At 40.5% G+C, this 141047-nt stretch overlaps 11 protein-coding genes, 1 non-coding gene and 1 pseudogene across 33 annotated transcripts; 6 read left to right on the top strand and 7 right to left on the bottom strand.

Moving 5' to 3' along the window:
- Window positions 1-12509: 12509 nt before the first annotated feature.
- Window positions 12510-16832, top strand: LOC103718617 (Ribosomal protein S21e). Of its 2 annotated transcripts, none has more exons than XM_008807527.6 (4): window positions 12510-12659; window positions 13687-13785; window positions 13913-14045; window positions 16559-16832. In XM_008807527.6, the coding sequence occupies exons 2-4, from the start codon at window positions 13736-13738 to the stop codon at window positions 16622-16624; spliced, it is 249 nt and encodes an 82-aa protein (XP_008805749.1). In that variant the 5' UTR covers window positions 12510-12659; window positions 13687-13735; the 3' UTR covers window positions 16625-16832. The 2 variants fall into 2 exon arrangements, with proteins under 2 accessions (XP_008805749.1, XP_008805750.1); XM_008807528.6 differs by having other exon boundaries at window positions 12559-12659; window positions 13665-13785.
- Window positions 16833-27880: 11048 nt separating this feature from the next.
- On the bottom strand, window positions 27881-38004 carry LOC103718618 (xylulose kinase 2). Of its 3 annotated transcripts, none has more exons than XR_015975811.1 (12): window positions 37592-37803; window positions 35697-36348; window positions 35528-35616; window positions 33473-33537; window positions 32814-32869; window positions 32553-32673; window positions 32393-32467; window positions 31748-31801; window positions 31533-31627; window positions 31276-31447; window positions 28112-28221; window positions 27881-28020 (listed from the first exon to the last, which is right to left on the bottom strand). XR_015975811.1 is itself a non-coding variant. In XM_017845592.5 (12 exons), the coding sequence occupies exons 2-12, from the start codon at window positions 37645-37647 to the stop codon at window positions 30145-30147; spliced, it is 1668 nt and encodes a 555-aa protein (XP_017701081.2). In that variant the 5' UTR covers window positions 37648-37682; window positions 37865-38004; the 3' UTR covers window positions 30047-30144. The 3 variants fall into 3 exon arrangements, 2 of the variants coding, with proteins under 2 accessions (XP_017701081.2, XP_088573025.1); XM_017845592.5 differs by lacking the exons at window positions 27881-28020; window positions 28112-28221 and adding exons at window positions 30047-30377; window positions 37865-38004 and having other exon boundaries at window positions 37592-37682; XM_088716899.2 differs by lacking the exons at window positions 27881-28020; window positions 28112-28221 and adding an exon at window positions 30047-30377 and having other exon boundaries at window positions 37592-37823.
- A 9673-nt stretch (window positions 38005-47677) lies between these two features.
- LOC103718619 (threonyl and alanyl tRNA synthetase second additional domain-containing protein) lies at window positions 47678-58415 on the top strand. The gene is made up of 8 exons (XM_008807530.6): window positions 47678-48078; window positions 48159-48305; window positions 49192-49304; window positions 51491-51583; window positions 52791-52893; window positions 52997-53071; window positions 54982-55077; window positions 58057-58415. Exons 1-8 carry the CDS (start codon window positions 47989-47991, stop codon window positions 58114-58116), a joined length of 777 nt encoding a protein of 258 aa, XP_008805752.1. The 5' UTR covers window positions 47678-47988; the 3' UTR covers window positions 58117-58415.
- Window positions 58416-61916: 3501 nt separating this feature from the next.
- On the top strand, window positions 61917-69456 carry LOC120103767 (putative protein phosphatase 2C 40). Its single transcript, XM_088716887.2, has 4 exons — window positions 61917-62117; window positions 65514-66454; window positions 66563-66827; window positions 69001-69456. The coding sequence occupies exons 2-4, from the start codon at window positions 65603-65605 to the stop codon at window positions 69126-69128; spliced, it is 1245 nt and encodes a 414-aa protein (XP_088573013.2). The 5' UTR covers window positions 61917-62117; window positions 65514-65602; the 3' UTR covers window positions 69129-69456.
- A 2892-nt stretch (window positions 69457-72348) lies between these two features.
- On the bottom strand, window positions 72349-80048 carry LOC120110267 (uncharacterized). 10 transcript variants are annotated; one of them, XM_089929174.1, is made up of 7 exons: window positions 79231-80048; window positions 79001-79092; window positions 78716-78838; window positions 77830-78088; window positions 73859-75768; window positions 73676-73751; window positions 72349-73546 (listed from the first exon to the last, which is right to left on the bottom strand). In XM_089929174.1, exons 5-7 carry the CDS (start codon window positions 73898-73900, stop codon window positions 72798-72800), a joined length of 867 nt encoding a protein of 288 aa, XP_089785300.1. In that variant the 5' UTR covers window positions 73901-75768; window positions 77830-78088; window positions 78716-78838; window positions 79001-79092; window positions 79231-80048; the 3' UTR covers window positions 72349-72797. The 10 variants fall into 10 exon arrangements, with proteins under 10 accessions (XP_089785300.1, XP_089785301.1, XP_089785298.1 ...); XM_089929175.1 differs by having other exon boundaries at window positions 78716-78828; XM_089929172.1 differs by having other exon boundaries at window positions 79001-80048.
- An 802-nt stretch (window positions 80049-80850) lies between these two features.
- Window positions 80851-86562, bottom strand: ATCOAE (dephospho-CoA kinase family). The gene is made up of 3 exons (XM_039121449.3): window positions 86365-86562; window positions 81930-82075; window positions 80851-81374 (listed from the first exon to the last, which is right to left on the bottom strand). The coding sequence occupies exons 1-3, from the start codon at window positions 86470-86472 to the stop codon at window positions 80936-80938; spliced, it is 693 nt and encodes a 230-aa protein (XP_038977377.3). The 5' UTR covers window positions 86473-86562; the 3' UTR covers window positions 80851-80935.
- Window positions 86563-87653: 1091 nt separating this feature from the next.
- On the bottom strand, window positions 87654-90830 carry LOC149768394 (uncharacterized). The gene is made up of 3 exons (XM_089928427.1): window positions 90562-90830; window positions 89301-90459; window positions 87654-89105 (listed from the first exon to the last, which is right to left on the bottom strand). The coding sequence occupies exons 1-3, from the start codon at window positions 90828-90830 to the stop codon at window positions 87654-87656; spliced, it is 2880 nt and encodes a 959-aa protein (XP_089784553.1).
- Window positions 90831-93456: 2626 nt separating this feature from the next.
- On the top strand, window positions 93457-113765 carry RECQSIM (RECQ helicase SIM). 4 transcript variants are annotated; one of them, XM_008807535.6, is made up of 16 exons: window positions 93457-93840; window positions 95231-96058; window positions 96256-96475; window positions 96571-96681; window positions 96809-96998; window positions 98379-98730; window positions 102236-102429; window positions 103407-103463; window positions 104300-104380; window positions 105808-105871; window positions 107770-107869; window positions 107964-108047; window positions 109549-109636; window positions 111013-111129; window positions 112290-112382; window positions 113045-113765. In XM_008807535.6, the coding sequence occupies exons 2-16, from the start codon at window positions 95368-95370 to the stop codon at window positions 113348-113350; spliced, it is 2748 nt and encodes a 915-aa protein (XP_008805757.4). In that variant the 5' UTR covers window positions 93457-93840; window positions 95231-95367; the 3' UTR covers window positions 113351-113765. The 4 variants fall into 4 exon arrangements, with proteins under 4 accessions (XP_008805757.4, XP_088573012.2, XP_008805756.4 ...); XM_088716886.2 differs by having other exon boundaries at window positions 109525-109636; XM_008807534.5 differs by having other exon boundaries at window positions 95106-96058.
- Window positions 113766-115793: 2028 nt separating this feature from the next.
- TRNAG-CCC (transfer RNA glycine (anticodon CCC)) lies at window positions 115794-115864 on the top strand. The gene has a single exon. It is a non-coding gene; the product is annotated as a tRNA-Gly (tRNA).
- Window positions 115798-120803, top strand: LOC103718634 (pentatricopeptide repeat-containing protein At5g56310 pseudogene; annotated as a pseudogene). Of its 6 annotated transcripts, none has more exons than XR_015975807.2 (3): window positions 115798-118379; window positions 118600-118676; window positions 119316-120803. The product of XR_015975807.2 is annotated as a pentatricopeptide repeat-containing protein At5g56310 pseudogene, transcript variant X4 (transcript). The 6 variants fall into 6 exon arrangements; XR_016399551.1 differs by having other exon boundaries at window positions 119310-120803; XR_015975808.2 differs by having other exon boundaries at window positions 115798-117569; window positions 118024-120803.
- Window positions 120804-121292: 489 nt separating this feature from the next.
- LOC120110115 (uncharacterized) lies at window positions 121293-122093 on the bottom strand (the record flags this gene model as incomplete). Its single annotated transcript, XM_039124053.3, has 1 exon — window positions 121293-122093. A coding segment is annotated over one exon (801 nt), but the record flags the coding sequence as incomplete, so codon positions are not given.
- A 1400-nt stretch (window positions 122094-123493) lies between these two features.
- LOC103718625 (putative glutathione S-transferase GSTF1) lies at window positions 123494-126149 on the bottom strand. Its single transcript, XM_008807538.5, has 3 exons — window positions 125628-126149; window positions 125459-125507; window positions 123494-124153 (listed from the first exon to the last, which is right to left on the bottom strand). The coding sequence occupies exons 1-3, from the start codon at window positions 125808-125810 to the stop codon at window positions 123699-123701; spliced, it is 687 nt and encodes a 228-aa protein (XP_008805760.4). The 5' UTR covers window positions 125811-126149; the 3' UTR covers window positions 123494-123698.
- Window positions 126150-129196: 3047 nt separating this feature from the next.
- LOC103718626 (putative glutathione S-transferase GSTF1) lies at window positions 129197-132081 on the bottom strand. Its single transcript, XM_008807539.5, has 3 exons — window positions 131827-132081; window positions 131638-131686; window positions 129197-129966 (listed from the first exon to the last, which is right to left on the bottom strand). Exons 1-3 carry the CDS (start codon window positions 131971-131973, stop codon window positions 129512-129514), a joined length of 651 nt encoding a protein of 216 aa, XP_008805761.2. The 5' UTR covers window positions 131974-132081; the 3' UTR covers window positions 129197-129511.
- Between the last annotated feature and the right edge of the window lie 8966 nt (window positions 132082-141047).

Here is a 141047-nt window from a genome sequence, read left to right as displayed (position 1 = left end):
AGATGTGGACTATTGTAGTAAATGGGCCATACATCCCATCCATATATGTAGATGGTGTCAAGGTACCCAAACTAGAAACGGATTGGGATGAACATGACATGAGAAAGGCACAACTAAACTCTAAAGCTATGAATGTGTTTTATTGTGCCTTAGATAGAAATGAATTCAATAGGGTCTCTACTTGCAACTCTGCAAAAGAGATTTGGGATAGACTTGAAGTGACCCATGAGGGCACAAATCAAGTTAAAGAATCCAAAATAAATATACTGGTTCATAAGTATGAACTATTTAGAATGGATTCTAATGAAACAATCACTAGCATGTTCACTAGGTGTACAGACATTGTCAATGGCCTAAAAAGCCTTGGCAAGAGCTATACTAACAGTGATCTTGTCAGGAAAATCCTTCGGTGTCTACCTAGGTCGTGGGAAGCTAAAGTGACGGCAATCCAAGAAGCCAAGGACTTGAACAAGTTACCACTAGAGGAGCTTCTTGGATCCCTAATGACGCACGAGCTAACCATGAAGCAACACAACGAGGAAGAGTCCTCCCATAAGAAAAAGGTAATAGCTCTAAAATCTACTTCATCTAACAAGGACTTATCTTGCAGTAGCAGCAGTGACGAAGAAGAGGATGAGGAAGATGATGGTGAGGCTCTTCTTGTGCGCAAGTTCAAGAGATTCATCAACCACAAGAAGTCCTATCATCAAAGGAGAGGCCCCTCAAATTTCTACCGCAAGGACAAAGGTAAGGAAAGGGAAAACGAGGGGATTGGGTGTTACGAGTGCAAGAAGCCGAGTCACATAAGAGCTGAATGCCCGTTACTGAAAAAGGGGAGCAAGTACAAAAAGAAGAAGGCTCTTGTCACGACTCTATCCGACTCCGACTCATTATCCTCTTCATCGGATGAGGAACAAGAGGAAAAGGCCAATCTCTGCTTCATGGCCAATGAAAGTGAGGTAACATCCGAATCACCTTTAGATTTTACTTTTGATGAGCTTTATGATGCTTTTAATGAATTAATGATAGAATATAAGGCAATAAATCTGAAGAATAAAGAACTAAAAATAGCTAATCAATCATACATACTTAAGTACGATAAATTAGTTAAGGATAAGGACTTAATCACCAAAGAAAATATGGAACTTAAGACAAGCAATAAACTTTTAACTCAAAAGACTAATACCTTAACTGAAGAAAATGAAAGGCTAAATAAAGAAACATTAGAACCCAAAAACCATAAACAAATCCTAAACAAGGATCTCACAAAAGAACTTAATGATCTAAAAGCAGAAAATCAAACACTAACTAAAGAACTTAACAAATACAAACCCTTAGTTGAAAAATTTACCTATAGTTCTGAAAAGTTAAACATGATACTTAATAGTCAATGAGCCGTATTTAATAAAGCGGGGTTAGGATATAAACCAAGAAATAAACAAAAACTTCTTAGTAACTTCTTTGTTAAAGCTGGGGAAACTAAAACTAAGAAAATAACCTGCTTTTGTTGTGGAACTATCGGACATAAGGTAAATGTATGTGACTATAGGAAAAGTAAAACAAAAAGGAAAATAAAAAGGGTATGGGTTCCAAAAGGAACCAACTTGACTAACCATGAAGGACCCAAGAAAACTTGGGTACCTAAGATGACATGATTTGCTTGTGTAGGAGTGTCTTGCAGCCAAGGTCAACAAAAACTGCTGGTATTTGGATAGTGGCTGCTCAAGACACATGACGGGTGATAAAGATCAATTCTTCACCCTCGAAGCTAAGAAGGGAGGTGCTGTGACTTTTGGAGACAACAACCAAGGTCACATCATTGGTATTGGTAAAGTTCAAATCACCCCTTCTACTTTTATAGATAATGTTAGATATGTTGATGGTCTTAAGCATAACTTGTTAAGCATTAGTCAATTATGTGATAAAGGATATGATGTTATGTTTAAACCATCACTATGCATTATAACAAATCCTAATGATAATAGTTTAGTTTTTAAAGGGATTAGGCGTGGAAATGTATATGTTGTAGACCTAGAAGATCTTGCAAAACATAACCAATGTTTAGTTGTTAATGAAACTAAAGAAAATGATGCTAGTTGGTTATGGCACCGTAAGTTAGGTCATGCAAGCATGGACACAATAACTAAACTAGTTAAAAGAGACTCCGTGATAGGTTTGCCAAAATTAAAATTTGAAAAGAACAAAATATGTGAAGCATGTCAATTTGGCAAACAATCTAGGAACTCATTTAAATCCATAAAATGTGTCTCTACTTCTAGACCTCTAGAATTATTACACATGGATCTATTCGGTCCAACTAGAACAACAAGCCTAGGTGGAAATAAATATGGTCTAGTCATTGTAGATGATTATTCTAGGTACACATGGGTCATGTTCCTAGCACATAAGGATCAAGCATTTTCTGTCTTTAAGAAATTGCATAAAGAAGTAACCAATGCTAGAGATAACTCAGTAATAGCTATTAGAAGTGACCATGGTACCGAATTCGAAAATCAGTCATTTGAGGAGTTTTGTAGTAAAAAGGGGATAACCCATAATTTTTCAGCACCTAGGACACCACAACAAAATGGAGTTGTGGAAAGAAAAAATAGAACACTAGAAGAAATGGCTAGAACTATGTTATGTGAAAGTAACCTCCCTAAGTACTTTTGGGGAGAAGCCATTAATACTTCTTGCCATATATTAAATAGAGTTTTGTTAAGACCCATTATAAAGAAAACACCGTATGAACTTTGGAAAAACAGAAAACCAAAGGTTAATTACTTTCATGTTTTTGGATGTAGGTGTTTTGTTCATAATAATGGGAAAGATAATCTAGGTAAATTTGACTCTAAATCGGATGAAGGAATATTCTTAGGTTATTCTACAACTAGTAAAGCCTATAGAGTCTTTAATAAAAGAACCTTAGTTATAGAAGAATCTATACATGTTGTTTTTGATGACTCTAGTGACATCTCGTCTAGTAAGAAGATTAATTTTGATGATGATGTTGAAATACTTGAAGAAAAGATAGATGAGATGGGATTTCAAGATAATAATCAAAAGTTGATTGAAGGAGAATCATCAAGCCAAGAGGGTATTGTGGATCATGGGCTAACTAAAGCTTGGAGGTATGCTCACGGGCATCCTAAGGAACTAATTCTAGATGATCCATCACAACCGGTTAGGACTAGAGCATCTCTTAGAAATTTGAACAACCATCTAGCTTTTGTTTCACACTTTGAGCCCAAACATATAGAAGAAGCCGAAAATGATGTAAATTGGATAAATGCAATGCAAGAAGAACTAAACCAATTTACTAGAAACAAAGTGTGGGATCTAGTAGAGAGACCTTCTGAATATCCAATAATAGGTACAAAATGGATATATAAAAATAAACTAGATGAAAATGGAATTGTTATAAGGAATAAGGCTAGACTAGTAGCAAAGGTTTATAATCAAGAAGAAGGCATAGATTTTGATGAAACCTTTGCTCCCGTAGCTAGACTTGAGGCGATTAGACTTCTATTAGCATATGCATGCTCTAAGGACTTCAAGCTATATCAAATGGATGTAAAAAGTGCTTTTCTAAATGGGTTTATTAATGAGGAGGTGTATGTAGAACAACCTCCTGGTTTTGAAAATCATCAATACCCTAATCATGTGTATAAACTGAACAAAGCGCTTTATGGACTAAAACAAGCACCTAGAGCATGGTATGAGAGGCTTAGCAAATTCCTATTAGAACATGAATTCTCTAGGGGAAATGTAGATACAACATTATTTCTGAAAAAGCAAAATAAGGATATGTTATGAGTACAGATTTATGTTGATGATATCATTTTCGGTGGTACTAACAATCGCCTCTGCGAAGAGTTTGCTGATTTGATGCAGAGTGAGTTTGAGATGAGCATGATGGGAGAGCTGAACTACTTCCTCGGGCTTCAAATCAAACAGTCTGAAGGAGGCATCTTCATCAATCAAGCTAAATATATCAAGGAGATGCTCAAGAAGTTTGATATGGAGGGAAACAAATCAATCAGCACCCCCATGAGCTCATCATGCAAATTAGACCAAGATGAATCAGGTAAATCTGTAGATCAAAAACTTTATAGAGGTATGATAGGTTCTTTACTGTATCTTACTGCAAGTAGGCCTGATATTATGTTTAGTGTGTGCATGTGTGCTAGATATCAGGCTAATCCTAAAGAATCACACCTAGCTGCAGTTAAGAGAATCTTTAAATACTTAATTGGAACTAAGAACATAGGGCTGTGGTACTCTAAAGAATCTAGCCTAAACTTAATAGGGTACACAGATTCAGACTTCGCTGGATGTAAGCTTGATAGAAAAAGTACCAGCGGGTCGTGTCAATTTCTAGGAGAAAACCTTATCTCATGGTTGAGCAAGAAACAAAACTCGGTTGCATTATCCACTGCAGAAGCTGAATATGTTGCAGCCGGGAGTTGTTGTGCTCAAATCTTATGGATTAAACAACAGTTAGAAGATTATGGCATTAAACAAGATAAAATTTCCATTAATTATGATAATACAAGTGCCATAAATCTAACTAAAAATCCAATTCAACATTCAAGAACTAAACACATTGAGATAAGACATCACTTCATAAGAGATCATGTATTGAATGGTGATGTGACACTCTAATTTGTTTGTACTGATAATCAATTAGCAGATATTTTTACAAAACCCCTAAGTGAAGAGAGGTTTAGTGTGCTTAGGAGGGGATTAGGAGTGATTGATCCATCCTAGTGGTAGTTTCCACTAGATTCATTGATTTTGATGATTACAATATGGTTAAAATAGAGTTCCTTTTCAATGATCATCAAATCAGATCTTAATTAGGTGATTTTCCCTCATTTGGCACGATTATAGCATGATTTTTAGGTGCGTGCCAAGGTTAGAGACGACTCGAGTAAGTTACAGAGCCGGCTCCTAAGGGGGAGTCGACTCGCGCATTGGCGGGAGTCGACTCGCAAAGATGGCAGCAGAGGGGAGTCGACTCGCATATTGTCGGGAGTCGACTCGAAGCCTACAGGCGCATAAGGAGAGTCGACTCGCGCATATTCTGGAGTCGACTCGAGGTCGAGTCGACTCGCGACTCAGTGGAGTCGACTCACAGTCGGGATCCGACTTTTTAACCCTAGATTTGTCGTTTCGAAAACACTTTTCTCTCAAGCCGCCACTGTTCAAAAAGCCCTAGAGCCGACTCCTAGGTCGTCCCCGATCGTCTCCAACCCTTTTTCCGTCGATTTTTCACCGGTTCTTAGGGTTTTCGTCCGTTCCTAGGTCGTCTCCGGTCCGTCCCAAGCTTCCTCCGTCGACCCTTCTCCGTCCTTTAGGTTCTTCATTCCATTTTAGGTCAAAATGCCACGTAAGACCGTGGTTAGGAAGAGGTCTCGTCCCGAGGCCGGTCCCGAGCGGCGCTCCAAGGCGCGGCACGATCCCGCGAGGCAACCACCTCCGGCTCGTTCCCCGCCTAGGGCGGTTCCCGCGAGGCCATTGGCCGGGAAGGTCGTCTCCACCGGGAGGTATGTCGATTTCGACTTCCTCTCCCGGGAAGGTTTCACCATAGGTGAAAGACTTAGGGTCCAGGGCTTAGAGTTCTTCCTTACATTGGACCTCCCCACATATCCAGGGCTCGTTAGAGAGTTTTACGGTACCGTCCATCGAGGAGATGGGGGTATCGAGGGCACAGTAGCCGGTGTCCCTGTGTTTGTCACGGAGGATCTTATTGGCCACATCCTCCACCCTCCACTAGTAGGGGTGGCTCCCACACATCCCGAGGACAGAGTTGAGGCCCTTACGGCCGTTCTCGGGCATCCACCCCAGTCACCGGTAGACGAGGTATCCGCCAGCTCACTACCGATTGAGATGCGGATCCTCTTGAGTATACTGTCTAGGTCCATCTTCCCTAAGACAGGGAGATTTGATTTTGTAAATGAGAGGGACCTAGCTCTTATGTTCTATATGCTTCACGACACCCCAATCAACTTCCCTAAACTCATATATCGATACATGTGTGAGCCCCTAGATAGACCTAGGCTCACCCTCCCATATGGCATGATATTCACCCTTCTGTTTAGGGAGTACGAGGTTCCCATTCCTGAGGGGGAGCCCTTTCGCGCTTTGCGATGGACTGATCGCACGCGTGCGGGGACCCTACACAGGATGGGGTTTCGGAAGAGAGAGGGGGTATGGGTTAGGAAGTCTACCCTCACCGCTCAGACCACCAGACCTTCACCCAGTCCTGAGCCCGATTCAGACTACCCAGACCTTTCAGACCATCCAGACCTTCCATCCACTCCTCCTGCTCCTACCACCTCCGCCGGACCTTCCTCCTCGGCACCACCCTCTATGGCGGTCCGGATTGATCCTGAGCAGCTCCGGGAGCTGCGACAGGAGATAGTCAGAGAGGTGAGGGATGAGCTGCTTCGGGAGCTCCGAGGTGCGGTGCCTGCTCCCACTCCTGCACCCGTATCTTCTCAGTTGGTCCCTTCCTTGACAGCCGTGACTGACATGACGGCTCATGTACGGGAAGAGATCTACAATGTCCGGAGTTTGGTCCAGGCCCAGTTCCAGAGCATGAGTGAGGTCACGAGCACCACTCGACAGATGCGAGAGGACATAGGTCGTGACATGCACACCACCACCGAGGGGGCCGAGCGCTTGTCGAATGTACTCATCGACAAGCTGGACGCACTTCAGACGTCAGTGACTGGGCTTCAGACGTCGGTGACTGAGCTCTCCACTACACATAGCAGAGCCACTACGTCTATTATCACGCAGCTTGGACATGTTACAGATGCAGTCACCCTCCTCATGGAGCAGAGCCGATTGAGAGGAGGAGCACCATCCTCGAGAGGAGGAGCCACATCCTCGAGAGGAGGAGCCACCTCATCGAGAGGGGGAGATACATCCTCGAGGGGGGATCTTCATTCTCGAGGAGACCATAGATGTTCTTTTTGTTTTGTTTTGTATTGTTTTGCTTTACTTATTGTATGCTCAAATGTATTCACATTCATATCAATACAATGAGTAGACATCTTATCTTTATTTCTGTGCCATTTGATGATTGGTTGTGCCATTTGTGCCATTGATTGTGTGTGATTACCTCCTTTTTGATATGATGACAAAAAGGGGGAGAAATATATATAAAATATGTAAAAGGGGAGAAACATGGATAAAATATGTAAAAGAAATCAATAAAAAGATAAACTCTTAAAAACACACACAAATTTGTTCTAAGTGGATTCGGTACCTCGAGGCTCATTATCTCTCTTTTGGGGCTCCTAATGGAGTAATCTCCAGAATCTATTCAAGGGATATTCGGAGATTAGCTGAATCTTACTCATGAACAAATTGACAGATTTTTCCCTCTAAAAACCAAAAAATTCAGTTCAAAAACTTCAAAGCATTAAAAGGAAATTCAGAGAATCAAAACATAGTTGAATGCATATGTTGAGGGGGAGAATCTGAATTTTAATCAAACTAAATCATTAATGACATATAAGCCAAACAATTGATTGCATAATATGAAGGCTTATATAATTCCAAATGAAAGGGGGAGCTTTAACTCCGAAATTTAATGTTTCACTCCTTTCAAGCTTGGATAAATTGAATTACCAGATATTTGAATTCATTTATGGATTTTATTTCATTATTTATTGAGCAATTCATTTTACATATACTCAATGTTTTGTCATCATCAAAAAGGGGGAGATTGTGGAGTGATTGATTAAAACCCCATTTGATTTTGATGAGCTCAAAGCATTTGAGTATATCTTTTAATTACTAATGAATTCAATTGAGTGTTTCAGTGAAAATCCTGTCTAAGTGTCCCAAGACTTGGTTCATAATTGTTGGATAAGTTAAGGAGTCTGTTTGAACCAATGTCTGAGACTCGAGTCGACTCCCGAGTATCACGAGTCGACTCCAAGCGTATCAAGTTCACTGGCACGAGCTCGAGTCGACTCCAGATGAGTACGAGTCGACTCCGACTGAGAACAGACAGAAGAACAGAAAGGATCAACTCAGAACCTGTCAACGAGTCGACTCCTGAAGTGCGCGAGTCGACTCCAATGTTCACCAAGTCGACTCCAGGGAAGTAAGAGTCGACTCCAAGCAGTCACAGGCAGAAAAGTCAGAGAGCAGTTTTCGGGTCTGAGATTCGAGTCGACTCCAGTGGAACGCGAGTCGACTCCGATGGTTGACAGGTCGACTCCAAAGAAAGCAAGAGTCGACTCTCAGCGGTACACAAAGAAAGTCAGAGACCATTTTATGGACTCTGAGATTCGAGTCGACTCCCGCAATACGCGAGTCGACTCCAAGACACCGCGACCCCAAGACAGACAGAAAACCAAGTTACTGCCTCTGAGATTCGAGTCGACTCCCAGACAGCTCGAGTCGACTCCAAGACAGCTTCACGTCAAAAGGCAGAAGACCATCTTTCGGAAACTGAGAGCCGAGTCGACTCCAAGGAAGTTCGAGTCGACTCCAAGACTGGACGAGCCAAAAGACAGAGGATAGGGAGTTCGGGCTCTGAGATTCGAGTCGACTCCCAGGACAGTCGAGTCGACTCGAGTGGACAAAATTCAAAATTGGATCCACGGACTTCAGTGGATGAGCCGACTCCAAAATTGCCAAGTCAGCTCCAGAAGTTGACGAGTCGACTCCAGGTCAAGACGAGTCGACTCCCAGTCGTGAAGGCAACTTTAATTCAAATTTGGAACAGTTGCCGAGTCGACTCCGGAAAAGCTTGAGTCGACTCCCGCTACAGCCGAGTCGACTCCTGATCGCGCGAGTCGACTCCAACCCACCAACGGTCATATTGTCAGGCTGCGCAGAGTGTTCAGAACGGGCAGAAAAAGCACTCTAACGGCTAGTTTCCGTGGGGGTTGGCTTAAATAGCCACAGAGGACTGTAGCAAGGGATAGAACAACTATTTTTTCACTCCAACTAATCAAGCATTCAAGCTCCGCAACGTGCTCTTCAACGAAAAAGAGGAAGATCTGCATTTACTGCTTCCAACTACATCTTCCCAGCAATTAAAGCCTCCTTCTCCTGCATTCAAGTCGACCACTCTTTCAAGAGGAGACCAGAAGTTTAAGAAGCCATTCCTCATCTCCAATCTAAAAGCGTTTGAGGCTTCTTAACTTCATTTATTGTTCATATTGTTTTCATCTGCTTTTTGAGAAGCTCATTTTCTGTTTTCTTTTTACAACTTGTATTTACTTGGTTCAATCGGGGATTGAATCAAGGGGATTGAGGTTGGTTGGTGAGCCGAGTTAAAACCAACGTGTGTAAGGGTTCGATTGTGATCCCGGGAAAACAATCGGGGGTGGTTCTAGTCGGTGAGCCTGGGAAAACCGACCGAGTTCGTTGTGAGCTCGTAAAACAACAAGTTTGGTTGTGAGCTTGGAAAACAACCGGCTGTAATCCAAGGGGATTATAGTGAATTCCCAAGTGAGACTTGGGGAGTGGACGTAGGAGCAAGGGTTAGCTCCGAACCACTATAAAACTTGTGTTTGTGATTGATTGTCTCTCCTTCTTCTCATTTCATATTACTCACAGCACATAGTAATTAATTAAATAACTTGCAATAGTTTTTAATTAATCATCCATAATGTTTTAAATTATCTAAATTATTTTAAAACCCAATTCACCCCCCCTCTTGGGTTGTCTATCTGGGCAACAACCTTCATCACGCTAATACCTAAATGCCAAAATGCGGCTGAACCTTGTCACTTTAGGCCCATCAGCTTGTGCACAACCCTATACAAGGTTGTCGCAAGAATCATGGTAGGCAGAATGAAGCCCCTCCTGCCTGGTATCATTAGCCAGGAGCAGGGGCCTTTGTGGCTGGCAGAAATATTTCTCATAATGTTATGTTGGCCCAGGAAATGATGTGGGATCTCCGACGCGCATCGAAGCGGCACAGTCTGATGGCAGTCAAGCTGGATATGGAACGGGCTTACGACAGGATCAGGTGGAGCTTTCTTCAGCAGGCGTTGGAGGCTTACAGCTTCCCCGGGCAGTGGATCGACTGGGTTATGGGGTGTGTTCGGGGGCCAAAGTTCTCTATCTTGGTCAATGGCACACCGTCACCTTACTTTGAGTCCTCTATTGGGCTACGGCAGGGATGTCCCTTATCCCCTTACTTGTTTATTATCTGTGCTGATATTTTATCTCGGTCTTTGCAGAGAGCGTGCGCCAGCCGTGAGCTGGAGGCCTACACCCCAGCCACGGGGGCTCACCCTATCACACATTTACTTTTTGCTGACGACTGCCTTCTTCTGGCCAGGGCACAGACTACAGAGGCTCGGGTCCTTCGCAGGGTGGTGGCGGCCTACTGCGCGGCATCCGGCCAGAGAGTGAATTTTTCCAAATCTACTATCTCTTTCAGCCCCAGCACAGAGAGCGAAGTCAGACAGGAGATCAGAGGGATCCTTCAGATACTGGAGCAGGAAGGGACGCTTACCTACCTAGGCGTGCCTATCACTGGCCGGAGACTGCAGGTGGCAGAGTGTTCCGGCTTGGTACAGCGAGTCCAGAGCAGGCTGGAGGGATGGAGGGCGTCCTCATTATCCATGATGGGGAGAGTGACACTGGTCAGGGCAGTGCTGGGATCTCTACCGGTTTATATTATGGCCAACACAGTGGTTCCCAAGACGATCCTGTTAAGGATCGAGCGCCTTCTTAGGGATTTCCTGTGGGGGTCATACGGTGGAGGTCACAGAGTGCACCTGGTTGCCTGGGAGCAGGTCTGCCGCCCCACTAGTGAGGGCGGTCTGGGAGTGCAGTCCCTTATTGAGAGGCACGAGGCTTTCATTGCTCAGCATGCGGCTCGGTTCATCTTAGAGCCACACGGCTTCTGGAGTCAGGTGATGGCAGCCAGATATGGCAGAGGGGCTTCAGGGGTGGCACAGCAGGGCCGCCGAGTCTCCTTCATGTGGCGTGAGATCGGGAGGCACCTGCCGTCAGTATTGGCACACATCAGGGTTCTGATTGGTGACGGCCGGAGTATTGATGTGGCTAGCAACTCATGGGTGGACTCCTTGGCCCTGAGCCGCTGGCCAACTATGTTTGACACAGAGGCAGTTGAGGGGTTACGGGTGTGCGATCTCCTTGTACCAGGAGAGGCAGTATGGGATGAGGCCAGACTCAGGCTATTGTTTGGGGTACACCTAGCTGCGAGGATCCGATCCCTCCCGTTACCAGGATGTGGGGGGCCAGATGTCAGAGTGTGGGGCACCTCGAGCCAGGCCAGTGTCAGGTTGGGAGACATCACGCGCGCCATTCAGCCAGGGCATGCGCCGGGGCCGGACTGCACCTGGATTTGGAGGTCCGGACTTCATCCGAGGGTTGCTCTCTTTCTATGGAAGGTGTTCTGGAACCGACTTCCTACGAGAGCAGAGTTGAGCAGGCGTGGTTGGGGGGTCCCAACGGAGTGCGGGACGTGCGGAGCTGAGGAGTCAGCGGACCATGTGCTCTTCCAGTGTACATGGGCGCGGACGACATGGCAGTGGGCTGGGATCCCGCGGGGGGCCCGGAGTGAGCGGCTGCAGTTTCTCAGGGTGACACGGCAGTGGTTAGCCAGTTTACGGACCCGCGAGGAGGGCATTAGAGCTACTTGCACAGCACTTCAGATCTGGCTGCCAAGGAATGCCCGCACTCTCGGTGAGCGCAGGGTGTCACCGAGGTTTGTGGCAGAGCTCGCTCGAGCATAGGCCTTGGAGATCAGACCCGCCGTTCTTACAGATAGACCTTTGACAGCTCGGGACACCTGGGGTTCCCCCCTGCTTCGGCAGCTTCCCAGTTGGTGTTTTTCACCTGGGAGCCCCCACCCCTGAGCTTCCTCAAGGTCAACTTCGATGGGTCGGTTCTGGATGGCGGCACGCGAGGCGGTGCAGGCTTTGTCATACGAGGCCCGCACTCCAGGGTAGTGGCCGCAGGTGGCTGTTAGTTGTTTGATACATCGGTGCCTGGAGCAGAGTTGCACGCCGCCTGGGCAGGCCTTCGACATGCGAGGGTAGTACTGCGGGCCAGCTCGATTATTTTGGAGGGGGACTCGGCCACTGTTGTCCGATGGATTCAGAGGGGATTGGGGGGTGAGAGCACAGACCATCCCTTGATTCGCGATATTGTGATGATGAGTCAGGGAGGGGCCACCTTGGCCAAACATGTATTCAGGGAGGCCAATGGGGCAGCCGATTGGGTGGCTGGCCATGTGGCCCACCACTCGGGGTATGCCCTCTGGTCAGGAGAGGCGGAGCTGACATTGGCACTCCGTGAGGTCTTGTATTTTGACTTTATTGGGTGTATTCGTACCCGTACTGTATGAAGTACCCGCTTTTAGCAAAAAAAAAAAAAAAAAAAAAAATTATTATTTTTAAAAATGTAACTAAAAATATTCTTACTTCTAAAATTTTTAAAAGTAATTAATTCACGTTTTTTTACCATCACAAAAAAACCAATGCCTTCTCTTTTAACTTTCGGTAAGGATGGGGTATTAATCGGGTCGGATCCCGGTCATCCAAAGTCTCCTCTTCGAAAACCCTAGGGTTTCTGGGGACCGTATATAACGAGCTCTCAAGACTCCGCCGCCACCTCCCATCGTTCCTCCTCTCGTTCTCGCCAAGGTACGAACTTATCTCAGTACCTGTCTTCCATTGTTCCTAGCTTTTCTCTAGAACCCGAGAGGTCTAAAGGTTTCCATCTTTCGATTCTTTTTCTCGTTCTTTAGCAAAGATTAGGTTTGATCCACGATTTTTCTCTTATTTTTTGGAAATTTTTGCTCACCTGCTTATTCTATTATGAATTCGTTATGTTTTCCTAAATTTTTGATCTGATATAAGGTTTGCTTGTTTGTTTGTTGTTTGGAAATGCTAGAAATTAGGGTTTCTTTGTGTATCAGTGTTAATGTTTCTCTTGTTGATTAATTTTGTGTTTATTTATCTTTTTCCTTATACACTGATCAACGTATTGCGTGCAATTTCATGCACTTAGATTGCTAAATTCTCGTTTCCTAGCACTAGATATTATTGTTATAAAGATGATTTTTTGTTCTTGGCCAGTGAGCTACGTACATGCTTCTCTATAAATTTTATAGAAAACTGTCTTTGACTCGTTTTTGGCATTTTACAATAATTATCATCATTTTAGCACAGCGGAAGTGTGAGAAATTCGGGATTTTTAATCGACCTTCCTTGATGTTTCTATTATTTATAGCTTTTTTCGTTTCATTGTTTTCCACAGTAAATTCATGTAGCAGGCCCCTTTTTTTCTTAGATCATTTAGTTACAGTTTGAGGATATTTTTCCGCATCCTAATAATATGCTTGATTAACTCCTTTTTCTCTAGAAAAGGATTGCTTGTTAATTGAATTTCTTCTTTTGCTAGCATTACGGATTGTTATATTTGGCATTTTTTATCATGAAATGCATTCTAAATCTTTATCAGATGACCTATTAAAGATTTCTCTCTTTTTTCTGATTGTTAATTTTGAGTTTATGCAATCCTTATAATGGAGAAAAACTTGAATATTGAAAGAGAAGAGTCCTGCAGTGGATGTGGCATCAAAAAAAATCTGATTGAAATTGTGGAAGAACTATTTTTTAACTTCCTCTTGTATTTTTGTTGTGAAGGTTTTTGTTCTCTTTCTTTCAGGCTATTTCCTTGTTGTATAAACTGCTGTACAACCAAATTCACCAACAAGATGCAGAACGAAGAGGGAAAGATGATGGATCTCTACATCCCGAGGAAATGGTATATTTTGATGGGGATCACTTTGTCATAGCATAACTTTAGTTGTTATTTTGTAATCAATTTATTTAAAATCATATTTTAGCTTCCACCTTATTGGTGCTTAATTCTTGAACAATTTTTCATGTAGTTCGGCAACAAATAGGCTTATCACTGCAAAGGACCATGCATCAGTCCAAATTAACATAGGGCATTTGGATGAGAATGGGGTTTACACTGGGCAGTTTACCACTTTTGCACTCAGCGGCTTCATCCGTGCTCAGGTATGTATCCTTTATCTGGAAAGTTTAATTTATTTTAGTTAGAAGTTGTCTCTTTTGAAGCTGGCAGAGTTGCATTTTGTTAATTTGACTTTACTTGATAGTTTTATTACGCTCTTTAATTCTGTGAGAGATGATGAATAGCTTTGAAGGCAACCTTTCTACCCAGGAAAGGTTTAACAGATAGACTTATATCAGATTATGACTGCTTGGCCATTTGTAAACATGAAGATATTGCTGAAATTGTGAATTCGTATCGGAAAATTTTTATGTGAAGTCAACACATTGTCTAGAATCGTAATATAAGTTTTTGTTTTTCATGTCCAATGTGATGCTCTTCTAAAAAGCTCCTTTTCTGAATTTCTGCGTGCTGTCAGCATGTGATCAGATGAACCCAATGGAGAAAAAGTTGAAGAACGAGTGCAATACGTTCCTCTAAATGCAAGAGACTTGGATGTTGTTGATTGTTGATTAAACTGTTGTTTTTCATGCAAGCTTGTGCTATTATACTTGCTGGATTGCATAATTTGAAGACAAATGCTAGAGTTAGGGCCTTTATTGGGTTTTTGAGAGATTGGATAGGCTTGGCATGCACGTCGCATCGGCTGTGACTGTTTTTTGATAGTATAGTTCTTGTTCACGTCTTCTTCTATTAGTGTATGGTAGAATGTTAAGTACTTCAATATTTTAATGTTCTAATGTTCTGTTTGGTTTTTAATACTTGGCTTGTTTACAAAATGATGGGTAGTATTGCCAACCTTATTACCAACAACAATGAAGTCTTCCTGTCTCTTTTATCTTGGGAATCATCAATCTAAGGTAAATTAATGCCTTAGACAGTGAACAAGTCATCGTAGCCCTTCCTGTAGCAAAAACAATCCAGCTGATGCGAGAGTTCTAGCTCAAGCACCTATTTTTAATATAAACCAGCTTAATTCTTGCTCATGCTTCAGTAATTCCTTTTGTTCAGGTTTATGTAACATTGGCAGGATCCTAATCAAGGTTCGCCGTACCGAGTCCTGTAGGCTAATCAAGGTCCGCCGTACCGGGTTCGGTAGGCTAATCAAGGTCCGCCGTACCGGATCCGGTAGGCTAATCAAGGTCCGCCATACCGGGTCTGGTAGGCGTACCGGTTGCTTACCGGACCGGTACGGTTCCAGTTCATACCGAAATTGGGCGGTACAAACCGGAAAGCTCTTCTCCGCCAGAGTCGGAGAAAAAGAGAACGAGAGAGAGCACGGGAAAGAGAGGGAGGGAGACCACCTGTGGCTGCCATCGGAGAGCCGCGGAGGGGCGGCGAAGCCCGGCGGGGGGCGGGGGATCCCGTGGGGGCGTGGCCAGGCTTTTTAATTTAGGGTTGTTAAGTGAAGTCGGCATATCAGTTGCCGACTTCACTTAAAAATTCTTAAATTTTTTTGTTCCCCTGCCCCCCGCCGGGCTTCGCTGCCCCCCACCTACCTCCGACACCCCTCTGCGGCTCTCCGATGGAGGCCACATGTGATCTCCCTCCCTCTCTTCCCTACGCTCTCTCTTTTTCTCTTCATTTTTTTCGTCTCCGGCACGGAACCGACCTGTACCGGTTTCCACGGCTCCAGCGTACCGGTAGCTGGCCGGACGGGTTCGTACCGGCCCATACCGGCTGGTGGGCCGATTCGGCATACCATGATCCTAATCATAATAGTAAACATTGAAAATAGACATTGGATAGACTATCATCTATTTACTCTCATTTTTTTTAGTCAACAGTTTTCTCACCATTTTTTTTAAGTAATTAGGCCCAAATTGCTACTTTGTTGGGAAATCAGAATGAAATGTGCTAGAGGTAGTAATTGAAAAAGGAAACATAAATGATGGTGTTCCTATGAAACAAGCCAAACACCTAATATGGAGGGGCCCAAAAGGAGCCAAAAACGAGGCATATCATTTGATCAGATTCTTTGAGACCTCATGATAGTTTATTGGAGCTAAAAGCTCATATAAGCAAGAAAAAGCTCTGCTCAACTCAGTTGCTTAATGACTTCCATTCCTTTTTGTCCCTTAGTTTGTAGATTTCAACAGTCAGCGAGGATTTAAAAGTAAAATGCCTGAAGAGCATGCAATACAGTGTTGCGTAATTTCCAGAGTTTTGTAAGAATGTTAATTAAATAGTTACAATGACCATTATAACAGTTTTAATCTATTGTCCATTTCTAACATTTATAATGGCAGAAAGAATGAAACCCATGATATGTGCCTTAGTTGTCACGACACTTGAAACAGTAGGAAACATGCTATTAAAGCCATCTTTTCATTTTCTTTTACTGGTCTATTGTGTTCTTTTCTTTACAAATTTGGTTTCTTGTGATTAGCAGAGACCAGCTGAATGCAACTTGACATTTTGTAATGGTTCACTTGATTAAATACACAACATGTTCTGAATGATCTGTATCTGTTCTAATTGATGGATTTGCTGCTTTTTGTGCCTAGCCTTTCATTTGTGCATCTACGTGAATCTTATATTGCCTTCTGTTCTTCAGGGAGATGCTGACAGCGCTCTGGATAGACTCTGGCAGAAGAAGAAGGCTGAAGTCAGGCAGCAATAGACGTCAAGATTTAGTCATGGTGGTTTAGCGATCTTTCCTTTACCATGGAAAGGATTTGGTTTTACTTGGTGCTTTTTTAGTTAGGCTACTAGCATATGGTTTGCTCTAAATTTCGTTTTGTGACTATTGATTGCTGCTGTTCGATCTTTTTAAACCCCCTGCAACTATCAATGCCTTTCAGTCTCGTAATTGGTGCTGTGATTATTCACATTTAAGGCTTTGAGCTCATTAATCTCATGTGTAGGGAATGTTGAGCTAATTCCACAGATGTCTTACCGGATCTTGGAAAACAGAGTTCATTTCACCTTTTGTAGTTTTTATCCACCGTACGTCGTACATGCGAGGCATCTCAAGAGATAACCAGTCTTGTCGGCATAACTAAGCGCCCCCTTAATTTTAAGTTATTAAAGCTAAGGGCTGGTGTTTGTACGATAAAGAGCTTCTTGTCGTCCTTTATCAAAAGAGTGAGAGAGATTGTCGTTCGGTGCATTTATTTGGAGGATGTTCTTTTCTACACTAATACTAGTTTATGTTTGTGCGCTTAATAATATCTTCAATAACCGCTGTTGAATTCAGCGTATATTCATTTTGAATGTATAGCTGCTGAGCGAATTTTACGGATTTCCTTCTAGTTCTTTTAAGTCTAGTTGGAGCCACTCTGATCAGATTGGTATTGTGTTCTATGTCTGTTTATTTTGTCCAACGCAGTAGTTTCGAAGATTGTACTGACAGAAATTGAGCGGCTTTTTTGGAGTTTTTTCTGAGAATTTCTACGGTGGTGGCTGTGGTAGGAGATGATTTGTCAGCCGACATGCAAGGAAAGGTCAGGGGTGCTCTCTTTTTTGTTGAGAGTTGTTGATTGCCCAATATTATGTAAGTTTTTTTTTGGAGCCGCACTATTTTTGGAGCCAGGTGGTGGTAGCCTGTTATAGAGGTGATGATAGCCCGTTATGGTCCAGGATGGATTGTTGAGGCAACTCAAAAAGGTATAAGGTACTCCTTGATTTGCAGGAGATCTGCAGTGTTTATGGCCATGACCAACTCTAGGTGGTTAATTGGGTGGAGTGTTGATGTGGTAGAGAATCCTTGGGTGGACTCATTCCTGGTGAGGCTTTGGCCGACCATGGGATGGACTTCGAGGCTACGATCTTTGCCAAAGAGGGGTTGGGTGGGATACCATCTGAATCGGTTAGCTATTTAGGGATTATCTTGCGGAGAGAATTCAGTCGCTTCCAGTCTTGGGGTGTGTCAGTCCGGACGTAAGGGTGTGGAGTATGATCTGCAATCTTGGGGTTAGAGTGGGCGATGTCTTCAGCACTCTCCAGAGTGAGTAGTGTCCGGAGCTAGATTGTGCATGGATCTAGTGGTTTGGCCTCTACTCGAGGATGGGCTTATTTTTTTGTAAGGTGGCCTGGGGCCGGCTTCCGACGAGACTAGTGCTGAGTGGGAGGGGACTGGGCATTCTCCCTCAGTGCCTAGTTAAATGAGATTGTGGACCATGCCATGTTTCACTGCTAGCGCGCGAGGGGGTTTTGGAGGCTGGCCGCATTCTCGCTGAAGGTTTTTGTGTCACTTGATGTCTTTCCTACAGGTGCTCAAACGGTAGGTTGTCGCCTCATAGTCCCGAGAAGCCGCCATTGGGGGGGGGGGGGGGGGGGGGGGGGGGGGGGGTGGGGTAACCTAACCAAATCTAGTTGGCCAGGAATGTTCGAATCTGTTGGATGGACCTTTAATAGCTTGGGGCATTTGGGGCTTTACTTTTACTCGAGTAGCATCTCGTATGGCGTTCTTCCCATGGGAGTCCCCACCTCCGAGTTTTCTTAAGGTTAATTCCAATGGGTGCGAGCTGGACTACATTAGGAGGGGAGGTGCAGGCTTTGTTATCAGAGGTCTAGATTCTAGGGTGGTAGAGGCTGGTGGTTGCTAAAGCTTTGACATCTCGGTCCCGAGGGCCGAGCTGGGGTTGGCTTGGACTGATTTGGGTTATGCTCGACGGGCGCCGCAGACTAGAGCTATACTGCTCGAGGATGATTTGACTACAGTCATTGGCTGGATTCAGCGGAGCGCTGGCGGTGTGGGCGAGTGCCACCCTCCGCTGCGAGACATCCGGGCCATATTTTGTGGCGAGATGGTCTTTCAAGCTATGCACGTGTATAGAAAGGCCAACGAGGCTACTGATTGGGTGGCCTTGTACGTGGCCAACTATTCTAGAGATACCCCGAGGGTTGGGGAGAGGGAGCTGCCTAGTGCACTCTGAGATCTGTTGTCCTTTGATTTTTTTGAATGTATTCGTATGGGCACTATATGAATCATTCGCTTCAGCAAAAAAAAAAAAGAAAAGGTATAGTTAGAGATTTATCTTAAATAATAAAGGGAAAAGAAAAGAAAACGTTTGCATATTTTTGATAAAGATTTTTTTAATATTATATAAGGATTTCTTCACTTCAAGATCAGTTTTATTTAGCATCTTTCGAGTTTAAGTGGTTCAATCTGATCTTTGGCATCTAATGCTGTAAGATGTTATTATAAAAGATAATTTTGTCTTTATTGGAATAACTTATGTATCAAAATAACGCCTGCTCTTCTCTCTTCTCGTCCCTCTTTACTCCTACCATCTCCGCCTCCTCTTTAATAATTTATGCCGTTCTCGTCCATTCTTTGCACCCTTATTTCTATTTAACCTAGTCCAATCCAAGTTTCATGCATCCTTATTCTCTTCTTTAAACCTTGCCGTCGTCCCCATCCATCCATCCTCTTCATATAACATGGTCCTCCTCTCTCTCTCTCTCTCTCTTTAAACTCTGCTGCCGTCCTCATTTCTCTTCTCTGTCTAATCTAGTCTTGAGCCTCTCATCCTCCTCTTTAAACTCTCACCATCTTGAGGTTGGCCTTGACACCAATTGGGAGTGGTCCAACCATCATGAACTCCATCCATATCCAAGTGCATCATAGGAGGCAAAAGATCAGTTCCATGTGCCCCAAATTTGGTGGAGAATGCCAGGATCGTGATGATCGGTAGATTAGCCTTGCCACTTAGACGTAGCATAGTAGTGTTTTAGGTTGTATCTTCCGCAAAAAAATAATTAATTTTCTTTCATGATGTCGACCGTAAAATAATAGGTCCCAACCAGAGAAGGAAGGAGTCGAACTGAAAAGAAACACTCTTTATTACAATGCTCCTCTTCGGGTGAGAGCAAGACCACAGGCCATTACACCAGGAAATATTACTCTACTCCCCATCCCAAACCCCCGGCTATTATTTATACTAACGAGCATAACTAACCAACGAAATATCAGGCCTACAGCTAAACGGTCGTCGACGAACTGCCTCCCGCTCCCAACTCGATTGTAGCAGAACCACCTTCTTCATGCGGACCACGTGCATGGCCGACAATCGGAACAGTCGCTTGACTTGGCTCGCCCCTTGGAGATTCCGAAGCTGAGTTCCGCGTGTGTGGGATGTGGTCAATTGCTACCAAGTAGCGGGGATTTGGTTTCCGAGCCTGTTGAGGCCTAGTGAGCTTATCATCCCTCCCCTTTTTTGCCAAAACCGGTACTGTTTATTCAGCTGGTCATAATCCTCCCATGTGGCATCCTCTTCAGGAAATGAACCCCATTACATGAGGACTTCTTCTGTTATCTTTCCTCCTTTTTGGACCCAACGGTAATCCTTAACGATTGCAGGCTCCAACACTAAATTCCCATTCTCATGTATTGGCGGGTGGACCCATACAAGGAACTTGCCCATCTCCAAGCCTCCTTTTGAGAAGCGATACGTGAAACACCAAGTAAACCTTAGCAGTCTCTGGTAACGTAAGCTGATAAGCTACTGAACCTATGTGTGATACGATAGGATCCGAAATACTTCTAGGTGAGCTTTTGGTAAGCTTGACAGAAAACGGTCTGATGTCGATAAGGAGGAAGTTTTAGAAATACCCATTCTTCTTCTGCAAAAGTAACCTCCCTCCTCTTCTTGTTTGCATGTTGTTTCATGCGACCTTGCACCTTCTCCAAGTTACTTTTCAACTCCCTCATCAACTGGTCGCAGTGGGTCAAATTTTTGTCGACCTCATCAACAACCGAAACCCCTTTCATGTACCGGATGATCAAAGGCGGTGTTCTCCTATATAGCGCCTGAAAGGGTGTCATCCCAGCAGTGGAGTGGAAGGTGGTGTTATACCAATACTCCGTCCAAGCCAGATTTTACTCCCACGTCTCTGAAAAATTGGCTACACAAACATCTTACGTATTGCTCCATGCATCTGTTAACTACTTCAGTCTGACCGTCAGATTGCGGGTGATACACTGAACTCATGTTGAGGGAGGTTCCTTGAAGTTTGAAGAACACAGGTTCCGGTCACTAATGATTGACCTCGGCATCCCATGCAAGCAGACCACTTGATTTATGAAAAGTTCTGCCACTCCTTTTGCAGTATACGGGTGAGAGAGAGCCAGAAAATGTGCGTATTTGGTTAGTCGATCGACGATGACCAATATCACATTTTTTCCTCTCGACCACAGTAGCTCTTTGACAAAGTCTAGAAAAATATCCTCCCACACTTGAGTAGGTATCGAAAGTAGTTGGAGTAACCCAGCCGGGGCTTGAGCTTCATACTTATGTTGCTGACAAACCACACATTCTGCCACAAATCTCTATATATCTTTCTTCATCGATTTCTAGGGAAAAGCTCGAGAAATCCGTTTGTAGGTTCTTAGTGCACCCGAATGCCTGCCTATCTTTGTGTTATGGAACTATCCCACCAACTTTGTACCAAGCAGCGACTTGGGTGGAATTAGGACCTTGTCTTTGTAGTATAAGATCCCTCCCTTGAGCTGATAGTTCTTCATGCGATCGGGCGTGGCTTCTAATTGTTGGATCTTGCATCGCAGATAAGGGCCTTCACTGTTGGCAGTCCATATTTCACCCCAAATATCAAAGACTGGGCGACTGAGGGCATTGAGCATGGCTGCTTCGGGTAGGCAAGACAAAGCATCCGCTGCTGTGTTATTCATTTTCAGTCTTATAGAAAATCTCATACTCATACCCCAAGAGTTTAGCCACCCACTTCTGCTACTCCGACGTACTTAATCGTTACTCCAAAAAATGCCGCAAACTTTTTTGATCTGTTCGTTTTTGAAACTTCCTTCCCAACAGATAGGGTCGCCACATTCGCATCGCTTCCATGACTGCCAACGTCTCCTCAACATAAGTGGACCACCCCTTCTTAGTCAAGCCCAACGCCTTGCTCATGTAAGCTATGGGTTTCCCATTTCGTGATAGGACAACCCCAATCCCTTTGTCTAATGCATCGATTTCGATCACAAATGTTTTCGAAAAATTTGGAATGGCAAGCACTGGGGCTGTCATCGTGGCTTGCTTTAGAAGATGGAAGGCTTGCTCAGCCTGAGAACTCCGCTGGCCCTGTCCTTTCTTAAAAACACTGTCAATGGTGCGGCAATGATTCCGTAGTCCTTGACGAACTTCCGAAAACCCCATAGTTCTGTCATGGTAGTGGGATGTTGCCATTCCTGCATAGCTTTTATTTTGTGGCATCTACCTGCACTCCATTAGCCGAAACAATGTGGCCAAGATACTCGACTTGTTGTTACCCAAACAAGCATTTGGATGGTTTAAGTAAAATCGGTGATCAGTGAAGATCTTGAGTGTAATATCGAGATGGGATAAGTAAAGCTCCTAAGTAGCACTATACACCAAGATATCATCAAAAAAGACCAAAATGAATTTACGCAAATATCTTCAGAAGATGGAGTTCATGGCGGCCTGGAATGTTGACTGGGTGTTACACAATCTGAAAGGCATAACAAGGTACTCAAAGTGGCCGTTATGTGTGCAAAAAGCCGTCTTATGGACATCTTCGGGGTGGACTCGAATTTGGTGATAACCCGCTCTAAGATCAAGCTTGGTAAAATAGCATGCTCTGTGTAGTTCATCGAGCTTGTTGTCGACAGTTGGAATAGGGAACTATCCTTGACGGTGGCGGCATTGACTACTTGATAATCCATGCAAAACCTCCAGGTACCGTCTTTCTTATTCACTAGCAGGACTCGGGAGGAAAAGGGACTCTGGCTCTCCTTGATAATCCCAGTTTCCAGCATGTCAGTTACCTGATGCTCAATCTCATTCTTTTGGTAATAAGCATACCGATATGGCCGTACATTGATTGCTGAAGTTTCTTCTTATAAGGGAATTCGGTGGACAAATGCTCACTTTGGTATTAGCCCTCGAGGTTCCTCAAAAAGTTTGGAGTACCTTCCCAACAACTTTCATAGGTCAGTGGGCTGCTCTCCCGTCTCGGCCAAGGATTGGTGTTCGATCAAGTCCTTGACAAATACATCAAATAATTGAATCCTCCCTTTTATCTCTCGCTGCATTTTCTGTGGATCTAAAACTTGGGCAGGTCATGTTGGCTGCTTGGATAGCTCACACTCTTGGCTATTCAACCAGAACTTCATTGTCAGCTGCTTCCAATCGCAAAGCATGGGGCCAAGCATCTCCAGCCATTGTATGCCTAGAACGGCATCCAACCCCACTAACAGCAACGTATAAATGGTCACCAAAAACTTCTTTCCTTACAGCTCAACCTCCACAAATTGGAATATTTCTCGGCATTGGAGGGTTTCTCCATTCACGACTCAGACCCCAAATTTCACCGTGGCATCTATAGGCAGCTGAAGCAACTTGGCAACGTGATCACTCACAAAGTTATGGGTTGACCCACTATCAATAAGGATTGTCAATGGGTGTCCTTGGATGTGAGCCGTCACCCACATCGTTTTCGGCCTGTTCCATCCCGATAGTGCATATAGTGAGATCACCGGGTGTGCGTCGTCTTCGGGCTTGTCTTCAACGTAGTGCTCAAGCTCGCCACCGCTAGATCCTTCCATCTCCTTCACTCGATCCGCTTCTATCAAGTAGACTTGAGGGGTCTTGTACTGGTGTCCCGGAGTGAACTGCTCATTGTATTTGAAGTAGAGTTCTTGCTCCCGGTGCTACTGCATTTCCTCCCAAGTGATGCGTCGGATTAGTGTTGGAGTAGGGAGTCGTGGTACAGCTGTGGGCGCGGTTGGAACTCTTGGGGCGCTGGTGATACGAGGTCCGACATTGCGTGAGGCGTTCCGCTTCTGCTATAACCTTTCCTCCCTCATGCGAGCAATCATGATTGCTTCTCGTAGAGAATGGAGCTGCCTCATGTGCACCTCTTCCGCTATCTCCTCCTTGAGTCCTTCGACGAATGTGCCGATAAGCGCATCCTGTGGCCAGCCTTGGACTCGGTTGGCCAATTTTCCGAATTCTTGTTGGTATTCCCTCACTGTCCCCTTCTGTTGAATACGCGATAGCCTCTCATTGAAGTTCACGTACTCATTGGGCCTAAACCGAGCCAGCAGCTCCCGCTCAAACACCTTCCACGTGATTACTATTCCCTCATCTCGATACACCCATCGTAACCACTGCCACCAGTGGTTCGCTTCCTCGTTCAAGTAAAACGAGGCTGCAGATACCCGTCGGTTGGCTGGGATGCCTTGGTTGTCAAAGTATTGCTCTGGTCGATCGAGCCATACGATCAGATCATCCCCGGTGAACTATGGGAAATCCATCCTCGGATGGCGTTGGCCCCCGACGTAATCCTCCATTCGCCCATGACATCCCTCCCATGGCAACGAAGGAAACGAAGTTGGCAGCTCCAGCGCGGCGGTGGTTGCTGAACTGAGATATGAAGATTACGAATAGTCTCCAAGACTGCGGTGAAACGCCCCTCCACTCATGTTTCCAAGCCGCATAACTCCTCCTGCATGGTGCTCATCTCTACTTCCAAATGCTCTATCCTCTCTTTGTTCGACATAACCTAGCTCTGATACTAGATGATAGGTCCTAACTAGAGAAGGAAGGAGTCAAACTGGAAAGGAAACTCTCTTTATTACAATGCTCCTCTTCGAGTGAGAGCAAGACCACATGGCATTACACCAGAAAATATTACCCTACTCCCCATCCCAAACCTCCAGCTTTTATTTATGCTAACAAGCATAACTAACCAACGAAATATCAGGTCTATCAGCTTTTTTCGTGCAAAAGATATAACCTCTGTCTGGGAGAGACCGAGGTATTCCAACTAGAAGAGAGTAGGAGAGCCATGACGATAGCTCAGGAGAGTGGAGAGAAACTACTGGGCTTTCCGAAGGAATGAAATGGCATGGAAGGTGGGGCCTCCGGGGGAGTCCATGTCACATTATGATGGTATGTTTGTCACGTTTCACGTATTCTTTATTTCGTTATCTAGTTTTGTTTTTTTCAGAAGGGATCAAGAGATGTGCTGTAATTGATACGGATGTTGAGGTGATTTCTCAATTATGATTTGGTGAAAAGGTGTTAACGATCAGTCATAAAATTAACAATTGTGATTTGGTGAAAAGGTGTTAACGATCTACGTTTGCAGTAAATCTAACTTTAGGCCGTAACTTAGGCTGCAACTAGATTGAATTGACCACTTTTATGATATAATTTATCAATAATTTAAGTTGTTGATTAATTTACCAATCAAATTTTATGTAAAATATATTTTTGATAATGTTCGCATGTTGTTCACTATTATTTTATTGCATACTATGTCTATGATACGATCAAGCAATTAATTTATATATGTTTATTATGATTTCTGTTTGAATTACTTGTGACCTGATTTGATCCGGCAAATTCTATAGATTGATAGAATTAACATTAAATCCAGCTCAATCCAGCGCCAAGGGAACTGGAGTTGGTTTAGGTTCAATTTTTTTTTTGACCCGACTCAAATATGGATTAGATTTAGGTTGCGCCCATCCCAACTCCATCTCAACCCACTTGCAGACCAAGCTGTATCAGCGATACCTTTCGGCAAGTTTCATTGAACATTCTTGCCATATATCGCTGTGACCTCAACATTTCACAATAATATTCCAGATGTAATATATGGATATGAAAATACAATACTCGCACATAGAGGTGTTAATGAGTTGCATCTGCTTCCAGGAGCAGCAAGGACTCTGGCAATACAACAATATTGCTGCGACCAACTACAACTGCCTTCTGCCTTGTTGCACCACTCCATGATAGCAGTTCTGGATATCTTTGTAAAGAAACTGCATGAAACAAAACCCAAACTAGCCTTCAAATAATGCCCAAACTTTTATTGATAGTAAGGCTGCAAATGGGTCGGATTGAGCCGTGACCCGACCCGACCCGACCCGAATTAGAGGACCCGCAGGGCCGGATTGCATCCTAAAATTGGACGGGTCTGGGATTACCGAATCTCGACCCAATCCGGACCCGACCCATTGTTTTTCGGGTCAATTTTGGATCGTTTACCCAACAACCCGATCTAACCCTACCCAAGCCCGTATTACCCGTTTGATCCCACAGGCCGCAGCCGCAGGGGAGGAGTTCAGAGTGCTTGGAGATCCAACGGTCCATATCGCAAAATAAGATCAATCATTTTTTCACGCACCCTAGACCCGAACTGGATCCGACTCGGACCCGAACCAGACCCGAATTTGTTGAGTCGGGTCTGGGTTATACATGGACCTGATCCGACCCAAATGACTCATTAGGTCAAAAATTGTAGCCATGGATCCGACCCGATCTTTAATCGGGTTGGGTTTAAGTCGAAAATTAGGATTCAAACAAGAAATCGGATCAGGCCGGGGTTACTGAAGACCCGACCCAATCCGATCCAACTCATTTGCACCCCTAATTGGTAGTTTGCAAGGCCTCTAAGATCCTTAGGACCAAATCATCAGATACAACTTTGGTACAACTTTTTAAAATGGTATGCAAGGTAAATTCTGATATGGATATGACTGGAAAAGCTATCATGACTGGAGGTAGGGTTTTTGATAATCAAATATACCTTTGGAGTGTGCAGGGTACAAATAATGGCTGTTAGCCTTCCATTGCGAGCTCGCCGATATTTAGAAGATGAAATCCATCAACATCTTTTTCAATACTGATTTCCCTTAAAACTTTCTCTTCATTTATGTGTTTTGGCAAGGAAGTTGAACCAGTATTCCTGAAGGTAGGGTAAATCACACCTTCTGTCAAACCTATATTAAATACAACTAACTTATATGGAAAAAAAGGACGAATATTTGGGGTTGTGGTGAACTAATCTCCAGTGTCATTCATGAAATAAAGATTGATTTGGCAAGTTTTATGGTAGTCCAATATAAACCCAGCTTGAACGAGTAACATTAACTATGAGTAAACAAAAAGAAACGTTATCACAGCAGACAAGACATGCAATAGATGAAATCAGAAAGCAACGCCATAAAATAAGAAAAGTAACCAAGGAAAACAATACCACCATAGCACATGAGAGAAAGACAAAGGTCTGTAAGGTCTGCAAAAGAATGGAAGGATAAGTAGCTACAAATACATGAAAGGTTGAAAGGAAGGATACCCCTTGCAACCAAATCAAATGACCAAGTAGTCAAATTCCCCTGTCCATTTTACTTATGCTTCTTCTGTGCAAGTTTGAAGCAGCGTATCGTCCACCTTACAGGGGATGTGATTTTTTTTTTCCTTTTATTTTCTTTTTTTGTGGGATGGACATGTTTATGGGCCTGATCAGTGGATAAATAATTCATATCATTATGCATAATTTGTACTTCTTTTATACTTGGCTATCTATAAAATGTGAAATCAATGCCTTTGCGCAAACTAATGGATAACTATGTCAACTTAATTCTTCAATGCCCTTTTCAAATATCTTCTAAGTTCTTGTCTTGATCCTCTGGGGCAATTGCCATGGAAAACAAGTATATCAATGTCAAAGCTGGAAACATCCAATCTTCACAACATTTTTATTCATATTATAAATTTTTCAGCTCAAATTTCCATCGTAGAGATTACATTGATCGAATTCAATTGGGCTCATATTCGTATATCTGACACTTTCTCTCCCATAAGAGTCTTAACTAAGAGAAGCATGAAAGATTCATAGAGCAGTCTCTATTTACAGCTGTGTGTGACTCCAAGGGCCCAAGAACATCATTAAGAGTGTTAACTAAGAGAAGCATGAAATATTCAAAGTGCAGTGTTTATGTACAGCTCTATGTGTGACTCCAAGGGCCCAAGAACATCATTCTTCTTATGGGGTCTTCGAAGCTTGACTGCCGATGAGCTTTCTTCGACTTTGGAGAATCACATGCCTTCTGAATCAGATCTGTTAAGGAAATCGAAGCGGAAGTATAAGCCTTCCTTGGTTTATCTTCAATAACCTGCTTCATCTCTATCCCCAAATCGCCCTCGCCCGTCTGTGGTGGTTTCATTGATCTGATACTGAATTGATTAATGTAACGCAGCTCAGAAGCATTGGTGAATTTGAATATTTATAGGCAAAGTTCTGCAAGTGGAAGAATAGCTGTCATGGTGACACATCATGGAGAGGAATGCTATCATGTCCTCATTGATCTATCGGGATAAGATATACCTACCACTGTCATTGGTGCGATAGCAGAAAAGAATAGCTGCTCCAGTGGTCCCATCTTTCTCTGTTCATTGGTCTTCTTTTTTCCCATCATCAAGCTGGACTCCATCTACTGGCCTAGTGGCACAAAAAGATAATGACAGCAAGTGAATTATTTCAATGTAGCTCGATCAAAGTTACAGGGATACTCACTTTCCACTGTTCCTTCCACTATTGGCATTTCCAGGGAAACTTATTGGGCAATTCCCCAGATATACCAAAATTTTCAGAGGATAAAATGAGCTTTACTGCAGCTACCAAGCATCAAGTGAATTTTTCATGCATCTATTCAGATACAGTCAAAATATTCCAGTAAGTAATTCTACTAACAAGTCATAAGATTATGATTTATTTTTTACGTTGCATAACCAAGGACCGAAGCAATCATTTTGTGCTCCTACCCTTCACCTTTTTTACTGCTTACACCACATCTAGTTTTCTTGCTACATTTACCTCATAATGTAGATAAGTTCCTTTGTAAATAACCAAGGGCACACATCTTGTTGGCTTCCATTTTCGGTTCGTCTCTCACTTTTGTTGCTGCACATCTTTGTTTTCTTGTAACAAATACTACATACTCGCAATAATTTTCCTTAATAAAAAAGAACATCTGTCACATCCAACATTTCATGCCTTCACCAGTGCCTACTTCCTCCTTTAATTCTGGGATATCATATTTACATGGTATGGTTCAATTTGAATCGCAGACTTTAAAAAAAAAACCTTGAGCTTGTGTTATCAAGTAAGCTGTCAAGGTGCAAACAAGGTGCAAACATTCTATCCTGCTGGCGAAGACCAAGTGCATAAAACATGTGATAAGATTATGATCGATGCTTGTTCTTTAGAATACGAATATTATCCGATTATAAGGAAGTAATCTTTAGGGCACTGTGTAAAGCCAGGGCGAGAGTTGGAGAGAACAATTGGACAGATGAAAGGTGCTTGTAATTGTTCTGTGATTCTCCTTTTCTTCTGTCAGTGACAGCTGCGATCAACATACTTAATTCATTCAATGCAAATGTTTTTCCAAATCTATTATCTAAGATGCATGTTGGGTATCTTTGATGTTAATGTCACATGGCTACCCTTATACTATATCAACATTGGCAGATATGAGGTTATGATAGTTTCCTACAAATACTTGCAGCAGCTGTCATAACAATTTCACTTGATCATTTGATAAAAAAAAGAAAAAGCATGGTATACAGTACCGATCGATGCCTGCCGATACCGGGCATACCATACTAGTACCGGTACACCAGTGTCGGTATGCCTGGCATACCGCATACCATACTGTACCGACACTCGGTACGCTTATGCTAGTGCGACACTGGTACGAAGTCCGGTATCGGTACAGCAAACCTTGAAACAATGTAGACTCATATGTAGACACTAAAAAACTACTGACCACTGTGCTTATGGAATCAATCTCCTCAGTTAGCCACTCTAACATCTAATCAATGCTCAAATCCACGATTAACAATTACATCATGTAAGCACAGGGTAGCAGCTATTGGTTAAATACATAACAAGAAAGCTTAGATCCAGTCCCAGCTAACATTTCGCAGTTTGATATGCTTCTCAGATACAACTATTTACCTAACATCAACCATCGGCCTTCTTCATCCAGTCTTGGGTGGTGCTAGTTGTGAAACCCCTAGCTTAACAATTAGGGATAGGTCCAACCTGGGAGGCCACCCAATTGTCCAGCTTATGAAAATAAAGCAGATATAATGCTTTAAACAATTTTGACAACACAAAATGGGAACATTTAGCACAAATACTTCAAAGAAGCTTGCCTCGGTAAGAACACTAATAGGTTAACAAATTATATTTTCATTAGCATTTCTTTCTTCCAAATGTTATTAGAGAATTGATTTCATATCAGTCTGCTAGATGTACCTGCATTTAAAATGGGGCATATTTTATTCTGGAATAAACTTTATCATTGTGTAAGTTTATAAGATCGCTGATGCGCTGCATCAATTTTCAGTAGCTGGCCTAAATGCGCCCAAACTTATCAACAAGATTTCTCTCAATCTGCATTCTCTTTTTCATCAGCAATGTATACTTGGATATAAGCTCTCTGTCTCCAGCAGGGATTGCAAGTTTTGCACTGAGCGATGTTTTATCCAACTTGTCCTCGTACATGCATGAGATGGGAACAAAAACACTTTCTTTATTGCACAACCACCCATGAGCTGCCCTCAAGGCAGCACCCAGAGAAGCAGAATCTGTTGCAAAAGGCACAGGATAATCCATCATTGCCTAAGTGGATGCAATAAAACTCAATCCAGTGTAATATGTAGAAAAGAAAAAAGGGTGAAACATTAATCTTTATCCAATGCTAATTTTCCAGTCTTAATAATGAACCAGATAGTACACTATTTTGGTGGTATCATCTATGTAACAGATGATACATGGTTTCAAGAAAGGACAAAAACCATAACAAAACGAAACTTGTAGTTGTTATAGATGGTAGCAAATAGAAATGATATGAATTAGAAGCTGTTAGAGTAACTCAAAGTGAAGAACTTAGCATAATAAGATTCGGAAGAATACTGCATGATAGACAAAATATACATGTAGAGGATGAGATGAGAAAATACAAAAGTTTTTAATATTTTTCCCTTTTTGCCAAATAAAAAGTGACAACTGCAAAATGCAGCGACTGATATTTTCTAATGGAAGTTGGTTTGCACTTTATACTCTTTTATATCTCTTCTATTAAAGCTTAGTAGTTGGAGATGAATTAACACCACATTTTTGGCCTTGTATCATAGGAACCACAAATCTAATAGATAACATCAGAGCATGTGTCAGAGATGTGCAGTATGGTATTTCTTTATGTAATGTAAATTGCTTCCAATATAATATGGAGTCAAGTACGACTGTCAGGTGACTTCTCAGAAGATTTAAGCACTGGTTGATCTGAATGCACGAATAAACTATTCAGCCATACACATCTCAGCTTTTGTCATTTTCTATTAAGAGTCCAATAATTATTAATTTGTATGTGCTACAAGTATAGTAAGAATAAATGACAATTTAATCAGCTAAAGGAATACATACAGCTAAGAAACAGTAAGCAACATCTCATTGCATTTAAGAAGGATCAGCTCTTCTACATACCAGGTCTTTGGACTGTATAAACAGGACAGCCAAAAATATTTGCAATCTCTTTAAGTATGCATGCATTTGATGATGCCCCACCAGTTGCTATTATCCGCTTGGGAGTTGGCATACCAATCCTTTCTGCATGACCACGCATTGAGAGAAATTGGCCTTCTATGATGGCACGCACCTAAATCAATAGTAGTTGCTAGCCTTTAACACCTCTTGCATTTAAAGTTCGTGAGTCAATTAACGAGATTTAATATTATGCAGACCTCAGAAGGAGGATCAAACTCCTGCACCTCATGCTCTTTTATTTCACCTAGTGAGTCACAACTTAAGTTTTCCAGAACATATCGGTGGCACCCAACTGAATACCTTAGTCATTCGCATGTCAGAAACAATATTTTTAGCCTTGCATTTGAATAACCCTGCAGGCACTAAAATAATAATAATAATGCAAAGAAAGGGGATACTATCTGTTAATTACCCGGCAGGGGAGGCAATATTTCGTGCTCTTTGTAGAAAAATCCTAACTTTCCACCTATTGCATAAAATAAAAGAATAATCCACAACAATATGAAAGAAAAAATAACAAATTTTTCAAAGGAATAGGGGCCTGAAGCTAGCATTCTAGGAATGATGAATAGCAATAACCTTAAACATAATCATGAAGTCACATTCATTAATGAAAAAACATAATATAAATGCATAGATAGAAAAAAATAATGCAAAGACACAAAGGAATCTGACATGATGAGTTTACTTCTAACAGCTAATATCTGACCAGAAACTAAATGAAATCCAAAAATAGTAAGATAAAGCATTGGAAAATATGATGCTTTATATTTATGATAATGAAAAGGCAAAGAACTTATAAAGAATAAGAAGGAACCAAACAACAAAGATGGTTTCATGCATGAAAAATCATGCCTTACCACGTAGCAGAGCCAGAAAAATGTTGAACTTTCACCCTATGCAGTATACTCTAAACCTCCCAATACAGAATGCAGTTCATGCTTCGAACATGATAAAGGAGACTTTCTAGGTTCATTGCCTTAAGAAACCCATCTAATGGGAGAATACATAAAAAAGATGATATCAAAGAAATTAGCTTTAAATAACAAGCATATACCATTTAGAGGAGGTGTTTTTTCTAGATACTTGTTGAAAACATCCCAAGAGCGCTCTGCATACTGATTGCGCACATCTATGACCATGTTGCAAGTTAGAGTTGGTGAGAGGTCACCAGAAGAACTTACTTGATTAGAATCGACAAAAGTAATCATAGTTACCTTCTCGAGTTAGAGAACCATTTTTGTAGACCAGCATTACCATATAATATGTTGGATCAACAGGATTAGGGAAAACATGTCCTTCTAGGCTTGGTTGAGGCTCACTAGTTATCCCAAAGACCTAACAGCCATGAGCAGATAGTATGCACAAAAGATTAAAATATCCAGTATTTAGATATCGCAACTTATTGTATTGCTGCTACTTACAATATTAAGAATGTAAACAATCATAATCAAAGAAATTTAGATATCACAACTTACTGTATCACTGGTTCCAAGACTGATTGCCATATCACCAGGAGAATGGAGAGCCAAACCTGTGCATGATTAGACAACCATGTGGTGACAATGGTGATAATACTAATTTAACCAAAGTTCCTTTTAATTTTCCTTAACTTATTCACAATTAATTAAAAGAAATACTGCTAATAAACATTAAATATTATATATATATATATATATATATATATATATATATATATATATATATATATATTTATGAAATGCTTGGAACTTGTGATTAGCTGAGAGCAGAAAGCACTATTATGTTTAGGGATTGCTCCATCATTAATAAAATATGTGGCCGGATTGCAATAGATGCCATTATCCATCAACTAACACCCAAGTGACAAAATACTTAGTTATTGAAAAACTATCATTCAAGCTTCATAAGAAGAAAATGTTCATAACAAAGATGCATATCTCATTTAGTATCTTGTTTAGTGTCAGATGTGTGGTCCTGTGGATTGAAGGCTGTCTATTTGATCTTTGAAGTTATTGAAAGATATCACGACAAAATTTCTTTATAGCTCACCTACATATACCAATGAACGACACACTTCAGCAGCATACAAATTTGTAATATACAAGATTAAGAGTTAACAGAGTGGAAGAATAGATAAAAAAACATTATCAAGCACCTGCCAAACTATTAGGATTATCCCCAGACCACTGAATAATTAGACAGCTGTCTTTAAACTGGAACCTGCAAGGATTTAATGCAGTTAAGACTCGTTACTCGCATAATAAGAAATAGCAAGATACCATTCACTATCTTTAAGTCTTATTTGATTTAGACGACATATAAACATCACACAAAATGCAGAGAAGGGTACCAACATCTAAAATTAAAGCAAAATTTCAGATGATAATACCATGTGATGGCACTACTTCATTGTGACATCTTACAAGCTTAGTGTTGGACAGCTATCATTTTGCATTGAGAAGGAAAGCAAAGTTGACTCAGTATTCAAATAAAACACTGAGCACCTAAATGACAAAAGTTGGGTAATATCAAAAATCACCAAGAGGCAGTTAAACTCTACCAATTTATTAAAATAGAAAAATATCAATGTTTAGGACAGATTTGAAGGACCAAACTTTGCCCACTACTACAAACTCAAGAAGTTCCAAATAAATAGCAGAGATAAGGATTTCATTGCCTTCCAATAGCTAGTTCTATTTGGTTGAGTATTTATGAAAGATTCATCAAAACCACTTTTAATGATTACTTGAGTTTCTTTACTAGCACACTTGGTTCTTGCTCACCATGTTGCATAAGGATAATTTATTTCTTTAAAGAAAAGCTGTAGGAGAGGGGATTTAAGCATTGTACTTCATTTTGCAGAGAATAGGGTCTTTCATGTAGCTGTAAAATTTAGGAACAGTGATAGAGTGCTCCACAGTTTTTCCCACCTTCCCTTAAAAAAGAAAGAAAGAAAGAAAGAAGGAAAGATTTATAATACTTAAAATATAGCATGATGGTACTTTGATACTGTGTGACATGGACTCAGGTTTTTGCATTGGGTTCAGGTGTGTGTCTAAGTCCCAGATCCGTTTAATATCTAAGAAATTCTTATATAGCCATGTCCAGAGTCATACCAATGTCTGTTTTTAAGTGTAGGATGCCAGTACTTTAGGCTAAATCAAAGGAACAGGGTATCATAACTTTGATATATACTCTGAAGAAGATTCAATACATCCAGGGTCAAGACCAGTTCTTTCTAATGGAATGGTCATCCTCTTAAACAAAAGTAAATGGCCTCACATGGAGGAATGTTGACAGAATAACAGCTGCAATGGTACTCTAAAGTGTTTATCCAAGAGATTCTTGTTAATCATAATAATGGGTCATCTAATATTCTTAACAAACTATGTGAAATGGAGACAAGTCAAAAAAAAATTTAAAAAATTTAATGCTTCCAGTATAAGGACCTAGATCAAGGTTAGCCGAACCGGTAATGGGACCCGCACGGGTTGACTACTGATTCGGTACGGTACCAGTTTGGTATTGGGTGAACCAGGTGCCTAGTTCACCCCGGTTCGGCGGACCATAAATCCAAGCCTTTTGGAAAAGGGAGGGAGGGGGCGAATTTGTTCAAACCGGTGCGAACTGAGCAGTTCGCACTAGTTCCACTTTGAATTATCTAGTGCTGCTCCGAATTGTTCATTCAGAGTGGTTCACAATATTTTTCGAAAATATCGACCAAACCATGTCAATTCGGTTCGGTATGGGTGAACCGGACAGTTCGGCTCGGTTCGGCAGACCATGGCCTGGATATTAAGAAATCATGACTCTTGGGGCAATGATAGTATCCTTTTGAACATTGTCTTAATTTAGTAATTCTCTTGAACACTTTGATGCTTGTAAGAAAGCTAAATTTTCGTGTTGTAGTCTCTAAGTGCAAGTCAAGAGAAATATCCCAAACCTCTATCATGCAGAAATCAAATCCAACAATCTTTACCGAGACGTTTTTAGTGCCTACCATCCTTTGAATCATAACAGAAACATAACCGAAAAAATCATTTTGGACAGAAACTGACAACATTTTTACAATAAATGCAGTAGCAAAATGAACATAACAATCACAAATAAATAATCACAATTCTCACAATGTCTACCATACTAAATACGCAAGTGCTAGTTTACATATTTAGCAAAAAAAATAAACAATTATGACAAGCATACGACTCACCTCTCAACAAAATAAGGAGCTATCAGACCAGCAACTGCATGAGCTGGTGCCAATTTCCCAAGTTTTTCTTCTAAACCTGGTGCTGTTGCCTACCAAAGAATGTGCGAATAAGCAAAAATGGAAGTTATGACCATCCATAACTATTAAGCTAAAGGAGTAATAGACAAACCTCCAATGCAATCTTAGACCAGACACGTCGTTTAATATCCATCAGGTTCATCCCTGCTCCATCCGTCTCATCAATGCTGGCATGGCCTCCAATAAGAAGAGAGGCCATGAAGGAACTAACAAGTGAGATCCTCTCAGTGTCATTGTAAACATCTGGTTGTGTTTCAAATATTTTCCGAATCTGAGGTCCTGGATATCTCTCATGAGCACAAGACCCAGTAAGTTTTGATAACTCGAATGCGCCACCCACAGCATTTTCTATTTCTCTGCACTGTGATGTGGTGCTACAATCCATCCATATTGGTGAGTCCTTCAGAGAGAAAGCATCGCCAACATGAGTTACCAAAGGTTTACAAGGGTCCAAAGAGGCCAACATGGCTTTACTGCCCTTCTTCCAGTACACAGTGCCATGTTGCTGTGCACTCCCTGAAATGGCTGCAACTTTTCTGTAGTCCACTTTTGCTTCTAATTTTTCAAGTAAGAGGTCCAGAGCCTCCACCCACATCAAGGTAGGGGAAACAATCCTACCATCGACCATGGGGTCTCTGTAGACCCCATCTTTGGTGTTGTAGCGTGGCAATTCAGAATCAAAATGGACAAATTCTGAAGCAACAATAACAAGGTTGGCATCCAGCACTGTTGCCTTTAGTGACCTACAGGCAGAGATTGTATATTTTAATTACATAAGAAGTATGCTTTACATTGATCTTAGAGGATCTGACATTCTGCTGTGGGGGAAACACAAAAGTTATGCATGACCAACAACAGATAGCCACACTGCTCAGAAAAAGCTAAATATCTTAAAATTCTATAAATGCACAAAATCCTGGAACTTAGTGAGCAATATGTTTCTTTTCTATTATAAACATGTAGAGAAAAAACAAAAAGTTGCCCAATACTCCTAAGTTATTCCTAATAATCAAAATAACGAAATATACAAGAGGAGCTATAGACTAATATCCTACTTAATATTACTGAAGTACATGACATCACTCTTGCATGTCATACCTAAGGGGCTTTATATTCTTTAAAACTGAAAGAATTTCTTCTTACTGATTTCACTAGCAGCTATTCCAAGAAATTTGATTGCCATATTAGTATAGTGAGTACAAAAACCCATGGGTATAGGATCTATAGTACCAAATCAAGGAAAATTGGGATCAGCTGGTCTAGGTCAAGACTATTGATTCTAATGCCATGTCTTATTCCTGAAAATTTCTTTCAAACATCACCACATAAACCAACAAATGAAAATCACATCTAAATCAAGTAAATGGCACCAAGGTTCCATCACAATGGTCTCCACATCGAACCATTATCGATCATTATAACGGCCATTGTTTGGCCCAACCAGTGTGATTTGCAGTTATTTTATGGCATTGAAACGGGCAATACGGAAAAAGAACAGCATTAGTGTGTGACTCAATGTTAGTAAAAAAAAAAGTTATATATTCAGGTGACACTAACTTTTTGGAGGGAAAAGTTTTGAAAAATTTGAGCTTTGCGAATAAATGTTATTTTGTTAAGAAAACAGTACAAGTGACTGCATAACACTAAATCACCTATTGTAACAATTCTAACAGTGATTATCTTTCTCCCATGATTATATATAACATAACTGAGGGAGCCCCAGACCACGATAACGGGCATCATTTTAAACCACGAATGATACATAATTCATCACTTCTTATAATATTGTCGTGCTTGTGCGAGGGAAAAAAACCATCTCTCAAAGACTCAGTACACAAATTATCCGCATAAAAATACTAGCAATTGCACAGACGTTCAGACAGAAAAATCAAAACAATAAGCATGAAATCATCCAAATCAAGGACTAAAACACTGAATCGCAATAAATTTTCCATTCAAAAAAGGAGATTGTGAAGAACAACTTACTGGGTAGAGCAGTCAAATCCAAGGAAAAGAGAATCCTTCGGAAGAGTGTAACCCATCGCGATCCACAACCCCGTCTCAGAATCTCCGAAAGCTGGAAGAAGTGGAAGTGAGTCCCGAATTAAATGGTCACTTGGCAGAGAGATCGGAGTCGTAGCTGATATAAGCTTTTTTTTTTCCTTTTTTTTTCCTCAGTGAAGAAATGGCTGAGGGATGGAAAGCAATCACTGTCCAGATAGAGATGTGGGAAGACGGAGAAGGGCACAATGTCAATACCTACACCCGGTGTACCAGATCAGCGGTACACCGGCCAATAGTATGTTGCCACATGGACGGTTTTTTGTCATCCCCACCCGCGTCGCCGCTGAAGCAGCGGGGGTTATTCTTGAGAGGCGCCGCCAGCGGCGGGAGGTAGCAGGGCTTGGATCGGTAGGATTTGAGGAGATCGTCAGCGTCGACGAGGCCAGTGCGGTGACGGACGGTGTAGGAGCGGAGGGGGGGGGGGGATGGGATGGGGGTGGTTCCTTGGTGACGCATCGGAACCATGCGGGGTCTTCTTCGAGGAAGACGGTGGTGCCGCCGACGTTGAAACCGGACCACATGAGGGAGTCGTGACTGAAACCGAAGACAAGGAAGCTGCAGGGGGCGCGGCAGCGGAGGACGTCGAAGGAGATGCGGATCTCGGCGCGGAACTGCTGGGGAACGGCGCTGTGGTGGCGTAGTGGAGGAGCGGAGGAGGGCGTGGTCGCCGGCGCGGACGAAGCTGGAGACCGGGAGGGCACCCGCCAACAGCGCCGCCGCGGAGGTCTGATGGCCGGCGCGCTTGGGGACGGCGTAGGGCTGGCGGCGATTCTTGGAGAGGTTCGCGTGAACGAAGCGGACGATGTCGGGGCGGATCGAGGCCTTGAGGACGTCCGGGAGGGGGACGGAGTTGGATCCGTCGCAGGCTATGTGTTGAGGACCCCGCAAACACCGCCGTTGGATTCCACTACCAAGAAGAAGTCCGGGCCAGCAGAAATCGAAGGAGGATCATGCCAAGAGCAAGCTCCGTCACCTTTGGACAAGCTCGGCCAAGACAACCATGGCCTGCAGCAACCTTCCCATGCGCCCATGCCGCTACCACACCTTGCAGCAGTATGGTCAGCGCCTGCTAAGCCACTCTCTTGCACTTGCCAATACCCAACCATACTTCTGCAGCCATCCCAGCCCTTGTCAGCCACTGCAGCAGCCTTGCCAACACTCAACCATGCTCCAGCAGCATCCATTGTCGCTACCACACCATGCAGCAACATGCCCAGCGCCTGCCCCAGCATCCAACCGCCTGCCAGAGGCCTGCCAGCGCCCCCAGCAGCCTGCCACAGCACTCCAATGCCCCAGCAGCCCTGCCAAAGCGCCCAGCAAGCCAGCTAAGGGCCTGCCCGATCTAGGCCAAGCCTTGGACGGCCTAGGCCCCGTCATTTGCCCACTTCCATTAAGTGCTTGTTCCTCATGAAGAGCCTATAAATACACCTTGAAGAGAGCTTAGGAGGACCTATCTTATATCTTAGATATTTGCTTTGTATTCAGCCTAAGGGCTTGGGAGGGCTTTATCCTATTGTATTCGGTCTTGGGGTTTATCCAAGACTTTGGCTAGGAAAGATCAATCATAGTTTTCTCTAGATTTATTCTTGTAAGCTTCATTTTGGGAATAGAATCAACCTTAAGCATTCCTCTAAATATCATTATGCTCCTTGGTTGTTTTCATCAAGCCAAAGGACGAGTCAAGTTGCAACCAGTAGACATGCCCTTGTCTTGATTCCCACGACCATTCGAAGAAGTGTGTCAAGTGTTTCCAACAAGCCAAAGGTCGGGCCAAGCTGCAGCCAGTAAACCCGCCCCTTGACTTGTTCTCTACGGCCTTCCGAAGGGCGAATATCAACCGGCATTACCCACATCGGCCCAAATCAGCAACTTAACGAGGTGCGCACAAGAAGCACGAGGAGAGAATTTGGTGTGGTGGCTCCAGGCCAAAAGCCACCCTCTATCATTGGTGCTTTCATTGAGATCTTCATTGGGAAGATCTCTTCCAAGAGGTAACGCCTACAACCCTAAAAATTTCAGATTACACATTGGGTAGAGTTTAGGTGCCTTACCTTTCTTTGCATACCTAGAAGTGAAGTTACTTCTTACTACCTTCATATTACTTGTTGAACTTGAGAGGGGATATATTGGAAGTTATTTTGCATGCAAGTAGTGCTCAAATTTCTGCAACATATCATTCTCATTTGCAAAAGAGGTGTGAGCATTTTTTTATAAGGGTTTGATTGAGCATTGTCGTGTTAACCCATGGATAGCTCAAGAGGAAAGCTATTGGTAATACCTCGGGCTATTTGACCCAACCATTTTGCTGAAGGGTATATTAGGGGCGGCATAAAGGGAGGCTACTGGTAGTACCTTGTGCCCCTTCTCCAACTTCGGTGATTCAGAAACTAGCATTGCTTCAATCAACCTATTGGGTTGTGAGGATCTTCATGTTTGTAAACTTTGATTATAATGAAGGAAGATCGAGTGGTGTACAACCCATTTTCATATAAAAAAGGAGGGCCGGATCATTCCTTGGGTGACGGGCCAAAGGAGGTTCAGAGTGATGACGTGGGATGAAAATGCACGGCTTAAGGCCCTAGAAGAAAGTTAGGCACACTTGAGCCGAACTCTTGAAAACCTTTCCTCCACTCTTAGAGAAACTAATGAGAGCCTAGAAAGGTTGGAGAGGAGTCGGGGAGAATGAAGGGGGAAGGATGTATAGAAAGTTTAATGAAGAGGAGCATTGGTCATACGCCTCTCGGCGGGGCCAAATGAGGGATCAAGAAGCAAGGAGAAGGGAAGAAAAGAGACGAGAAGAAAGAAAAGGAGTTGGTGGAGAGAAGAAGAAAGAAAAGGAGAGTATGGCCCTAAGCAAAACATAAAGAAAAATATGAGGGAGAACATGAAAGGTGAAGATACAATAGAGGGCCGGTTGATGATGATAAAAAGGGAGTTAGAGGAGGCCCGAAAGCGTATGAAGCTTAGGGCAAGCCATGATAGTATGAGACAACCCGAGAAGAAGCTTTTTTATACTCAAAAGCTTGAGGACCGGCCCGAGGAAGCCAAGATGAAGCAAGAGGAGAAAGTGCAAACATGCATCAAAGAAAATTTCAGCAACCATGCATCTTCTTCCTTGCAACCAAGAGCACCTTCGGAGACCAGTAAAGAGGTTAGAAGTGGCAACGAGAACCAACCTGAGAAAGTCAAAAACTTGGCAAGAGAGGAGCCACAAGATATTGAGAAAAGGGAGCTATGCTCCAAGTGTGGAGATTAGTGGAGCCCGGGGCACCCGTGCAAGACCAAGCAAACATCTCTCTTAGGTGGGGATAGCAAAGATGAGGCCGCCAAGCCTGAAAATTCAGAGGAAGAAAGTGAAGAGCTTGAGCATGATGATGGGGCCGGACAAAGTACTAAAAAGGAGGAGACCGACCCCCCTTTGCATGCCTTGTTGGGGGTAGAGAGACCGTCCATCTTTCAAGTTTCAATGAATGTGGTACCTTGGCCAGCTTGACAAATTTTGCTCTTTATTCCTTTGATGATACTTTAGTCTCTTCCCGACCCATGGAGAAACACAAGGAACATGTGGAGGTTGTGTCATCCATCTTGGAGAAACACCATTTCTACATCAAATTCTCAAAGTATGCCCTCACCCAACCAGAATTTAAGTGTTTTGGCCATGTTATTTTAGGAGAAGAAATAAAGGTGGACAAATAGAAGTTCGAGGCCATGGTAGATTGGCCTTTGCCCAAGGTTGTGCCACCATTAAGGAGATTTTTGGAATTGACCGGCCAACATCATGATGAAGGCAACCAGCAAGAAGAGGAGTTGGAGGGGCTACCTCCAAGGGTTAGAAGGTTGCTTGAAGCTGTCCAAGGGGTCTTGAAGGAGGAGTAAGGAAGAAGAAAATTATAGTAAGTGTTCATTCAATGGAGAGAAATGAAACTACTTGAGAAGACTATGCCAAAGTTATCCGGCGGTATCCACACTTTATCCTTGAAGACAAAGATAGTTTTCAAAGGAGGAGAAATGTTGAGAACCCCCACAAACACCGCCGTCGGATCCCACTACCAAGGAGAAGTTCGAGCCCGGTAGAAGCTGAAGAAGGATCATGCCAAGAGCAAGAGCAAGATTCGAGCCAACTCCTTTGCTTGGAGGTTTGGCCGAGCCTTGGTCATAGCCCATTCACTTATGGCCGAGCCTTGGCCAAAGCCCCTATCACTCTTGGTCAAGCTCGGCCAAGACAAACTCGGCCAAGTTAAACTCAACCAAAACAAACTTGGCCAAGTCAAGCTCGGCCAAGACAACCATGTCGCTGCCCATGGCCCGCAACAACCTTCCCATGCACCCATGCCGCTGCCACACCTTGCAGCAGCATGGCCAGCGCCTGCCAAGCCACTCCCCTGCACTTGCCAATGCCCAACCATGCTTCTGCAGCCATCCCAGCCCTTGTCAGCCACTGCAGCAGCCTTGCCAACACTCAACTATGCCCCTGCAACACCCATGCCACTGCCACACCATGCAGCAGCCTACCTAGTGCCTGCCCTAGCATCCAGCCGCCTGCTAGAGGCCTGCCAGCGCCCCCAACAGCCTGCCCCAGCGCCCCAACAGCCCTGCCAAAGCACCCAATAGGCCAGCCAAGGGCCGGCCTAGGCCCCCCCTTGGCCGGCCTAGGCCTTCATTTGCCCACTTCCATTAAGTGCTTGTCCCCCATGAAAAGCCTATAAATACACCTTAAAAAGAGCTTGGGAGGACCTATCTTATGTCTTAGTATTGTCTTTGCTTTGTATTCGGCCTAAGAGCTTGGGAGGGCTTTGCTCTATTGTATTCAGTCTTGGGGTTTATCCAAGACTTGGGCTAGAGGAGATCAATCATAGTTTCATCTAGATTTATGCTTGTAAGCTTCATTTTAGGAATAGAATTAACCTTAAGCGTTCCTTTAAATATCATTGTGCTCATTAGTTGTTTTCATCAAGCCAAGAGATGGGTCAAGCTGCAACCAGTAGACCCACCCCTTGTCTTGGTCCTTACGACCATTCGAAGGAGTGTGTCAAGTGTTTCCAACAAGCCAAGGGTCGGACTAAGTTGCAGCCAATAGACCCGCCCTTTGACTTGTTCTCTACAGCCTTCCGAAGAGGCGAATATCAACCGGCATCATCTGCATCGGCCCAAATCAACAACGTAACGAGGTGCGCACAAGAAGCACGAGAAGAGAATTTGGTGAATTTGGTGCGGTGGCTCTAGGCCGAAAGCCACCCTCCATCACTATGTCGCCCTCAAGGGTCTGGACGGCGACGAGAGGGCGAACGGAGGTCATGGCGGCGGGGTAGGGGAAGGAAGGGCGAGAGGTTAGGATTTTGGTATGAGGGAGTCCAAGTGGCGGAAATGGATTGGCCCGTGTACCGCTGAGCTAGTACACCGGGCTAGGATATGATTTCCTCTTAACATGGCGCAGATGGCATTAAAAAAAGAAAGAAAGAAAGAAAAGTTATCCACAATAATAACCTTTTATTGCAAATATTTGCATTGGATTTGTAAGATAAGAATTTAATGTAAGAATATTTTTATAGTTGATTTATAACAATAAAAATATTTTAGTAGTAATCATGTTATTTGTGGGAAAAGTTTTAAGAGACAAAGGAGTTATATGCTATATGAAAAATGTAGAGTGGGGTTTCCAAAAATATATAATTAATAATATTTAAAATTTTAAGAAGGTTTTTTTTGCATGAATGCCTCCTAAATATCAAATTTTGCATAAATACCCTCCTAAATTGATATTTGCATGTATATCCTTATAAAACACTTGTTTTGTTATTCTACTCTTTTTTATTCTATTTTTGTATATATAGCCACACCATCTAATGCCGTTAAAAATTAACAGTTTCAAATTAAAATAATTAAAATATTCTTAATGGGTAGATGTGCAAAAAGAAATATTTATAAGGCAATCGCGACAGGGAAAAAAAAATAATTTCAAAATTTTATTTATTTTTAATTAAAATAAATATGGTTTTTATTAATAGTGTTAGAAGAACCGTTATATTAGGGATATTTATGCAAAAATAGTGTTTTATGAGGATACAGAAATAAATATAAATTTTAAGAGAGTATCCATGTAAATTTAAATTTTTAGAAGGATTTTTATGTATTTTTTTTTTTAAGAAATAGCGTCAAATATCTTTGTGCTGTTTATCAGCAGTAAATACATGTGTCTTTTTATTAAGTGAATGGAACGTAAAGAATGCAAAGAATTATTTAGTTTTATTATCATGTGATGACTTTTGATATTCCAACTATAAAAGTTTATTCTTTGCCTTCTTTTAGATGGGAGAATGACTGAGACTTGATGGAAAAGGAAGGCAATTTGAGCGCAAACACAATACAAAAGCGATAGAAAAGTAGAAGGCCTTGGAAAAATAAAGCAATAAGAAGAATATAATATATATATATTTGGTGATGCAACATAATCTAAGAATTTAAATGCCACTATCTTTGGAAACGAAGCCATGATCATCTTGACAGCATCCAAGACAAAAAGTATGGTGACTGGAATTTACATGCTCTTGACAGCGTCCAAGATAAAAGTATGATGAGGAATAATAAATGAGAGAATTATATATATGATAAAGACTACCAACATTCTGAAATTATAGTAAATAAGAGTTCAATTGTATAAGAAGTTTCCCGGCTTTTACTGTTGATTAAAATGATAAAAATAAGACGGCGAGAAAAAAATTATGATATAACCAAAAAAAAAAACAAAAATATTTTGATACTCTGCAGCTTAATGCATGATTAGGATTATGAGAGTTGAGATTCTTCAACTAATTGGGAAAACAATTTGTTGATGCCCAAATCTTGCCCAACCAAATTTTGATGATCTGAAGGTATGGAGGGCGTAGATCAATCCACTCGGTCCATAATGGTGGAAGATAGAGCATTGATTGCCATAAAGAGTCGCGAATCTGCACATAAAGAGACGAGAAAGATATGTCGGATGGCTCCAACCAGGCCTCTTCCAATGCTTAAGTCGGGTAGGACTTTGGAATAACAATAAGAAATATCAAAAGAATAAAAAATATTAGAGTAGAGCGATCTTCCTAGATCGTTTGATCTTGAGTGTCTGACCATAAGTGCTCGGCATGGGAGCTCGGCCAAGGAGATCCGCATGGCACTGGTTGCTGGTCGCGTGTCTTGTATGCAAGATGCGTGCATCTCAAGTGGCACGAAAGGGCGACCTCTAGGAACTCATGTCTTAATCTCTGAGGACGCATGGCTTGCGAGCTTGGTTGTAACAACTCAAAGCCTCACCCAAAATGGCTAGTCGGAAGATATTTTTTGGGTTCCTTAATCCTATATAAGTACCCAAGATCTCCTCGGTGAATAACTGATGTAGAACTAAATACATACCCAAATGATCCTCACATACTCTCTCATTCAAGCCTTGATGTCCTTGTTAAGCTAAGAGTTCAAATCCATACAAATCAATCACAAGCACCACGATGGACTCATGGTCAGCCTCTATGAATCCATGCTGCAGTGTCCCCTATTCTATATAGGCTATGGGCCGACTTCGCTCTGATACCATTTGTAATAACCTAAAATCTCATCCAAAAAGGCTAGCCAGAAGGTATTTTTTAAATTTTTTATTCCTATATAAGTATCCAAGATCTCCTCGACGAAGAACCAATATAGGACTAAACATGCCTGCACAGATCACATTGGCATGGGCGGTCATGCATTCCATGCACACAGTGTTCGCATCTTGGGTGGATGAATGGGCAGCCTCCAGGGACTCGTGTCCAAGTCTCTAGGGATGCGCCGCTTGAGAGCTCAGCATGGCTCTGGTTGGTGGTTGCGGATCCCATGTGCTTAGCGCTTGCATCTTAAGTGGCATCGAAGGAACTCTCTAGGGACTCACATCCTGGTCTCTGATGATGCTTAGCTTGTCTAGAGAACAGATAGCATGCGAGGACAGCCATGGAAGAGGAGTCGGGTGCAAAGTAGTCATGAGAGCTTGAAAGCCTCTCCGTAGGAGTCTCTCACCATGAGAGCTTGTTGCTATCTATGCTTGGGAGCCTTTGGCCGTTCCTTTATCTCCCTTTGGGATCCCTTGGCCTCATTTATTTAGAGGAGAGCGTGAATACACTATGATTTGGAGGCGAAAATCAAAGAATTACAGTAACCTGCTTCTTTATCTGGATTTAAATCTACTATAATCTCATTCCTTATTTGAATCCCACCGAGAATTTAAATTTTTTAAATTTATTATTATTTTTTAAAATGCTTGCCATGTGTCGATTCATGATAGATAGATTAGATTTAGGCCACATCATTTATCTCCCACTTTTGTCCCCCACTTTTAAGTCTTAACTATTTTTCAAGTGGGCAAGTTAGCTAATCATAGGTAGGTTCGGGCTCATCTTGCCACATCCATCTTTTAAAGTTATGGGTCGAGAGTGTGATCGAGTGTGCAAACCTCGGCCAGTCATTGAACCCTTTTTTGTTTTGAAAGTCATTGGGGTTGGCATTTTGTGCTAGGAGTTGTGAAGATAAATCAGTTTGCTAGGTACTTGCACCCCCATTTTTAGCCCTACTTGGCCAAGGTGGAGGACTTGGATCTTTTCAAGTGCAAGCTTGTAGGTCAGGAATACTCAAAGGTTCAACACCCGAGCTATTGAGATCTGGAGTTCACATGGATATCAATGAGTTAATAGAGCTGGGCATCTTTAGTCAGTTTAGACTTCAGCCATCTTGGCCTCGTTGGATCCTTTTGGTGGACGAATCCAATCAGCTTTATAGTCGCTTGAAGGTTGCCATCTCCATCAGGCTGTCTCGACCTAAAGAGGTTGGTTAGCTCGCCAAATCATCAATGCAAGTCCGATTCCTCCACTTGGACCATCCCATTCTAGAGAGGTCACTTAGCTTGCCAAGTCTTTGGCATGTGGATCGATTCAGGACAGAGGTGTTGCCTCTTTGGGGCCGTTAAATGGCCTTCCCAACCTGTAGCAGCTACATAGACTTGCAGGACAAGGATGTTACATCCTCGAAGCCGTTAAATAGCTTGCTCGACCTATGGTGGCCATGTAGGCTTGTAGGATGCAGGTATTGCTTCCTCAAAGCCATTAAATGGCTCGCCCGATCTATTACGCTTGAGAGCATCTTCATTGATGGTCATAGTGGGATACCGACTAGTGAGATCGTTGTTGAAAGTACTCAAATCAGGCAAATACAGAAAATAAGATGCATCCTTGTTTCCCATAAAGTCGATGGTCATAGTGGGATACCGACTAGTGACCCTTCCTCTAGCACCAATCTGTTATCGCCGGAAACTGATCTGACCGAGGTGCTGAGTTGGTAGTAGTCACTAGAGTTTCTGGCTCGTTTGACATTTGAATCGAAAAGATCAGGTAGGATTATTGCATGCCTCTACGGCAATGCTTTGGTGGAGTTGGATGGCGAAGGAACTACTTTGGACAATATCCAACACTAGACCTAAAACAACAAATGTAAAGAAGTTCACCCACTAAAGTGTATCCAGTGGAGGACCCTTTAATGCCTAAGTCAGACATGATTGTCAAGAAACAAGAGGAAGTGAGGAGTGGAAAGGCAACACAAGAGTCAAATGAGAACAAACTTATCTAGAAGACCCTCGAGAACGCAATATATATAAGTGAGGGCTAAAACCTATCGCTAAGTAGTTTGAGAGAGACGCTAGTTCATAAGGCAACAAGCTGCATATCTCGCATGTAAATTTTTTCCACATTTCTCGATAGCGGAATTTGCTTGGATACCATGTTTGTTAAGAAATAGCTAGTGATATGACCCATTTGTTACTGTTATAGTTTGAGATGCAGAAGACTCTCTATATATCTTTTGGATATGCTATATGGCAAACTTTCAATTGTTAGTCAATGATTAGATGGTGAGTTTTTATTGGTCAGTTTATCTTTCAAGCATAAGTCGGTTCGGATGGATCCCCATCCAAATTAATTTAAGCGAGCATGCTTTTTCCAAAAGAGAGAGCGTTTGGTTGCATAACGCAATTGACGACCTTCATGTCTGACTTTTCTGGTAAAAAAGCACTGACAATATCACCGGCCTCTAACATTTGGACGGCTAAGATCTGATGGTCATCGACTGATCAAGATCTGACGGCCTTCTGTCTCCAATCTCCAGGTCGTAGCACTCTCTTCCCTCTTTCTTTTTTCCCGGACAAATTGGACCGGACGGTAATCTCTTCGGCGCGGTGTTCGGGTCCGAGCGGCGGCGGTTGAGACTACCGTCCGGAAAAATTTGTCGGGGAAATAGAAGCACCGGAGAGATTCTTGCAGCGGATGGCGACGATGTTAAGCCCGACGAAGCTTGCCTACTTCGATGACATGCGGACTCTTGAATCCACCGCCATTTTTCTATCCTGCCTCCAGGTCTCGCTTCTAAAAACCTTTTTGTAAGCCTTAATTGTTTCGATTCTTTGCCGCTGACAACCTGATTTGGGAATTGGAAGGAAGAGGACGCCCGCCGTGCGGTGATCTTGGATGCCACTATTTTCTACCCCCAGGGCGGTGGGCAGCCGGCCGACACGGGATTCATCACGAACCGTAGCTCCGATTTCAAGTTCATGGTAGAGGACGTGAGATTGAAAGATGGATTGGTGAGAATTCTTGATTTCCGGAACTCCCCATCTTGTGTTCTTCTTCACTTGCAATTTGGGGTCTTTTCTGCGCTTTTGTGTTCATATAATATATGATGTAAATTTGATTATTTATTTCCATATGAGCTCAAATGAGGATCTTGAAATGGATATTTTTATATCATCATCAAATTGTTGAGTTCGAGAAGTTATTAACAAGTGAGAAGGGATCGTCTATCATGATGACCATTTTTTGTTGTTAGTTATGACTGTAATTATAATTAAAGGTACTAGAGGTGAAAAAAGCTTCAGTACTGACTATAATCTTAGTAATCAGGCTTATGCTCCTTGTTTATCAGCTTCGGTAACTTGTAGAATATTGGTCTGAAAGATTTTTCTCTAATGCACCTACTCTACTATAGGGAAGGTGTTTCCATATTTTCTGATTTGGAGGGTATCAACAACCAGGCTTGTGTGTTCCTTTAAGATGTTGCTCTTACTGCTTCTGTAAAAGAAATAAGGATCAACCATGATGCTGTGTTTCGCATGCCCAGTGAAAGGAAATTAAACCATGAATAGTTAAATTGAATTGCTTGCTGAGGCATTCAATAAGTTCCTTGTTAAGGTATATTGATTAACCAAGAACAGCTGGAACAGTTAATTAATAAGTGAACGGGACATCATTATCAATAACCTAAAACTAAATAAATTCCTTAATTAATGGAGCAAGCAAGTCTGATATCATTACCTAATTAAACTTTCATAATCTAATGCAAGAATTGAAGATGCCATTCATTTCTTCACCTGAATTTGGTTTCATGGTCTGCTCTGATCCCTTTCAGATGGAAGGTTTCATATTTCAGTTATGTGGATGTTATTTTGCATTAATGATGATACACTTTGTTAGGTTTTCCATTATGGATTTTTCAAAGATGTGCAAGAGGGATGGGAATCCAAACTCAAAGAGGGACAAGAAGTCAACTTGTATGTTGATGCAGAAAGGCGTGACCTCAATTCCAGGTATAGATTTCTCAGAAAATTGCAATAAGTTATTCTGAAACTGAGTTCTCTCAAAGTTAGGAGTTTATGTATTCAATGTCCAAAGTAATTTAATTTATTCTAGTGAAAACTTTATAGTATCAGCCTCGGCTGAAAGGATAGGAGATCGCGAACTGAAATCGTGGATGACCATTTACTGTATCATCCAATTACTTCTTCAATTATATATTCGATATCTTATAATTTATTCTAGTGAAAACTTTATAGTATCAGCCTCAGCTGAAAGGATAGGAGATGGCGAACTGAAATCCATTCTGTGGATGACCATTTACTGTATCATTCAATTACTTCTACAATGATATATTTGATATCTTGATCAAAATGTTGCTACCTTTATTATATTAAATATTTAATCCCATACTGTGAATAAACATCGTCTTCTCTTATTTGAAGTTGGATTCATAGCTGAGATCACTATGCAATGCACTGTGTCATGAAGCTCATTTCAGAAAGTTCCTGTGCTTACCCACAAGTTCCAATACTGTCATAGTACATCTTCGTGCCATGTCATGATGCCAAAGTTTGCTGTGAGAGGAAATGAATTAAAGCACCCTGATTTTGTCAGATGCAATCTCTTCACTTTTTTATTTCTCTTAAATTCTGCCTGGAGCGTAATTTCACATAATGAAAATCATAATTGTATAACATTTGTTATAACCAGGGTCTGCTGAACCAGTTGGAACCAACCGGTTCAGCCTGTACTGTACTGGTAGTAGCCTCCACCGGTATGGTACAGCGGTGGAATTCGGTTCCGACCCCGTACCGATGCGGTTCGCACCGGTACATGCCCGGTACCGGTCGAACCACACCGGTTCGGGCTTGTACCAGTGCGAACCGCACCGGTTTGCACCGGTACTCACTAGAAAGAAGGGGGGAAGAGAGAAGAAGAGAGGAGGAGAGAGGGGAAGAATACGTCTCGCGCTACCGGGCCTCTTTCTTCCTCCCGAGCACCTCGCGGGGAAGAAGAGCTCCTTTGCTCGCAGGAGAAGGGGGAAAGAGAGGAAAAGAGAGGAGGAGAGAGGGAAGTAGAGAGGAGGAGCTCGGAAAAAAGAAGAGGAGGCAAAAAAAAAAGAAAAGAGAGAGAGAGAGGCCGCGGGGAGCGCGCCAGCGCGGGGACGCAAGCGCGAGTGGGGAAACGCGTCCACGACTCGTGCCCGCGCGCGTTTCACATGGTGGGAATCGCGGTCGATGCGCGGGGAACCGCGTGCACGCGATTTCCCGCGCAGGCTCGCCGTGCGGGCAGCGCGTGGGCACGCGGTTCCCCGCGCAGGCTCGCCGTGCGGGCAGCGAGCCCACGTGCTGCCCCACTTGGCCGCTTTTAATGCGGCAGAGTGGCAGCGCGCGTCCGCGCATTTTTTTTTCAGAACCGGTTCGGTATCGGTTCGGATCGGGTACCGGTCTTAACCGGTACGTTGGTTCGGTCGGTTCATCTAACCTTGGTTATAACAATGTTGGGATAGTGCCATTATATTATAAACTTATATGACGGTCTATAGAAATGCTCATATTGGCTTGTTTGTTGCTATAATGGTGTTATATAATGGTCATAACAGCCATAATTAACACTTTCGCTATTTCAATAATTTGATTTATTCTTATATTATTGTCGTAGTATTATTATTTATTTACAAAATAATACTGTATGGTTCCATGATATTCATAAGGTCCTCATTTTTCTGTTATAACCTGTTGTTTGCCATTGGAACTAATAATTGCCATTTACTGAGTCGCAATCTGTTATAATGGTATAATGGCTTGTAAGTTGTAAGTGTAACTGTTTAATTTCATGGCTGTTATATGGCTATAATGGCATTATTACAACCATGTAAGGAGATAACTACAGTGAATGTGTATCTAATAGAAAATGAAGTGCATGCATCACTATCAAGAGAGAAGCTCCTGGATCTTATCTTATCCATTCATAAACTAGATAGTGAAAGCCTTGTGCGCCTGTTGCCTCTCTCTCACACACTCTCTCTCATGCACACATTTTTCTGAGAGTCACCTCCTTTGTTTATCTCATAACTCTGTATACAGATGGAGCTGGATAGGGGCTATCATGTGCATTTTACCTGCCCACTGTTACTGCACCTAAGCTTTTTGATACAAGGGTTTTTGCCTTAACTTGTTATTTATTTATGTTGCAGACTTCATTCAGCAGGGCATTTGTTGGATATATGCATGCGCAAGTTAGGCTTATCTCATCTCGAGCCTGGGAAAGGTTATCATTTTCCTGATGGGTATGATGTGGGAGCAGTTTTGGACCCTATTTATCATTTGTTTCTTTCTTTAATTTCCTTTTGATAAGGCCATGACTCTGAGTTTATTGTCTATTTATCAATGTCATCATCAAGGTGGATCTATATAGATTTGTCTATTATAAAATATTGATGTCTGGTACATTTTAGTTTTGGTATTGTTGCTTGGAAGATAGTTGAGATTTCATACATTTTATTCTTTCAGTTTGTCTTGTGTAATTGTACGTTGTTCTGGCTGCCAGATTCAACTTGCAAAATTCTCAAAATTCTCAAAATTTGACATCAAGGGAGAGCCTTGTTTTTCTAAAATTAAGATTTAAAGTTTCATCCATTCTTCTAGTTTCTTATGGGAGCTAAAAGCTTTCATGCTAGTCCATAACTGTATCATCCAAAATAGCTGCTGTTGTGGTGCACTATATTTGTTATAATATTTGCTCCAGTACCTGCCATATTATAGCTGAAAGATTTTAAAGCTGCTGCAATCAACAAAATTTCTTTTACTTGCTCTGCTACAATGTCTCAGTGACTTGCATGGCTTGCAAAACTCTGAATGGTCCTGGAAATTGTCATGCTCACTGCACGGTGCACACTATTTGTCCCTGGAGTTGTGCCTAGAATGATCTGTTGCCTAATATGATTGAGGCCATCCCAGTTCATTGCCATTGCTTCTTTTAATACAAAATATTTTCACGGATTTCTGCCGTTCACTATGTTAGCATCTGATCATGTGACTCCAGATAAATCTGTTATGGTTCAATGTGATCCTATGTTATCCTCTGTCAGCATTTCTTCTAGTACATCTGTACAGCACCCCATGACAGGTTGAACTTGTGCGTGCATTGTATTCCATGCTGCTCAGAATATATACTTGTTATAACTCAATATTAGTTGGGACCTAAATCAACCACTGGAAGCCATTTCATTCTTCATGCATGTATGTCGTCTTTGATCACGTTTTCTGAGCAAGTATCACCTGCCGCTCTTATTTAATTATTTTTTGTCTGCCATGAAAGTGGCATACAACATCAAGAAGCAAATATAGTTGTCTCTTCTTATCTTATCATTTTTATAGTTTTTTGAATATGTACTCATTCCACAAACTTGTTACATTTTAGGACTGACATCTTTGCTTCTGTAATGAGGATCTTGCGAACTGGATTAAATATTATTAATTCTTTCACTTTATCAGGCCGTTTGTTGAGTATAAGGGCATAATCCCAAAAGATCAATTGCAGACTAAACAGAGGGAGTTGGAAGTAGAAGCAAATGCGTTAATTTCTTCTGGTGTGAAGGTGGGCATCAGATCATGAAAGTAATTGCTGGTTTTGTAACATTGCCTTCTGTCTGTTGCCATGTTCTCTTCATCACTTTATTTTATGATGAATATTCCCTCAGGTGAAGGCTTCTGTTTTACCATATGAAGAGGCTTCTAAATGGTGTGGTGGTGATCTCCCTAGTTATATTTCTAAGGTATGTCTGACACTTTTTCCATAGTATGTATTTTTAGTATTAGTATTCTCAAAGATGATATCTGTTACTCTTAAAACATTTTATCAAGAATTGGTTGTTATGAAAATCTGATATCATCATCACAATACCTTAAAATACCTTAAGGTTCGGCTTGCCTCATGCATCAAGATGTGGCTTGCCAAAAAGTTGCTTGAGGCTCATAGGTGAGGTTGTCTGAAACTGATACAGGCCCGTCATGTATGGAGGCTTATGTGAGGCATGCACCTTGTGCCTCATCTTAGGCCTTCCATGGGAGGCAATAAGGCATAGACACTAAGATTTAATTATTTCCACTATAATAGAAGGAAGCAGATGTTCCTATATCCACTGTTTTAAATCGCGGTGGGATGGGGGTTGTCCCATCCATCCTGTCCCATTCTTGTGAGAAAATAGGTGTGGGACTCCAAAACCAATCCATGCAGGAAAAGAAGAAGAAACAAGAAGAATGAAATGAAGAAAAAAAGAAGAGAAGGAAAAAAAAAAGAAAGGAACAAAAGAAGAAGAAAAAGAAAGGAAAAACAGGAAGGAAAGAAGGAAGAAGGGAAGAAAGAAGAAGAAAAAAGAAAAGAAAGAAAGGAAGGAAAGAAGAAAGGAAAGAAAAGAAACAAAGAAAGAAAGGAAAGAAGAAGGGATAGAGAGAGTACCTACTTGACACTCAACAATAATGGTTGTTGGGATAGGGCAGGACGGCAGGGCATCCTTTTCCACGAAGAAATCAGACACCCCCATCTCATGAGATTTAAAATCTTTTTATATCTATTTTGGCTGTACTTATGAATTCTTTAAAATGCAAAAATTAGCTATCATTGAATGCTATTGTGCAACTACAAATTTCTGCACAAACTACAAGGTGTAATAGAGCCAAATGTTAGATTCTTGTTTGGTTATACACTACTTGTAACCTTTACTCTAATTATCCTCTTTTTTATTTTCTATATATTTTTTATTTGAAGAAAAATCCATAAAGCTTGTGCCTCACAACTTAAGCTTGAGACCTAAGCCTCGTTGAGAATCAAAATGCCTGACCTTATGCCTCCACCTTTCTAAACATTGATGCAAAGAATCAGTTTATGATTATGAAGTAACATAGGCCATGTAATTATGTACTTTAGATGTGGATATCAAGAGAGACTTAATCGGTGTGATAAGTTCCAGCTTAGATCACACTGGAAGGTTAGATGGCATTGGTGGAAGACTTTTCGCGGGGCATGAGTTAGCGTTGTGATGTATTGTCAGAGGAAAATAAGTATTAGAAGTTGAAGCTTCCATCAAAGGCACAGTATCTCGTATTCTTTCAGCAGGATTTCCTGGTACCGACACCCACTTAACTTTACTATTATGCACAACAAACAAAATATGGAATTTTAAAGATGTTACTTTCTTAGGCAAGATATGCCGTCTAAATGGATACATAATTTGTATATACTTATCATAGTTTGAGACTGGGAAGGTGCAATACTTCTCTGTTAATGGAGTATTCTTATATTCAATTTGGATTGGATGTATTATGAGAAATAGTTGGCAGTGATCCATTGAGATTTTTTTTTTTAAAAAAAAATGATTGGAAGTGAATGTAGCAAATTGCGAAGCGAAAAGAGTTAAGCGAACAACTTTCTTGTTTCTTTCTTATTTCCCTTTCTTCCCCCTGTTGTGTGTCTATTCTCAAATGACATGTATTTAAACCATAAGAAGCTTGGCACTTAGAATGAAAATTGTGGTTAATAAGTTGCACATCGTGATTAAAAGATAAAACTGCGGAAAAGCTTTAAAATGACTAGTTATGAGTTGAACTTACCTTTATGATTTTGTTAAGATTGCAATACCCATTTTTTTCATGCAACTGTTAATCTAATGATCATGAAATCATTCAGGGTAGCACTCCACGGATTGTGAAGTTTGGTGACCACCCTGGATGCCCTTGTGGAGGGACTCATGTGGCTGATATTGCAAATATTAGGAGCTTGAAGGTAATAATGGCTTAATTACTTGCAACTGAACCTCCACATCTGATTTGAGCATTATTAATATAATATTATAACAATAAGCTGCATTCTTTTTCATGTTTATTTCTTTCCCCCCAGGTGGGTGCATGCTTTTTCTTTTTTTGGTGATAAGGTGGATGTGCTTTGTTTTTTGTTTGAGTTTATATTATGTTTTATGCATATATATGTGCTTATATCTCTATGGATTCATAATCGAGCCGAAGCCTGAGGCACCCCTTGACCGACACTCCCCCACTTCTCAGTTATTTATGCCAACTCCCATGGCGGGACCGACCATCTTAGTGATGTGTTCAATTTTGAATATCGAGAGAGATATAGAGATGGCGAGAGAGAGAGAGAGAGAGAGAGTAAAACTCCACCTTTCAAGCTTCCCTTTCCTCGCACTCTGAAACACAAACCCTATTTTCATTGGCCCCGACATCAACTCTTCACAATCTAACCTCAAAGGCTCAAACTTCCATCCAATTGCTGAATGACCTCATCACCCACGGCCTCAAGCATCACCCGCAGCTGATGGATCCTCCTCAACTCCATGGCTCATTACCTCACTCTCACAATGCTGAATCCATAATCCCTCCTTCCTCTGTCCTCTAGTCTTTTTAACATATCCACTTCCACGACCATCTATTCACCATTTGTCCCTATATCCTGCAGTGCTAAGCCCACAGCTCTCTCTCTTACCTTGAATCTTTTCACAAAGATCAAGCCCTGAGGCCTGAACCGTGCCCTTCTTGCCAGCTTCCACCCCTCAAAGCTTGCTCTTACCTTGTTGTAGTCTATGATGCTACAAAACAACAACGGCATCATCATCATCTTCTTCATCATCATAATCTTCATCATCTTGCTATCTGTATGTCTTCATCTTCATCTCCTTTTAAAGCAGGGTCGCAGAAATTTTCATCAGCTTCTTCATCATCATAATCTTCATCATCTTGCTATCTGTATGTCTTCATCTTCATCTCCTTTTAAAGCAGGGGTCGCAGAAATTTCAATTTTTTGTTGTCTTTGTGGGGTTTTATTTGCTGCTGCTGCTGCTGAACATCATGATAGTTTTGTTTTCTTGATGAATTGTATTTTTGCTGAACAGATTTATGTCCCATTAGGTTTATTTTAGTGCTTATATCATGCACTATATCTACAGTATATCTCATAGATTCATGGTTTATGTTAAATATTGTTTTTCTGGAATAAATATTGGTTTCTTTTCATTGTAGTTGTAACATGTTATAATTAGATTTATAGCCATTTTGGATTTTGTGGTTATAAGATACCTTTGAATAGATGCCGCTTTATGTATGCTTAATAAATTTTCTTGAATAAAAACAATAGTTTATGTGCTGAAGTTTACTAATTTGAATATCTGGGTGGCTGGAGAATCAATTGAAACCAACCTGATCTTGGCTGGGTTGTGCTGTTTGAGTTCGGACCTTGAGATTTCAGTTCTGAAAATTGAGGATTAATGAGGATTATTGTTAGTTGCAGTTAGCTTCTAACTTGAACCAACCAAACCCATGTACATCCCTATCGGAGGCTGCAAAACTACTTGCACTCGATTACTTCATCAACTTATAATTAATGTTCGCTTCTGGGCATGTTCAGAATATTGATTGGAAAATTGGCGCATACATGTATGATATTTAGTTATTCTGCAATCTCCTAAGAGATTTAATAATTTCTTTGGTCCCTCTCAGATGCCACTAGATATGCTACAGCTATATAGGACAAGCTTATCTCAGAAAAAATCTGAGTCTAGCCAAACTCTTAATCTAAATGGTCTTCTGATATCTTTAAGGGACCAATAATAGTGGTGCAGCAGATTTCTTTACCTATTCGAACCCAATATCTTTTATTACACTTGAATCTTGTGAAACATGTTTAGATTGTGAACCCAGTCTCCAAGTAACAAAAATATTCAAAAAAAAAAAAACTAATCAGATGCTTATAAATGGTAATGATGATGCTTGAGGATTACGCCATGTAAGGTCATTTTACGATATTTGCTTTCAACTTCTCTCCTTTTTTTTCTTATTTGTTTGCTTTCTAGCTTGTACCAAACAGTCCAGTTGTGTAGACTTGTAAGGTGGGCCATGGACCCCCACACCACAACCGGATGTAACTAAAATTTTTTTGTGTATACTTGTAACTAATTTCCCTCATCAGAAATATCCCTTTTAGGCAACACCAGAACTTTGGTAGGAGTCCTTTCCAAATATAATCCATATCTTGATACACAAACAATATCCTGAATTGAACCAAGAACAAAAAAATTTCTCCTGTACGCACTCATTAAGGACAAGCAATGAGAACGAAGGTGCTGCCATTCTGCACATCCAGGCAAGGCCACACTGATTCATTACATACTAGCAATGCATGCATGAAAAATTTTAAAGAGATATATTTGTTATTGTCATCAGAACCTTCTATTTTTCCATTGAATAATGCTTCTTTAAGAAAATATAGTAACCTGGTAATTGCTATGGAATAACATCATGAAGCATAGTTAGGACATATATAATTAATTCCATATATTGTTAGCCCTTATAATGGAAAACCCTGGCTCTACTGCTGCCTGAGACCTAAAGTGTTGATGAAAAAGTTGGAAATTGGAGGATCTCCTTGGGTAAACATGTGCCTTGTCAATCGATGACAGAGATGCTAGAAGGCATTCCAAGGACTTGCCTGAATTGACTTTTAATCGAAGGCAAGCCTTTTAAGCATGAGAAGAGTCAAGCATGCATTACATGACTTTGTGCGCCGTCCATTGCTTATTCTTGGCCTTAAAATTACTACCTTGTGCACTTTCCTTTGGATATGGCCATCATGGTAACAGCCTGCAACATGAAATAGTACAACATATCAGATGTTCATAGTAAAACTTGGTTTCTGCATTTTATTTGGCATTTTAACATGGAACATTCATTTGGCCCTGGTACCTTTTTTCAGGTTATGCAAATCCGGACGAAGAAAGGATTCACTAAAGTATTTTATAACATCAGTTCCTGATCATTTATCATCAGTATACTCTATGGCATGAATCGTACCCCATGGGGAGAATAGAATCACAACATGCAGGCCAACTCAAACCTTAAATTTGTCCATCTTTGCCAAGCTAGATGCTGGCAATTTTGGGAGCATTCTGTAGTACATCAGAAGGGTCCGAGTTGAAGAAATGAATGTAATCCTTATCATTGGATTGCTGTTTCCATTGTGAGAAATGACAAAAGAAATACATGAAAGAGTGAAAACACACACAGATTATATCAGAAGCTATTGATGACTGCAGTCTATGTTTCGACTTTTAATTGTCTTGTTTCCCTTTTGATTAATCGATGCATGATTATCTTTTTCTAGAGAATCTCTCTTCTGCAGCATACTAGATAATTATTGTTTGTGGATTCCTGTTTTGCACACTCTCCATGAGGGTTGTCATTTAATAACCCTAATATATATATATATATATATATATATATATATATATATATATATATATATATATATATATATATATATTGCTAGGATGGGTAACTCACACTTGACGAGTATGAATATACTCAATAAAATCGGAAAACAGAATATCTCGGAGTGCCCAGGCCAACTCCCTATCCCTAGCCTATAGGGTACCACTCGGTCCACTTGCATGGCTGGCCACATAGGCGGTCACCCAATCCGCAGCTCCATTGGTTTCGTGAAATATATGCTTGGCATGGAAGGCTCCTCCATTCCTCGTCATTGCCCATATGTCACGAAGGAACGAATGGTTGCCGCCAGCACCCTTTGGATCCTCCTGAATCTAACTGATAACCGTGGTCGAGTCACCCTTTAGGATGGCTGAACTGGCTCGTAACTCAAGCCGAGCGTGTCGAAGGCCTGCCCAAACAGCCCTCAACTCCGCACCAGGCACAGAAATGTCGAATAGCTGACAGTCGCCTGCTGCTACCACTTTAGTGTCTGGGTCCCTGATAACAAAACTCGCGCCTCCCCTTTACCTCTGTCGGCAACGTATCTATCAAAATTGACCTTGAGGAAACTCGGAGGTGGGGGCTTCCTGATGAAGAACACCGTACGGGGTACTATTCGAGCAGAATAAAAATTCTAGATATCCCAAGCTATCAAAGGCCCTTTTAACGATGAGATATGACTAATTTTCGCTACCGACGCTTGAGCGCTTTCTACCACGAGCCTCGGCGACATTCTGTACTCGCCAAAAGTTCGAGCATTTTTTGCCAGCCAAATCTAGTAGGCTGTGCAGGTCGCTCTGACAGCCTCTTGGCGTAATAGTGGCATACCCGACTATCGGCGGATGGTCAGTAAGAACTGGTCCTGCTGGCTCCAAGCCCTCCACAGGAATCCTGCCACCCGCCATGTCATTCTCGCCTATATGCACTGAAACATCACATGGTCCACCATCTCGTCAACACCGCACATCTCGCATACTAAGGGAATCCTCAAACCACATCCACTAAGCACTGTTCTCGTCGATAAGCGGTCCCAGACCACCTTTCATAAGAACAGTACTACCCTCGGATGAAGACCAAAGCGTCAGATCCAAGCACATTCCGGTCCTAGCTCATACTTCCGCTGAAAGAGGTGGGAGAGATCTCCCACTCTGACATCAGTCTTATTCGAGATACTTCAAACTCAGACATCTGGACCTGCACACCTTGGAACCGGCAAAGAGCGGACTCTCTCCACAAGGTGCACCCCAAATAGCTGACGCAAAACCCTAATATATTTCGGATGTCAAAATTTGCCTAAAATTGTGATTTTTTATGTCCGAAATATCTTGGGAAGGTGGGACCTTTACCTCTATCAGACTTTATTTCTCTTCAATATTTGTGTATAAAAAAGCCACTCGGGGGGTTTCTACATAGCAGTGAAGGAGAAAGAGTCTGATCTTATCCTTTAGCATCATTTTCAAGAGAATTCCTAGGGCAAAAGGTGCTCAACGTGTTGCTTCTTTTCACCTCATAATAATGATAACATTTATACAGAAAGAAAAAAAAAATGGTAGTCATGATGACATCTGAAGTTGATTATAGGCTACTTAATTTATATGGTGGCGTGTTGAGACATGATTAATACTTTGATTGGCAAGTTCTCATTATATCAAGTTCTGGCGTGTTGGACATGCACATGTTCTTCCTCATCTCTCTGTTTTCTAAAAAAATGTAGAATGAGAACCTCAAGCCAGATTTTGTATCCCTTAAGCAATGTCTACTTTAGGGATCTATTCTTGTAGTCTTATATTTGGTCCAACAAAGTTAATGGGGCAAATATAAGGACAAAAAGAAAGGGAAAACTGAGAGGGAGATTCCTGATCACCTTGAACGGGGTCACGATTAAAAAATGGGACTCAATCAAAAAAGGTGGGAGGGTCTAAATTTGAATATTATCCTATATCTTTGCAATTTCTATTCTCAAATCCACTGTATTTTTTGACACCGCTTGATTTTTGCGTTCACAGTTATGCTAGCGGTCGTGGGAGAAGAAATCTTGAACCCAAATAAAGACAAGAATCCATGTCACTTGATGACCCCTCTACTAAAAAAGAGACAAATATGTCCCATCCCATTTCATGTGCACAAGATTTAAAACGTCATGGACTTTGGCTTCTTATCCTACGCTAGAGGATTCTAAAGACTCACATTGAGATGCTATTACATGAGAGACTTGAAGTCCTCTTTCACCTATGCTTGCGAACATTTATCTGCACAAGCTCGATCAAGAGATAATGTCAAATGATATTTTTGCAACTGTTCTGCAACCTATGTTTCATGTCAAGCCAAACCAACCATAATGGTGAATATGGTAGCTCGACATACTATTGGCGAGCCAAATCAAGTCTCAATCACCTAGGACTATGGTAGCTATGAACAACATTGCATATGAGAACAATTGGCCTCGGAGCTAAGTGAATATCAAGCTCATCGTCTTAGTTAAGAAAATCATACAAGCATCCATATTTCTTCAGCATCTTCCATTTCTATGTATTAAACTCAAAAGCTAGCAAAAGATTTAAGGTTGCTATAAAACGCACCAAGTTGACTTGTGCAGTGTCATTTGTAAATCATTTACTACTTTTACCATGCATTTGAGCATAGATCTCCAAGAGGAACTTCTTAATGAATAAATAGACAGAGCACCCAAGACACCCATCCACATAAAATGCTCGTACCTATCAAACTTAGATGCTATAAAATCAATACCTCCAACATGCGGATGTTGTTTGGATCTATTTTAAAAAGACAAAATTTATACACATGCACACACAAGCAAAATCATCTATTTGCAACATATTATCTTAATGTGGTATCCAAACTACAATTTTACAACTCATATAGCAATATATTAATTAGCATAAGAAAAATAATATGATGGTATAGAGTTTTCTTTCAAATATATACATAAAACTTTTATGTTGGGAATATAATCCTAATATTTTTTTAGCATCTTTTTAAGATATAAACAGAGATATATCTGCACTATAATTATCTAAATCCTGATGTTTAGGGATATACCTTTCCCAATTCAAATCCGAGATCTTTAGTTGCCAAATAGTGGGTATCACCACTAAGATAAATAGTAGAAAATATCATTCTTATCAAGAAAGAGAAACAATGCCATTCTTACTATAATGCAAAGTTCTCGGCATAGTTGTGCAAAGAAAGAGAAACAGTATGACTGCACCAGCCCAAATTAAAAATAGATTAACCAATTCTAAAAAGTACAGAAAAAAATAAATAAATCAAGCTTTCTATCATGCGCATTGCACGTGTCCTAGTTGCCTTACGTGACCTAGTTTTGTTTCTCTAGGGAGTCCGCAGAGAAGAGGCCAACCACGCCCGCCAATTTCACCGCTTGGAGTCCGCACAGGCTGCGAGAAGCCACAACTTCGTCTCCTCTCTCGCCTTCCCATCCGTTTCTCTCCTCCCTTCTGAAATCGAACAAAGCCGGGGAGAATCAAGAGCAGAGTGCTCACACCAAGTCTAGTTCAAGTTCTTCTGGTACTGCTTTTTTTTTTTTTTTTAATCTCTCTTCGACGCTACTTTTGGCACCATCGAGTTCTTGTTCTCCTCTTTTTGGAATGTTTGATTCGTGCTTCATCAGAAATTCAAAATTTCTATATTGTCCTTCTTTTACTTTATTTACCAGGCTACTATTATAGTTTGTTTTGAAGATTCTCTGGATTTATTGCGCTACTACTACTAATATTTGATGGAAGAGACTCATCTCCCTTCATTTATTCTTCTTCTTCTTCTTCTTTTAAATTAACTTTTTGTGATTATCTATGGCTTTGATTTAGAAATGTTTATTTGGAGGATATGGATGTGAAAATCCTTTAGTCCACCTAAAATTATGAGGGAGAGATGCAAAGGCTTAGGACTCATCCTGTACAATGGCCAAAAGCTTAGGTCTTCATAAGGTTTGGGAGATGCAGACAACCTTAGATCTGCTTCTTCTTTTTTTTTATGTCGATTTTCGACACAAAATGTTCAAACACTGCAATTTTGGTACAATACTGAATTTGAATCCGCTTATGTCAGCCCTCGACTTTTTTCATTTGGGTTTGGGACTGGTATAGGTCGTGTTGTGCATATCAAAGTAATGGTAAGAGTTGCAAAAATTAAGAACAGAGTGATGGTAAAAATTAACTAAAATAGTATGGGCACGTAAACAAATATCTGAGGGTGCTCCGAAAGGGGAGGATTGTGTTAAAGGATGTAAAACAAGGAAGGGAAGACCCTAGGTTACATTAATGGAGGTTGTGAAAAAGGATATGAAATAGAAGTAAACCAAAATAGAAATGCTTACTGAATAAGTATCCATATATCTTAACCTAATATTTGGGAGAGGCTAGATGGTTATGGTTGTAGTGGGTCGATGGTAAATACTCGGATTCTAATAAAACACCGAAACTGCTTGAGCATTAAAGGTGTGGAAGGCCCTGGTCTTGACCAAGATAATAACAATTGAATTATTCTAGTCAGTTGTTTTCCAATCACCTTGTTTCCCTTCCTCTCCCTCACTTTTAAACTCTATCTCATGTTTATTGCTGGGATTCATTTGGGATTTGAATGTTCTATTTCACTATACTTGATGAATCCCTTAATCAGAAGACTTTAATGCTGATTTTATCAATTGTTAAAACTTCTTTTCTTTTTTGTTGCCTCTTATGAATCAGAGGCATGGAACTTTTTGTGGATTTTGAATTTCAATAGCCAAGAAAGGTTCCACTGTTCCACTACTGTAGAAACATGTCAGAATTCTCACTCAATAATATTGGTATAATGGAATTAAAAAACAAACAAAAAAAACCACAAAGTTGGGGGCGGGGGCAGGTGGAGGGGGTGTTGAATCTTGAGGCTTTCCTTAGCTTCTTTATAGGAAAACATCTGACATCCTTCTTAGGAGAGCAGTTGTCTCAACTGCCAGTTATGTGATAAAATTAAGACGAGGTAGAAGTACCCTATGTTTTGAATTTTTAACTGCAAGAGTTCAGCAGGTTCATGTTCATCATAAATAGGCAGGTGGAGTTACAAAACAAGAGCTTTGGAATGCAAGTGAACGCCACTACAGACCACATGTGATGGCATTAGGAAATAATGATAACTTGAGTTTTTTCTGTTACTGTAGGAAGCTTATATGCAGAACCAAACTAACAGATTTATACAACCGAATCAAAGCTTATGGGGTTATAAGCAACAGGACATGAACAAACATTTGACAACATGTGTCTCAACATTAGTTACTGCAATTACGCATCATTAGTTACTGCAATTATGCATCATTAGTTTTTGAGTGATTTTTTTTTTTTAATGCAAAGATGTTTTTGATATTGGTGTTCAGATCTTATAATAGAGGCTTCTATACTTTGAAGTTCAGTTGGTTATTTTGAAAATATTTTATTTGCTAAATGCAAAAAATACTACAGCATGACGGATTCATTTATATTTATTTTTTTTAATAATTTAATGCAATATTAATTTGAGGAGACCATGTGCAACTTTATGTTTCGGTTTAATGCAAACGTTTTAATATTGTTTGTGAAAGCCAAGTATTGAAATATGCATATTCATACTTTATATGTTGTGCAATACATCCTGGTGTGGTCGACAGTCCTCTCGTCTTGAAGTACAAGAGAGTGGAGAGGTAAAAAGCAAAAGCCAAGTAAGGTTTTGTTGCCACTTCACATGTAAATAGGATAGAAATTTGGATCACATGAACATGAAGTAAGAGACAAAAATTAAACTCCATATGTGAGCTGTAAATGATAGATCAGACAATATCCATAAATTTCATGTATCTTAGCCAAGTTTACACAGTGGAGCTATCTGCGGTATGTGCATAGAGAATGACATGTAAACTTTTTCCAAGAATAACACAGATTGGACAGATATTAAACACTCGATGTGGCAAGTTGTCTGCATATTTCCTTAGTTGTCACATGCTGCATTTTAGAACTCTAGAACCACAATTGTGAGGGGGAACACAGTAACCAAATACCAGTGAGTTTATAAATTAACCTAGTGCATTTTTTATTTCCAAGCTTTTATTTCAGTATCGATGTATAGCAGCAGATAGTATGGTAAATTACTACATGTTTTCAGCAATATTTATGTGGCACTATTATTAAGTAACTAAATTGCCATATATTCTATGGAAAAATTTCAATGTGTATGATTTTAATACTTAAAAGGAAATTCGATGTGCTCAGCATATCATAGTAATCTATTCGTCATCTTAAAATTCTCATGGGCGTGGGAGCGTATTAAATTACTTGAAAATATCTACTTTTTCTTAATTATGTACGAAGGTTTCGAGGCTGTCTTGTGAAAGTTGCTAACTATTGCCAACCATCTGAATAGTTAACTTATGGAAAGCTTCATACTGGTATATTTACTAATTTTTCAATTGCATAAGTTTGTATATGCTTTGGAGTTATTGTATCTGTTATGGTAACTGTCTTGGAGTTAAGTTTTTATCTGTTGTGCTCTTCTAACTATCAAGAATACTTATGAAGGGCAAAAAATCATATGACTAATACATCTCTTTTCTATAAAATGGTCATTGTAAATAGTTCTTTTTCCTGATTCTTTACCCGATTTATTGTCTGATAGATATTGTTCTCAATCTAATACGTAATCTAAATTCTTTTTCCAGCTAAAAGCACTTCCAAAGAATTTGTTGATAGGTTCAGTTGTAAATTATGGTAAGCAAATCTGATGGGAAATTTAATGTTAGTTTTGGCTACCAATGTTTGGGTAGAAAAGGAACTGCATGTGATGACAATGAGAAGGTTCAAATGTGCAAAAGTTCATTTTTTTGCTTCTCAGGAGCTGCTCTAAGTGCAAATTTCACTTTAGCAAACACAAATATTTGCAATGGTTTGATTGGAACAGGGATATTACCCAGTTTGGATTCTCCAAAGACATTCCAAAGAGTACCTTCTTCACCATCACTGTCTAGTTTGGATATTTTATCATCTTCTATGCAAAGTAATACATCGAATTTAAGTGGGTGCATATCTTCTCAAAGTGATTGTTCGGATTGGGATGCAAGCATGCTGAAATCTATGAGTGCTCCTTCCCATAGTGAAGGCTTTCTTAATGCTATGGAAGTGGAAATAGCTGGTGGGGCTGCTGGGGAAGATAGAGTCCAAGCAGTTTGTTCTGAAGAAAATGGATGGCTTTTCTGTGCAATTTATGATGGTTTTAATGGGCGAGATGCAGCTGATTTTTTAGCTGGAACTTTATATGAAAATATTAGGTTATATTTGAACACATTAAACTCAAAAATGATGACTAGCAATATTATGATGCCAGATGACTTTTGTCCAGATGGTCCCCTCCCATATCTTATAGAAGACCATAGTTTTCATGAAAATATGTCTTTGGAAGCTAGCAGCATCAATGACATGGGTGTTGCCATGGTGCAAAAGGAGGAAGGCTCATCTGATGTGTTCAAAAATTGTGTCATTAGTTGTCTTGAACAAGCTCTTGCACAAGCAGAAAGTGATTTCTTGTATATGGTTGAACAGGAAATGGATGACCGACCTGATTTGGTGTCTATAGGATCTTGTGTTTTGGTTGTGCTTATCCATGGGCAGGATTTATATTCACTTAACTTAGGTGATAGCCGAGCCATATTGGCGAAAACAAAAGGCATCAATGCTGAAAATTTGGAAGCAATTCAGCTTACTGATTGTCACTCGGTTGATAATGAGGCAGAGAGAATGAGGCTTTTGTCTGATCACCCTGATGATCCAAAGATAATTTCACATGGAAAGGTGAAAGGGAAACTCAAGCTAACTCGTGCATTTGGAGTAGGTTATTTGAAAAAGGTAAAACATTAACTAAAAAATTATACTTTTTTTCTCTCATGTTCTTTTTTAAAAGAAAATACATTCAACCTTTTTAACCAGAATTTTATATTTTCCTAATATTTGCAGAAGAAATTGAATGATGCTTTAATGGGCATTCTTCAAGTTCCAAACCTTTTGAGTCCACCATATATTTCAACGCAGCCGTCACTCAACATTCATAGAATTTCAAAAGATGATCAATTTGTTCTGGTTGCAAGTGATGGACTGTTTGACTTCTTTAGTAATGAGGAAGTTGTAAAGATTGTACGCTCTTTTATTATCACCTCACCATCAAGCAATCCGGCAAAATTTCTAGTGGAGCAACTTATGTCACGAGCAGCTAAAAGGGCAGGTATAATCATATCCTATGCTTTAATAATTTAACTCCTTTGTGTTTAGGTAGACAACTTTCATTATGCTTTTCTATGAAATTATGCTTTCTTGCCATTACTTTTTTGTTTTAGCTCTGCGCATTATATAAGTTTAGGCTAAAAGTGCCTCCTTGATTCTGTTTATTTCTAAATTCTATAGCTGCACCTCAGAATTCTCTGTTCTTAACTTTAGAGCATTGGACCTAAATTAGTGATTCTTATGAAAACTAGATATCATGAAAAAGTATAAATGTAATTTTTGAGTTGCACTGCTTGTATAACAAAGGATTATTGCATTTCTTGAGAGTTAATTAGAAGTTTGAATCATACATAGTTTAGTGATTCAGGAGGAGATAGTATTTTGGTCCATAAACAAATATGGTTTTGCCAACAGCTGTTTAGCTAGCTCAGCTGGTGGGACTCCTCTCCTAAGGACTCGCCTTTGGAGGGAGGTCCAGGGGTTCGAATCCTGGAGTTGGCAAATTACCATCACTGCTCAGAAAAACAAAAACTAAATATGGTTTTAAAAAAGGCTATGGGTGGGTCTGGATGTGGAAGGAAGGTGGATATGGCTTTTGGGTTTAGTTGTCAATTGCAAATGTCCAAGGCTTTGAACTATTGAAGATGAAGGAAAAATATTTAGGGTTGCTTAAGAACGATGTTTCTTGTGAAAAGATTCACTTATTTTCTTCTTAGCTCCGCCAACATGAGAATAGAAGTATTTATAGACATAGAAATATGATTAGTTGAGTAGGCAATTGAATGTGTGGCATATGGGTTGGCTTCTAGGTTGGTGATAGAATGACTTGCATAGAGTAGCTATAAAGTGGCTTTAAGGTGCCTAATTAAATTGCACTTCTCAGGTCAAGGAGGAGGTTCTTTTTTTGGGCTTTCCATAATGGAATTGTATTAGGCTGGGCTCATCTAGTTGGATAATAGATAGGATTGGCTATTCAGGCATGGTTTCATAGTTTGAGATTTATTGCCTTGGCTAGTTGGTTGCAGAGGAGCTTGGTCTTTGCTAGCCAAGTAAAATTTAGATTTAGCTTGGGGAAAGGAAACATTTAGTTAATTGAGCTTCACATTGTGGTTATGTTTATGGATTTGTGTTTGGATGGATGTGGTTTAGAAAGTTTAGACTAATGAGAAAATGTTAGGTCGGATTTTGGTAGTTATTGGATTTGGGTGAACTAGTTTTAGTCACTTGAGTTATAGTTTGTGGTTTGGACTAACTACTAACTAGAAAATATTTAGGTTACTAATATTGGGCTGAAGTAGTTTAAGGTATGGAGAAGAAATGGACTTGCTCGTGGTGTTTCCAGTTGGATAAGCTAGAGAGAGAGAGTCTTCTGTAATCAAAATGACAATGTTTAACATGGTAGTTGGTTGGTAGCTTTTCGTTTGGGAAGATGAAGATGGATCCTGTAACCTTTAGCATTGTCTGTTCTTGTTTTAGAAGCCTTTATGATATCACAATCATTTCATAAATAAAAATAATCAGTTGTTTCCTGTTCATGTTGCCTTGGTTTTCATCTTGATGAACTGTCATGTTATTTATCCTACTCTATTGTCTTTTTGCTTGCAAGTTACAACAACATGCATGGATCATTCAATGTAATCCAGGATGCACAGCTTTTTTCGAGTACGAATGCTTCCCATGGTCTGCAATTATTGGTTGGGTTTGTGACGTACTTGTCCTTTTGTGTTGGTCTTTAGTTGAACACAAATCCAAATTACATTCAGTGATAAATGATTGTGGTGATTCACCATTAATAATTTTAAATAGAGAATGTGTGTTTTCTGGCTATCAGCACCAACTTTCAGTGGATCTAAGAAAAATGACAATCTTCGACAGTTTGATTCTGAGTACCTAATATAATATCATGAAGTTCTGCTTAAGCTTGAGCCAGTTCTGTAGTACATCCAGTGATAAATGATTGTGGGGATTCACCACTAATATTTGCATGTTTTCTGGCTGTCAACACCTACTTTCGGTGTATTTAACCAAAACGACAATTTGATTTCTGAGTACCTGATATATTTTCATTAGATTCTGCTCAAGCTTGGGCTGTTCTTAAACTTCTCATAAAGTTGATTGAGCTTTGCACATGACTCTGTGTAAATATCCTAATCCCTGCATCTGGTTGGCTTCAGGGTTGAGTCTTGACGAGTTGATGGACATCCCTGCTGGTATGAGAAGAGAATATCACGACGACGTGACTGTCATTGTGATTCTCCTCGGCACTGGCCATCAAACATCTACTGCATCAACACATCAATAATCATCCAGTTGTTGAAAATTCAAGTTTTTGACAGCATGTAAGATTGCCTGTGATTATTGCATGAATTGCATGTTCCTTTCATCTTTCATTGCCTCATTGTACAAACCTTTTACAGAGATCAGGCTTTCCAGCTCCACAGTGATGCTGTGATCCATAGGACCCTGGGTAATTGTCCTACAAATACACGATCCTTCCTGCTCTTGGATCTATCCTTGGCTAGTCAAAGATCTTTTGAGTAATCAATTAATGTGCCATTTTTAATGAACTCCATTTGTTGCTAATTACATTCTGCTCTTGAAGTTATGAACATCGATTCAAGTGGGCCAAATCTCAACTTTTGGTGCGGCATAACATGGCTCATGAGCCATAATTATATTCTTTTGTTCTTTAGATTGGTAGATTCCCACTTTTAGTAGAAGGCATCACTAGCTCTAGTATTTTTCACTAAAAATATGCCCTAGTGCCTCTTAGGGACACTATTCTAAATGTTCTTCAAATCGATCTTAGGGCATTCATCTCGCCTTGATGCATATTGAGATCTTGGCCTGATGGGGGACATGATCTGCAGATTTGAGTTGATGTGTACCTAAGAATACCCTTGTGGTCCCATAAGGAGTTTGGGTGGGGATAAATGTTGGATACCAATGGCATTGTTCTCAGAAGGGTGTAAAATAGAGAAAAATGTAGCCAATTGGCCATGGTACAAAGTGGATGCCTTTTTTCTCCTGTTAGATAGATGCCTCCAGTCATACCAACAACAATTTGGGATGGGAATGACCACCATCACTCAAGAAATCACATCTCACCTTCATCTTTAAGTTTCCACACACACACACACACACACACACACACACACACACACACACACACACACACACAGAGAGAGAGAGAGAGAGAGAGAGAGAGAGATTGTGGTCTCTAGTGGAAGACTTTGACAGGAAAAGAAGGTTCCCATCTGAGCTAAATCAAACATGGTCAGATGGAGAGTCAGAGGCCTAGGCATTTCGTAAGGATAACCCTGGGCATCTTGCAATTGGGAAATAGCATGGAATAAACCTTTACTGAGTGGCTTGTGTGAAATATCTGGACTCGAATATTCTACTTTACCATTTCTTAGATATTCAAATATCTCAAAATATCCAAGCCATGCCCTTATATTTAAGAAGTTGCATTAACTGAGCTGGGTGGACATGAGCAAGTTGTATACAAGTTGGAGAACTGCATCTACCTACCAAACCAAAAAGACTTGAAAAACAAAGTTTTATAGGAAAATAGATGATAAGAGTACAGCAGCAGTGCTGCTAAGTGGACCCAAATTTGGGACACAGGTAGGATAGACTACATGGCCTCTCTCTTTTTCTGTGTCTCTCTCAGTTGAAACATAAAAGTAGTCTTGGAAGGAAATATATCACACCAAGAACTTGTGGCCTTTAATGTTTCTTTCTTCCCTAGTTTTTTATCACCTTAGGGCTTGTTTGGTTCGCGGGAAAAGAAGGGGGGAAAGTGTGATCAATGAAAAAATAATGAGATACCTCTTGTTTGGTTGGAATTTTCAAAGAAGAGAGACGGAAAAGTTGTATTCCCATGGGAATATGATTCCCACATTTCATGGAAAAATCTTTTCCATGAGAAACATGGAAAAGTTACTTTCCCATGAGGCGGGAATCACTCCATTTTTATTTTTTCCCAAAAAGACCCTTCAGCATTAAAGAAGCATTAAAGAGATATTAAAGACCTAATTTTTATTAAGGGCATAATACAAATTATACATAACTTTCTCAGAAAAGTGGATGGTCAACCAAACATAAGTACTTTGGAAATTTGTCACTTTTCCATGGTTAACCAAACATGCCAAAAATACTTTTCTAGGCATCTACTTCCTAGGAATCTGTTTTCCAGGAATCATATTCCTAGGAGGGAAAATGCTTTGTGCGAACCAAACGAGTCCTTAATGGCTAGTGGCTAGAATGAATAAACGTCAGGGGGCAGAGCTTTTTATTATTATTATTATTTTTACAAACTCAGTCAACTTTTTCAAAAGAAAGGATCAACACAGTCAAACTTGGTCATGATAGAAGAGCTAGTTCTGCACCATCAGGTTTAGCTCGTGTCTTGAAACAGAAGTGTCAGTCCGCTGCACTCAAGATGAGGCCCTGTGCATTTTATTATCAACCTATTTCTTTTTACCCCGCTAACTTTTACATTATCAGTTGATACAGCAGTTAAAATCCCACCTGACCCAAGAAGCTTAAACTTTGGTGTTTGTCTTCATTATTGACCTATGGAATATATCTGCAACATTGCACATGAGCTGATGGAATTCGCTTTATTGAGAAGGGGCCCTCACAGTAAGAGTAAACATGACAATTGTCATTCAAATTCTTCTGACAACCATTCAAAATTCTTCTAAGCAATATGAGACAAAGATGCTTTAAATTATAATAAGATGGAGAGAGAGAGAGAGAGAGAGAGAGAGAGAGAGAGAGAGAGAGAGCGTTTAAAATAAAACTACAGTATTATGGAAGCCAAGGTGAGCAATAGTGTGGTACTATCAGGTGATGATGAATGGTCACAAGTTTGCATGTCATAAAACATAGGCTAGGAAGGAATTCAAGAACTAAAAGGAAAGAGAAACTGTAAAAAAAAAAACAATATATGAATGCACAAGCAGTGCTGGAAGTACTCATATATTTTGCATGATTCATGAACTACCAAATATTCATCAGTTACTTGATCATTTCAGATTAAACTCAGGGCATCTTCCAATTAAATGTTTTTTTTTCTTAAATACTTGGTTGGAGAAAACTACTACTTTCAATACAGTATAAATAAGAGTAATCTAGATAAATTTAATAATACCAACATGACAAGGTTGCAAGTATCTAGATTCAGATAGAAATCCTTATATGATATACACAAGTTAGACCAAAATTCACAAGGATATCTGTAGACAAAGCTGCACTGTCTCCAATTGAGCATGCAGCACCAATAATTCTTGCTATCAGACAAAATTCTTGCTTGGAGGTGAATACATATATTTGTCATCTATTAAGTATATCCTCATGCTGAGAGAAGGTTAGTTAATATCTGACAAATATACTTGCTTTTCAACCACAAAAGTAAATGAAGTTTGCCAAATTTACATTGTTATCAAACAGAAGTTGTTGCTCTCTCTTCAAATCCAAGGCCCCACATGAATCAAATTGCCACATATGCAACATGTAGATAAAAGCTGCCAATTGCCATACATCTAGCAGTCCTGAAAATAAATTACACAGCTCAAAGGTAAATGTAACTCCACCAGGTACTACACATCTTGAAATCATTGTCCTCTCTCCCCCTCAACAAAGGAGGGAAACCCTAACTCAAAAAACAAGATGTCACCTTTGCTTCCTGCAACCACCACCTAATGGAAAACAACAAAACCCTCAACTTTTCCCATCTTTTCCACCATCTACACAGTTAAAAAGCTACAAGAATCATCCAAACTACAATGTTCACCTCCACTTTCCACCATTATGCTTACACAAGTAGTATAAGCTTAACACTCTCACATTCATTCATCATTCATTCATTCATACATACTTTCAGTCTCACACCTAGAACTACTGCAAATTACACTGCACCATGGGAACAAAAGGCCTGCATAAGATCAGGATTCCAGCATCCTCACATAATTCTGCAAGCATTGGCGTTCTCATCACTAAAGATATAATATGAACCTGGCGCCGTCGCCGCTGTTGCACCGGAGTAGAAATAGCTGCTCTGATTCATCGACATCGGGTAGTAGGCACCGCCGTAGCTTGCACTCGGCTGCACTGAGCTGTAGCTCACCATATAGGCCGGCGGCTGCGATGTCGGGTACACCGGATAATTGAATGCCGGCAAGCCGCCACCACCGTCGCCACTTGCTTTGCCGCCCATCTCCTCTGACACCACTTGAAGTTCACCCCCACCGCCGGCGCCCTTGTTCTCCTTCTGACCCTTCTTCCCTTTCTTCTTGCCGCCGCCACCGCTGCTGGCGGCAGCGGCGCCGTCCTGTTTCTCAGGTGGTGGGGAGTTTCCAGCCTCCTTTTTATCGGCCTTTGGGCAATCCTTGCCGCTGTTCTTCGGGGCTTTGTCATCGTGCTGAGCAGAGGAATCAGGGGAAGAATCGTCGCCGGAGGCCTTGGGGGTTTGATTGGTGTCAGGGTTTTCCGACTGCTCGTTTGGTTTGCCGGAGGCCTTGTTCTTGTTCTTGTTCTTCTTGCCGCCACCGCTGCTGCTGTTGTTGTTGGCGGGGTTGTTGGGCTTCTTCTCCGGCCAGAGCTCGGCGTGTTTCCCGGTCTTGACGAGCTTCTTGATGAGGGTCTCCGCCTCAACGTTTCCGGTGACGACCACCTTCTGCTGCTGGGAGTCGATGGTAGTCTTATAGACGCCTGAGAAATTCCCAAGATAACCCAATAAAAATCCAATCTTGGTGAAGAGAACCCAATAAAAATCCAGTCTTTGTGAAGAGAACTCAAGAACAGAGAAGAACAGGGGAATCCTAAACTGACAGAGTTTACCTTCGATGCTTTGGAGGACCTTCTTCACTTTCTTCTTGCAACCTTCACAGTGGATGGCGACCTTCAAGGTCAAAGTCTAGAGGACCAAAAAAACCATTACGTTGAACCTTGTTCTCAATGAAACTTTTCATTGGAAAAAACAGAGCACAACTAAGGAAAGACTTGGATTGCAAACTCAAGTACCTGGTATTTCAGCGGTTCTGGACCTTCTTCAGCTGAGGCCATGAGAGAAAGAGAGGAATAAAGAGATAGTGGGAGTAGGGGTTGGGGGGGTAAAGGAGGGAGGGAGAGAGAGAGAGAGAGAGAGAGAGGAATGTAGGCAAGGGAAACGAGCGGAGGAGAGGGAAAGGGGGATGGTAAAGAGAGAGAAGAAATGGAAGAGGGGAGCAAGGAGAGGAGGGAGGGGGGCGGGGGGGATTTGTCGGTGTTTTATTGGTGGGTTTTATGGAACAAAAATCATACGACAGCAGGATATCATAGAGCACTTAACTTTTATTTTGCTATATTTACTCTAACACTTTTAAAAAAATAAATAAATAAAAATAAAATTTCTGCATTGGCCGATCCAGTAACTTCAAAAAAAAAAAAAAAAAATTATAGACGTCAAGAAAGACTCGGTATCTTCTTTCTTTTTCATCAAACCTCTCCATCGATCTACTGTGTACTAGTGAACACCATATTCTCGATATTGTATATCGATTTATCTAAATGTATGTATTGGCTTGTTATATGACTAATTTACTTAATATGTATTACTTAGCCTAGTATGTATCGATAAAAAGCATGTTCTAAAAATGAGGAAGAAAAAGAGTACTGTGTATAATTTTTTATTTTTTTTTTTAATTACAGAACTGACAACTCCGTTAGTAGAAGTTTCAGACTTTTGGATTTTCTCTTTAAGATGGTTGCTAGAGAAAATATGAAAAAGTAGAAGTTTCTCTATTCTATGATGCATGCTCTAATATGATTTTTGTTTGGTTTTGTGGAAGGGAGCATATGGCACATGCTCGTGTATTGGTATTGGAGGGTATGGGAGGTGGAAACTGACAGACTAGGCTTTAGTATCCGGACAAAAGTGCCATCCAGGCAAAGAGGGTTAATCATGGCCATCCATATGGCTTGATGAAGCAAAGATTGGAAGCATGAAATTGATTGAGACAATAAGACCCATGCTCAAAAAATCCACTCATATCATTATCATTAGATGATGGCATGTCCCATTCCTTTTGGATCATGGATCAGCTGGGTTAGGTCATTAGGAGTCCCAAAATTTTGATTCAATCATATGACTGATTAATAGGTTATGCCTTTGTAAGAACCTATAAGGACATGTATTTAATTCTATATCAATTATATATTAGGTAGATTCTAAGTACTTATATAAGATGAAGAAGTCCAAATAACATCTTTTGATTAACCTTTTTTTAGTAGAATAAGGAGCTCATTGAGCTGTATTGATAGCAAACAGTGATAGTTACAAAACCAAGATATGCAATAGCCTACCCCTAAGTACAAAAGTCAGCATTAGCTGTACAAGATAGGCTAGCAAAGTGAAGGATATCAGTGCAAGAACTAATAGAGGGTAATGAGAGGGACAAAAACCCAGCAGAAAAGTGAGCCACAAGTAGTACAAAGTGATTCACTCATAATACAACAAAAACAACCAAAGATATCAGAACCAGGACATCTGAAGTATTCCAAAACTTGTGCAATCAGAAAGCAAAGGAGCACTGAAATTTGGTGCCTCATATAGGAAGTAACAGCAAAGAGAAACAGAAAACCTGGTAGCCCCTTGGAAACTGATATCTGATAGCTGTGATGTAGATAAGAATCCGAAACTACTAAATGCTGGGGCAAAGAAAATCTGAAAACTAGAATCAGCAGCGAAGCCTGTATAAGAGAGCACACCATATTCCAGAACCAGAAAAGTTGGCACTGGTAGCCACCAAGTGAAAGCCATCCAGCAACCACCAAGCCATATACTATCTGATCAGACAAAAGTTGCCCCTCCTGAACAAAAAGAGGAGAACAAAAAATAACAACCCATGGAGAATGAGCAAATCAATCATCCTCTTGCTCGAGTAAAAGGCCACCTGCCAACAGTCGGCATTGACAATAGCAGCAAGACCATTAGGCAAAGGATCAAAAAAGTGAAACTTACTTACAAATAGTATCATAGTGGATCTTATGCATGATCTATATGGACTAGAGAATTCTATAGCGTAGGCTCATTTGAGACTGACTGCGGGCAGATCAGGATGTTTATAATTGAGTTTGATCTGACTTGTAATTAGATTTGGACTTTTAGTGTGGCATGGAGCGTATGCAACAACCTGTGATTAATAAGATATGCCTTCTTTTCTTTTCTTTTCTTTTCCCCCCTTTAGAAATGCTTATTGATGATCAACATGGAAAAGACATAGGGTACATTGAATTCTTTCTACAAATGGCTAATGTTGCTACTGCCACTTTCTCGTGATCCAATCTTTTGATCTACAGGCTTTTTATCTGGCTATTATATGATAATATTGAAAATTTTTGGCAATCTATTATTGTAAGGAAAAGAGAAGTGGATTATCACAAAAAAGAAAAAGCCATTATATATATATATATATATATATATATATATATATATATATATATATATATATATATATATATATATATATATATATATATATACACACACACATACACACACACACACATACATATGTAACCTATCAGCAATCTTTATTTTTAATTTCAAGTCCCTCAAGTCCTAGCAATTAACCTTCTCTAAGAAATGGTGGCATGTCAACCTTGGTAATTTTGATTTCAAAAATGATTTTATATCACATGATGGAAGAACATCCATACATGATTTATCCAATAGTTTTTCAAGTTACAATAGGTGTTGTCTCAATATGGTAAAATTCAATCAATTTTCTTCAACAAAATCTTTGAAATGCATCGAGTATTGTTTGAAGAAGAATATGTCATCAAATATTAGCTTGATGTCTAGTTGCAGGCGGTACCAATTTGGATCGATGATATTAACACAAAAGCTTTTGAATCTAGTTGCCTATGATGCCCAACATTTTAGTTTTCATACACGAAATTTCTACCTTTTATGACAAAGCAGACGAAGGCCCTCTTTGCCACAATCACGCACTCTTCTCATTTAATAGCTATTCCCATTTCTAAAAGCATATCTAACTTGGTTAAATCCTCGAAGGAATAAAATAGGAGAAGTGCATCCCTCAAAAATTGAAATATATTTACCAATTCGTATTATTAATTATTTTTAATTGGATGTACAATTAAAACTGTCCTACTTTTAGGCAACTATTTATCATATAAACATTGAAAAATTTTAAACTTATTAGGAACATTTTGGATATGGAAAGTGAAGAATTTCTTTATGCAAAGAAAACAATATTGTTTAGGACATCACATGAAGTAAGAAATAAAAGAAACGAAAGAAAGTCAAAATTACATAAATTACTTCTTAGTATTTCATTTATTCCATCAAGCTATTTATAAGCTCTTTGAAGAATCTTGGAGCAAAGAGCCCATAATATCAACATTTGAACCAAGGATATGAGGTGGGTGGGAGTACAATAAATCTGCTGTTTTTTTTTATGTTGAAGGAGAAATAGCGTCATAATAAATTAAGATGCCCCGTGATCGCATGCACCATTATTACCGAACTATTCAAGATCAGAATGTACTTTCTTGGATCAGAAGGAGGAGAATCAATTCCATCATGGATGATGCAATTGTAAGAGCCAAGCCAATGCTGCACAAAGCTGCCGCATTTCTATCGTAGTCCTCTGTATAATTAATGGCTGGCATCAGATATTTCAGAAGGAAAGAAAAACGCCTGGTTCTAAAAGCTTTTTATTGCTTAGCTTCTTTTCTTACACCCATTAAATGCTCATGCTCGCTCTCTCTCTCTCTCTCCTCTCTCTCTTTCTTTAGAGTTTTTGGGAGAGCCAGCCCTAGCTAGTGCATTGACTTCTCTAGGGCAGGACGCAAGAAAGAAGGCAGGTGGTGGGTGGTTTTTTTAACTCATTAATGAGTGTAGTTTATAATTTCCTCACCAACCCTTTAGCCTATTGATCCTCTATTATAAACTATAAAGACAAAAGAAAAGGAATGATAGAACTCACTTGTCATATCAAACTGGTGTTTCCTTTAAGTAAGAGAGGGAGATTGGAGCTTTCATATAGGTTCAGTTAACTGAGCTGTGGTTTGAGCTTGCTAATGGAAGAATGAGAGGTGACTTCACACCTTTGTGGAGAGGGGGGGGGGAGAGAGAGAGAGAGAGGTACGTGGGTCATATCTGGTGGAATGGCCACCCCTTATCATGCGATCTGATTGGTGGTCCCCCTGTCTTCCCGTCACCATTAGCCTTGCATGGCTTTTTACCTGTCAGGTAAAATATGTGATCCAGATTAGTAACTTTGATGTTGATTGTTTGGTTTAGATTCAGTGCTAGTATGCTTTTGAGAAAAAGGTCTGATGCTAACGTAAAAAATGGCCATTTTAGTAGGAAGGTAAGGTTTGCTAGGCTTTCTGATGGTGGCAATATTTAGGATCCAAGTCAGGATGGAGTGAGCAGTCTAAAGCAAAAGGAGCCATGAAACATCACAGGCCACACATGACACGTTTCTTGTTTGGATTTAGATCATCTTACTATTATGAAAAAAAGAAGAGAACGTTGCTGTATCCAATGAATAGAAGGTTGCCTTCTTCTTTCTTATCGAATGCCAATCCCAAACCTAATTTTCTATGCTTAAATCCAATAACCCACTTGGGTAGTCTTTTGGAAAGTTGGAGTGCAAAGTGATTGGATTTGTTTATTAGTAGGCTAGAGGGACAAGAGAACTGAGGCAAGTGGAGGGTAAAAAGCTTCTCGACACTTGACAGCAGATGGGATAGTTATTAGCTCACGAGTTTTCATTTTTCCAAGGTATCCAATATACTGTACATCTCAAAACTATGAATATTTTTTTATGTGGTTGCAAAAGTGCATGCTGGAAAAGAATACATCACCATATATTGCTACTGTGGCGCCACCCAGCATGTCTTAGTTTGTGGTTCCCCGCCTGGCATAACAAAGACTGTGAGCTCGTTCAGTAGCTCCATTTGCACTGCTCCAAGTTTAGCTGTGTAAATCTAGCAGAAGTTTAGGTTATAAATGTATTTTTGAACAAACGAATGCTTTAAAAGTGTCCATTAAGGTAGGAAGCTGGGAGTAGGTTCTGCTGTGTGTTGTTTTAGTCTAGAAGTGAAGCAGTCAGATTAAGCTCTACAATGAGGAAAGATAGGAAGGCAAACCTGTAATTAATGCAGCATATCGAGTGAATTTAACCATCATGAGACTCAAAGTGAGCCTTAAACTAAGTGCGCTCCCTCAAAACATCCTCAAACTTTAGATAGATAACCCCAAAGAAAAAGATAAAAGATCCAATGAGAGGCTTTGATCTGAAAGATAGACATGCATGCACTGACAAGCAAAGCACAAGATGCCAAGATTAGTGCAGTATGAGCCGTTTTGTGGATCCTACCTCAATTAGTTGCCGTGGGACCATCGATTCAGAAGACTGCTAAAGCTGAGAATGACATATATACTGTGAGCATCCATAATAGATATAGATTGGATCCTGATATCTGCTGATCATCTCCATATATATGTGTCCTGGTAAGTGAATCTAATAGCTTAGCGGCATGGGGCACTCCGTGAATCAATGTCCCTGCTTGCAGCTCTTTAAGTTGCATGTTATTGTTATGCTGGTGGCTTTTTAGGTGATGCCACCTTGCTCAATTATTCATCCTTTTCTCCGTCCTTGTCTGAGAGGACACCATGCAACTGGCGCCCATGATAAAGCTTCGTAAAGCTTAGCTTTATAACCCCCCATGCATGATACTTTCACATGTCAGTAGTGTGGCCATCATAATATTTGTCTCGGCCTTAATGTATATCTGCTGCCTATCTATTTATCTGTTCCAATATAGAATGCCAAATATTCGGTCTGTGACTGTGATCTTATAATTTGTCTAACCTAAATGCATGGTGTTAGCAAGTATGCCACTTTCATGAGAAAAAAAAATAATGCATTGTTTGTATCTCTCTCAAAACCCTAAACATTAAACCCATCAACCCCTTAATTGACATGGTCAGTGTGTAGTAACCTGTGTTTGGCACCAAGCATCAAAACTATACATAACTGCATTGATGATGTCTTCGCATATTTCCTTATCACACACACCTCGAAAAAAAAAAATCCTTTTGACACTAAAACCATATATCACTTACGTAGATATGATGACTCCTCGAGCAATTCTGACTCTGCAAAGCTTCAACAACACAGTGCATGCAAGTGATTTCAAGATCTCACTCTGCTTAAACTTTGAGAGCATGCCCTCCAGTGCAGGATGCCATCTGGTAATAACAGTAACCCATGCAAAGTTACATGAGTAACAGTCAATAGATAGAAAACTGTGGTATAATCGAGCAGCGGGAGGTGGATGGATGAACATCCAGTAATATCTAACAGTGCTTATTTATAAGTCCCGGAGGGACATAATTAGATCTTGCATGATTTAAAGTATTTGATGTTCAGTAAATAATAGAGTTAAAAACAATAATGAAGGTAGAATATTTGATGTCTAGTAATAAGCTCAAAAAAATTGGTTCTTATCCCTATTCCCTAAACATCTGAACAAGGGGGATTACTACTGAGCAGCATGTGATGACATAGGAGATTGAGGCAAAGGAAATGGTACAGGAGCATACTGAAAGAAATAAAATGCTGAAAATCTTTCATGGAAGCAGATTTCAATTACATCTTATCCCTGTCTAAACTGACATGTTACAGCATGTTCGCTACCGACTGAAAAAGAAAAAAAAGTAAATTGACTCAAGAAAGAAACTGAAGGGTTCAACATAGCATGACTAAAGAAGAGTTGTCTTAGCATTCAAATTGTTAAAAACAGATGAAAATGTAAATCAGTTCAATTGAGAAACCAAGTGTTTACTGTTCCCCAATCAGTAAGTGCAGGACTCCAAGAGAAACAACAAAATGCAGCCCTAGTTAGACTGAGCAGTTAAGCAGAATGCAAGATGTTTTGATTCGCATTAAAAAAGGTTGTCAGGAAGCAGAACTGCGAAGCTTATAACAAGCTAGTTCAATAAATTAAATATAAATTGCATAATCTCATTTTGCGTAAGTGTGATCAACAGAGAAGTTCACTGATAGGTAATGCTCATTATCACTTTAAATTTTTCTGCACCACTAAAACACCTACAATTGCAGATAAAAAAACCCAGAAAACACCTTCCCTGGATAGTGCGAGTTCCTTCCATGTTAAAGGCCTGGAAACCTGGTTCAGGACCTCCTGAAACTGTAGTTCTGTTTCTTCAATTGTACCTGAGTTATTGATGACTATATCTGCTTTTGTCTTCTTCCAGTCTAGTGCAGTCTGAGCATTAATCTTGTTTCTAGCTTGTTCTTCAGGTATGCCATCTCTTGCCACTAGACGTTGTACCTGAGTTTCAGGATCAACCCATACAACAATAATAGGAGCAGTCCATTTGTCCATCTTAGCCTCAAACAACAATGGGATGTCAAGAACGATAACCTTGGACCCCTTGAGCCATAGCTTCATTACTTCCCAAAAGATGTCAGAAGAAATATATGGTGCCAGCAGACTGCAAAGAGAGAGACAAAAAAATTGCAACAATTTGAAATTAATAAAAAATACATACTTTTTCTTTCTTTCGCTAGATAACTAAAAGACCTCAATTCCTCCGACTGTAACCATTATAAAAGCAAAAAATCATAAAAGTGCACAAGTTTTCTTTCTTTTCTTTTCTTTTCTTTTCTTTTTATTAAGAAGGGAAGTCACAAGCCAAAATTACAGAAAGTGAGAATAAGCAAAATAATTCAGCCATAATCTAGTCAATTTTATACCTTCATGATTGAATTGGCCACACAAAAATAATGCAAGCAACCTATATTATTGCGTTAAGTTATAGGTAATGACTTTTCACAAAGAACATTAATATTAACATGAAATTAAGTTGTTCTTCCACAATCCCAAGGGTGACTTGGAAGGCTATACTGGTAGCAACCAAGTTCACTGTTATCAGTTAAGCATTAAAATAAATGTTAAGCAGATATCCTCCAACAAGCTTATTCCCTTGTTAAGAATCCTTCTTCTCATTCCTTTTGTTTAGAGGCTACAACCAACTTCAATTACATACCGATTGAGAAGTTGACGCTTCGTTGAATCAGAAAAAACAATTTGACCTAGGCGTGCTCTATCAATTTCTCCATTCTCTAGCAAAATATCATTGCCAAATGCAGCTACAACCTTTTTCCAACCACCAGTGCCCTTTCTTACTACATCCTGAAATAAATTAGCTCCAGAATTAGCAATATCTTCCAACAAAGAGTAAGTTTCAATGTTGTTTTGCATTTTTTTTAAAAAAAAAAAGATGATAGACAATGGGAAAAAATAAAAATGTTTACAAAGATAATGGAACATGATTATGAGACATCATAGCTCAAATATCCTGAACATAATGAAAGGTATTATAACACAAAGTGCACAGTAAAACTACAAGTTACTGCACAGAAAATACTACGAGATTATATAACCATAGGTTAACATGAAAAAAATTATTTACATAACAGTATACAACATAGGGGATAGTGCTGCATGTGCAAAATTTTATAATTTGATGAAAGATCAAATCAGTCAAAGGATGCTCAGAAGATTAAGATCACCCAGATATTCATGAAAGATGAATACTAGATTGAGAGGTCACATGTAAAAGAATGTTGACACTAGGTAAGAGTAAAAAGGTCGTGGTAGGCATCAAGTTAAATTGATGGAGTAGACTGACATGTCCAATTTAGCTATAAGAAGGTAAAGGACCAATAATGATTCTAAAAGATTGGTGGAAAACTGCAAAGTTAAATGAAATAAAGTAGATGTGCAGGAAAGGGCATGAGATCAATATCCTAGAATCTTACGTTTAGTTTGTATGTAATATAGAGCTCTGAGAGTTGAAACTCAAGAACGCCTAAAGTTGGACCAAGATCAGTTGCCCGATGGAACGATCAAAGTACAGTTTCTCAAGAAATCATTGTACAGGGTAACAGCCATCACCAACTCTACAGCTTGAAGACATATCCAGAAAGACGAAGATGACGGATTTTTTAACAAAGCTCAATATTTCACAAAAAGATTCCTCACTACTATTACATGTTCATAAAAGAATCAAAGCAATTTGAGACACATTCGTGAATAAGTTTAGACTCTTCTAACCCAATATCATACTCAATATGAACTCTTTTATATCATTTCTTCCTCCTGTAACCCAACATCATACTCAGTATGAACTCTTTTAGATCATTTCTTCTCAGATAAGACTCATACACTCAAAAGTAGGATTCTCACATGACTTGCAACTCCAAAAATATTACCCAAATCCAGAAATATTAATTTCTAACCAAAAATAAATTAAAGATCAACTGAAGATATCAAAACCCCTCCTTGCACTCCTAAAAATCAAATGTGCTATGAATACTGGGCAAAAGGTTTTGTTCCATTTGCAACTGTCAATGACTTAAGCTGACATCATATGTAGCTCGTTATGTTGGTTTTCTGCATTAGTGGTATTTCCATGGGTCTCATTATCTATGATCTCAATACGGTCCAATGCCCGCATATATTGTTGCATATAACTTGATCCTAAAGTGCAGCACTTCCAAGGAAATGTGAGTAATTAGGACAATGCCCCATAAGAAAGGAAGCAATTTACCTATTTATGCAAATAGAAGCAATATATGAGATTATGACAACTGTTATGGAATCAGTTTTCAGGGTCATAATGGGGAGGCATGGAAAAGGGAGGTAAAACTAAAAGAAACTAAAGAACAAAGTAGTAGAAGCAATAAGGACCGGTACAGATACAAGAATGCAGAATCTAAATGATATATAATATTTTCAATTAGCACATGAAAGGATAATTAAATGAATTGTAATTATGGATATTATACTTTAGACCCTGATGACATCATGCTTTTTGTTGAATAAGAAGCATAAGATAAGAGAATTGTATTTCTGTCTTTTTGTTACAATGTACAGGAGCAGCCTTTATATAGATTAGGAGACTGACAAAGTTTGGTAAGGCCGACTAAGTTTGGCCCAATCAATCACAAATTAATCAAGGTCCTAATCAATCATACGATTTTAACATCCCCCTCAAACTCAAAGTGGTAAAGTGGACACCAACTTGAGTTTGCAAACAAGAGATTGAAAGATGCCAGAAGAATGAGCTTTGGTGAAGACGTCTGCAAGCTGATCAGCTGTGAAAACTGGATCACGAATGTACTAAAAAACTGACATACTATATGAAAAGGAGTAAGAGCTGCTGAGGTTTGGACCGAGACCGTGTCTACCAATTTTACCCACCAAGCTTCTGACGGTACGATTTGACGTGCTGCTGCTAGGGTTTGGAGCGAGACCGCGCTACCAAGTTTACTCGTCAAGCTTTTGACGGTATAGTTACACGCGTTGCTGCTGGGGTTTGGAGCGAGACCGCGCTTGCCAAATTTACCTGCCAAGTTTTTGACGGTACGGTTTGACGCGCTGCAGCTACGGTTTTAAAACGAAACCGCGCCTGTCAAATTTACCCACCAAGCTTCTGATGGTATGGTTTGGCGCGTTGCTTCATGCTCAACGATGCTGTGGAGGAGAAGGTCACCGGCACAGAGGAACAAGAGCACGTGCTCAAGGAGCTTAACTCACTCAATAAGAGCATTAGAAGCGGATGCTCAGGGAGCTTAACTCCCTCAACAGGAGCACTGAAAACAGGTGCTCAGGGAGCTTAACTCCCTCAATAGGAGCATTAGATGCGGGTGCTCAGGGAGCTTAACTCTCTTATCTCCGGTGGAGCAAAAACCGTGTGCAGCATAACAAATAATATGTAAAACAAGGTCAAGAAATTGCAACAGGTCCCAATGATGGAAAGGACACATAAACCAGCAATCAGCACGAAAAAGCATGCCAACCAAACTAGGAAGAATGAGATGTAGAGAAGATCATGGAAACGGGATACCAATGAAGGGAGAAAAAGCTTGATGTCTTCCGCACGCTTGCTAAGAGCCAGAGCCCCAAGTTCATGGTGTTCGCATGTGCAGACTCGAACGTGTGCCCGTCGGTGGTGTTCGATGATGGAGTGGAGCTTCACCATGCGGCTCGTCGGAGGGCTGACCGTAGAAGCAGGCGTTTGCCTCGGTCAAAGGGGAGGGCAAGAGAGAATCACCACGGGCATCGAAACTCTCCTTTGTAGATTTTTTGGTACATGGCCTTGATGTTCTGGTCATGGAAGAAGGTTCAACCTATATTGGGGCAACATGCGGTGGTATGACTGGTGGCAAAGGGAGCAAGCCTTCTTTCCCAACTTCATCCTTAGGTGAAGCCATGCTCAAAGAGAAAAAATTGAATCCTCTAATGCCTTCGGAAGAGAAGAACAAGAAGGAGATGAAGGCTAGGAGAAGAAGAAGGCCTCCATGGCTCCCTTGCTCTCTCTGTTTCTATCTCTCGGTCTCCGCGACGGAGGAGGGAGGGAACAAAGGGAGGGAAACGAAAGCTAGCTAAGAGCCCCTCACATGAAGCACTTGGAAAAAAAAATCCCCCCTTCGTGAGAAGAAAGCACCCACAGCAACCCATATTTTTTTTAAAATTTAGAGTGAAACAAAAAAAAAATAATGGGAAAATACAAAAAAATAATTAAAGAGAAAAAGAAGAAAGAAAGAAGGCTAGAATTTTATTGAGATCTCGACGAGAAGAAGGGGGCTTTGAAAGCCGCCGAGGCCAGAGCCCCAGCTACCCCCCAAACGAGGTAAGAGAAATAGAGGATCTGCAAGCGACGAGGATGACCACAGAAAAGGCGGAAAAGAGGACGGCAGTAGGTTAAGTGATCGGTGGCTCTGATACTATATTGAAAAAAAAAAAGAGAGAAGAAAATTATATTTCTGTCTTTTTGTTACAATGTACCGGAGCAGCCTTTATATAGACTAGGAGGTTTACAAAGTTTGGTAAGACTTTGGCACAATCAATCACAAATCAATCAAGGTTCTAATCAATCATATGATTTTAACACTTTTTGTGCAGTAACAATGAGAAATCAAATTAACTACTTAAAAGAATTTCCTCATAAAGCATGTCATCTGCCTCGATCTATATGTTTAGCCTTTTAACCATCCTTATGCCCTATTACATTTGAATTTATGCGTCCAGACAAGATACATTTAAGTTTGAAGGTATTTCTACTACCAGATCTTAACCTGACCTCAACACCATAAATTGTTGCTGAATTCCTAGCTGAAAGAGCTCTGGAAACTTGGCAGGATCTACAATTCAAGCTAATGCAATCTAACTGCGCGGCCCATATCCACAACTTCGTCACAAAATCTATCACTCAAACGCAAAATCATGAACAAAAAACTTCCCTAATAATCTTATAGAGAAAAATGGAATTCCCTCTATTTTCTTTTTTGAGCGAAGAATTCCCTTTATCTTGTTCATTTTTTTTATAAAAAACAAAGGGATAAACTTAAAAAAACAAATCTATACTTTCGAGAATTTGACGGTAAGAATCATGCGTGTGAGGGAGAGAGAGTTACATGGGCGACGAGGTCGGCGTCGACGACGGGAACTCCGTGGGATTTGAAGAGATTGGAGACGGTGCTCTTGCCGGAGGCGATCCCGCCCGTCAATCCTACGATCCTCATCGCCCTCACACTCCGACGGCCGGATAATAGCCGGCGGGGAGGGCCAACTACGAGGGGTTCGAGGGTAAGTATTCCCACTTCCCATTTCCCACCAACCAACTAATTTGAAGGCTTGATCTGAGCTGTACACGTGTCTCCATCTGCTGACTCATCGTGACCGTCAAAAACTCCCAACCCCATTGGAGATTTAAACGCGTTCTATCTTTCAGTACCAAGCAAAATTTTCCACCATGGCTCCTCCGCCGTTGCCATCAAAAGATTCAAAACCTTCAAACTTTTTTTCTCTCTTACTTCTTCTTGTCGATAACGTGTGATGGTTGAACAGATCCAACATATTGATATTTGTATGTTTATCTTTATAAAATAATTGGTACAACAAGCTTCACGTGAATCTTCCGATGCATGACAAGTAAATTGCATGCTTTGAATTTTAATAATTGTAGTATATTTACTTTTTTTTTTTTTTTTTTTTTGCTGAAGCGGGTGCTTCATACAGAACATGTATGAATACACCCAATAAGATCAAAATCCAATATCTCGCGGAGTGCCAGTGGCAGCTCCCCCTCCCCTGACCAAAGGGCGTAACTCGAATGGTGGGCCGCATAGGCGACCACCCAATCAGCCGCCCCATTGGCCTCCCGAAATACATGCTTGGCCTGGATGGCCCCCCCATCTCTCATCATTCTGACTATATCGCGGATCAAGGGGTGGTCTAAGCTCTCACCCCTCAACCCCTTCTGAATCCATCCAAGAACAGTAGCTGAGTCGCCCTTCAAAATAATCGAGCTGGTCCGCGTCATCGCCCGTGCATGTCGAAGCCCCGCCCAGGCAGCGCGCAGCTCTGCTCCCGGGACTGATGTAGCGAACAACTGGCAGCCACCTACGGCCACAACCCTGGAATGCAGGTCCCGTATGACAAAACCTGCACCACCTCACGAGCCGCCATCCAACACAGACCCATCAAAGTTGACCTTGAGGAAGCTCGGGGGTGGGGGCTCCCAGGTGAAAAACACCATCTGAGGAGCTGCCGGAGCAAGGGGGGAACCCCAGGTGTCCCGAGCTGTCAAAGGTCTAACTAAGGAAGGGATATGGCTGATCTCCGTGGCTTGTGCTCGAGCAAACTCTGCTGCAAACCTCGGTGACACCCTGCGCTGGCCGAGAGTACGAGCATTCCTTGCCAGCTAGATCTGAAGGGCTGTGCAAGTCGCTCTGATGCCCTCCTCATGAGTCTGCGGACTAGCTAGCCACTGCCGCGTCACACTAAGGAACTGTATTCGCGCACATCGGGCCCCCTGCGGGATCCCTGTCCACTGCCATGTCGACATCGCCCAAGTACACTGAAAGAGCACATGGTCCACTATCTCCTCAGCTCCACACGTCCCGCACTCCGCAGGGATCCCCCAGCCACGCCTGCTCAGCACTGCTCTCGTCGGAAGGCGGTCCCAGAACACCTTCCACAAAAAGAGAGCTGCCCTCGGGTGGAGGCCGGACCTCCAGATCCAAGCGCAATCTGACCCCGGCTTGTGCTCTGGCTGAATGGCGCGGGAGAGGTCTCCCAGTCTAACACCGGCCCGGCTCGAAGTGCCCCAAACTCTGACATCCGGCCCCCCACATCCTGGTAGCGGAAGGGACCGAATCCTCACAGCTAGGTGTACCCCGAAGAACAGCCGTAACCTGGCCTCATCCCACTCTGCCTCTCCTGGTACTAGGAGATCGCACACCCGTAGCCCCTCCACTGCCTCTGTATCAACCATGGTCGGCCAGCGACTCAGGGGAAGGGTGTCCACCCACGCATCACTGGTCACATCAATACTCCGGCCATCGCCGATCAACCACCTGGTATGTGCTGCAACTGATGGCAGGTACCTCCCGATCTCGCGCCACATGAAGGAGACTCGACGACCGGTCCGTGCTGCTGCTGAAGCCCCCCGACCATATCTAGCTGCCATCACCTGACTCCAGAAGCTGTGTGGCACTAACATAAACTGGGTCGCGTGCCGGGCAATGAGTGCCTCACGCCTCTCAATGAGGGACTGCACCCCTAGACCACCCTCGCTAGTAGGAAGGCAAACCTGCTCCCAAGCTACCAGATGCACTCCATGGCCTCCACTATATGACCCCCACAGAAAGCTCCGAAGAAGGCGCTCGATTCTCAGCAGAATCGTCTTCGGTACCACTGTGTTGGCCATAAGGTACACCGGAATAGATCCCAGCACTGATCTGACCAATGTCACTCTCCCCATCATGGATAGGGAGGATGCCCTCCATCCCTCCAGCCTGCTCTGGACCCGCTGCACCAAGCCCAAGCACTCGGCCACCCGTAGCCTCCGACCCGTGATAGGGACGCCAAGGTAGGTCAGCGTCCCCTCCTGCTCCGGTACCTGCAGTATCCCTCTGATCTCCTGTCTGACTCCGCTCTCTGTGCTGGGGCTGAAGAAAATGGCAGACTTGAGGAAGTTCACTCTTTGACCGGATGCCACGCAATAGTCTGCCACCACCCTGCGTAGGACCCGTGCCTCTGGAATCCGTGCCCTGGCCAAGAGAAGACAGTCATCAGCAAAGAGTAAATGGGAGATAGGGCGAGCCCCCGGTGCTGGCACATAGGCCTCCAGCTCTCGGCTGGCACACGCTCCCTGCAAAGCACGGGATAAAATATCAGCACAGATAATAAACAAATAAGGGGATAAGGGACATCCCTGTCGTAATCCCATCGTGGACTCGAAGAAAATTGATGGAGTGTCGTTGACCAAGATAGAAAACTTTGGCCCCCGGACACACCCCATAATCCACCCAATCCACTGCCTGGGGAAGCCGTGCACCTCCAGTACCCGCTGGAGAAAACTCCACCTGATCCTGTCGTAAGCCCGCTCCATGTCCAGCTTGACTGCCATCAAGCTGTGCCGCTTCGATGCCCGCCGAAGATCCCACATCATTTCCTGGGCTAACATAACATTATGAGAAATATTTCTACCAGCTACAAAGGCCCCCTGTTCCTGACTAATGATGCCAAGTAAAAGGGGCTTCATCCTGCCCACCAAAATCCTTGCCACAACCTTGTATAAGGTTGTGGACAGGCTAATGGGCCTAAAGTGACAAGGCTCAGCCGCATCCTGGCGCTTAGGCATAAGCGTGATGAAGGTGGCCTTCCAATCCTCAGGGATCGCTGCCTGGGTGAAGAAGCACTGGATGGCCTCCACCACTGCTGGTCGGATAATACCCCAATACCGCCGGAAGAAGAAAGGGGGGAAACCATCGGGTCCCGGGGCCTTGTCAGCTGCCAAGGCCCAGACCGCCTCATGCACCTCCTGTGCCATCACTGGTCGGATCAGGGATGCACACTCAACCTCACCAATACCCACGTCCACCCTGAGAGGGTAGTGACCATCATGGGCCTCCTCATCCTCTGTCCCTCTAGCGCGGAAAAAATCAAGCAAGACCTGTCGAATGGCAGGCTCACCCTCCACCCGATGGCCGGACCTATCGCGCAGGGAATGGATCATGCTCCGTCGTCTCCGGATAACTGTCGTCCGATGAAAGAAGCTTGTATTACGATCACCCTCGCTTACCCACTGCACACGAGATTTCTGTCTCCAGAAGACCTCATGTTGCCGTAGCAGCGAATGGTGAGTCGCAAGTAGGCTCCGAAGGTCAACCATATCGTCCTCCGGAAGCACGCCCCCTAGGTCTTCCTTCCTTTGCAGCTCAGCGATCGAGGTCTCTATCCCCTCCAAACGCCGGAAAATGTTACCCACAACCTCGCGGTTCCAACGGCGCAAGCGCCTCTTGGTCAACTCAAGTTTGCGCGAGACCCGCTGCATGGCATCCCCGTGCACCGGGATCTGCCATGCGTCGCGGATAATATCCCAAGACTGGAGGTACGACAGCCAAACCTTCTCAAAGCGGAAGGGGCTATGGTGGGTGGGACTCGATGAGGTAGAAAGTAGCAGAGGGCAGTGATCCGAGGCAATCCGAGGGAGGTGAGTGACCCTACAAGTGGGGAATCAAAGGATCCAATCTGGGGACGCAAGAGCCCTATCTAATCTCTCCCAGACCCTAGCACTGCCACGCTGATTATTACACCAAGTAAACTGTGGTCCCGAAAAACCTAAGTCTACCAGGCCATTCCGCGACACAAAATCACGGAACTCCCTCCTATCCACTCTATCAGTAAAGGCAGCGCCCCCCCGCTTCTCATTCTCACACTGGATGCAATTGAAATCACCAACCACAACCGTCGGGATACCCTGGGCGGCTAGGTTGGTGATCTCCTGCCAAAGGACTCTCCTAACCCTATGGTCCGTGCTCGCGTACACACCGCACAGCACCCACGGGGCAACATCAGGTCTCGACACGACCATGACTACCTGTTGGGGGCAGTTGTGAAAGACATCAACTGTCGTCACTCCACGCCTCCACAGGACCAAAATGCCTCCCGACAGCCCCCGAGAGTCGATCGCATAGGTCTGCCAGTCCCTCTCAAGGTGCCGCCTCAAACGTCCGAGTCCCTCGCCAAATAATCGGGTCTCACAGAGGAAACAGATCTCCGGACAATGGACCTATACTAACCGTTTGAAAGAAGTCATGAAGGACGGCTTGGCCGCCCCCCTACAATTCCAAGCGAGAATCATCATGGGTCACAGTCCACATAGTCGGCCTCAGACTCCTCCTCTCCTAGAGTCGCGGGAACATCCTCAGGCTCGACGCCCAGGGTGCCTCGCTCCTCCTCCACATCGCCGGTCGTGGGTACAACCCCCATAACTGCCGCCCTGACATGCTGCAAGGCAGTAGAGTGGTCCATGCCCCCTCCTGCCACGGCCGTACTCCCCTCCAGGCGTGGGGTGGGGTGGTCCCCCACCACACACCTACCTGGGGTGGTATCCTCCAGCACGCTCGGGGTCAGGGGTGTAAGGCCAAAACGAACGACCCCATCTAGGCCCGCACCCAACATAGGAAGGTCCTGGCTAGCAGCCTGGGGGATCCCCAGCCGCGAATCCAGCTCCCGACAGGGTGGGCTATACTGGAAAGGCCCTGTGAGTGCCTCAGGGCCCCTGACCAAGGTCCGCTCGTCCTGGGCCAAAGTGTCCGGCTCAGGGGGACCCGGGCTGCGCATACCCTGGCCCTGTAGGCCCCCGACATTGTGGACCAGGGGGACCTGGGCTCGCGGGCCATCCCCATGGCCCAACACCAGTTCAACCGGCGGCCCCGTCGCAGAATGGGCCTGCTGGCCCTGCGCAGCTAAAAACCCCCCGGCCCGGTCGCAAGGCGCGGCCCCATCCCCACGCGCGCCCCCGACGCGGGCCAGGAGCTCCCCTCCATGCGCATCCCCGACGCGGGGCGCGTCACCCGCTTGGAGCGCGCCGTCAGCGCGGGGCGCGCCACCAGCTCGGAGCGCGCCGTCAGCGCGTGGCGCGCCACCGGCTCGAGGCGCGCCCTGGGCTACACCAGCCGGCCCACGGCCCCGACGCCCGGCCCTCTGGGCCCGGGCGCGTTGGGCCAGTACTCGATTGGCCTGCTGGGCCAATTGGGTCACCGGACCCGGGCCCCCTTGTGGGCCAAGGCCCGCTGGGGGCCTGGGCCTTTTTTGGGTTGGGCCCCGGGCCTTGCCCACCCCACTAGGCCCCGGGTCGGCCCGCGGAGGGGGCGAGTCGCCTTGCTGGCTCAGCTCCGGGTCCCCGGACTCGGCCGAGCCGTCTCCTGGTTCATCGACCAGGGCAAGTCGGCAGTAGCCAATGGGAGGTTCCGGGGGCAGCCCTTCCCCTCCTCCGGCCAGCGGCGACCGGCGGCGCGCGACCTTCGTCGGCTTTTGCCAGCCATCAGTGTTTGCTATGTAACTAATTATCAATTTTAAACTTGTAGCGTGATACCACGGAGGTCGCTGTAGTCAAGTCTAGCTTTTTATTTTTATTTGTAAGAAATTTAATTTTTACAAATTCAACACGAGCTAATTCTATCTTAAACGAAATTCAGGTTGGACAATGGGTCACGCCGAACTAGATCATACTAATTGGATCAGATGAGATTGAATATGAAATCGAAAATGTGGAAGGTTTGCAATGTTTAGATTTTAAGCCAATCTCTTATCCAAAGAGCAAGTTGAATGGTTAGATTCAGGTTATGTTCTTAAATAGTAGTTAAAGCTTTGGTTGGGTCTAAAGACCATTTCCACGCGACAACTCGGCATGGATCCTCCACAAGCAACGAGATCAACTACATGCAAAAATTAAAATAAAAAAATAAAAGATTTTTTTTACATACACACTTTTCTAAATATTGAAATTTGCATGAATATCCTCCTCAACTTGATATTTGTATATTTACCTTTATAAAATACTTGTTTTGCATGTATATCCTTTATTTTTATTTTTTCTAGCATATATACCTACACAACGCCGTCAAAAAATTAGCGGTTTCAAATTAAAAATGACTGAAATATCCTTAATGAGTAGATATGCAAAAAAAAACATTGAGAAGCAGGTACTAGACAAATTCGAGTGTTAAAATAGGTTGAAATAAAAAAAATGAAATTAAAATTTTTTGCATGTAAACCCTCCTAAATATGTGAAATTGCATGAATACCCTCGCAAAGTATTATTTATATATATACCCATATAAATATTTTCTTTTGCATATCTAACCATTAAAGATATTTAAGTCAATTTTAATTTTAAACTATTAATTTTTTGATGGCATTAGATGGCGTGGGCACATATGCAAGTAAAAAAAAATAAAAGGCATGTATGCAAAACAAGTATTTTATAAGAATATACATATAAATATTAATTTTAAGCGGGTATTTATGTAAATTTTTATATTTAGATGGTTATCTGCGCAAAAAAAACTCAAAAGTAAATTATACTTTTGGCCCTCTAGGTCTGGCTCAAACCGGATCGGATGCTGAACCGGAATCGACTCACGGTTCGGTCCAGAAGGTTCGCCGGTCTCCTCTCCTTTAAAGTCGAAACCGGTTTACCAAAGGCCCAGAACGGAGGTACGCTTCCCCCGCCCTCTCTCTCTCTCTCTCTCTCTCCCCCCCCCCTCCTCTCCCTCCCGCTCCTCTCCTCTGCCTATCCTTTGGTCCGCCCCCGACCACAGTAACCCGACGCCACCCTCCTCGCCGGAACCCTAGTCGGGCCAGCGATCTCCGTCGCTGCACATTTTTTCTTAACCCACCGCCGCGGTCGTGGCTCAGGCCCCATCCACTCCCCCAATCCCTTGTCTCTTCCTTCGGCCTACCCCCACTCCCCGGGCAATCCCAATCCCCCGGTGAGACCTTCCAAGGAATCCAATTCCTTGGTCGAACGGGCCGGTCTGCGAGGGTTAGACCGGTTCATGCGGTGGTCGGAGAGGACAAAGCGTGCGGCTTATACGGTTCGTTTTCATTCCTTTTAATTAGCTTGTTTGGGATTTTTGCGTATATGCCTCTCGAAAGTCCCTTATTGATTTCTCTACAGTTAAAATAACTGAAGTTACATTCATGTTTCGTAACATTCACTTCCGTCATTCAAAATTTCAAACCTCAATTTGGTTGAATGAATGAAAGTTAATTGAACTTGTTCATTGACTATCTGTGCGTGCTTATGTCTCTATGTAGTCTACAGGCACAAATTCTGAAAAGAGGAAAAAAGAAAAATAATGAAAATTTAAAGATGACAATGTAAAATGAAACATGGGACTAGTTTTTGAGGGCAGATAACAACAACTAAGTGGTAATATAAGATGGTAATGTTATTTCTTATCTGGAGGATGTCACTTGATGCACTTTTCAGATTATTTTTGAGCGCATATATGCAAGTTTTAGACTTTCAGATGGACATTTATGCTTTAATGTTTCAAGCGGCACGAAAGCAAAAAAGCACTTTCTCAAGTGTATATATGCAAAACACCAAATTCTTTGCAAAATTTTTGGGTGCCATTCATTGAGAATGATTATCATCAAGAAGTTATTTGGAAATGTGAGGTTTCAATCATGCTGTAATCCTGCTGGAAAGGCCTAATTGATTGAATTTTTTTTGGTAGTTAAGCTGTTCTAACAAGAAATAATGGGTGATAACAGCAAAGTAACAGTTCTATTTGACAAAATAATTGGCTCAAAGATGAACAAGATATGTCAAAGAATATAGTTTAACCTTGTGCCTTACGAGAAAAACAAGGACCATTACAATGTTATAATGCCCATCCTAATGGTTTTGGAGGGCTCTCTTCAAGGCAAATTGACAAATAAGCCATCATTTAACGGTAAAATAAGAGTTGTTACTCTACATTTCCTCTGTTCAACTAAATGAAATAATATATTCTTTGCATATTCAAACCTCTTGGCCAGCTAAAAAAAAATATCTTAGTGAACAATTGCTTGAGCAGAAATGCCAATGTTATCCCTATAATTTTCCATTACCATTACAGCAGTCATTGTTTTTTATCCGAACCCAGAAATAATTGGCTGAGCTGCGAAATATTGACTGCTATATCTATTGTAATGGTAAATAATGGTTTCAGATGAGGTCCACTATTTGGTGATGTCGGCATCATTGAAACATTGCTTACAAGCACATCATATAAATATGCTCTATCCGAAGATTTATCAGACAGTAGGCAATTGATTTTAACATATTTCTGTTTCTTGGCTTTGTCTCCAGGCATCTCCAACAATCCCAGCCTTCACTAGTTCCATTGCTAGCTAACGTGCCCTGCTTTTTTGCTTTGCTATTAAATTGCTCAACTCATGATTCAGTGTCTAACCTGGACTGGCAATTTTTTTCAGCTATTCATTGATTACTGTTCCATGGTGACCTGGAGTTGTGAATAAGAGATCACAATATCCAGCTGAGGTGTATGTATTGCCTAACTATGAGCTTGTTCAAGAACCACTGAGTTTTGCTAAGTGATAGAGTTACAACAATGGGTGAGAATGATGTTTTTGCTGATCACATCATTGCTGAATTAATTGATATGGGCTTTGAGTTTGCAAAAGCTATAGAAGCTATAGAAGCTGTAGGCCCATGCCTCGATGATGCAGTAGAATTCATTTTAAATGGTTCTTCTGATAGCAAAATGGCTAAAAATGGACAGGTTTCAAGTAATTTTACTAGCTTCACTAGTCAAAAACGTTCTTTGGGCAAAGTTGTCATGTCATCACATCCTTCAAATAGGATGGAACAGTCAAGCATATCACACCATATTTCTTCATTTGGTAGAACAAAAAGAAGCATTTCCCACAGTGCTTCTGGCACTTCCTTTTCTGGAATGAAAAAATTAAGGTCTAGCAATTTAAATCACCCCAAAGTCCCTGATGTTTGTATGAATTCTAATATGGAGCTTGCATCCCAATCTTTTCAACAAGATGTACAAACTCATGTGCCTCCCATAGAGTTAACGGAGTTGCCACAGGAAAATGGAAGCTTTCGGAGTGAACAGATTTCACATTTATGCAACTTTGAGAGTGAAGAAGCTGAATTGGACTGGGAAGACAAAGTTAGTAGTGTTTTGCAAAAGCATTTTGGATTTTCATCCTTGAAGGGTTTCCAGAAGGAAGCTTTGGAGGCTTGGTTAGCTCATAGGGATTGTCTAGTTCTTGCTGCCACAGGATCTGGTATTTCACCTTTTCTTATATATATATATATATATATATATATATATATATATATATATATATATATATATATATATATATATATATATATATATATATATCTTCTGCATCTGTATTATATTCATGATGTTGAGTATGTTTTTGAAGCTATTTAATATAAGATCATCTTGCATCTGAATCAGCTACTGATTGTGCAGGCAAGTCTCTCTGTTTTCAAATTCCAGCATTATTGACTAGCAAGATTGTGATTGTGATTTCACCCTTGATTAGTTTGATGCATGATCAGTGTTTAAATCTAGCAAAACATAGGATATCAGCATGCTTCCTTGGATCTGGACAACCTGATAGAAGTGTTCAGTGCAAAGCCATGAATGGTGTATATAGGATAGTATATGTTTGCCCTGAGACAATACTAAGGTACTAGACAACTAGCCTTATTCCTTTTGCCTGATTCATGCTCTTAGTATGGCTATTTCTATATACACTGATAATATGGAACTATCTTCATACAGACTCATGGAGCCACTTAAAAGGCTTGCAGAGAATCCTGGGATTGCACTTTTTGCAATTGATGAAGTTCATTGTGTTTCTAAGTGGGGCCACGATTTTCGACCTGACTACGGGTCTGACCTCCTGCTTGATAGCTTAATTTACTATTTTGATTGGGTCCCGCCCACCCCCGTTTTGTGTCTTAGGCTGGAGTAGTAACAATTTTTATTATCTTACAATTGTTCTTTCTATGTATGATAGGAAATTGTCAGTGTTGAGAGAAAACTTCAATACCTGCAATTTGAAGTTCTTAAAGTTTGATATTCCACTGATGGCGTTGACTGCTACTGCAACAATACCTGTTCGCAAAGACATTTTCAAGTTATTGCACATGTCCAAGGAAACAAGGATTGTACTGACTTCTTTTTTCCGACCAAACCTTCGATTTTCTGTAAGTCCCAGTTTTCACTTTCTGGATAACCACTAATTTTTCCTCTCAATTACCTAAAATATAGAATGGTCCATTCCCTATATTTGTTGTTTACTAATGTTTTGTAATGTGATGTTAGCTTTTAATTGATATCATGCGCATATTTTTTGCAAAAATTGGTTTTCCTTGAAATGTTGAAAAAGCCATACACAACCCTGCAAAATTGAGATCCTTCCAGAGATACCCACCATCAAGGCATCAATCTCCATTACTTGCCACATGGACATTCCCCTTTCCCTCCTAATACTTATATGTATGTACATATGTAAACAATAAGAAAACAAACATACAAATATGTTTTTGGATGACAAATTAGTATTTAACATAGTTGTTGAGTGTGACTCACAAAATAAAGTAACTAATGGTTAGATTGGCCCATACTTCAACTTATTTGGACTCTATGTTGCAATATGGCCTGATAGTGTGGCACAGCAGCCCCAACCTGGTACCACCCGCACATGAAATGCTCCCCAATATCATGTTGATAGATGGCCAGGATGGTACAATATATACACTATGTAATAATATTGTGGTCCTTGTATGATGGTTAATGTGTGCTTTCTTCCTACCATGAAAGTATTCTGTACCTGTCAGAGTGAAAGCAGAATGGAACTTGATGGAGACAAATTGAAACCTGGATGTGGATTGTGCTTGGATGGTTCTAATGAACGGAGCATGTTAGGGGCATAAAAGGTGTTTACAATATATATTCCATCACTATAAAATTATAATAGTTAAGAGCCAAACATTAACTTTGAATTACAAAAAAAATAATATTAGCTTGCTTTTCACTTTAAAGAAACCATATCAAGTAATCCAGAAAATAATCCTTTTCCCACAAAAAAAAATTTGTTAGCTCAATAACAGTCTTTTATGAAGATCAATATTTTATTAGGAAGTAAAAAGAAAATTTGTGAGCATGGTTGTAACTTGTAAGTATATTTCCTTTGAAAAAAATGTAACATTACAAGGGAGAGGATTTCCGGTAGTTGCAAGGTACCACTTGGGATGCCGATTCCAACAAAGTGGAAGTTCCACCAGGATTTTCAAGTTCAATCTTTTATTACACTGCTTCTCTCATTGACAAGCTAAAAATGGTCTTTAAAATGCTACATCTAGGGCAAAACGTGATAATAAGGATTGTGTGGACGTGCAAGCATTACAAGTAGAGGTATTGATTTTGGCAGTGCATATCATGTGCATATGTAAACTCCTAGTCACCTGACCTTTCTCGTTAGCTGTTCTTTCTGCAACTTTCTTGTCAGATTTTAATGTTCAAAATGAAAACAAAAATCATGGATCATGCTTTGCATTCTTACTTTTTTCCCCCATAATTTGTAGGTAAAACATAGTAGAACGACTGCATCATCATATGAGAAAGATTTTCATGAACTAATAAAAACATACACTATGGCAAGGATGAGTGGGAAGAAAGGATTGAAACATCTTTTAAATGATTTAGAAGATGATTCTAACAGCTCCTGCAAGGCTTCAGATGATGGCATGTCTGATGAAAATGGAAAGTTGGTAAATGGTATCAAAAGTCTTGAGGATGATCACTTTTATGAAGATAGTGATGATGCAAGTTCAGCAAATGAAGATTCTATTGTTCCTCCCTTAAGGCAAAATCAACTGACAGCTGAATATCTTGAAGATGACCTAGACCTTCCTGACAGTGTGAATGAATTTGATGGTAATGATATTCCATCATTTTTACGGTATCTTCTCTTGAATTCTATCATCTATGTCAGTCTGCTGTAGCTCTTAAAATAATTTCCTCATTTTCTCATTTTAAGTTACAGGTTCAATACCTTGTGCAAACTTTTCATTATTGTATTCTTTTTTAAGAGAACATGACTTCCCATGAATGAGATGTCAGTTAATATCTTAAACTTCTGTTCTCTATATGCTTAGTGGTATATATGCAGGTCCTTTCCAAGATCATACACTTGTGCATGCACATCTTCTTTTCATGATAAAAGCTAGTCAAAAAGAATTGAATGATATAATCTATTGTATAAACAATGTATATTTCTTGGAAACACCTATTTCAGTACACTCACACTCAATGTGTGGACGTTATTTGCTATTAATTAGTTGGAATTCATGGCTGTACAAACATATGTGAATGTGCTCCAGCAAGGTCCCGGTTTCAATTCTTCTTGTGGAGTTTTGGGTGTTTCTAAAGTTCCGTTAAGTTTTTGAGCTTTAGTCAAAATAATTAGGAATAATCAAAATAATGAAAATTATAAAAATAAAAGAAGTTAATAAATGTTATCACATACTATTTTGTAATATTTTGGCTAATATAGGATCTTTTTAATTTTGTATAGATACTGTAGGTTTAGGGTGAACTTAGTATTGTATAAAAATATACTTTATAAAGTCTACTGATAATTGAAGATTTAATTATCGAACTTCAGTTGTTCGAGAATTTGTTTTGTTCAACAATTATGAAGCTTTTAGTGCCTAATGTATTATTTTTCATTATCATTTTGAGTAGTACCCGCAAGCATCTAGCAGTTGGGAATTTCCTTGTGTTCTTTGGTGTTATGTAGCCATTTAACTAAATACATATAGTGTGACCATTCAACTGAGCATGTTTTTTATATAGTAAAATTAATTATATTCCCTTTATATAAAGTGTTAATGACATGGTTGTTTTTATTCTCATTGTGTCTTGTTAATTTGTTAATACTAGTCTAAAGGTTGTCTCAAGTTTAATTGTTAAGGTACTTTATTAGGGGACCTCTATGGAGGCCTTAACCCATTAAGGAAAATCTACCTTTTCATTGAATTTCTTAGAACCAAAGTCCTAAATGCTTCTAATGCTAAAAAAAATTGAAAAATGAAAAAAATCCATTCTACCTAAAGAAAATACTTCTAGAAGGTCAAATTTATCATCCATGAGCAAGCATCTACTCTTTTGACCAAAACAAGAGGTGAAAATTGTTGGCATATTGAAATTTTCTAGCTAATTGAAGAAATGAATAGATGGCACCGAGGTCTGTACCGACCTATACCATCCATGTTGATTGTACCTTATTGCTATGGTACCAAGGCTCGTTTTGGTAGATGAGCCAAATCGATCTGTTCCGGTATGAATCAAGCGGAATTGCCCCATATTGCTTGATTTCGGATAATACCGGGGCGAAGAGCGAGGAAAAGTGTTGGAAGAGTATCTCAGTGCGGGATGCATACCATTCCAAACTAGTAATTTATCGGTATAATTCTTAGTTCCAGTTTTGCAGACCTTAACTAATTTCAATATATCGAGTCAACAGAGCATCCATGATCAGTTTTGGTTAGTTTCAACCAAAATTTACTGAAATCACTGAAAACAAATTGAAACCATTGACAAAACTGACTGAAACTGCCAAACTTTTTCACCACATTTCCTAGAACCAAAATCCTAAATGCTTCTAATGTTAAAAAAATGAAAAATAAAAAATTCATTTTACCTAAAGAAAATACTTCTTAAAGGTCAAATTTATCATCCATAGCAAGCATCTGCTCTTTTGACCAAAACAAGAGGTGAAAATTGTTGGCATATTGAAATTTTCTAGCTAATTAAAGAAATGAAGAAATGGCACCGAGGTCTGCTGTACCTTATTCCATTCTACCTAAAGAAAATACTTCTAGAAGGTCAAATTTATCATCCATGAGCAAGCATCTACTCTTTTAACCAAAACAAGAGGTGAAAATTGTTGGCATATTGAAATTTTCTAGCTAATTAAAGAAATGAATAGATGGCACCGAGGACTGTACCGACCCGTACCATCCATGTTGACTGTACCTTATTGCTATGGTACCGAGGCTCGTTTTGGTAGATGAGCCAAATCGATCTGTTCCGGTATGAATCAAGCGGAATTGCCCCATATTGCTTGATTTCAGATAATACCGGGACGGAGAGCGAGGAAAAGTGTTGGAAGAGTATCTCAGTGCGGGATACATACCATTCCAAACTAGTAATTTATCGTTATAATTCTTAGTTCCAGTTTTGCGGACCTTAACTAATACCAATATGTCGAGTCAACAGAGCATTCATGATCGGTTTTGGTTAGTTTCAACCAAAATTTGCTGAAATCACTGAAAATGAATTGAAACCATTGACAAAACTGACTGAAACTGCCAAACCTTTTCACGACATTTCCTAGAACCAAAGTCCTAAATGCTTCTAATGTTAAAAAAATGAAAAATAAAACAAATTCATTTTACCTAAAGAAAATACTTCTTAGAGGTCAAATTTATCATCCATAGCAAGCATCTGCTCTTTTGACCAAAACAAGAGGTGAAAATTGTTGGCATATTGAAATTTTCTAACTAATTAAAGAAATGAATAAATGGCACTGAGGTCTGCTGTACCGACCTGTATCCATGTCGACTGTACCTTATTGCTATAGTACTGAGGCTCGGTTTGGTATATGACCCGAATTGATCCGTCTTCCGGTATGAATCAAGTGGAACGACCCCGTATTGCCTGATTTTGGATAATATTGGGGCGAAGAGCGAGGAAAAGTGTTGGAAGAGTATCTCGGTGCGGGATGCATACCATTCCGAACTAGTAATTTACCGGTATGGTTCTTAGTACCAGTTTTGTGGACCTTAACTAATGCCATTATGTCGAGTCAACAGAGCATCCATGATCAGTTTTGGTTAGTTTCAACCAAAATTTGCTGAAATCACCGAAAGCAAATTGAAACCATTGACAAAACTAACTGAAACTGCCAAAGCAAACGGGAACCAAATTTCAGTAGACAGTTTCAGCTTGTTTCCAGATAAAAAGAATTTTTCAGTTATTAATATTTTTTACCAGGATTTGTTTAAACCCAACTGGTTAAAGAATTCATGTATGAAATAATTTTTTCAACGTATATGTATTCCATTGGGTTTTTACAAGTAACATACACCAATAGCATTTCAATTGATAACTAAAAATATATTGTAAATAAAATTAATGTGGACTTATTATTTTGCTTCAAACTCTATAGATTTGAGAATCTAGACTGATGTTTATTAAAAAATATGACAAATATTGGAATTGACAAAGTAATTTTTGAGGCCTTTCCTTGTAGTTTTGCTTTGGACTTTACCATTGTAAGATATGCTTAGCTATGTTCTCAATTTTGTTTATGTTTCTTCTTCAGCTTGTTGTCTGATTCTAATTACAAGATCAATGGATGCATATTTTTTGGCAGTTTCTTGTGGAGAATTCCTTGGAACTTATCCAGCTGAGAGCTCTGAGTTTTGTGGGGCATCTGAGGTATCTGATCTTCAAGGCTTTGTAGAACAAGGTCCTACAATTATATACATGCCTACCAGAAAAGAAACACAAGAATTAGCAAAATATCTCTGTAGATCTGGTGTTAGGGCTGCAGCATATCATGCAAAGGTATAATATTTGCTTTTGTTATAATGTGATCTGTGCTTGTTAGTAGTGAGAATGGCCTAGATAAAGGATTCTAGAAACAGAGTCCTTTAATTTCCTGTAGGCCAGCACAAGTTTCACTATGTTATTGGGATATGAAACATCAAGGACAGAGACATTCCTTGGGTTAATGGCAGTAGCTTGTAGGGATGAATATTGATACTTCTGAAAGCATTTGGTATTAATTGTCCTTCAAATGTGCACCTTCACTAAATGATTTGGCTTTTATTTTCTTGCATTGTGTGCACATGGCTCATTCCTTAAAATACTAATACCCATTTCGGAACATTTTTTGATGAAAATGGTGGAATCCAATCTCAAGTTCAAGTGTCTGGACTTGGTTAGTTATCCCTAATTACAGACGGCTTTTGATGCTTTTTGCCAGCTCTGGCAGTTTCTGGTGCTAGTCTAAGCAGGTGGGTTTTCACAGCACATCTGAAACAAGTTGAGACTTAGGTTGGAATTTCATTAGATTGGCCAGCCAAAAGTCCAAATGTGTTATTTTAGCACAAACTTTAAACTAAGCAAGAACCTGATTTCCCATCACCACCTAGTCTCTTTCCAAGCTTTGTGAGACTTGCCCTCGGTTTTGCAATAACTTGTTTTTCAGAAACTTTGAGGTCATTGTTTTCCTAGCTTTCTAGGTATTTTCTCATAAACATGGGTGCCAAAAATTTTCTTACGTGAAGATAAGGAACTATAGCCAATTCTTGGCAAATCATGTCTCTTCTTCTTATTAAGTGGTCAATCTCAAATTGCCCTCTTATTTTTTTTGGTCCTAGCCATACTAATTAAGAATTATCTCTCTGTTGTTAACTGTCACTGATTTATTTTACATATTCAGAATCTTTAGGTTCACATGCAACCTTGTTCTGTTGTTTGCAACCTTTCAGCACTAAGATACTAATCAAAGTATATATTTTTGCATGAACAATTTGCAGATGCCTAAAAGCCATCTGAGGCGTGTCCATGAAGATTTTCATCAAAATTTGTTGGAGGTAATCTGGATTAGATAGCAAGGTTGGTTATTTAATATATGCTGGATGTTGCAGAGTTTCCTCCCCAGGCTTATGCTAGAGTGGTGTATGCCATATTATGGTTGCTGATCTAATAAACATGATTTCCTTTTATATTTCTAGTAGTACTATCTCCATTTCAGATATCTGTCTTCTAAGCTCGTTTTATTCCCGTACTAAAAGGAATTCTAGCATATTACCATAGACTATCACCTTTTGTTAATAAACTGTAGTCAATAGCCCTACATCAAGGCTTCCCAGTAGTATCCAAGTTGGAAGGTTTTTGCAACCACGGGCTTGTATCGCTGTTGATCTCATCCAGTGCATTTTGTCTTTTTTAACAATGACAAGTCTCCTCAGGGCTATGATACTTTGACCATATTACCTTTGATACTTAGTCAAGTTGCATGATGAATTTTCTTTTTTAAGTCAAGTATTAGCTTTCAGCAAAAAAAAAAAAGTCAATTATTAGTTCTGTGATGCTAAAAAAAAATCTTAACCTAAGTTTATGTCATCTATGTCTTGATTTGATTAACAACATTTATTTTTTCCTTCTATACATATTATGTCTCCCCTAAGTAACCTCTACTTGGTTTTTTGCGGTTCTCAACTTCTTTGTCCTCGTTTATCATGGACTACAATATTAACGGGAAAGTTGACTTCTACCAGAATGGATCAGCTCACTCAGAAAATAACATCAATTTTTTTTTTTTTTTATATTGCAAGAATGTTGATCAAGTGAACATACCAGAAAGTTGAAATTACATGCTTGCTGCTTCTAATTTTCTCCATTTCAATATACTTGGAATTGGTTCCAGGTTGTTGTGGCTACAATTGCTTTTGGAATGGGAATTGATAAATCTAATGTTCGAAGAATCATCCACTATGGTTGGCCACAGGTGTGTATTCGATTTCTTAATAAAATATATAGAGTAATCATTTTGAAAATAGCAGAAGACATATCTTAATGTCTTTTCGCTTTGCACATTTGTTTTTGAATCTCGTTTTTTTGAGACTTCAGCATAAATTTAACACTTCTGCCTATTCTGTTCAATTGCTGTTATCAGAATCCTTAACCAAGTTGGAATCATTAAGAGTTTTGTCGTGCATCTGAAAAATATTAATAGCATATATTCTGATTTTATTTTGCGATGAAACCTAAGAGGGTCTAAGACGTCAACTCTAGAAGCTCTAGTTTTAGAACAATTGAAAAGGTGGAAAATAGTAATAGTATTGTAGAATCAGTTGGTTGACTTCTTAAGCTAACACCTTTAATTCATAGGTGGTGATGGCTTTGTTTTTGGATTATATATGGTTCTAAAATTATTATTCTGGTCCACTGACAAAACCATACTGCTTAAAGCCAGTACAGGTACTAGCCATTATCCTACTTATTCCATGAGATGGATGAGAGGATGATAAACTGCATTTGTAATTAAGCACATAGCATCCTTGGTTAGATGCTTCGCATATATGAATATGCATGCATATGTTATCCTCGTTTTTTTTTTAATGAGCCAGTTAACTGAAAGTAGGTCAGAAGATTTGAGATTGATACTTAGAAGTTCTCTCTGACTTGGAAAGACATGTGGTAGATATTTCAATGCCCAGGCCAGGTCTGTTATCCATGTAATAATCCTCAATTCTTGAACAGCATATAGACTGAGGAATGCAGGGGGGAAAGTAGGGAAAGGGGAGGCCACTGATCTTGGAATCCTGTTTTGAGACACTGGAATCCATATAAGAATGGTGATTTCCGGAATCCCGGATAACTTTAGAATGTGAAACCAGTCACCTTTTCCAAGCCCCACCAAATCTTTTCACCACCTTATTTCTTCAGCAACTCCAACTTGTATATGGGATATCATGCATATATCGGAGTTGGACACGTAATCCTTCTCAGCCATGCGCATCAGTAGTCTTTGTTTTGTTCTTGGTATAGAGCAAAGAATACCTCGATACCTATTCTCTAGTTAATGTTCTTTTCTTGTTTGGCATGTTATTTGGAACTTAATAGTAAGCTTCTCAAAGCCATTTTATGTGATTCTCCATTCATTCTCTTGCATTGACCAACACAGTTCTTAGTTAACAACTTTGTATATAATTATAGCCGGACTACTGCTGCTGCTTCTTACTGATGCCAATGCAACTTATGCTTGAGAGAGTACTCATTGTGCAGTAGTCGTTGCTTGTATTTTAGTACGTTATTACCAATTACGGTTGTTATGTTATTGTGTCTCGTCTTCTCTTCTGCATTTCTATAGAGGTTTTTGATTTTTTTAATAATATCTTCTTCCATAGTCATCTGTTCTTGTTTTGGCTGCAGAGTTTGGATGCTTATTATCAAGAAGTTGGTCGAGCTGGAAGAGATGGAAAACCATCAGATTGCAGTATGTCCATGGACTATTTCTAAACTTGGTGCACTGAAATTTATAGCATTTTATTATGAATTCAGTTGTAATTCACAGCTTAGCATCTCTATCTTTCCATGAGAGCAACATTAGTTTTTCTGAAAAAACTAATCACAATAAGTTGTATGGGTACGTAATATTTTAAACGCTTGCTTAACTAAGTTGGTTTTCGTAGGATATGTTGTCCCAGTGGTATCATATGGATTAAGGTGATTAAACTTAACTATAAAATTGCTAAAGTTCTAGCCATTTAGTTAGTATGTTTGTAGCGGCTAGAATATACCTGAGTATGCCTTTCTCCTCTCCGCACAAAATGGACTATACGTGGTTTGATGGCAATAGGTTATTGTTCCCTTAAGTCTTGCATGTATAACATGATTTTTTCGCCTTCTTTATCAATCTTTCTTAACAAAAGATACATTTAATACTTGCATAAATCGCTGCACAGTTCATGACAGCTTTCTAGGGCTTTAAACATGACATTTACTTCTGACTGTCAGATACAAACCCAAATGAATATATGAATTCTGGCTCAGAATGTATATTTAGTCAGAGACTCAGAGGTATTCAAATCCAATTTGCTTCTGAAAATGGGATTGAATCTGGATAATCATATCTGCATCCAGAAGTGATTGGAATTGGGGTTTTTATCTTTCTTTTATCATATCTATGTGCGACTGATGTTGAAATATATTATCAAACAACATCGTTATATATTAGTTCTTGGTCTTGAATCTGAGAAGAACCGCAAGCCTGATTTTTTTAAAAATATTTATTAGATTTTAATCCAACCATGTATATTTTTTGATCTAAATCTCAAATCTTAGGTCATCTGGATAAGAACATCTAGATTTAGTTACAGCTATTACAATCATACCGAGATGATTATTGGTTCACTTCTAGTCTTGCATAGGAAAGTGTGAAAGTTAATGGGAAGTTAATCTAAATAAACTTTGGAAGAAACTGTTTAGAGGGAAAATAACCAGACCTAGAGTTTAGTATTCCATGGTTTTCCTATTAAAAAAATACAAAGCATGCCTATGTGTTATACCCGATCAAGGGCCTTCATTCTCAGCTTCCAAAATAGTGCAAGGGAAGGACCAATTGACAGAGAGAAGGTTGCACAAGTGCTTCTAGATCTCGGCGGAGGAAAGGAGGCGACTAGTCGCTTCTGGCGAAGCAGCGAGTTCATGGGCAAGCGAATGAACGAGCCAGTGAGCAGCGAGTGTAAATGCAATAAGAAGTGAGATTTTACGACAGTATCTGCCTATGAGATTTGTAGATGTCAAAAATATTTGTCATCAAAGATGCATCTGATGTCACAGTCTATTTAAATATTTTTCAGAATTCATCTAGTTTTTTATGAAATTTTGACGCCTCTTTGTTGTCTCTTTCATCATGGAAATTGATTAACCATCATCATTCACCTGAAATTAGCGTTGAAGCCTCTGAATTTCCTTATTATGCTCAGTATCCTGAGGTCTAGTGGTAACTTCCATTAACATAGTTGGAGGAAGGCTAGTGCTTCTTGGGGAAATATACTGTTTTCTTGCTAAGATCACTCTTTGCTTTTTGTCCCCTATGTTTTGCTGCTGAAGTGATCTGTGGCATGCCCAAATTTTACTGACCTGAGACAGGTATATCATATCTCAAGCATCAATTGATCTTGCTGTGAGAAACTTGTACTCTTAAATGGAAACTTTGAAATGCAAATGATTTGTAGAATATCAGTTCCTGATCCAAACAATTAAGCTTAATTATCAAGATTGAAATTTTCGTTGGAGACCTTAGTAGACATACAACTCAACTGTTTTCTTTTAACTCTGTCTGTATATCTCATAGTGTACTTCTAAATTTGTTTGGGATTTGTGGCACAGCTTTATATGCTAATTTATCAAGAATACCATCACTACTTCCTAGTCAAAGAAGTGAAGAACAGACAAAACAGGCATACAAAATGCTATCCAACTGTTTCCGGTAAATATTTCTTGACTTCTCTATCCTGAGAATCAGACTTTCCCATCTTTCCATCATATAACTTGCATAAAAAGGTGTGTATGCAATTTTACAGATATGGTATGAATACTGCAACTTGCCGAGCTAAAGTGCTAGTAAAATACTTCGGGGAAGAGTTTAGTTATGACAAATGCAACTTGTATGTTCATCTTCTTTTGCTCTCTCACTCTCTCTTCTTTCTATCTCCCTCATGTTCTATACATGACCCTGAGTCAAACCAGCACAAATATTAACTCCTATTGCCTCAAACATCTAGGAAACAATTTAGACAATCTAATTGGGAGTTAAAATTATCTCAGCAATAGGTGTTTATTCTCACAGAAATTTATTGATAATGTTGCGTGCTTGAAATGGATATCTTGAAATACTGTACACCTCTTGTAGTTATTAAATGGTCAAAATTCTGGGGTCAATCTTTGAAGTATTATTAGTTGAACTTTCCTGCTGCATTAACCTCTCTTGCATACCCAGCTTCATTTTATAATGGTATTCCTGGAGGTCCTTTTTTGGTAATGCTGAAGGCATTATTGATGAAAACAATTGTTGATTCTGATGAAAATTTATGTTAATATTTCTATGCATATGCAGTTGTATCTATATATCTCAATAACAAAGTTATTTACATTTCACAAGATGTTGATGGAAAACCTTTGCTATTTGCCTTTTTAATTAATATGGAAGCTATATAACTATTGGAAACAATAACATGATTATATTTGGCAATTTAGAAATTATTTTGTGAGTCTTGCATTTAGTTCCATATATTTTCCATTAGTTTACGTGTTTTAATGATAGGTAGAATTGGAGCTAGGTGGATGGAGTGGTGCTAGGTAATCAACATAAAAGTCAAAAGGAAGAAGTTGTACAATAGAAGAAAGGCTATTCTTGGTCTGAATGTTGTGTTGTAAGAAATGTTCCTAGCATTTAAGCTGAGCACCGAAATGATGTGAATGGAAGGTGCATGGGTGGTCTAGGTAGGACTGCATACATTAGAGGAAGCAAAGGTGTTGAACCAATTAAGAAACTATTGAGTTGATATGGATGCAGAAAGAGGAGTGATCTAAGGTAGGATGCATGAAAGAGAGGTTTTGGAGAAGCTTGAGATGAAGATGGATGTAGCTCATGGTAGAAATAACTTTCTAAGAAGGATTTAAAGAACTCCAAATAATTAATGATTATAGTTATGGTTAGGTTTGATAAGTGAGTGCATGCAGTTTATTTCTAAATTTGGTTAGCATCAGAATTTATTGTCATTAAAAATGTTAGAGTTGACTTCTTATGAAGTAACAATGTTCTAAAATGTGACGTGCATCTATGTTTCCTTTGGTTTCTTAAGGTTAGATTATTTCTTTACATTGTGTTATCTGCCAATGTAACAGGGACAAATCATACCATAAAATGTAGGTGGTCAGGACATATCAGTCATGGATCATAAGTTCATTTTAATTATATTGGCTATGAACTAGATCATGTTCATTATATTCAAATAAAGAGTAAAGAACTGTAAATGTAACTTTTACAAGATTCCCTCCTCAATTCCTTTTTTGTATGTAGCACGCTATTTGTCTTTACATTGTTCATCTCCTCTTTTAGGCTTTTCTTCTTTTTTCTCGTAGAAAAAAAACACTTCTGGTGTGCAGGTGTGACATCTGTGTTACTGGAGCTCCTGAAATGCAAAATCTGAAGGAGGAAGCAGATATTTTTTTGAGGGTTCTCAGAGCTGAATGCGTGAGTTTTTGTAGCACTTACATACTATGTAATATGTATTATCTGCATTTGATATTTGATCATCTACCCTTTCTCGGGTTCAGAGTTCCATTGTCTTGCTAGACTGGTTTTCCATTTATAGTAGTTAATATTATCATTTCTGTTCCAAACAAGCTAGCAAGCATTGTACATGTGATCTGTTTTGCTTCTGGATGTTTTCTCAAAAAAGTGATCAGGGCTCAAAGGCGTCAAGGAGGGGCTCAGTTTCATTACTGCCAGCTGCAGAAAATAGATTTCTTTTTCACATAGAGTGCAAAGGAACTGCTCTTGCATCCAAAAAAGTATTGGCATAAAATTCTTAAGTTTTTATTGCAAAAATAGATGTTCCAGGTTCAGAATTTGTAAATACTTTCTTCTCTTGATTGAAAAGCATTTACAGTGAAAAATATATGATGTCTACATTTTAAAAATGGATTTTCTAACCGTCTATTTTTCTAATTTCTTATCTATTCAGTTTGTTCACTAATATTTATATTTGTTAAAATAGGGAGAGTTGAGCAACAAGAGTTTTCTTGTTATGATGAGCAGCAGCAATATTTATTTTAAATTCCTCCAGATTTTATGTGCCTAGTTTTTTTTTGAAGGAAAATACATATAAAAATCACATTTGCTACCCTAAATCTCCATCCCTCAAATATTTTGCAGTGTTTTCATTGAAATTAATGTCTATGAACCTAATGACAAATATATGATAGTGAAGATTTCTCCGTCATGGCTTCTTTAGTTGCCTGCAACTATGTTTTCCTCAGTGAAAGCAACATGAATTAGTTTGTATATGTATGCTTGGGAACCGGTCTAATGATTCTTGGGCAAAGTACTCTCAAAAAGAGAAGTTTATGCCAAATACAGAAGTGCATCGTGGGCCATCCAAATCAACAATCCACAGCATTTATCAGCATATGCATTTGCTAAAACAAATTTGAACAAAAATTCAAGTGGTTAGGAACTTAGGATACTTTCCAACTATCGTCTGAGCTAAGTATACTTCTTGTTGTTTAGAAATTATTCAACTCATGACTGCTTGATGCTTAGGTAAAAAGCACCCAACATGGTATATTTAGACTAATAAAACCTATAAAACCTGCAAACATATAATTTTAGTCTACATTTATAATTGTTTATTAATCTTTAGATTATGTTACAGAAAGAAATTTCTTATGCATAGATTCTTCATCTTTGTCTAGTAAGGCTTCTTAGATTAGCATATGTTCCTCTATTAAAAAAAATTTCTAAGATTTATGCTAGCAAAGATGTAATTAAGTGATATTTGTTTGTGATATGTATGTTGGGTATGAAATGTTTAATTATATGTCATCTATATTTGTTCTTCTTTTCAGGGGTCGTCAAGTATTGGCACTGTATCACACGATGGTGCAATATACAGTGGATCTGGTAGCAGGAGGTTCATTGAGAAGCCCAACTTCAAGATGGTCATCAGTAAAATAAGGGAACAGGTTTGTATTGAGTATACTATTGCTGACATATGCAAAGCTAGGGAGACTGATCTCAAATTGATTTAGGCAAACTGTGGAGAGTTATTGAAACATTCATTGTAAAACATGGGATCCTCATGTAGATTTTTAAACATCTGCTTCAGGCATATATTACACAATTATTAAATGAGGTTTATCATCAGAAATTTGTCTTCTTAATTAACAACGTGATATTATGCTATCATTAAATATATATCTAATCATTAGTGTAGGGAAAAAGAGGAAATAAGAAAAGAACAAGTGTGGGAGGTCAGCTTTATGAGTCCTTCATAGTTTGTGCCTGTTAAAAGGCTAGATCCTTTATCCATGCCAGCTCTCGTGTGCATAGAATTCATTAGCATTAGCAGAAAAATATCAAGATTTAATGCATAATTGATGTTTCTTTGTGGAAATTATTGTCCTGGACCTGCCAACCCACCCTCACCCACCTGAAGTTAATGGTTTTGGGTGAGGGTTGGGTTTGGTGTGGGTTAGCCAAGACCAACCCAATTATAATGGTGTGGTCCTTCCAACTTGATGGATCAGCATGAGCTTAACAAACCTTTCAAATCCATTCCCAAACCCCCTGGGATAGTGGTAATTGTAAGATTTCTGAATGATGTACTCTGCAGCCCTGCTGCTATGGCAATTACATGACTAGATTTTTTTTATTTACAAAGGAATAACAAAATAATAAGATACTGCATCTTCGAGGTTAGATTGATGAACAAGCTATAGTTAGCCCTTATTTCAACCAACTTATCAGAAGACGTTAGAATGATACTAGATAAACAAGGCAACATTCATTGAAGTCTAAGAACTATATTCACCATCTTTTAACGTATAAATTGGTGCTGAGGACTTGGTAAAGGCAACATTAGGCAAGAAAGAGACCTACCATGGAAACCTAGAAATTAGTTATTGCATATGGAGTAGACACAGCAAAGAAGGCAATATTTAGCAGAGGGAATTATAGTTATTTGTGAGGTGCAATTACAGGTTCCTCCCTAATTTGATGCTGAGAAAAGAATTGTACTTCAAGTTGCATGAGTACTGCTAATTGTTTTTAAATTTAAGTGCATAAGATCTCAGTTCTTCAGATGTTTCTAACAAGATCTTGGGAACTCATGACCTGTGTACAGTTCCATAAGTTTGCTGCAAGTGATCGTTTATGGTGGCAAGGTCTTGCACGCATATTGGAAAATATGGGATATGTTAGAGAAGGAGATATCTCGGTGAGAACTTGATATTGCAACAGCTCTGTATGGTTAATTCTCAGACATGTTTGGCTTTTTTTTTTGACATCTGAAAGACATATTATCTTGTTCAATTATTCAATGTTTTAGTGTTCTTATTCGTATTATCATTATGTGAGGCTTCAATTCAAAACCTTGTTGCTTAGCTATCTAGAACTGACACATAACCGTTGGCATTTTCATGTTATTGCTAAGTAGGAAACTGATGATGAGAAGAAACTATGATGCAATGAATAGATACATTGCAAGAACCTGCTGCAATGAATAATGATTAGGAAGACACAATGAGCACTACTGAATAGCTGAAGGACTCTATTGAGGAAAACGTTAATGTAAATTCATGCAGTGTGGCTAAAAGTCTCCAATCTGCCCTGTTCGGACAATAACCCTGCCACAGACACATCGAGACATATATGGACACGCACACGTCCATGTGAACATACAGACTCACTCAGATATATAAGCACATACATTCATGTCTGTCTACAGACACAAACTCATACAATTTATGTAACTATTTTAATAGAGTGACTGACATAGCACCTACCTAAATTTGACAAGAAAGTCCTCAAGTACATGGCTATACATATGTTAGACTGATCACTTATTCATGATCTAATTTTATGGTTGTATATTTGCAGCCCCACGTATCTATACGGTACCCAGAGCTGACGGACTTGGGATTGCGATTTCTGCATTTAGAGTCAGAGAAAACTTTGTATGCATACCCTGAAGCTGACATGTTACTATCAGTGCAAAAGCATAAGCCACACTCTTCTTTCTCAGAGTGGGGACGAGGGTGGGCTGACCCTGAGATCCGGCGCCAGCGACTACAAGCGAAAAAATTTAGGACAAGGAAAAGGAAAAGACAGTCTAGGAAGCATAATCAGGATCTGAACACTGTCAGAGGAAGGTTAGCAGCAAAACTATCAAAATATAAACATTAAGGAATGACGGATGATCGCAAGAATTCACGATTGCTCTATTATTGCTGGAACTTGACAGTAGGATGTAGAAAGGCAAGAGAGGATCAAACACAAAACCTTTTATCTGCATCATCAAAGGAAGGTGGTTTTTTTTTACCGTAATATATGTCAAAAGTGGAATATTCTACTTTGATTAGTGGCATGATGACTGCCACAAGCATAGCTTAGTTTCCTTTTCAATATTTCATTCATTGCATTACCAATTTTTAAGTGACATTTGTTCGGTCTTTTCCTTTTTCTTTTTCTTCCTTTTTGTTTCTTTGAGAAGAAAATGGGTCAACCTTTTCTGATTCTTGTATTGTAACTTTATAAGAATGATTATAGGAAAGTTGTTCCGCAACTTGCAAGCAATGGGTAGCTGTTTGATGTTATATCATACTCCCATCTTCCACATTGTTGCTTCATTACCAGTCTGCCTTATGCAATTTAAGATCTATTAGAGCCCTAGGAGTCTGAATGAGCAACTGTTGGTGCCATTTTATAGATCTCATTAGCATTTATACTTAATGTAGTTGATGGCATCTAGTGCTGATGGAACTCTTTTCTCATCTTTTATTTGCTGATGATTTATTACTTGTATCAAGGGCAACGACCAGTAATGCTATTCTACTGAAGATGATTATGATCGATTGTTGCACTCAGTCTGGGCCCTGGGCAGAGTTTTAATTTATCCAAGTCACACATTTTATTTAGCCCCAATATTGAGCCAAGAATCAAGCAGCAGGTTTATTCTTACATTGCAATTCCTCAAAAAGATGGTACATGGCCTTACCTTGGAATTCCTATGTCTACCTCTGCTCTTAGATCCAATGATTTCAGCCCTGGAAAGCTGGAAGTGGAAATATTTATCTCAATCAGGTAGAGTTTGGCTGCTACAATCAGTTTTGACTTCTTTTCGAATGTACATGATAGCCAATAGCTCAATTCCTTTGAATGTGCTTGATAATTAGAGATGATGTTTAAAGGTTCTCTTTGGGGGATGAGTTGGATAGGAGGAAGGTTCATTTGCCAATCTAAAGTTAATGGTGGGCTGGGGTGCTCAAGTTTGAGGAGCAAGCGTTACTACCTTTGTGGCTAGAGCTGCAGGAAAACTTATTTTGCAATCAAATTTATTCCGGAGCCTATTTATCATTCACAAATATGACTTTCAGAGTGGCTGGTCTAATTATAGTTCTAAAAGATCTTCATCAGTTTGGAAGGCCGTGTGCAAGAATTTTCATATAGTGGAGGGGCTGTTTCATTGGCAGATTCACAATGGGAAGAACATTTAATTTAGATCTATAGATTGATATTCCTATAAATATAATGGCTATTCCCATTAATTAGTCCCTTGGTCATGAAAACTGCTTATTGTGCCACTATGTAACCTGGGAGAAGGAATAAGATGTCAACAATTAAATGATATGCTGCCTACGGAGCTCCTCACTAAGATTCATTCCAATTTCTAAAAGTCTATTTAGATAATTGGGCTGAAAATCCTATTAGATTTGTAGGCTAGGCCAGTGCAACCAACAAGATCATAGGATAACAGGTTGGGCCAGGTCAATATTCATAAATATCTAGGAATAATTTTGGAGTGGGTCGGTCCAATTTCCATAGAGAGTAAAAAAAGAACTAGCGCCACTTTAAAGCTATTTCTAGGTATTTATAAATATAAACCTATTCCAACTTATAATCCTATGATTTTGCGGGTTATACTAGCCCAATCTACAAATCCAATAGAATTTTTAGCCCAATCATCTAAACAGACTATGGAGATCGCTGGTTGCTCCTTGGATAAGGATCGTTTGATGGAAGATTCGTGGCATTTCTATTGTTCAGCACTTAATTCAATTTTCAGCAAGAAAATAAAATTGCTGACAATGTTTCAGAAGTATATTATTTGTCGCACTAGCTTGGCTATTTTGTCTTCTAGGAATCAGAGCGTTCCAAAAATCTTCTATTTAGATGGCATCTCAGATATGGGTGCAACCAACAAAATCAGAAAAAAAATAGATAGCACAAAGGATAAGGCACAAATACGTAGTTCTTCTAAATGAAACTTCTAAAATGATGAGCTGTGAAGAAGATAACCCGACCAACAGCACCATTTACCTCTCTGTAGACATATGTGGCCCGGTGGGAGCCACATATACAAATATCGTGGAGCAGCAGCCTTCCGCCCGCAGCGCATCTCTGACCTCAAACCTACTCGATCACTATAGCCGAGTCTCTCTCGAAAATAATACGGTCCGCCCATCTCCTACCATTATTCAGTAGATCAACCGAGCTTCACAATAGTCATCCAACTCCCATCTTCTCTTTATAGACATTTTCTACTCCCAGGTTTCTTTTGAGCAATTGGCCGGCTGATCCGACCCTAGTTATCATTTATAGTTCAGTTAAGACGAATTCGTTCCATCAAGCGCATCTGGTGTAGTGGTATCATAGTACCCTCCCACGGTACTGACCGGGGTTCGATTCCCCGGATGCGCAAGCTTTTTTTTTTTTTTGATTTCTTTAGTCTCACATGTTCTCTTTCCTTCGATGCTTCGCCCTCTCTGTTTCTCCCTCCCATAGACATCACTCCGAGACACCCTTAACCTTCTCTCCCCTGAGATGTCCTCCATCCCTCCTCTTAGAACCACCTCCAAAACCCTCACCCCCAGAGCCCAAAGAATCCTCCACTCCCTCAACACCTGCACCTCCCCCTCCCAACTCCTCCAAATCCAAGCTCAAATCCTCCTCCACAACCTCCACCCCAACACCACCATCGCCGCCTCCTTCATCGACACCTGCCGCTCCCTCGGCCACCTCCCCCCCGCCTTCGCCCTCTTCTCCTCCCTCCGCCGCCCCCACGTCTTCGTCTGCAACACCCTCATCCGCGCGGCCCTCCTCCTCCCCTCCTCCTCCTCCTCCTCCTCCCCTCCCCCCCTCCTCATCTACTCCCACATGCTCCACTCCTCCGTCCCCCCCAACAACTACACCTTCCCCTTGCTCCTCAAGTCCCTCTCCGATCTCCGACAAGGCCGGATGCTCCATTCCCAGGCCCTAAGGACCGGCCTTTCCGCCGACGTCTACGTCCAAAACTCCCTGCTGAATTTCTACTCATCGTGCGTCGACATGGCGACGTGCGAGCAGCTGTTCGACGAAATGCCTGTGAAGGAAGTCATCGCCTGGACTACGATGATCGCGGGGTACAGGAATTGCGGCAGGCCTGACGAGGCCTTGATCGCCTTCGAGCGGATGCAGTTTGCTGGCGTGCAGCCGAACCGTGTCACCATGGTCAATGCTCTCACCGCGTGCGCCTCCCACGGCGCGCTTGAGATGGGCGTGTGGATTCATGACTACGTGAGGAGGAGCGGGTGGGAACTGGACGTGATCTTGGGGACTTCTTTGGTCGACATGTATGGCAAGTGTGGGAGGGTGGATGCTGGTGTGAGCGTTTTCTCGAGCATGGTGGAGAGGAATGTGTACACCTGGAATTCGCTTATAGGAGGGCTTGCATTGGCTGAGACTGGGGAGGAGGCATTGAGATGGTTCTTTAGGATGGAACAGGAGGGAGTGAAACCCGACGCAGTTACTCTAATAGGAGTCTTGTGTGCTTGCAGCCATGCGGGGTTGGTGGAGATGGGCCGGCGAATCTTTGATTGGGTGGTGAGTGGAAGATACGGGTTTTCTCCCGGAGTAAAGCACTATGGATGCATGGTTGATCTTTTGGGACGTGCGGGCTTTCTCGATGCAGCAGTTGAATTCATAGAGAGGATGCCTTTCAAGCCTAATATGGTTATATGGGGGTCGCTGCTGAGAGGTTGTAGAGCTCATGGGGACTTGAGGTTGAGCGAGCTTGCAGTGAAGAAGCTTGTGGAGTTGGAGCCTACGAATGTTGCGCACTATGTCTTGCTGTCTAATTTGTACGCTGAGATGGGGAGGTGGAGGGATGCTGAGGAGGTGAGGAGGTTGATGAAGGAGACGGGTCTGAGGAAGGATGCTGGTTGGAGCTTTACGGAAGGCGGGGACCTTGTCGAAGAGTGTGTCGGATAGTTTGCTTGCTCGAGTTATGGTCATGGTTGATTAAAAAGGGCTAACTGCAAGATGAGTTCTTTGTGAGCAGCCAGAAGTTTTGGCAAATTTGATCTTGGTTTTATCCACATCTCACATGGAATTTACTGACATAGTCACATCCATAAATCACTGAAAGGTGCTTTATATGACTAAGATTAAGAGCCTTTAAAGTAGAATTTGTATAGGCTAACCAAAGTAAATCTTTTTTGCAGCATATGTAAAATGTTTTACCTTATTCTTGTATGCAATTTGGCCAAAGAACACTGTCAGTGTTGCCACTTATTATTATGTATAGGGAACAAAGTTGTGCCATAAATCTTGTGTTTGGTAAAGTCTCCTTTCCCTGTTCAAATAAAAAGGCCATCCTTTGCTGTTTCAATGGGACAAGCAAGGAACAAAACCTTCCCGTTTCTCTTTTCAAACTGTTGTATGAATCCTTAAAAATGCTAACAAAAATTTTGTTTGCTGCTTTACAGCTGTTTTTGTTGTCTATACTTCAAAGGGTGGAATCCCCTACTCTACTCTAGTCCCTCTCCATTTCCTCTCATTGTAATCCAGGGGTTTGGTTCACATCCTCTTTTCACTTGCAGGCCTCTCTTCATTGGTTCTGCTCAGCTCACAGGACCTGAAGAAATGCAACGGGCTACTGATCATCTCAGAGAAACTGGGGCCCTTGAGCAAGAAGACGAAAGGGTGTCGAGATCTTAAGAGAGGCATGATGAGATCTTTTTTGAGATAAAATCACACTATCTAAGCCACAAAGAAATGGAAGAAGCATTGGCTGGTGCTCGCCAGGACACGGATGAAGCCCTTGCATTCTTGATTAGCCTACGTCGCACGCAGTTGAAGATTCTTAGTTTTTACCCTTATGGTGTTTGTGATGTGTTTACAACAATAGATAAGTTTGATTGATGCTTTGAAAGTAGGAGGTGACTTTATATTGATGGTGATTTTGTTTTATCTCTTTCCCCCTTTTTTCCTTTCACATTTTACTCACAAATCATTCAATTACCATAATTATAAGAAACATTCCTTGTTCCAATTTTTTGGGGTTTACATTGTAAACACCTCCAATGATTGCATATAGACAATCTTGTAAGCATCATATTTTATCAGAAGATGAAGCTTCCAAACCTCTAAATAATGATTCTGTGTGAACGCCGCAGTCCTCAGGATCATTGAGAGAATACCTGTTCGTGCTGCAGTTGTAGATCATTGTTGATCCATCAAAGAGGGAGAAAAGGTAAGAATGAATTCAACTCAATATTTTTCAGACATTGTAGCATACTGTTGGAGAGCAGAAGCATAATATATGTCTATCTCAAAAATAAAATGGTCAGATTGATCAGTATTTCTATTACAATGATATTACAAACATGAGCATGTCCAATGAAAATGAAACCACATCCCAATAATGCAAAGCTGACTTTTTGACTGAGAACTTCACATTATGTATTAAATTTGGAAATAAGTGTGTGTTAATAAATCAAATAACATGCATGTGTAGAGTGTGAATTGGTGTTGGGGATCATGCTGATGTGAACAGAATGAGTTTATCAATCAGGAATTTACAGAATGAACTTTTCTGCATTCATGGTAGTTGTATAAATAACTTTGAAGTTCGAACCCTTGATAACAATTTCTCTCAATTATTACTATATAGCTGTTAGTGAGGGACCTCTTGGTGTGAATGGCTACGGAAGATAGCATACCAAATGAATTTACCAAAGGTTCAATCCTATGGTAACTTGTTTACATGGACCATGCTTTCACATTTCCCAAATGAAACATATATAGATCAAAATTTACATGAGATCGGCAACTTAAATAGAGCACTGAGCATGGTTAATGTATATCATTGTTGACATTTTTTTAGGTTCAGGAGACTAAGGCTTGCAGCCAGGAATGACAGTATAATCCTCGCATGCACACACCTGAGCAAATGACAGGATGAGCCAACAACAGAAGTCCTCATTCGTCTCATCTCCATGCCACTGAACCTTTTTCACCTAGATTTCACCATTGCATCAATCACCTTCTTGACCACAGGTCTCTCGACAACCAGTCTCCCACCATTCCTTCAGATGTGGGCACGATCTGAAGAGCAATGGTGTCATGAAGAAGTGAGTTAAGATCAGCAAGATTGAAGAAGTCTCCAGCCAAGTATTTGGACTTAGCAGCCGGGCCTCGTATATGTCAAGGACCTTCTCTGCTCCACCACACTGTCGTCGTTGATCTGCTGAAGAGGGAGCCCTCCATGCATGGGGATAACAATCAACTGGAGAACAATAGTAGGATGGCTGGGTTGTATTGATGAGGCTCAACTTCCATCCATTGATCCACCATTGCTGACTCCTGCAAAGCACCCTCCCTCAGGAGGTCAGGATCAGAGGACTTGTACTTGCGTGCCACATATGTTGCAATTGCTCTTGATTCTGGTAGATTCAGATTTTTAACTGGTTACAATGATATACTGATTGTGATTATGATTATGATGATGATGATGACGACGAAAATGATACCAGATTTTATGCAAGATAGAAAGGCGCATGCCAACTCTAGCCATAAGGCCCTGTAGTCCCTCAGTAGCCTAATCCAATTTTGATGCAGCATAAAAAATAGCACAGTTGCACAAGAGCACAAGCAGTGCAGGTGAGTTGGATGACCATGTTGCTATTTAATTTAGGTGTTGCTAATTTTCTAGTTAAGCATATGATAGATGCACTTCTAATTTCACTTTGTTTTCATTTTTAGCTTTATCTAGAAGATGAAAACTAATTAACCTTTGCAAAGCAAGTGCATGGGATGAGACTTACGGATCACCATCTCAACTCACAATCAGGCTTTCGCATTGTATCTATATTCTTAAAATTTCTTTGTTATAATATTTTGAGTATTTCTTATATTGGAACTCTGTTGGGAGATTAGTATGATTTCAGATCGTAACTATTGTTTCTCTATTAAAAAATAGAGCCCGTGTATCGTGAGGCCCACAGATTAGGTAGCCTCGTATGTAGCTAACCATTCTGGAGAGATCCTGTGGCTAGAAAAGAGGAGATTATCTAGTGCACTCCAGGACTTGTTATCTTTTGACTTTTTTTGATGTATTCAAATCCAACATGTACGATGCATCAGCTTCAGCAAAAAAAAAAAAAAAATAAATAAAGCTAGAGATAACATAAAAAAATCAAATGATTTAACTAAGCAAGAGAGTATGATGTAGACCTTTTACCTAACCATTAGGATATTATAATAGACTTTGGGACTAGGTAAGATGTCCACATCAAATATGACATCTATTCATGGGATAAAATGAATATCTTATACTAAGCTCTCGATGAAAATAGGAGATGGCGTGACATGCCCTGGTCGATCAGAAGTTTCAATACACCCATCGCATTCGTCATTAGATCACATTCAGTGGTAGTGCATTAACAGAAGCAAAAAAAATACTAGAGTTATTTTACCAATTACTGTTCGCTTGATATAAAAAATATTATTTTTTCGGATCATACAATTTATTAGAAAAAAATTAATTCAAAAAATTTAAATTTACAAATAATATTTATTACAATAATAATATAGAAAAACTAATAGTAGTTATTTGCATAATAGCAGGTTGTTATAATTCTAAATAACATGTTAAAAGATAGTTATGAACAACAATCTTATATATAATAACATAATGGAGGGGCTCAAAAACGTTACAAATGGCCATTAAAATATTATTAATGGCTCCCGCTCTAATTAAGATTAGAGATGGGCATCGGGCCTACCGGGCCACAGACCAAACGGACCGTGCCTGGCCCGGCTTGTTACTAAACGGGTCGTGCCTGGCATGGCCCGCTTAACCTAAAGGCTAAGCCCGGCACGGCCCTAGGCCTGTGGGGTGGCGGGCCATGCCGGGCCCGGCACGGGCTGTGCCAGACACGAGACGGGCCGTGCCTGGCACGGCCTGGTAGGTGCCGGCGTTGGGCCACATCCCCTTGCCGATCATCTCGAGCAGGTACTTCTGGGCCTCGGGGAGCTTGTCGTCCCTTGTGAGGCCCTTGATGAGGATGGTGTAGGTGTAGGCGTTGGGGGAGACGCCGGAGACGAGCATGCGGTCGAAGGTGCGGAGGGTGTCCTTGGAGTGGCCGCCGGCGTTGGCATAGGCCTCGATGACGGCGGTGTGGGCGACGACGTCGGGCATCGAGCCCTTGTCCTTGATGACGGAGAAGAGCTCGAGGGCCTCGTGGGTGAGGCCGTCCTTGGACAGGGCGTCAAACATCTTGACAGCGTGGTTGGTGAGGCCCTCGGTGCACATCTTGTGGAAGATCTCCGGGAGGTTGGACGGGTCGCTGGGCTCCTCGATCACCGGCTTCTTGCTGAAGGGATCATAGGGTGGGGGAAGATTGCGGCTTTTGTTGTCGACCGTCGTCGTCTTCTTCTTCGACTTGGCGGTGGCGGTGCCGTCCTCGCCGTCATTCTTGTCGTCAGACCAGTCGAAGGAGGTGGTGGGGTTGGTCAAGCTGGAACCGGAGGAGGAAGAGGCGGCGAAGCCACGGGCGGAGAGGGAGAGGGAGAGAGGAGGTTTGGGCCTGGGGTTAGAGCAAGGGATTGGGAGGTTGCGGTGGAGGTAGTGGGGTTTTAGGAAGAGGAGAGGTTGCGGTTCAGGCTCTTATGGGCCGTTCCGGGCTGGCTCGCGGGCCGTGCCGTGCTTGGCCCACGAATCGTACCAGCCCAGGCCCTTATGGGCCGTACCGGGCTCGGCCCGCGGGCCAGAAATCCTTAACCCAGCTCGACCCCCTTTTACGAGCCGTGCCTAGCACGGCCCGTTACTGTAGCTAGTGGGCCATGCCGGGCACGGCTCGCTTCGTGCCGGGCCATGGGCGGCCCGGCCCAATGCCCACCTCTAATTAATATAACTCACTTTGAAGTAATGATAAAAAGATGCTAAATAAGAGTGTTTCGGATTTTTAGCTTTTGGTTGAGAAAAGATTACGCAAAAGCTTAAGCTCTTTCACGAAAGAAGAGCAGAGCAAAAACGGAGTAGTAGAGATTTCTAAAGTTATTTTTCGGTGTCTTCTTTTATTATATATATATATATACATATATATTATAAAATACACACAAGGAGAAAAGAAAGTCGCGATAAACTGGGATGGGGAGAGCTCACCAAAGAGCATGACATCATCGTCCTTCAACACGGGGCTAACAGTATCATCTTTGAAGAAGACTCAGCCACAGTAATCGAGTGAATACAGGATAAGAGGTAGAGGAGAGATGGACACTTGCTGCTGTGCAATATTCGTTGGCTGGCGAGTGAGTGTAGTGCCTTCTAGGCCGTGTATATATATTGTGAGACAAGCAGAGCAGCAAACTGAATTGCCTCTTTTGCTATCCAATACTCTGGAGATGTCCCCGAAACATGTCATGTAATTGTTTCTCTACTCCTGTGCCATCTTTTATCTCTTGACTCTATTGACTGTACTTATGCTAGATCTGTGTGAGTAGCCAGTATACCATAAAAAAAAATAGCTGCAAACATTGACCGAAGGTAAAGTTAAGGAACAAAACGGTGTTTATTATTATACCTATGGATGCTGCAAACATTGATCGAAGGTAAAGCTAAGGAACAAGACGGTGTTTATTATTATACCTGTGGATGGTGGAGATAGGGGAAATGGGGCCAAAGTTGGCAGGTATAAATGGTGGTCCGAGTCGATGTATAACCAGTTAACATGGACATAAATATGGAATCAAATTTGCAAAGATTGGCACCTTAATTCTGAGCCGGGCGGCCAGCTTCTGCTCCATGACATTTGGAAGCTTGCAGGGTCTGTCGGTTCTTTTGGGCTATCCATGTTTATCGGAAAACGAACAGTGCAGCAAACTGGATGGCCTCCTATATGACGTATCACGCTAGTGCGTTCCTTTGGGTGAACCAAGCAGATGTTTCTCATTTTCTTCGCCAGCTTTTTTTTTTTTTTCTGATTTTGTTGGCTACTCTCACATGCGTGTAGCCTGAGGTGCTGATGCACAAAAAAAAAAAATAAATAAAACAAAATAATAGGGTTATGAGGAAGGACTGATTTAGTTTCATATCCAACATATTATTTGAGAAACAGCAAAGCTATTCAGTACTCGCAACAAGAACTGAGAAGCAAGAGCAGAAACTTCACACATGAACACTCATGGGGGCGCAAAAGATACTAAAACAAGAACAGAAACTAAAACAAGAACAGAATCGTATTCCTTCCATCTCCATGACCATTAAACTTCTTCACCCGGCCATGGGCATTCCAGCGGTCGTCTTCCTGACGGCAGGCCTTGATGACAAGTCCTCCCACCACGCCTTAACATGCGGGCGGGATTCGAAGAGCGATGCGTGAGGGGTGGCCATGAAGTACTGAGAGTAAGGCATGTGGTTGAGGTCAGCGAGACTGAAGAAGTCTCCGGCCAGGAACTTCGTCTTTGAGAGTCGATCCTCGTACAGGTCGAGCAGCTTCCCTAGCTTCTCCACATTCGCATCGATGAGCTTCCGATCAGGGACGCCTCCATAGATGGGGCTGATGAGGCACTCGTAGACGATTGAAGAGATGATTGGGTTGTATTGCTGGGACTCCACTTCCAACCACAGATCCACCATTGCCGACTCCTGTAGGTTGCCTTCCCTCAAAAGGTCAGGACCAGAGGACTTGTGCTTGCGCGCCACGTACCTTGCAATTGCTCGCGATTCTGGTAATGATTACGGGGATATAATGATAAGAACAATGATCTTGAGAGTGTCAGAAAGGCCATTGCCAACTCTAGCCACAAGGATCTAGGGGAGATATTTTAAATTTATAATAACAATAAAAAGAAAAACTTGAATCAAGAAAAGAAAAGGAGTGCTCATGGTTGTTGATAGAACTAATTATTTTGGTTAAAAGTTTTTTGTATTATGAAGGTGTACAAGATAATTAACAAGGAAACTTGTCTATAAAATTTAGTAGCAAATGGTACGTTAATAATACTCTCTGATCCAGGAGGATTTTTAGACTTAATATTGACTATTTTGATCACTATAAGTATCTAGGAGGATCGTTAGACTCAATATGGATTATCTTTGCTAGTCGCAGTATTTAAAAGGATCACCAAACTCGATGTGGAATATTTTGACCGCTATGAATATTTAGGAGAATCTGGATATGGTTCAGGAGCGAGATCTGCTACATCGAAAAACCGAGTCATATGCCAAACTTCCGAAGTCCATAACTTGGTCATTTGATGATCGATTAAGAGATTTTTTTCATTAAAAAAATAGATAGCCTTTTGAGATCTACAACTAGAAGGTTAAATTAGGAAGGAATTCTCTTATTTAAACCCCAAAACGGGCTGGTCAAACCAAATATTATTCTTTCGAATAAAACTTTTACTGAATGTAGCTCTTTATCCAAAAAGAATCAGACGAAATAACATAAGACAAAGTTGATAAATAAGTCGAGATTTATCTTCTCAAAAATTTTGGTTTTTTCAAAATATTTTGAAGTTTTAGATTTTCTAAAATATTTCTATTGGTTATATTTATTTTAAGATACCTAGTCCTATTTAAACTAGAAAAAGAGTCCAACTCAAATTTTAAAGGGGAACTTCGCTAATATTATAGATAGGAGATATGTACCTCTATTTAAAAGGTAGAGGTGATCGATGAAGAAAATGAAATTTAAGTCCTACTTTTGCAAGTTTCCTATTTTTTTCTAGTTATTTTTGAGGGATTCAAATATATAGGTTGAAAATATTCTTCTTTCTTTGCGATTGGATCACCGTTCTTACAAAGTTTTACCATAACCATGCCATCTTAAGTGGTATGATATATTTTACAGAATTCTTATACGATTAAACTTTAAACCTTAGGAAACAAAAAAAAAGAAGAAAATCATTAAAATGATCTCGCCGCATGAGATGAAACAAGACTGCTGATGTAGTTATCTTTCATGGTGTTTCTTTTGTTAAATCGAACAAAATTAATATTCGTATGTATATATGACGAAGAAAGCTCACCGAAGAGCATGAGATCGCCGTCCTCGAACGCCGGCACCTGACCGAAGGGCTGCAAAGATTGACCGGCGGTAAGATCAAGGAGCAGATCACCATACCATGATCAAATTAAAAACTAGAAGAAGAGGAAGCGGAAGGGGAAGCGAGCAAGAGGGATCCAAAGAGTAAGTACGTTTCGGGCGAGGTGAGCGGGATGCTTATGTTCGCCAGCAGCGAAGTCGATCGGCACCACCTCGTAGTCGGCCCCCATCTCCTCCAGCACCGCGATCACACGTGCCGCGGACGTGAAAGTCGGCGGCCCATATACCTTCACCCCCATCACCCCCTCTCTCTCTCTCTCTCGTTCTGAACACATGGCGAGAATGGAAGGGGTGGTGTTGTTTGTTGCGGGGACGGTCTTTGGCCGGAGCCTCACACAACAGAATAGCCCACATTAAGCTAGCAGAAAAAGAGGACTGCGTTCCTCCCGAAGTATTGTCCGCTTTGGGCGCTCCGGCCCGCGCGTCCAGCGCAGACGGGGGGAGACCACTGCCCTTTGGGTGCTCCGGCCCGCGTGTCCAGCGCAGACGGGGGAGACCACTGTCCTCACGGTTTTACCCTTCAAAAGGTGCCTCGAGAGAAAAGAATTTTCATCCTCCATTTAAGGCACAGAACCTTTCCGCTACTAGCCAATGTGGGACTAAATTCAAGGCCCCCTCCCCCCCTGCAACACTGGATGGCGAGAATGGAAGGGATGGTGTTGTTTAAATAGGAGGCGTGGGGTTGGTTGTCGCTGGTTCGCTTTCCCGCACTGTTCCTCCAGGAGCTTCCGCCATCCCCTTATTTCTATGAGTCTTATTCTTTCATCGGGTCAAACTTCGTTGTTTCCTAAAGACTTTGCAATCACCTTTGTCTCTCTAAAATAGATCGGATCGGATCGGATCGGATCACAGGTCAACCCGACGTATTTACAATCTTATTTACCAACCCTCTATCTCCATGATCGACTGATATGATAGCTACCGAGTATTGTACAACACTTTGCAGTGATCTCAACGCGCACAATAAACCACCATATTTCGCATGCAGCAGTGTTTAGAGTCTAGATAGTTCTTATTCTTCATCCGTTAATCTTTCTTTTCCAAGTAATCCTTTTCATGTCAGTGATCGATGCACCAAAAATGTCGAGATAATGGAGACATAATAAAATAATAACTTAATCAGACACAGCAAATTAAAAAGATCCAATCTTATAACTATGATCATTCATGTATCATGCAAAGGTCTACATGACATGGAATACACTATCCAACGTTCTCCCTGAGATGTGTGTAATTATACATAATCATACAATGCAAGAACAATCATGGCTATAGGACTTGATCTCTCTAGCTCAAGTCAGAACTTAAGAGGTTCCCCTCACAAATACACAGATGGCAGATATCCAGCTCCATCATATATCTGGCCTTAATGGAAACGCCAATAATGAGTAATTGAACTGGAGCACCTAATTTTTAACAAGAACTTTAGACAATAGTAATGCGTTCACTACTCGTGTCTAGCATTGTACTGCAAGGGAAGTTTAGATTTAGATGTGTTGATCTTCAAAAATTCTCGCTACCGTCACACTATCGTTTCGGAAGGTAAATTTAGATAGGATGTAGCCAAATCTAAGGTAGAAAAGAACTACTTTATAGGTATTTCTATGGTAGAGTCCTGTTGGTGATCTAAGTACGAGATAAAATAAAAATAAAATAAAAAATAATTAAGATAAAACTGGATTGCTTGATGTGTCGAAGTTTTTATAAAGTATAACTCTACTTATTTATACTAAGAAACAGACTGTAAGTAACTAACCACTCCTAGTAACATTTTTATTGCTGGTGGTTTTGGTAACTGAAACCAACTGTTCTCTCACTATTCTTGCCAGTCGAAACGGCTAGATCTGGTACGAGCCTAATCTCATCGTTAGTCTTCATTCGGCCTGCCTCCTTTGGTCGTCTCTCTCTAATCCGCTTATAGTACGGTCTTTTGTACTCCGAGGTACTCTTTAAATTGGTTCAGTCAACTCACCTCAAGGATTTCTTTTACCAGCCAATTGGACAACCATACTGCCTTTAGATCTTAGCTTAAGGCTGGAGGTTCCTGTTTGGTCCTGCTTTAGAGCTATCATGTGTGTATAGTGATCCATAATATCACGTTGCAGTGTATATGCTATTTTTATCACATATATTTACTCTATATTTTATTCACTAAAAAAATTAGGATAGAGGGTAAATGCGTATAAATATTTGATTATACGCTTTGAATTGCGTGTGGCATTTTGACCTGGTTATGTGACATTACTATATATATTTTTAACAACTTATAACAATATTAGAGCTTGTTTTATGTGACATGAAGAAGATAGACATAATTAGCAATTTTTTAATAGTAGGTATAATATATTAAGGCTTCATTACCTCCCTTATCATAACAAGAAAATAATAATACTTTAAAGCTATGGAAAAGAGGATATATAGAGTGCGGTAGAGTTGTTTGGCATAATGACAAAGAAAGCCACAGTTGAAGATTAGAGATGGAGGCGAATATGCTATTAAAATTCTATCCTCCACGATACGTAATCATCACATCACCTTGGCAATAGACACCATCACCTGCCTCCCAGTATTTGGTTGGTCCACTGGGCCATCCCCATGTGCTAAGTTATTCATAAACACCAAGAGTCGTACCCCAAAAACAATATAAAACATTAACAAACAGGAGTTATACGTTTGGCATGTTGCATAAAAAGTCTACTTCCACGACGTGGCCCCGGCGCTGCACACCTCTTCCTTTTCTCCGTGTTGTGACACCAAAGCAAAGTACACGAACCCTCTGTGTACTGTAATCGAGCGCTTCTTTAATCATGGCCGTCAGAGAACCAAAGGCTGGTGGTCCAGCTGCTATTCGCTTCTCATTTTCGAGCATTGGTTTTATTCAAAAATATTGAGAATAAAGTGGATCTCCTGTAAATATCTGTGAGAGAGAGAGAGAGAGAGAGAGAGAGAGAGAGAGGATCTCATTTTATATATATATATCCTTTTAAAAATTTAAATTCAGATAAGCATTTTTTTTAAATTTATATTAATTTTTGTACCTCTATAATACACTATTTTTACATAAATATTGCTAATCTAATGATTCTTCTAACACTAACATCATTAATAAAAACTATATTTATTTAATTAAAAATAAAATAAAATTTGCCAATCATATTTTATTTTTTATTGCGTTCGTCTTATAAATGTTGTTTTTACACATCTGCTTATTAAAAATATTTTAATTATTTTAATTTGAAATCGTTAATTTTTTAGCATATAATATGAATATATATATATATATATGTAAAAATAAAAATAATAAAAATAAAATAACAAAATAAATATTTTATGAATATATATATATATATATATTAATTTTAATAAAAAATCATACAAAATTCAATATTTAGAAAAATATTTATACCCAAAAATTTAAAAAAAATCTAAAATTTAATATGTAGGACAATACAAATACCACCTTCATCTGATGTTGCACCTCTTCATGCCTGGCTCTTTCAGCAAAGCCCTTGGATTGATGTCATTTCAATAAAATGAGATGACCTTTCTATGTATCTACCAAGGATTCGAGCTAGGTATGCGCAACACATGTAAGGGGAAGTATGAATGCTGTAATCATGTGAAATAATTAAGACTTTGGTTGCCACCTTTTTCCAGAAGCTTTCCGATTCAAACTCCCAAGATCTCATTCCCACAATGTTTTCTTACATAATAGTAAAAGAAAAAGAAAAGGATACATTTGCACATATTTGTCAACAGGATGATCAAAATGCATAGAAACTCAAAGTGGATGCAAGAAAAGATAGATAACAACATATTTTATTTTCCAACATGCCATCCTAAGCACAAAAAAGTGCTTCAGGAGACTTGGACTCACAACATGGCACGCACCAAAACACAGACAACTTAGACCAACAACTAAAGGAGAGACAATTTATTCATTTCCTCTGATCTCCATGGCCACCAACTGATCCTTTCATGCAGATGCAGGCATGGCAGCGGTCACCTTCTTGCACGCCGGCCTCGACGAAACGCCCTCCCACCATGCCTTGACATGCGGGCGCGAATTGACGACGGATGCATGAGGGGTGGCCATGAAGTAATGGAGCAAAGGTACGTGACTGAGATCGGCAAGGCTGAAGAAGTCTCCAGCCAAGTACTTGGTCTTTGAGAGCCTGGCCTCATACACGTCGAGCACCTTGCAGAGCTTCTCCAAGTTGGTGTCGATGACCGCCTGATCCGGGACGTTTCCGAACCTAGGGAAGATGAAGATTTGGTAGAAGATGGGACCAATGGCTGGGTTGAATTGCTGGGATTCCACTTCCAACCACAAATCCACCATGGCTGACTCCTCCAAGCTACCCTCCTTCAAAAGGTCACCACCAGAGGACTTGTATTTGCGAAGAATGTATCTTGCAATTGCTCGAGATTCTGATCATTTCATAGTTTTAAGGGATCGGGACAATCAAAAAAGATAGTAGCAGACCATGATGTTGAAAATTATACCTAGAAGCAAAGATTTCTTGGCCCACCTTAGCTAAGGTCCTGCAATTTTTGACTACTTTGGTCGGCCACGATATTTCCTGGCTATTGTATCCTTTAATTATATCTTTTGACAAAGCATTTCATTTCAGAGTCTGCTTGGATATTCTTATTCTTATAGGATTGGACTGAAAATCCAATAGGATTCATGGATTAGACCATCGATTTAAGCATAAACCTATATCAACCAAACATAAAGGCTAGAATCTAGACTGAATTTGGACAGACTTTTAGAAAATATAAGTTATATGGGTCCTTTAATTATATCTTTTGACAAAGCATTTCATTTCAGAGTTTGCTTGGATATTCTTATAGGATTGGACTAAAAATCCAATAGGACTCATGGATTAGACCATCGATTTAAGCAAAAACCTATATCAACCAGACATAAAGGCTAGAATCTAGACTGAGTTTGGACAGACTTTTAGAAAATATAAGTTATATGGGTCCTTTAATTATATCTTTTGACAAGGCGTTTCATTTCAAAGTTTTCTTGGACATTCTTATAGGATTGGACTGAAATCCAATAGAATTCATGGACTAGACCATCGATTTAAGCATAAACGTATATCAACCAAACATAAAGGCTAGAATCTAGACTGAGTTTGGATAGACTTTTAGAAAATATAAGTTATATGGGTCCTTTAATTATATCTTTTGACAAAGCATTTCATTTCAGAGTTTGCATGGATATTATTACAGGATTGGACTGAAAATCCAATAGGATTCATGAATCAGACCATCCATTTAAGCATAACCCTATATCAACCAGACACAAAAGCTAGAATCTAGGCTGAGTTTGGATTTACATGGGTCCATAGACCCGATTCTCACAGGATTTTTATCCCAAATCATGTAAAAATATTCAAACTGACCCTCAATGTCACAACTATCCATTGGGAGAGAATGGGGCAAATATCTAGAGGATAGCAGATGTGTGAAGCTGGAAGTAGGTTGAATTAAACCTAACCTAAATCCAACTCAAAATGGGCTTAGAGTGGGAGATTAAGACTGGAATCCGATGCATCCCCTTGATAGGTATGGTTTACCGGATCATCTTTTGGGGTTTGCTTCAAAGTCCAGGTTTGAAATGTTGGACCAAAATTTATTTAACTTATTGGTTCCTCAATCATTATCCAATTCTGATCCCAATTTGTCCTCTATTTGCCACGTAATTGGAGTTCAATTCATGCTCAATCCATGATTCTAAACCATAGTTATCTAAATTGGGTAACTTGAGATAGGATAAAATAATCTACTTTCGTAGATTTATACAATTTAAAACCAAAATTGTTCTTTGTTGTCCAATAACTTTGTGGGAAGGAAGATGGAAGAAATTAACATAAATTATTTTAATAAATTCCAAATGAACTTCCTACCTTGCTTATACTTTCACTTTGTGAACTTTTTCTTTTCAAATCAATTAGCAATTCACTTGATTTTCAACAAATTAGGCATCCACGACCTCAAAAGTATGTCAAATTGAAAGCCAATCATCTCAAAATTAACCTCCACTATAAACAAAAAGGTCTAAAAATAAGAAGTATGAAGGGAGCTCACCGTAGAGAATCAGAGCACCGTCCTCAAAGGCAGGCACCTGGCCGAAGGGCTGCATAGAAGAACCGAGGGGGTAGGAATAAGAAGGCGATCACCATCAGAGAAAAAGAAGGAAAAGGAGAACAAAGGGCTAATGAAGGAGGGTTATTAGGAGGAATCTCAGAATTAAGGTTTAAGGAAGAGGATACATACGTTGCGGGCGAGGTGAGCGGGCTGCTTATGTTCGCCAGTGGAGAAGTCGATGGGCACCAGCTCGTACTCGGCCCCCATCTCCTCCAAGCACAGGAGCACACGTGCCGTGCACGTGGACATGGTTGCGCCATAGACCTTCACCCCCATCTTCTCCCTCTCTCTCTCTCTCCCCCTCCTGCACTGGAAATGAGTCCGAGCACCGACTGGTGAAGCGGGGAATGGGGATTTATAGAGAGGGAAAGGGTTAATTGGTCGGTGCCCCCGTACTCCTTCCGGAAGCTTCACTTGGACCGTCACTTTTTTCTTTTTCAATTTTTGTTACATAGATACCCTCCTCAATATCAAATTTTGTATGTATATCCCTCTATTTACCTATAAGCTCTTGTAGGACACTTATTTTCTCATTCTATTTTTTATCCTTATTATTATTATTATTATAATATATATATATATATGTATGTATATATATATATATATGTATGTATGTATATGTATATGTATGTATGTATGTATGTATATGTATGTATATGTATATGTATGTATGTATATGTATGTATATGTATATGTATGTATATGTATGTATATATGTATGTGTATATATATATATATACACCAAAATAACGGTTTCAAATTAAAATGACTGAAATATTCTTAATAGGTAAATGTAAAAAATAAAAATATTTACAAGATAAAAAGTAATTTTAAAATTTTATTTTATTTTTAATCACAATAAATATAATTTGTATTAACGGTTTTAGAAGAGAGGTATTTGTACAAAAATAGTATTTTATAAAGTATAAAAATGAATATAAATTTTAGAAAAAATATTTATGTAAATTTAAATTTTGAATAGGATATTCATATAAAAAAACTTTTTTTTTAAACAGTCCTTGGTCTTCTATTTCTTTGCTCCTTTTTTTTTCAGTGGAGGGAATCTTGCCAAAAGGCGTGGGTCCAAGAGGAAAGAAACCCAGCGCGATTCTTCCAGGGAAAATATATCTTTTGAGATTTGAACTCAGACAATCACGATTGTTCCTCCTTTAATAATCCCAAATCAAGGACTAGAAATAGAGTAATGACCTTAATTTATTTATGCTGTCATGAGTGATGGCAGCCTTTAAGGATGGGGTTGTATCTTTAGCGCGAAAGAAGATCTAAGCTTCTTCCGCATGTAACCATCGTTGGATCGCACAATAATCACTTTAAGATCTATGCAGTGAATGAATTCAAATTACTTTAAGGACAGGGTGAAGTGTGATTTTAATAGTCGTAAAATGAACATCATTGTGATGGATGCTTGTTTCTACCGATAAATGAATCCTGTCGCATAAGTTACGCACCTACCATTCTCGTGACTTTCTTTTTCAATTATTTTTGTACAATAAAATGGGATAGAGTATCCGAGTACATACATAAATTATATTTGTTTATTATACAATGCACAATGACTGCTTTATGATCTGTGCAGTATATGAATAGATGAATTCGAATTACTTTGAGAACAGTGTGAGATGATCCAACAGTCTAAAAGAACATCACTCTGTTAGACACACAATTAGTTCTTAACAATGAACTTAACATAATTACTTCGACTTTATTTGTATATCTTTAATTAATTGGTTTTTGCATAAGAGAGTTTGTAAAAGTGATAATTTGAGATTTATTTCTAAACAATAAATAAATATTGCTGACGATTGGGGATAATATCACCCCTTCTCACTCCAATAATGAGTGGGGTACAACTCGGATTAGTCAATTACTTGCTTATTAAAAGGCATCAACATGGGTTCTTGATAGGTTTGGCAGAACTGTATTTCTGTATTGTTTTCTAATTTGATTAGAAGAACAGAGATTACGCTTTAAAAAACTAGGGGAACAAAAGTTGCACTTCCTTCAATCACTAAGAAGAGAAGGAACTTGGAGAGAAAGTTGTTCACCGACAAGCAGGCTTGTGCCAGCGGAATGCCAATGCAGGTATGGCATTCATATCCCACGGCCAATAGAAGGTGAGAGATCTGCATCATTAAAGGTCTGCCAACGAATAGGCCCAAGTAAGCCAACCAAGTAGTTCCGAGTTCGAAATGCACAAGCGTCGATTAAATTGTGGAGACCGGATGCTCCATGCTCGAACACGGAATTTGGAAGGACTACTGGTCCGCTTGTAGCCTCGATGGTGCCATGTGTGACGTACTCAAATGGATGATTCGTGCCCAACACACGGTCATTTCTGTCCGCATCGAACATTCTTCTGACAGGGTGGGGGCCCAGTGGAGGCTACTACGCGGGCGTGGGCTCGTCTCTTCCTCCCCCTCTTCCCCTTTTTTTTAAAGCAAAAAAAGAAAAAAGAAGCCCAAGTAAGCAGCGTATGGCAATCTATGTAACAATCAGGAACTATAAATGTAAAACATTAGCGCTGTAAAAATTTAAAGTAACTTGGCAACCGGACAAAGCTAGGAGTATTAGATTGCACACGTTAACAAACACAGATAGCTTAGTTTAACCAACCTTGTGCTTCATCATCATCATCGGAGCTAGAGCTCTAAATTAACCACAATGAATTATTCAATATCATTTTTTTCTTAACCATAAGTGTTTACCATTGCACAAGAATGTTGTTGCAAGTAGCCAAATATTACTCTATATTTGTGGCATGTAAATTAGATTTCTTTTCTCACAAATTAACTACATTTTATTTAGAAAAAAATAGGTACTCCAATATTATTGTTTTAAATAGTCTGAATTTCGTCGTAAGTCCTCATAATCACATTTCCCAGCATAGCAATTAAATCTTGATGTGCATAGACTTTCTTCTCTTTCTCTAAAAAAAATAGAAAAATCATTTTTCTCTAAGAAATAAAAGTCCCCATATCATACTTTTCTTGATGCAAATTCATTTTGTTCTACATAAATTCTTTTTTCCACTTTTTAATAAATAATTTACAAAAAAAAGTACAAGTGTTCATTAACAACATGTCACATTATCTCACTAATAATATATTTCCTATCCTAAAATAGATTAGTATTAATGTATTTATAGTGGATAGTTCTAGGTGTGCATTAGTCCTTATTATCATTCAGTTTATCATTTCTTACACATGGCTTCCCAAGTCATGCCAAATTAACATAATATATTTGAAGAACATAATGGCCAATCATTTCTTACACAAGCAATCATTAGATGAATGATTGCTTGTGTTGTCGTGAATTCATTCTATTCTCCTGCTTTCATGGCCAAAGAAAAATTATGAGGCATGAGTAAATAGTATTCAGGGCCAAAGTTATTATTATGTTAGATCTCCAGCTTGCTAAATATTTGGGAAGCATTAGATATTCATATGCATACAATTGAAAACTTCCTCAATGCAATGCAAGCCACAATACCTCCCTTTTTATTTTGGTTTCGATTCATCATTTTGCAGGGGACAGGAGGGCATGACCCACCTGAGAAAATTCTCTAAGAAAATGGGATGAAAGAGAGATGAAGAGTTTGCAGAAGGTGCAGGCTTTGTCATCCAGGACCCGAACTTCAGGATGGTGGCAGCGGGCGGCTGTTAAATATTCGACATTTCGGTCCCCAATGCGAAGCTGAGGGTGCCTAGGAGGGCCTTTGACATGCACGACGAGTGCTACAGGTTAACTCAATTATTCTGGAGGGTTACCCGACCATGGTGATCAGGTGGATTCAGGAGGGTCCGAAGGGTGCTGGTTTGGATCATCCTTTGCTTCGAGACATCTTAATGATGGTGAGAGATGGCGGAACTTTTCAGGCCAAGCATGTATTTAAATAAGCAACGGGGCTACGGATTAGGTGGCTTCCTACGTGGCCAGCCATACCGGAAAGCACCATGTAAGCCAGAAAGGGGGAGTTACCTAGGGCACTCCGTGATCTGTTGTTTTTTTACTTTATTGAGTGTATTCGTATACATAATGTATGAACTATCTATTTTAATTAAAAAAAATCATCTTTTATGACATGGCCATGCAATGCGTGCATCTTAAGCAAAGGCGTGCACATTAAGAGCATGTGTTTCCACCAACATGTTCTCGCAGTTAGCACTTTTAACTTTTCTTTTTAAAAAAATGAATTAATTAATATCTTTAGAATTAGGAGAAGCTAATCTCTTTCTTTTATTCCATACCTACTCCATTGAAGATGAACCCCACATAAAATAGAACCCTTTTCCGATGCCGGTGATATTATATGAGCAAGAGAGCCATATGATGCCCAGTGGCAGGATTTCCAACTTCAAAAATTTTATGAGCTGTCCGGAGAATCACTTGCATACATTATACCGGCTTCTAAGTAATTAATGTTCCACTTCATACCAACCGAGAAGATACACTTCATACCAACCGAGAAGATAAGATGGTCGTAGGGTTCTTTTTCCATTTGTTTAATTACCTTGGTCCAATTCACTGGAAATGAGTAGGTGACTGATAAAAAAATTCATGCCTTTTTTTTTAGAAAGGGACCTATTAGAGTACTTTAATATAACATATATTCTATCATATCGCTCTTCTTCTTTTTTTTTTTTTTTAAGTAGACCCAAACTGCCAAACACAATATATAATCCCTATCATATTTTTTTTAACCGTTAGGAAGTTATTCAGTAATTAAATCTTCATAAATCAATTTTTATTCTTTCATTTCAGTCTTTGCTCATGAACGACGGAAGTAGAAAGACAAACAGAAAGAGGGATATGCTCTTCTTCTTCTTCTTTTTTTTGTAATCGCTGAAATTGTACAGCAAACCTTCTTGTTCTAGGCGTGCAACCCACCAATTTGGATGCCCGATGTTGGAGGAAAAACGGATTGCTCCAAAACGCATGAACGCATCACCGGCACGTGACCAAGACGTCCGATCTGGAAGCGCCCGACCTGGAAGCACCTGATCTGGAGGCGCCCAACCTAAAGGCGCCCGACCTGAAGGCGCCCCACTTCAAGGTTCCCGACCTGGCGCTCGACTTTGAGGCGTCCGACCTGGGCACCCGACATCAGCATTTTTGACCTCGGAAGCCCGACCTCAGTATCCACCCGCTGCGATCACATCCTTCCGCAGCTCGACCGGGAACCATGCCCTGCTACCGCACTCAACAGTTAATGCGCATGGCCTCCGCAAATCTCCGGCTCACTCAACAATTAATGCGCATGGCCTCCGCAGATCTACGGCTCACTCAACAGTTAATGCGCATGGCCTCCGCTGATCTCCGGCTCACTCAACAATTAATGTGCATGCTATCCACGGATCTCAGGCCCTCCACGGCGAACAGTTTACCCACTCAACTACGTCCGATCAGCCACAACGACTCACTGGCTCCGGCCTGATCTCCCACGGCAATGCATTAATTCACACGATCGTGCATTAATTCATACGATCGTGCTCAATCATGACGGTAACTCGTTCGTCCCGTCACATCACAGGTAATCCTGTACCCCTCTACAAAAGGGAAACCCCTCCCCCTTAGAGCGGTCCGGAGTCTGAAACTCTAGGAGATATTTTCTCCCCCTCTACACATTAGCCCCCTCTGACTTAAGCATCGGAGGGCCGGCGCCGGAAACCCCGACCACCGGCTTTTTGCAAGTCCCCCGGAGGACGCCGCCCGCCAACGGACCGCCACCCGCCACTCTTGCCGAAGCTCCCTCCTTCTCAGCCAGTGGTCGCCCCCGGGTCCAATTTTCAACAACACCCGAAATACCTAATCAAATAATACATATTATCATCTTCTAGAGAGGGAAACACTTTGACAGCTAAAATATGAAAAAAAAATGCAAATATAAGATGGGGCAACATGGACCGGCTCAATTCGAACTTGACCAACCTAACTGGTGGTTTTAGTTAGGTTGAGTTAAATTTCATGAGGTTGAGTTAGACTTGGGTTCATATGTTCCAATCCTATCCCAAGTTAGGTTGCATTAGGATTGAGCTCAAATAGTTAGAACAATTTTTAACCTAACTCAGACTTAACCCAACCAAACAAATAATTAGATAGAAATATTTATTTCTATTATAAATATATACATAGATAGATAGATAGATAAATTAAATATATCTCTAATACTATTGATCAATGTTCCAACGCAACCAGATATGAACCAAATCAAATGTGTCAAACCTTTTCTCAATCTTAAATTCTTTATACAAGCAACTTGATTGATGTGATCCAACCAAATCTAATCTAACCTAATCTGAGTTTAACATAAGATGTGTCGGATTGGGTTGCGATGGACTCAAGATATCTCAACATAAGGCTGAATTGGATAAAATAGGTTAGCCATCAATCTGACTTTTACTCATCCAAGTTACAATACTGGTCTGAACAAGCTTAGGGACCATCACTTCCATTACCTAAAATGTTTAGGGTTAAAGACCAATTTAATAAAATCACCCCCATTAGCTTTGTGAGCCCCCCTCCTCCAAGAAAAAGGTTGGTTTAGATGCATCCATAACACAAATAAGGAATATGTCTTTTTATTTTGTAGTTTCCTGATACTTCAACAGCTTGTAAAGATGATGATGGTGCTGAATCCGGTCCCTGATACTTTTTAGACTATTATTTAAGGAGTTTTATGTATATCTTTCTTATATTTTTCAAAGTACATTGTAATTCTAAACTTATTAATCATATGTGACAATATGAATGTTTTGAATGATTTGAATATTTGTGTTGATGTAAATGTAATGCAGGTTCATATTGATGCAAATGTTGATTTATGATATGCATGTGTTTTTCTAATATATTTTTTTAAAAAAAATATTTCACACCCGACGCTATAAAGCGTCGTAAAAAACCAGTTTTGACACGGGCTGGCACGCTTTCGCTAATGCCTCTAAAGCATCGGTAAAACAAAGATTCGCCGACGCTTATAAGCGTCGGCAAAAACCCCCACAACTATGTCGGCACGCGCAAGTAGTAGTTTATGCCGACGCTAAGATGCATCGGCAAAAGTACCAATACCGACGTTTTATTAAGCGTTGGTAAATCCTGGATTTTGCCGGCGCTTTCTTTTGGCGTCGGCAAAAAACATCGGTAAAGGTTATGAAAAATGCCGATAAAAGTTACTATTCCTGCTGTATCAGTCAGTAACTAATATATCCCTATGAAGGAAGTCTTTAGAAGTTGGTGCCAAAGAGCTGCATCCGAATCCCACTCTCACCTCAATTTTGGCTTAGATTCTCTGTTCAGTAATGCTTTGAAGACTTCAGGCTGTGACGAGAGCTTCCCCAAAACTTGATTCACTTCGTTAAGCTCAGATCAATTTATTATATCAAGAAAAAATCTTCTTCTACAAAGAAGATTTTATTTTTATATTTCTAAATATTAATTCATAAATGAGGGAGAGAGAAATGACCTACCAACTTGTATAACTAGTATTAACACTTACAAACTAAGGGCTCGTTTGGTTCGCGGGAAAAGAAGGGGGGAAAGTGTGGTCAACGGGATAGTAATGAGATGCCTCTTGTTTGGTTGGAGTTTTCAAAGGAGAGAGAAGGAAAAGTTGTATTCCCATAGGAACATGATTTCCATATTTTATGGAAAAGTCTTTCCCATATGGGGAAAGTCTTTTCCATGAGAAACATAAAAAAGTTACTTTCCCATGAGGCAGGAATCACTCCATTTTTACTTTTTTTCCAAAAAGTCCCTTCAGCATTAAAGAAGCATTAAAGAGGCATTAAAAACCTAATTTTGATTAAGGGCATAATAGAAATTATACATAACTTTTCTAGGAAAGTGGATGGCCAACCAAACATAAGCACTTTGGAAATTTATCACTTTCCTACGGTCAACCAAACATGCCAAAAGTACTTTTCTAGGTATTCTCTTTCTAGGAATTTGTTTCCTAGGAATCATATTCCTAGGAGGGAAAATGCTTTCCGCGAACCAAACGAGCCCTAAATTATTGTAATGAGGATGTTTACATTTGTCCAATATTGTGACGGGTTGGGTTGAAGAATAACTTTATAAGAAAACTAGAAAAGTCCTAACCTGAACTCAATCTAACTCGGTGACAATTCTAAGCAATCAAATCGAAAGGCATTCCAACTCCAACTCTTCAACTCATACACAATTCAAGTTGCCTGGGCTAGGTCGGCTTGGAAGAAGTTGTTCAAGTACAAACTTAGATTGGGTTGAAAAACAAATAGTAGAAATATGGGAAACTTTACTCGTGCATGAGTTGTAATTTCTTTAAAAAAGTATAAGGCTTCAGAATAAGGTTGTGTTGGCTTCAGAGCTCCTAGTATTATAGGGTTACAAGTAGGCTTAGGCTCGCTCCAAAGCCATGCATTTTTCATTTTTTACAACCAAGACCATGCCTAAAAATTAAACATAGAACAGATTTGAAGCCACATTTAGCCTAAACTGAGCCCAATATGAACTTGAACCAATGTAAAGATGTATCAATACACACATACACAAAATACATATAGGTAAATATGTATCCATATATACATATCTACATATTTACAAATATGTATGTATATATATACGCATGTATATATGTACATGAATGTATACATGTATGTATATATGTAGATGTATGGTGCATGTATGTAGATATATGTATATGCATGGATACATACATATAATTGCTGAAGTACACTCCTTACTCCGTTCCTCTTGATGCTAAGTACCCCTTTCATCTTACCTTTTCGCAAATCATGCTGCTCCCATATTTAATCCTTCTACTTTCCATCTTCCATCACCACCACCAACACCATTGTTGCAATGGCTTGATGTTATGATGGGCCACTTGTCTCACTACAAGCACCTTCTAGCATAGTACGCCTTACCGGCCCAATTCAGACGGTACAGGGCATACCGTACTATACCAGTTCGGTACCAATACTCGGTACGAGTAGCGTACCAACACTCGGTACACCAAAAAATCTCGTACCGTATCATACCGACACTATGCTAGTATAGCACTGATACAGGGTCTGATACCGAGACGGTGAATCTTGCGTTCTAGTCTAGGACAGGTCGATTTGCAATCTTGCATTGCAGTTACCACCATCAACTCAATACTAATTCAAGTTATATATTGGTTCAACCCAACCCAACTTATGGACTGGTTCAACTCAATACCAATCCAAGTTTTCATAGGTTCTCTAAGTGCACTCTGCTGCACTCTCCTTATGCTACCACTCTGCTGTACTCTCAACACCTCCATTGTTACTCGATAGTTAAATCTAAGTTAGGCATCGTAGGATTACTGCCCC

The sequence above is a fragment of the Phoenix dactylifera genome, chromosome 2, assembly GCF_051530095.1.
Source record: "Phoenix dactylifera cultivar Ajwa chromosome 2, Ajwa_hap1_PhDact_Kaust_v1.1, whole genome shotgun sequence".
Lineage (NCBI taxonomy): Eukaryota > Viridiplantae > Streptophyta > Magnoliopsida > Arecales > Arecaceae > Phoenix > Phoenix dactylifera.
The sequence above is the reverse complement of the archived record's forward strand: the minus strand, read 5'-3'. Positions and strand labels throughout refer to the sequence as shown.

Excerpts from the sequence above, each read along its gene's own strand:
- LOC120110267 (XM_088716890.2), bottom strand. The coding sequence starts at position 73,900 with ATGGCCTCAGCTGAAGAAGGTCCAGAACCGCTGAAATACCAG. Across the intron at positions 73,752-73,858 it reads CAGAACCGCTGAAATACCAG|ACTTTGACCTTGAAGGTCGC; the intron begins GTACTTGAGTTT and ends TTGGTCCTCTAG. Across the intron at positions 73,547-73,675 it reads GGTCCTCCAAAGCATCGAAG|GCGTCTATAAGACTACCATC; the intron begins GTAAACTCTGTC and ends GGAATTTCTCAG.
- LOC103718617 (XM_008807527.6), top strand. The coding sequence starts at position 13,736 with ATGCAGAACGAAGAGGGAAAGATGATGGATCTCTACATCCCGAGGAAA. Across the intron at positions 13,786-13,912 it reads CTCTACATCCCGAGGAAATG|TTCGGCAACAAATAGGCTTA; the intron begins GTATATTTTGAT and ends TTTTTCATGTAG. Across the intron at positions 14,046-16,558 it reads GCGGCTTCATCCGTGCTCAG|GGAGATGCTGACAGCGCTCT; the intron begins GTATGTATCCTT and ends TCTGTTCTTCAG.
- LOC120103767 (XM_088716887.2), top strand. The coding sequence starts at position 65,603 with ATGCAAAGTAATACATCGAATTTAAGTGGGTGCATATCTTCTCAAAGT. Across the intron at positions 66,455-66,562 it reads GAGTAGGTTATTTGAAAAAG|AAGAAATTGAATGATGCTTT; the intron begins GTAAAACATTAA and ends TAATATTTGCAG. Across the intron at positions 66,828-69,000 it reads ACGAGCAGCTAAAAGGGCAG|GGTTGAGTCTTGACGAGTTG; the intron begins GTATAATCATAT and ends GGTTGGCTTCAG.
- LOC149768394 (XM_089928427.1), bottom strand. The coding sequence starts at position 90,830 with ATGGTCGTGTCGAGACCTGATGTTGCCCCGTGGGTGCTGTGCGGTGTG. Across the intron at positions 90,460-90,561 it reads TTAGGTTTTTCGGGACCACA|GGTCACTCACCTCCCTCGGA; the intron begins GTTTACTTGGTG and ends CCCCACTTGTAG. Across the intron at positions 89,106-89,300 it reads GGTGGAGTTTTCTCCAGCGG|GGAGCGTGTGCCAGCCGAGA; the intron begins GTACTGGAGGTG and ends CGTGCTTTGCAG.
- LOC103718618 (XM_017845592.5), bottom strand. The coding sequence starts at position 37,647 with ATGGGTTACACTCTTCCGAAGGATTCTCTTTTCCTTGGATTTGACTGC. Across the intron at positions 35,617-35,696 it reads GGTCTAAGATTGCATTGGAG|GCAACAGCACCAGGTTTAGA; the intron begins GTTTGTCTATTA and ends ATTCTTTGGTAG. Across the intron at positions 32,674-32,813 it reads GTCTTGGAACCAGTGATACA|GTCTTTGGGATAACTAGTGA; the intron begins GTAAGTTGTGAT and ends CATGGCTGTTAG.
- LOC103718625 (XM_008807538.5), bottom strand. The coding sequence starts at position 125,810 with ATGTGTTCAGAACGAGAGAGAGAGAGAGAGGGGGTGATGGGGGTGAAG. Across the intron at positions 125,508-125,627 it reads CCGCTCACCTCGCCCGAAAC|CCCTTCGGTCAGGTGCCGGC; the intron begins GTACTTACTCTT and ends CAATCTTTGCAG. Across the intron at positions 124,154-125,458 it reads CGGCGATCTCATGCTCTTCG|AATCGCGAGCAATTGCAAGG; the intron begins GTGAGCTTTCTT and ends AATCATTACCAG.
- LOC103718619 (XM_008807530.6), top strand. The coding sequence starts at position 47,989 with ATGGCGACGATGTTAAGCCCGACGAAGCTTGCCTACTTCGATGACATG. Across the intron at positions 52,894-52,996 it reads TAATTTCTTCTGGTGTGAAG|GTGAAGGCTTCTGTTTTACC; the intron begins GTGGGCATCAGA and ends ATATTCCCTCAG. Across the intron at positions 55,078-58,056 it reads CAAATATTAGGAGCTTGAAG|GTTATGCAAATCCGGACGAA; the intron begins GTAATAATGGCT and ends ACCTTTTTTCAG.
- ATCOAE (XM_039121449.3), bottom strand. The coding sequence starts at position 86,472 with ATGAGGATCGTAGGATTGACGGGCGGGATCGCCTCCGGCAAGAGCACC. Across the intron at positions 82,076-86,364 it reads ACGCCGACCTCGTCGCCCAT|GATGTAGTAAGAAAGGGCAC; the intron begins GTAACTCTCTCT and ends AATTTATTTCAG. Across the intron at positions 81,375-81,929 it reads AAGCGTCAACTTCTCAATCG|TCTGCTGGCACCATATATTT; the intron begins GTATGTAATTGA and ends CTCTCTTTGCAG.
- RECQSIM (XM_088716886.2), top strand. The coding sequence starts at position 95,368 with ATGGGTGAGAATGATGTTTTTGCTGATCACATCATTGCTGAATTAATT. Across the intron at positions 103,464-104,299 it reads TTCATCAAAATTTGTTGGAG|GTTGTTGTGGCTACAATTGC; the intron begins GTAATCTGGATT and ends AATTGGTTCCAG. Across the intron at positions 111,130-112,289 it reads TCAGTAAAATAAGGGAACAG|TTCCATAAGTTTGCTGCAAG; the intron begins GTTTGTATTGAG and ends ACCTGTGTACAG.
- LOC103718626 (XM_008807539.5), bottom strand. The coding sequence starts at position 131,973 with ATGGGGGTGAAGGTCTATGGCGCAACCATGTCCACGTGCACGGCACGT. Across the intron at positions 131,687-131,826 it reads CCGCTCACCTCGCCCGCAAC|CCCTTCGGCCAGGTGCCTGC; the intron begins GTATGTATCCTC and ends TCTTCTATGCAG. Across the intron at positions 129,967-131,637 it reads CGGTGCTCTGATTCTCTACG|AATCTCGAGCAATTGCAAGA; the intron begins GTGAGCTCCCTT and ends TGAAATGATCAG.